Here is a 106,561-nt window from a genome sequence, read left to right as displayed (position 1 = left end):
GCTCTGTCAGGTTTGGAGGCCCCCGTAACCTCCTTCAAGTGTTCAAATTACAGCAATTTTTGTGCTGCAGGGACTTTTCAAAGCTACTCAATCAGATTGTGAAAAATACGCATCGTTTTAGGATCTTGATACTTTCCGATTAAGCGACCGCCTCATCTGCTTCATGTAAAACTGCCACTGATGATTCAGGTGATTTTTTTATAGGTTATAATTATATATTTTTATGATTATAAGTAATTTAGTTATGAATTGTTTTTCCAATGGTAGCTTTTTTAAAATACATTTACAATATTATATTGTAATGTCAATTTATTTACACTTGTTACTTAATGTTTTTAGAATTTGTAACTAATATCCTCGTAAATGATAGAAGATTATTTTTACTTGATACATTTACTGTTACATAATGTATACATACATACTGAATATATTTCGATATCTAGATAATTGAAACTATTTTTAATACACTTTTACCATTATATCAATGTTGTACTATTATGATGAAACTAAACCTTTGACTTACATACTCTAACTAAAAATATTTTTTTATATCAAAGGTGGTAAATAGAAATTATTTGTCAATATAATTTGAAGTAAATTTAATAAAATCTACTGTTATCTAAGCGACATGAGGAATTTAATAATATTCTCACTTGTTGGATCCGTTGTTTGAGAATTGCGGTAATGCTATGCCTTCTCCGATCTGAAGTTTATTAACGGGTAAGTTTTTTGACCTATTTCGAAAAATTGTAACGCATAGGTGCCATACAAAATGGTCACTTTGTCATCAAAATCTATTTTACAAGTAATATAAAAAAATTTGAAACAGTTCTCACAAAAAACTTGACGTGTTGAAATTGCGCATTCTGCCTCTAGACCAGTGGTTCTCACGTGAAATTTAACTGTGACCGCACATTTGACATTTACAGTTTCTATGAAAACGTCTGGTGGCCGCACCAAATTTCACTTTTGTTGTGATTGAAAAAATTAATGCTAAATTTTATTTACTAAAAAATGGATCTATTTATTTATAGACAAGTCCATTCAATAAAAGATATTTGAACATTTTAGTACATATCTATTTCGGCAAAAATTTTGTTAAGTCAGAAACGGACTATTTCACACATCATCTCATCAAAAGAACACATTATGGATCACTATTTGAGCGTGGAAAGAAATTTAAGACAAGTCATGACATGTATTCAACCAATTTTATAAATAAATATAAAAAAGTCGCTGGTGGCCGATGCGGCATGAGAACCACTGCTCTAGACCACAGGTCTATTTGGGTAAACCAAATTATTATGAATTATAAAACTTATCATTTGTATTTTACGCATGATGTTTTTATAAAAACTATATAATTATTTTATATTTTGTTTCTTTTTTATCACCTTTGAATACCTAATTGTTATAAAATCTGATAGATTGCTTTAAATATGAATGTGAATTAAGAGTACAGTGCATCAATCATTCCTTCCGTCTAAGTCTTAAGTACTTACTATAATTTTTTATGACTAATTATTGAACTTAAAATTTTTAGCTAATGTTAATCAAAAAATATTTTATTTTTGTATTGTATGTAGGTACTTTAAAATGTATTTGAATATTAATGTGTAATTTTGAAAATTTATCATATAAATCTACAGATGATATTCTTACATTATTAATGACATTTTTTGCTGTTATTTCACTGACACATATTATTATGATTGGTTTGATTGTGACAAAATTATGAATTTTCTATAAAATTTAAGCCGTCTTTTCATTCCTCAACTACGCCTGGCCCTCCGTTCTACTTATCATTCTCTACCAAGTCTATTTGTAATTTGTATTCTATCAAGCCACCACCGAAGTTACTGTCTTCCATATGCATGACCGGCTCATTGCAGATGTTGGTTTTTGATAAATCTGACGACGTCAGGCCCATCAAATAACTTGTAGAGCTCATGTTTATAGTGATGATGCCAAATTTTACACTTGGAAATTGGGTCAAAGATCCTTTGCAAGATTTAAATTGTCTCTCATTTTTAATTTAATTGTCTTCAACTGTTGATGCATTCATTGTTTAATGTGAAATGGCTTTGTGGTGTTGTTGATTTGGTGAACAGCATTAATTTGGTTTTCTCCATACTAATTGCAGAGCAATGAAAGCTTAAAAGGCATCTTGTTTTGAATGACTTATTAGAACATATTTACATTCTCATTTCTTAATGAAAATCACAATCTTTGCTATTTTCTCTTGCAAAACAATTCAATAAAAGAAATCAAATCATTACATATTTTTACGGTTAGGTTAGGTAACGCTCCTACCTACCTTAAAAGTAAACTTCTGTGACATATCTTAATTATAGTTTTGTACCGTATCATAATTTTTTAGATCAAAACTAGTTTCTTTGAAGTATGGCCATTATTAAAACAACCCCATACGTAGTTGTGTGTAATACATAATTTCTTATTGTCGTATGTAAATACTGTTTAATTATTTAGTAACTGTAGTAGTAAAAATTATTACTCAAAATATCAATTACCTCGATAATTAAGATAATAATCTGTAAGTACAAATGTTTATCTATTAAAACAGGAGATTAATCAGTTTGTTTTATTATTTTTTTTAATAACTGTGTGTGCGAAAGGAACAGGGAGGTAAGTCGTAAATTATTATTTTGAGGAAAGTCAAATTTAATGCAGATTGAGTTTTGGACAATTTTGTATGGAAAACGTTCCTGTGTGAAATTTACTATTTCAATGACATTGATTCGTCCCATCATTTTTTTTTTGGTATTTGGCATATTTACTAATTTTAGACTTATCTCCCTCTTACTTCCAAATCATGGAATTAAATAGTGTCATTTATTTGAATATGTTATTTTAAATGATAGTCAAGTACAACCTCAATTATTCCGATTTTATTTCGTATGAGCATCAAAAATGTAGCAAAAGATTGGATTATGCATCTGAATTAATCATTGATCGGATTACCAGCATCCCCAATTGTCAGGATAATCGAGGTTTTACTATAGTTATGTAATGTACGATATTGCCATACTTGTCAGTGTATTTTAGTAATTATTATGGATTTTACAATAATTACTTGAAGATTTTTTTGTTGTTTTATTCTTGGAATTCGTTTTTATAATTATTTTCACCCTCCAGTTAAAAGCTTGTTAATTAACCTTAATGAGATGTGACAATTCAAATAAAAATGTTTTTATCCATTTCCTACATTTTTTTTATTGCACACTTAATATAGACAGCATTCAGGCAAAAGTCACTATCATCAGGAACATAATTTTGAGATAACAGTCTGAAAGTTTAAAGGTGTATGAAAAAATCTGTATTTTGGCATATTTCCTCTTTTAATATGTCAGGATCATTATGTTGTTCCATTTAGTGACTTTAGCCTGTTTAAACAGAATTTTTTTCTGTATCATTAGCATATTTAACTCAAAACCTCCATTTCTTCTAATAGTGACTTGCCTAAATGACAATAATATATTATTATTAATCGTTTAAATCATTTTAGTAGCACCATTGAGCTATTAGTTATCAAGAGACCACATATGGTATGAAAAGCTCAATTACATTTTGAGTTACTTTGTTTAAGAACTGCTAGGGCCAGTGATAAGGCACGAAAGTTAGTAAAAGGAATCAAAAACATTCATGAGCATTAGAATTTGGTCTCATAATTTCCAACCCAATAAATAAAAGTGTATCTTCTGTTCCACAGATTAAAAATTAATGACTGTCACATCTTTTTACCTGCTGATTACTTATTACTACAGCCATTATTAATCATAATTCTATATTTGTATCTTAAGTTAATAATTAAGTAGATATATTATTTTTGAAGAACCAATTATTAATGTACCAATGTATTTTTCATGTTGCCATAAATATTATTTCTGTATATTATATATTGTTGATATATTATAAATATATATATATATTTAGAATACATACCTCTTTTATTCTTTAATTCAATTCATGATGAACCATCATCAACCACATTGCCATCCAGTTTGATGAAGGCTTCTCTAGCTCCTTCCCCTCGGTCGATTGTAAGGTATTCACTGCCATCTATAGACAGCAAACTTAATCAATTATCATTTAAAATTGATGACAGAATTTGTTAATAGATTTTGTTAGTATTATTTATTTATGTACCAAAAAAAAAACACTTGCAGCTTGACACTTAACACTGAAGCACTATTATAACCTTTTCTATGCCTCACGATATTACTATGGCAGTATCTGACAGGCCGCAGATTTTTAATGACACCCGTTGAATGTAGAGGGAAGCTCTTACTAAAATCACTAATATCGATAATTTGTGGTTTAGTTTTTCATAATTATTCAAACAGATGTCACTGTGTGTAATTTTTTAGATTATGCAAATCAATGTATTTAGAGTCGAACGAGAAAACTCATAAAATTTCTATGTGCAATCATGTTAATCATGTGTACTGTGTTAATCAATGTGTTGGTCATGGCCTCATAGAGTGAGAAAACTCGCTGAAGGCATAGGTTAAGGTGCAAAATTAGGTTTTAAGTTAAATCAAGTCATACCAAAGTTCCGGCTAATATTTTAATAGAGAAAAATCGGAATAAACAATTAGTGAAAGAAACATAGAAATTTAGTTGTGATGCAAATTCATTCACTCATATTGTGGCAGGGTGAAAGTGACACCACAGAAAGACTCTCCGGGAAGTCATAAAGGACAGGTCTCATCTGTGAATTTCTCCACACTCACATCAAGGAGATAAATATTACCCCCCCTTTTGCATACACATGTTGGGTATATCCCCTACTATACTTACTATGTATTTGCAGAAGACAGGCTCTCTGGAGCTCTACAATTGGATCTATCATCCATAAAAGCTTTCTTGATTTTATCCAGCGTATGGGCATTGAAACAATATCAGTGTGACGCGGAGTTTAGAGTATTAGGAAACTTTTTAATACTCTGAAGAGTTGCTGTGTCACACTTGATCTTTGGTGGAAGGATATCAATAGTCCCACAGCCACGGTATGTAGTTAGGTAATGATTGTGGGATTAATTAATAAAACAAAATATTGCAGTTAATAATACAAGTACCATTTATTCTTAAATTAACACTGTTATACTTTAAGTATGTAATTTTTAATTTTTGCAACTACTAAGTTTTTGAATTACAGAGAGAATCAAAACTTAATTTCTTTTCAAAATATTTATATTAAAAAAAAACATAAATAAGTATTAATAAATAGGCCATTGATGTTTTTATAAAGTATCAAATTTCAGAGATTTTTTTAGGTCACCAATGAATTGTGCAGAATAATAATTGTGGATAATAATACTCATCCCCTGTTGAAAACAAATAACAAAATGGATTTTACATAAGACCATTCAGATATTTCGTTCAGCACATAAATCTGTTAACTTTTATACCGCACATGCTTAGAAATACTCTGAATGGTAGAAACGTGATTACAATAATAATTGATGGTATTCAACCCATTTTATTGTGGTTTCAAACCATGAGGCAAACAGAGGCGTTATTGATATTATTATCGTGTTCAGATCGATGGATGATTATTTTTTTAATCTATTCCACAACTCTTCCACACAATCCGCTGACTAATATTCAGTAAATCAAAAAATATATATTTATATAGATAACAATAACTTTGAATATATAATTACTATATATTAATAAAAAATTTAATGAGAAAATAAATAAAATTGTTTTGATACAGCTCTGACTTCAATCACAGATAGCTTAATATTAACATTTAACATTAACTTACACATATTTTTAGTTAATAAATAATTGATATGTAAGTGCTTTTTTGACATAAAGAATAGAATCAATAATATTATATATTTTTTATTAATCTACATACTAAATTATTTTAGATTGTAATATATAATTTAAGACAATTTTTATTTTACAGCGTTATTTAGAAATTTCTGCGCAACATTAACATTAAAAGCTTATTTTATAAATATTATATTTTTATTTAAAATGAATAAACATTTTCTATGATACTTGAATTTTCCTGTTACATTAAATTTGCTTGTTAGATGTTTTTCTATCGTTATTATTTAAACAGAGTTTTCCATGAAAAAAAGTAGGCATATAATACTAAGTATTTAGGATTGCTATATTCAGCAGCTAACTTCAAGCGCCAGAAAGTAAAACTCGAATAAAAAATATTACATTTCAAATACTGTTATTGTTATATACAGGATATTAAATTTAATGTTGCACAAATAAATTCTATTAGAGTCACTGCAATAATTATTTTTATTCCAACATTCTTTTAAAAGGCCCATCCTTGTAAGTGTAACGATAATTTTCAATATTTTTTTAGTATTAGACAAAATATTGAAAACTCAAAGTATCTACTTACAAAACAAAACTATAGAAATATAATAGGAAAATAATAAAAAAATAATAATTTATTTTATTCAATAGTACCTACCTTTACTATCCAGCCTCGTTTTCAATGGAATATATAAATATGTCACGTTTTTCTTTTCAATTCTAGACTATGCTAGATAATAATATAATTATCTATTCTCTCAAACAAATGGGTAATGCATTACCAATACTCAAAATGTATTCAAATATAGCTTGAATATGAGTTATTGATGAGGTTAGTAAGTCGATCTGATTAACCTTTTACACTTTAATTTTATGCCAATCGCATTGGCCAATCTCACGTTAACGGTAACATATTTAAAATTCTATATTAAAAACCCAACAATCATTGATACTGTACTGTACTGTTCCAACACTGTACTGAGTACCATAAATTATTATATAAAATATAGTTTCCAGGATTATATTTGTATAGTTTTTGTTTCCATATCACAATATGAACATCAATCAACAATACAGTATTTAAATGTATAATACACTTAGTGTGTGTTTTTATACCTATGTAATAAATATAATTTAAAAATTCTAATTGCTGTTTAGTCGCTACAATAACTAGTTTTACAAATAGAATGCCTCAGCCAGTTTTGATATGTATTGATTTACAGTAAGTCTTTATATTTTTTTACGTCTTCAAATTACACAATATTATATAGTAGTAATAATAATAATAATATATATTATATTTTAAAATACAAACATTTACTTTTTTATATCTACTAGAATGGTAAATAATTAATATTTTATTATGGAGTTTTTAATGGACTAGAAATATTTATATGTTAGGTGCTGGATAAAACTTTGCAAAAAAATATTATTATTAAGCTTTGAATTTTAACTATTAACACGTTATTAAAATATGAAAAAAATACGTTTTTGGTGTGAATTATTTCCACAAAAAATTTAAAATTGCAATTTCTTACAATACATAATTCCTTTTAACAAATTAAATATCAAGTTGAGGGACTATAAATATCATTATTCAATGTATTGGCAGAATAATAATTATGTTAAACTATATAATATAATATATTTAAGTTTATTTTATTAATATTATATATATTAATATCTTAATCTTCTATAACATTAATTATGTTAGAATAAGGTACATATTTGCGAAACTGAGACGACTTTCGAGACCTTTTTAATTTGCCTTTAAATCAACAGATTTTTTAATTTCTGTTTTGAAGCACCAAACCACCGAATATATTATAAATTTATATTCAAGTTACAAAAAATTAAATATTCAATAAATGTACTAATAATAATTAGGCTTACAGAAGTTCCACAAATATATTCAAGTTTGATGATAATCGGTATCATTTGCCTTTAAAGTCCTCATATTATGTTTTATATGGACAGATGTGATATTGTGTTGCATGGTTTGCGGAGTACACAAGCTTACGTCAGTGATTTATAATATTATTTTTACAAGGTAACTTATCAAAGATCTCCAGAATCTAGTTTCTGCATGGATATAATTATTCCTTCAATGTGTAAAGAAAATATTTTTATTGATGGTCAATAAAAATACTTGGCTGTTTCCTACAAAGATTAAAATGAGGGAATAAATGTACATCCATGTATGTCCATATAAATGTGTGTCCAAGAAAAAGAAACACATTTTCCGCAGACGTAATCTATCCTTGTAGCTGAACGGGGGTTGTTGATAATACATATCGACGGACCCCGATAAAAACGAGATAAGTCTGAAAATCGCGTTTTAAGTTTTATTATTTTTTGTGAAAACTCTGTAAATTTCAGATCTGTAGCATTATAAATTAGACTTTCAACAATAATGCAATAAGTCACCGTAATATTATATAAGTAGGTACGGTATTCATAAATATATTTAGAATATATTATTGTGTACCCACAACACATAACACAATTCCTCCATAGTTATCAGTACAATGAATTAAGAATCTTCACCGTCGTTTTTTTGTGAAACTTGTATGTAAAAAAATGTACGAGACAACACTATAAAATAAAATAAACAAAGAACAATGGCCCGAAAGAAACATAATTCAAACAAATTAAATAAAAATTCACTCACGTTTGTCCAAAAACTTTGCCAGTGTCAGAGGTGCGCAGGAATGGATCATTCATTTTGTTTCAAATACATGTATTATATAACTACCAAGAAATTAAACTCAAAAAAATGTGTTATTATTCAGTTTTATAAAGAATAACATGTTTAATTCATTCAGTAAATAGGTACATGGTTTTTAAAAATCTTTAAAATAAAAGCACTTCAACATTAACGTTACAAAATTATATTATACCAGGTAGTCAGTTCTACGAGGCATATTTAACGAAATGAAAAGTATTTTATTAGTATTAATGCTTTTATCAATAAGATTTACTGACATACAACAACAATCTGTTATTACAAATAATACAAGGAAAATATTAAAAATAAAACAATGGTTTTAGAAAATATCTTCAATTAATAATGTGCAGTTAAAATATTATATATAAGTATATGAATGACCCACTCCATGTTGGTATGCATTTCTATTTGTCCCCTTTTATTCAAATTATAAACTCAAGGCTTGGGGAAGAAACCTTGAGCTCAATTTTTATCTGCGCGTTGATATCATACACTTGGTTTGAAATTAGTCAGAGATTAATTTATGACGACCATTTAAGATAATATATATCATTTTGAACCTTTATTTTACTTACGTGTTAAATCTAATATGCATACAATAGTTGAATAAATTCTTGCAGATAACAACGAACAGACATTTTTTAACATTATATAATTCAAAACCACCCGATTTTATCGTATTTGGTTGAATAAATAGATTTCAACCAGACCACTATTTCGTAGTTTCATAATATTTAACTGTAGCAGAAATCATATAGTATTTTTGAAACCAGAAACTGCAGAAACTCTATTCAAATCGAGTATTAGTTACGACTATAATAATATATGATGTATTTGTGTTTCTATTTTTCGTATCTTAATTTACTTCTGTATCGATAAGTCCAATTCATATTTTATTATATTGAAATCTCGTGAATTTGCATAATCTATCTTTGCATAATTTTAAACCAAGTGTGTGTCATCTATTTAGAGTTTAGTTATATTTTTTGCTTAATGTAAAGAGTGTTTATAAGACGTGATGCGTTTTTCTCCAGCTGTGTGTTGGATATCATTATTTTTTATCTGATCCGTTGCTACTGGCCCAATGCACACAAGGGGGTCTTTAAAGTATGAGCACACCTGTAAAAAAAAGAAAATGTTCATTATAACTCACTTTATAATATTAACAATACTGGTGTTAATGTTTGTAAAGAACTGTCCCAGAAAGAAAAACGTTGATTTGGAAGCACTCTTTGTCAGCGGAAACATCGAAAGTCGACGTAGAAAAAGGAGAACAAAGATCCGACCGAGTGAAGAACGTTGTGGATCTCTCAATAACTTTAGCGATGTAAATGGTAAGATGTAGTGCTTGCTGGGAACAAATAACTAGTACATTATAAAGTATATAGTGTGGGATACAAGAAAGAAGATTACTAGTAATATACTTGAATTAGTCATCTGGAAAATATTCTCTTTAGATATATGGCTATACTTCAGCTGGGGCACGGTCTAAAACGATCGTGACTACGCGACGCGAGATTGTGCAAAACATAATTTGTCATAAAAAGTCAACATGCGTCCATTTAATGTTATGTTTATTGTTCTATTACTAATAATAATAATATATTCATTTACATGTTTTCTTTTTCAAGTAAATGGGTAACGTTTTTTAGTCATCTTTACACGATTTAAGAATTAATTCCCCCGTCGCCATGACAAAACAAATTGACGTGTTAACAGTTCGACTCTCGCTCTCCGATTGCCAGCCAGTCCAAAATTTCGTCGCACCTATAGTCGAAAATTATTTTCCATTTCACTGAAGTACCGTCTTAAGTCTGGCGCATACAGGAACCTAAATAAATACAAGGAAGGACTTGTGAAAATAATCTTACTGTTGACTCTTAATACATTGATAAACCAAATATAATCAATCAGTGGGCTGAAAATAATATACTTACTCAAATATTATTCGAAGATATTAATAGATAAGAAGTGGGTATATATAGTCAATCATTTCACGATAAAGCTAACATAGAATAATAATTTTCTTACTTAAAGAAACTTTTGATCTAAAAATATTTATAATTTCATAATCGAACGGAGTTCGCCCTTTTCCATATTGTAAAGATGTCGTTTATACGCATTTTATTTATAGATTCAATTTCCATTCATGTTTAGTTTTAGCCACGGCTACCTGTGCTTTCGAGTAGGAAAACACGTGTCGATAAAAATGGCCCTCTCAATAATGAATTTTACACATGACTGTGTACCACCTGCGCACGTGCTGTTATATCTATTAATGTGCCTTAACACAGTATCCGTTAATGCTGAAGGTATTCAATAAATAATATTAGTATGGTTCGTGTTATCGTATTCATAGTCGATTGTCTGCTAGTTAAAGGTTTCTTCTAGCTCCTTTTCACTCTTCTCAGACTTTTATATTTTTACTATTAAACTATTCGGTACACATTAGACATAATATGTACCTATTCACTATTTCTTCTTCATTATTTGAATTGAATATCTATTAAATTGAGTCCCCTTTGGGTATTAGGCCTGAACCGACTTTGAGTAGTCTTATACTACGAATTAGCTTAAATTTAATAATGATAATAATAATATTCTGTTTCTTGTAAATTTCTCAATACATTTAGGTTACTATAAGAATTGTAAAATATAATCAAATATTAGCGTGTCAAAATTCTGAGAAGGACACATGTAACCTCAGTTAACGACGCCGTCGGGCAAAAGAGAACAACATCCATAAGCGGGAAGGAGCAGTGGTTACATATTGTCATCACTATCCACTTAACTAAAAGCCGCAGGTAACGTATCAGTTGGGCCATATTCTTTTAGTACCTATGCGTATGGTTTTACGTATATTGTTTTAGTTTTAATTACTAATTAATGTACTACGCTATAATCGTTCTTGTTAAAAGAATACCTCTCCTCCTCCATCTTGACTATTGGATTTGGTACTCTCCCCCTCCTCCTGAACAATTGAGAAGCCATTGGTATAAGCAATTGGTCTTTTAATTAATATACATATCTTGATTATCACTGAACGAAACAATGGTTGTAGCTTTCAATTTTTTTTTTTACATACTTACCATGAACATTACAAATTATAAATTTAAGACGTTCACAACGTGACATTTAAAAAAAACAAAGAAATAGTGGAAAGAAGAAATAAATATATACAGTGTCACAAAAACAGTATGGAAAGTAAAGTAAAGGGTACAAAAAATATAAATTATAAAGCATGGAAGCACACCGAATGAGCTAAGTCCAACGTCCACCTATAATACTCATTCTCACGTAGGTGGAATATATCAACATCCGAAGCGATGATCTAGTTTTTAATCAATATGAGTTGTCCAATGATACCCAATAAGTAGAAAACATCTAAAAGATAAGATGAGAGGCTGCTGAATTGATGAGGTGCTTTAATTTTGCGAGAGTACGAAGCAACGCAACTCACGATACCGAGAGCAGTGAAATCAACTTGAAGAGGTTTTCATCCAGTAGTATAAAACCCAGGCAGATGGCGAGATAAAAATAATAGCGCATATTTATTTGGACCATTATTTAGATGTTTAATTTATAATTAAAATCTACTACGTCGGAAGTAATCTGCTTCTCTCAAAGGTTGTTTGATTTATTTTTATGACATTGAGAAATTTGTAATTTTTGACTTACTGTATCAAAAGCACGCACCGCCGGCGTTTTTTGCTTTTCCTTTCATCAAACAATTTGCGCGATGAATAATCATTTGTTATTTTAAAAAATAATTTCACGTCTCTTTCACAATGTACCTACTGCCTACGTGTTATAACATTATAATACATTATTTCTTATAATATCTAAAATCGAGTGTCACTTTCATATGACTTTTATTATAATAACCTGCTTTAACCTCAACTAACCATTACGTTTCCACATATATTAAATGGGTATATAGGTACAATGCTGTTTGAGGTTCAAATGGAAATAGCTCGAAGAAAGGATAATCTTTAGACAAATTTAGTCATCCAGTGGTATCCAAGATGTACAAAACCAAAGAAGACCTAGAAACCGCTGGATCAATGAAATGATAAAGTTCTGCGGAAGTACGTGGCAACGCAACGCACAAGACTGATAGAAGTGGAATCTGCTTGGAGATATTTTGGAGAGAGCAGTGGATAGATGCAGGCTGATGATGGTGATACCGTGCTGTAACTAAGTGTGACAGGAGTAACATGTCCTATGCTGATGTACCCAATTTACTATCGTAAAGCTTGAATGCTGAAAAATATTCCCTCACCATGTCACTAAGATCGGACTGACTTTCGAAAACTTTCTCTTTCAACCAATATAAACGCAGACATTTTCAGAAATGACGTTTTCGCTATCCTGCAATTAGCCATATCCACAAGGAAGAATTATGAGATAAAATCACTCCGACTAATCTATCTGGTTATCGACATGCGACAATTTGTGTATAGGTACCTATCTGGAAAAAAATGCTTACCTTTGGCGGAGACTCGTGTATGAATTCAGGACACGGATTATGTTAAACATTTCTCTTCATACTTTAACATTAACCCGTTAAATGATTAATATTGATCCATGGTAGTACCCACAATATTATTGACATGTGTCTCATTCGGCTTTCGATTAAAGTTTGCCCCTAAAACTTAATTGAATTTCTTATCAATTTATTTAATTATTATATAACCAATAGGCGTACTCTAAAGATTTTCTATGTCTATGATATTTTAAAACCACATATTGCGTTATTCAATAAATTCATTGTCAAAAGAACTGCCACAAAATCCATCATGTTCATTCATATTATATTTTGATAAATCGCGTCCGTCATTTCTTATATTTTCAATTCCCTTCATATTACCTTTTATTACTCGAACTTATGACGTTATTTACTGACAGATATTTGAAAATGTCTGCGTGATATAAAGCTCTGCAAACGATGTGACTCAGCGAGCTTAAATGTTGAATATTTAACGAAGCTTTATTTTAAAAGTGGCTATTTTTGGCCGTACTTTTGTCATTCGCCGCATTTCTACACTTTACAGTTTTTTTTATAATAGCCATTAAGTATCCCTTGACATTTATGATGTTATGTGTGAAATATAGTGTAATTAACTAGATATTTATAATAAAAAATTCAGTAAAGTAGATTGATAAAAACCGTCACACTGAAAATGTCAATAATTATTATTTCTCAAAGTACCTACTCATTTAGTTTAATTTAACATTTAGTTCAAGTTTAAGTGATGTAGTAAATAATACAGTAACACATACATTAAGAATAATGAGAAATCTAACGAATGATATTCTTATTATATTATTACATTCTTTATTTTTTTTAACACTACAACGGACCAAGATGCCCAATGACGATAGCTTAGTGAAGCAGTAGTGTAGTTAGTAGTAGAAGTGACACAAACAACAAGACTTGAAAAATACACATAAATATATTATGACCTCACTGATCACCCGGATATAATTATAAAACAACATATATCTGAATTCACACTCACTTGAGTAGAATATATCAATTTCCGAAACAATTTGGTTGAACAATTAGCATCACATCTTTTAGCGGGCAGTGGCGAAGAGTGGAGGTAGGCTGTGGGAATCCGACATAAATAGTGCACGCTTTGTTAGTCATACTTATATTTGGTTTTTATTGAACCTAGAATACAAACTGCAGATGGTGCTGGTCATTCTATTAAATACTGCCTAAACCAAACCATAACTAGGATTTAAAAATGTATGTATTATGACAGGCTGGACTCGATTCTCGATACTGAATTCGAGCCAATATGCTTTACCAATTGAGGGTTTAATTTTATGTCAGATCTCCACAGCACACCTCAACGCTTCGCCACTGATATCAAGTTAGTTATACATCTTAGGAGAACAAACAATTAATAAATGCTTCCGATTTATTAGATTGTTATTAGAGACAATAGATCCACACTAGCAAGGATGGCAGAGCTTTGATTAACACCAGCCATACATCACTGAAAAAATATGTACTTAACCAAGCGTTATTTCAATAATTAAACACGGAATTTGAATTCTAAGAATCTGTGGGGTTCAAATATAATAAACGTTTTGTTAAAATACCTCCCACAATACGGCCCCCAAGCGGAAATGATAGTTTTCCTAGATTTCTAAGCTCCAATGTGTCATTCAGTGAAACTAGTTATAACTAATCGCAACTGGAATATACTAACTGTTGCTAGTTAACGCCAGTAATCACTAGAACCCCCCAATTGTTTACTTTGCCAATTAAACTATCCCGAATAAACATAAAATGACTTTACTGGAAATATCTAAACCTAAATAGGTAGATATTGAAGAAGTTTGTTGTATTAGAATTAGAGTCTTATTTGATGAAAACACTATTAATATTACCATGGAAAACTAAATAACTTTCACTTTTCAGTAAGATTATACACAGTTTTCCTGATTCCACCTTTAAGATATATATATTATTGTCAAACTCACCATTAATACAATATGTAAGATGTGTAATAAAAGATTAAACAGAAACAGGGAACACAAAAATAATGGGAAGTGGGTTGCATTCTCGGTGAGCCTGAAACAACGGTTAATTATTCTCGGATGTGGAGAAATACGGAATGAATGTTATATAAGTGCTATTTTCAATAGTTACGTGTGTATCACATAATATACATTAAAATTTCTCACTTAAACAAAACGCGCATTATATATAAGCATTATATATATATGGGCGCGCATTATTGAAGACATTCCGGAGGCTTTATATTTCGTATGTTTTATGGCTTGACCGTCATTAAGTCAAATTCTGTTTCAAATCCTTGGTCTATGGATACTGGCATCACATATATATTTATTCTGTGATATAAGAACCCTCCCCATATAAAATATGGTTATGCAGGTACGTTTTTACACGTTTCACACAGCGACCTACAAAAGATGACGTGGTATTAATTACGATGCTGTCTGTCGTTCGGTTGACAATTTTGATGTTATTTTAGTATGTTATGACACCAGTGTAATTCGGAACTCACTCCGTCAAAGATTTTTACTATATTTTTTATTTTATGTATGAAAAGATTGTTTCGGAGACTTTTTAAATGTATTTATTTTTAATGAAAAATGGCTTTCAATAAGAACAAATACAATACCGGATCATTATGGTGATAATAGTGTTATGCATCAATCATTTACTATATATTATTCAAAGGCTATAAACATAATATTTAAGAAAAATTTAATACATAGTATATAGACATATTAAAAAACGAAGCATTTAGGTACCTATCTCTTAAATCAAAATACATATTTTTCAATATAATCTATCTACCACAAAAGACACATGTCATATCTTAACAGGATTTTACGAGGCCATCAACCTTGTACCATTGAGCATAAAACATGAGCACATGAAATTGTTGGTAAGTACAGCTGGAATCATTATGAGAAGGCATTTCACCCGCTTAATTTGAAACCTGCCTTACGGAAATGTACGTCCAGGGGTGGGTTGGTGGAGTTTTCTTTGCCTGGAAAATTTTATAGTAAATTCCCCCAAAATTAAGATATACATACATAGCACTCACCCGAAAATTAAAAAAAATATGTCAGTTTGAATCTCACGCTCTGGTATATTTTAGAGGTTTATCAAACTTACGTATTTTCTATAAGTATATAATATAAACAATGAATAAGTTTTATAAAAAAATATTTCTTTCATAAATATTTACGCGAAATTGGATGAATCCTATTATCGAACATTGTACGAATTACAGGGCAATAAAAATGTAATGAACACAACACAACAATGTGCCAGGAATATCTCATTCAACGTTTTAGCAAATATGGGTTACGTATTTACAATGTTAGATCGTGTATGTTTATATTGTTTAAAACCTTATTTTTTTACCATGTTCGATCTAAAGAAGATCATATGGGCTTCCACTCGGTGGAAGTTGTATTAACGGATTTTTATTTTTACGAGAAATGCATGTTAACCACTTCTCCACCTATTAGGTCCATACTCTGGATTCAAACACACATTTAAAAACAACATATGATTTTTTTCCAGACCAGAGATTCGAACTCAGGACCCACGACATTATCTTTAGTGTCGAAAAATTTCACCGTTCCGTAAATTATAATTATTAGGATACATTTAATATAATATGAGACCAATACATAATGTTCTTATTTCAAATTATTCTCCTGTTCTGTTGTAAATTGCACTCTAGGTAGTATACTGCGAAAAGGTGCAATAGGGATACTTCAGCATACCGTAATTCTCCTGGTGTCCCGTCGGGGCAATCCCCCTTGGGTAACTACGTATTCCAGTGGATATTACTTTCAAATGTTGCCAAACGGTAAAATGTTTACTTAGATATCCTTTTAGGTAATTCGTAAACAATGGTATTTTCATTGATAATACTGTACCTACACATATCTAACTAACTATCTACATCCAAGGAAATATCTTTTGATATTGTAGATATAATACAAAGCCTTTTATACATCGACCTGTATTGCTAATGACGCATTGTTAGACAAGCCTCGAGGCATTGGAGATCAAGTCTTGTATTATAGTTACGGTGACCATAACCTTTATAGAAAATTAAAGGACGTATGAGAAAGGCGGATAAAATTACGTAAAGTATAAATAAACTAGAAAGGTCAAATTCTATTGGTTGATTAAAATAAAATGGGTATGGTATTATACACGTATAGGTAAAACAGTAACATGTATTTTGATGTTTATAAAAAATGTCGTCTCAATACAGCATTATCGCTATTTACAATACACCATTTCTTTTATTCAACGAATACTTCACAAGATTTGAGAATGGAACATTCTATATATTGAACATACATCATTTGAAAACACCTCATATAGGTATACTAGAAAAAAATCTCTTTTTGAAAAAAATACGATGCCCGACGGGACTGGTTATTAGCAAGTGCAAGTACAAAAACTGCAAAAATGGAGTAATCTGGGCGTCGGTTAGTAATTAGGTCAATTAATGATACCTTAATTAAAAATACAAAAACCGATAGTCAAGTAATTTAGTTAAATTCATTTTAATTAAGTAGCATGCCCGTAGCCTAAATGGATATATCATATTGGCGTGAATTCAGTGGCTACAGGTTTATGTCCTGACGGGCATGATATTTTTTTAGTAGGTTTATTTATATCTGAGGTGTTTTCAAATGATGTATATTTACAATACATAACTTAGCTGAGCATTCCTCATATCTGATATTACTTTCTTATGTATCTACCTACCTAATTGATACCTTAATGTAATTTGTTTCATTTTCAAATCTTAAATTCCATCTGGAAGCAATAAAATGTCTAATTATTTTTAACCGCAAAATTTCTGTGAGAATATTAATAATGTAAAAATGATATATTATAATATAAAAAACACAGTATTATGCAGTTTATCACAAAGTAAAATAAAAATATGAACCAAGCTGATCTCGCTTACGATATACATTTATAGTAAATATAAAAGACCATGTTTTTTTTGTATTTTTTTCATAGTAGGTAAGTAAATAGTGGCAACTTCCTGCAAATCCTCTATTCAAGACAATTTTTGTTTTTGGTGTCATATATTTTACAAACATCGGAATGATATTTTTAAAAAATGGTGCCTGGCAAACGAGGCACAATTAAACTCTTTCGCCCGTTTATAGAATGAAGAATAACGCAATTAATGGACAGTGTTGCAAGGATAGAAGAAACGCAGCGTTCAAAAAATCTAATAATAACAAACCCGGAAAGAAAAAGAAAAATTATAGCTTGACTAACTAATAGAAATACCACCATTCTGGCTATTTGTAACTGGAGAACTACAGCTCAGAGAGATATCCTGAATGCGGCAAAAATTTACTCATCATTGATCAGCCAACTATTATCATGTATAACTTTACTAACAGTATTGTTACATTATAATACCGCATGTGTATGGCCAAAACATACAGCGAATTTTTACATAGTGTGGTTCTAGAAATCAATAGCTGCTGTTTTTTCGAAGCTAAATTTAATTTATAAAAGAGGACAAAAGTGGATAAGCGACGTATGGACACCGTAATATTATTGTCTGTATTGCAATGGCGCAGGTTAGCTCAACATGTTTCCCCCGATATCTGGAAAGTTTCATTTCCAATAATATAATAGAATGGCTTGTTACCTTTTCCCGAGTCGAGTCACGTTCCGTACAAAAGCCCGAGTAAGAAATTCATCCGCTGGGATTTTATTTCTCGTTGAAATTTATTATTATGAAACTACGTAATAATAACAGGGAACGGAAAGTTAAAGTTTACAAAAATATAAATGTATTTATTAACTGCACTCGCTTTATCGAAATGATGCAACATTGAAGATAAACTAATTTTAACTTTTAAGAGTTAATGTAAACAAGCAAAGTTTTATAACGAATTCATTCGTTTACGGCTTACGTTATGGGTATTTTTATGGTTGCAGTTCAGAACTACTGTTCTTAAAATTCCTCCGTGACGCCCTATGGGAGCAGGCATATCACGTAGTCACTCCTTAGGAACACATTCTAAATTAAGGAAGAAAACAGAATAATATACTTATAATAAACTAGAGAGTATTTTTTATGGACAAATTTTTTTTTCGCCTGCAGCGATTCGTGATGTAAATAAACATCAGTAAATATTTTATGATGTTAGAATTTATTATTTTAGAATTATTATGCTCAATATGCTCAAACTTGTACTTGATATAAAGTAAATAAAAAACAAACAAACAAATATACTAGAATACTGAAATATCATTTTGATTTCCATAGTAACGCACGTATATATTAATAATTTAGTTGCTAGGACCACCCACTTAGCAACCAATAATAGTGGATTCGATTACGGATTTCTTCCGAAATAACTTTTCATACAAAACAGAATTAACTGAAAATTAATTCAATTCTACTTAAAGATGGCTAAAAGTTATAAAAGAATGCATTGGCATCGTGTTCTGATATATTCTAATAGTTTCAAATGTCTAGCTAGTCAGGAAGTTAGTTAAAAATTGATTGCAATATTTGTACCAGACAAATAAGAATACGAGCTAATAAAAACGTTGTAAAATACAGAGTTGTTAATGAATTTATTTACAATTTAAGGTTAAAGATAGAAGGAGAAGGTATTCTAAGTCTGCTAGGCAGATATTTTTCTTAATAACGTCACCGAATTTACACGGTTAATAAAAGTATACTTTAAAGCGTAGTATGTACTATTCAATATATAGATATATCTTAACACGGATCATATGAACTTAGTTAGAACACATGTTTATTACTTAGGTTTTTTTTTTTTTTTAAATAAAATTGCGAATAATGATTTTTCTCGCTCTGCCACTCTGTAGTAAACGAATTTGTATACCTATATGTATAGACCTCTATAGGTAATGTCATTTAACATCACCTCAGATAATATTGAATTCGCAATATGATGCGGTGACAAAAATGAAAAAATAAATTGCGCCGACGAAAATAAATATATTACATCTCAATATAATACGTTTTTATACCATTTTCACAAGATTCTTAAAACATAAATTGAATGACTTTCTATTAATCATTAAAGTTTTTTCAATTATCTTGTCATTCTACCAAGATAAACTAAATTGAGTGTTTATCGATGTAAACTGACACCAAGTTTTTTATGAACGAAATAAACTATTATAGAGGTAACTGATTTTCTTAGTTGTATTACAGAAATCGCTAGATCCAAAATAAATACGTATTGAAAATGTCTTTCAATATTTTTATAAGAATTTTTCATAGGAATCGTTTTAAAGGGAGCTTGAAAAATGCCTCGCTGGATGGATAACATATGCGATATGTTGATATATCCTCTCATATTTCTTTACTCGAAAATGTAATACCTGAACGTGGCATACAAAATGTAAAATTTCTCTCTTGATAAGTGGCCCTTTAATCTGCTTCTTTTCCTTTTTGCGTTTTTATAGTGAGATTTGAATTTTCTCATTCTCTAACGGTGCGAATGCCTTTAAAAAGAATTTTGTGACTAGGGTGTCTATCTCCTCACGTATTTTCGTATTTAATTCTAAGATAAAAAGAAAATTTGGTTATTTAGTAGACGCTTTGAATAGCTATCTCATTAATTTTTCTTTATAAAAAATCACGTATTCATTTATAATAACATTTTCATTCAATTACAATACTTACTATGATTATTATTAGTTTTAATAATGATATCGTCAGTTTTGTATCGTTACCTCCCTTCACAGCCCTCTTTGAAGAAGGGGGAAGACCGAGTACAGGTACATGGGAAATACATTAAGAAGATATAGTTAAGTAAAAATGCCAATGCACAGCCCACGATTACGTATATATAACATCAATTATTATAACTTAACAGTTAAACCAGTTTATACAGTTAAACCAAATTATACAGTTAAACCGTTGTTTATATTATTATGACACATTATTTAATTATTTCCGCAGCCAGACAATGTGTCTTGACCGTGATAAAAATGCGATGAGATGAGGATGGGTTATTATAGTGAAAATTGTGGCACGACGAGGCTTCAGGCGTCAAGTACCCTTTTCACATACCTACTGAAATACGTTAACAGATTATATTTTGTAGTTAACTTTAAATTTGATAAAAAAAATCATCTGGTAACAATATATGGTGCATATGACTACAATAGTGTTATGTGGATGATATTATGATTACGGAGATGAATTATGAGATTATTCTCTTAATATTGTAGTGAAGTAATGGTCGCGCGGCTTAAGCGTCGACCTATAGCGTCGTGGGTCCCAGGTTCGAATTCTGGGTCTGGCAAGTACACAATATATTGTTTTTCAATTTGTGTATGAGACAGAGTATGGACCTAATAGGTTGAGCAAGTGCTGACATCGATTTCTCGTAAAAACAAAATCTGTTAATATAAACCTCCATCTTGTGAAGGCCCTTATGATCATATTAGGATCGAACATTTTTGGAATTGCTTGTAAAACATATAGAAACAACAATAAACCAATAAAACATAATATGTATTCAATAACCTTTATAATTAATTATCATGAAAGTTGTGCCTGACGCAGAAAGACCACAAAATAAACCAATGGATAAGGAGGAAGACAAGACTAGGCGATATGAGGTCACCAAGCAACTGAAATGGTAATGGGCTAATTACGAGTAGTGCAACGTGGTATGTAAATGTGCATGTTGGGTCTAACGCAAAAAGATCATGAAAGAAATCAATGGATACGGAAGCAGACACGAATAAGCGATGTGATAGAGGTCGTTTAGCAATGGGGTCCAATGGGTTGGACATTTCACTTGGTGAATGTGGACAACCGCTTGGAAAATTGTGTCATAAAATGGTATCCAAGCGCCACTAAAATATGATCACAAAGATGCCCTAAGACCCGCTGGATAGACAAACTCACAAAATTCGGTGGAAGTACGTGACAGCGAAGAACTATAGACTGAGTTGAAGGAGCTAAGGAGGCTTTCATATATATCATATAGGTAATAGTCTCTTCATTTAAGTTTTGATGATACCCATTTAGAAAGAAACACAACATCCCTGAGGCTGAGGTGGTAAAGGGTATTTTCGGCAAAGAAAGGGAAGTGCAGACGTTTAAATAAGCCGCAGTATAAATTATATCGCAACGTAGATAATTGATCGCGTGATCTTAAACACACCTAATAATATCTCCTTCAAAATTTATACCACAATAATTTAAAATTTAAATTGCAAAAGGTTTGCACAATTTATATTGGTTGAACAAGGGAAATTTCTTTTGAGTAAATCTATTTTCAAAATTTGATACACGAACTTGACTTTTACGGTTCATATATAATTTAGCATCACTTTTAACTTTCCTTTAGCAAAACTTCTGTCTTGGAATTATTAACTTCGTGAAAATGTTGGGCTTTGTTTAATCACACGTTGGGGATTCGATTTGAACTGCTAACTTTCACATTAAAATGTTTTCTGGTTTCACAGAGTGTTATATTATGTCTGCGGGTAATAAAGCACTTAGACAGATGTCTCAGGTGGTCAGGAGCAGCTTATTCATATGGATTAAGTATCTTTCCTCTTTTAATATAATATGACTTACTTCATATTAACTTTTGACTTTGTATATGTCTATAATTATGCCCGACCATTATGCATCATAAAACCTTCGGGCATTATGATAAATATTTTAAATTTAATAATTTGACCGGACAGTATACATAATGCCACATGACTTCTGGGAAATATAACATTTAAATTACAATTTTAATTTTAATTGTTGTCAAGATTTTTTTCAAAATTAATATTAATACACACTGCATTCCCTCTTAAGTTAAAGCTGTCCGCCAACAACGAACCAGCAAACTCACTGTCGAGTGGTAACTCTCCGCCGTAAGAAATGTAGAAGACAGTCGGCGTGACAGCCTGCGCGGGGCATATAGGAAAAACTCGACAACGAGACAGCATAAAGAGCGCCGAGCCTAGCAGTAGATATTGCTATTTTATAAATAAAACATCAAATAACCCAACAACTATGAACACGTGTGCGTTAATTGCATATGTTTTACCCTTTGATCTCCAATCCCTGTCCATCTACGATTCACTCGATAGGATTCACACTGCCTAAAGAGTAAAAAGCAATATGCATACTGCCCGGTGAAAGTCAGCCGTGATAACCCGGCCCGATTGTTGATTATGCGTAATTCTCGGCCATTACGTTACTATGTACCAATTAATCACTTGATATATAATAATATAACTAGCTTCGACACACAAATGCTAATGCGCCGACAAAGTTGGAGGGGTTCTAAACATGGGGTCTATTACAAAGTTCTTCGAAACATACCTCTATTTTTATATTCGTGTGGCGATCTCTTACTTCATTGAATCAGTCTTGAAATTTTTGATATATTCGTAATTTGTATAAATGCCAAAACTTTACATTATAATTCGTTGACACTTATAAATAACTATGACGTATTTACTATGTTTTTATCATTGCTATACATTTAAATGAACTATAAACCTGATATAATTTATTTTGATAATGTAATCATACCTATCAATTCAACGTCTAAATATATCGTGATCGTATTTAGCAATCGGTTCGCTAAACTTATGGTATAGGGGCATTCTGTGTACGGATTCGGCGAGATGCTTATATACAAAATCTGGATGAACGCAATTATAATAATGTCGCAATAATGTCGAAATAAATTATACTAATGGTTTTATAAATGCGTTTAAAAATTAATAAATGTAAAAAAATTTAACACCACTGCACATGCATGTACTGAAATATGACTATATTCTAAAACATTAGAGCGAGAGGTTTAAAAGAATACTATTTTATTAAATAAAAATACTTTATGCAGTCATCAAATGTTTAAAATAAATATAAAGGATAATAAGGCTTCAAAATTATATAAATATATTATCTACAACGCTTAAGGAATGTCCAGGATCATGCTTTGAAAATGCGATAACAGCTCCATTTTGACCTACGCTGAGCATGTCCGCCCTTAAGTACTGAACCTAACGCTGTATTGATGACAAAAATAAACAGTGAATTTGACTCAGCCAAGGGATCTGAATCGGCGACTCATGGAATAAGTGTAATTAATATACGTATAGTATACTCATACTATAGGCGGCTGAATTTCCTATACTTCTCGAGTTTGTATTATATTGTTGGTTAATATTTACAAATATTTTATGTATTGTCATTTAAACTCAATTTCAATAACGCTTTAACATTTATATAAATTGATTTTCATCTGTAAGTTGTATACAATACAAAAGTTGTAATTATTATATAAGTAATATATGTACAAAGAATAATAATTAATATTTTCAATGGTCTTTTAGACTTCTATTTCTATTTGTGTCGTTGTAATGACCTTTCGAAAGGTAATCACGTGTAACAAAAAAATGTTTTCTAAGCTATGTAAAGTCAACGCAATGTCATTGGTCAATGTGCCTTGTACGAGTTTTCTTTGGCAAACAAATTTATTTCAAGTACTATGTACCTAAGATGTTTTCGAAAGGGTTGCCCTTTAAAATTTACTTACATACGAAAGGGATTTTATTTTTTTCTAATGTCTGTGTAAGAAAAAGTTGTTTTTTTTTACGAATGTCAAAATAATATTCTGAGAATAATCTTTTCATTAGATTTTTTCAATGTTGCCATTGTCTTATCGGAATCTTATTACAATATTTTGAAAGGTCAGAGATAGGGAAGGTCATAGAATTCTTATCTTCAAAAATATAGATTTGTCAAATCTTTGTGATTCGGTAAAAAGAAACACATAGGTACCATTTGAAATATTCTCGAAAATAACGAGGGTATACTGACAGAACGCATTATTTCAGTTTTTGCTGTTTTTCTGTTTTAAATGCCAAAATGTATACAATTTTACGCTCTACGTACTGGTAAAACGCACAATGGCATAGGATATAATGGTAAGAAAATAGAAACAATATTAAATCATATTGTTATTTTTTTATTCTGATAGAAAACATGATAATGACCTAATGCGTTCTGCGTATATAAAATACAGGACTTGTAACATGTCGTATATTGTGTTTGCCATAAAGGTTAGTCTTTATAATGTAGAAAAAATGTTTTTAAATCATAAAAAAATCTATGTGGGAGAACGCTTTGAAAAAAAATTAAAGTTCTTTTTGCGATTATCTCAGAACTTGTTTTAATGAGTTAACGCTTTCTGTTAGTATACCCTCGATAATATGTTGTTACGTGTATTAAAAAAATATATACTATTTGTAATGCTATAGATAATACATAATATGTAAATGTGTAGGAGAGAGCAAGACAAGGATAAGACGTATTAAAAGAGGTAGCGCGAGAGAAAACATACGTAAACGAAAAATTCTTAATTTAAACAATAAAGTGATCAACAAATAAAGTTTATTTTAATCGGATCGTGATCGCGAAAGAAGACAAATGGATACTCTCATAATAGTTTGATAGATGCTTACAGTGCAGTACAATAATATCGCTATATCCATGAATGTTGACAGGTGGCCCTGCCACCTGGTAATGTTTCTAGTGTATAATATTTATTTAATAACACACTCAAATATCATAACCAATTAATTTATTCAATAAAATTGAAGAAAAAATCAATATGCTAATATTTATATAATAATACAGCTAGCCACAATAAATTGTAATGGTAAATTTGTATTATAAAGTAAATAAAAATATTACAAAATCTATATAGGGTTTTCACACATATGGTGAATCAAAAAATAAAACAACTCGCTTTACATAATATTATCAATATATATATTGACGTATTATAATTGTTACAATAAGTTAGCCGTCTAAACTGTGAAAACTGTTTATCTCGCTCTAAAAGTTAATACAGCCAAGAGAGGGGCTGTTAAAACATAGCACTTTTTGACAGTTCGGACAGTAAAGTTAACTTATTGTAACAATCTGCCTCAATACATATATATGATAAATTACCGTAGATACCGCTTTGTATATCGAATAGCTTCGCTGAGACCTGCTTCCGTTTTTAATGACTTCCAAATTTAATAAAAATGTGACAATTTTATATCATGTTTAGTCGATTTCACTGATGCGATGAGAAAAGGAATAACCCTCATCTCGACTATGACGTATTTACGGTTGATTTACGATTATTTTCCATTTCAATGACCTGGGATTTTTGTTAGTTTGGACACTTTTTGATTTGATATTTTTCATCCCAGCATAAAGTTTGGGTACATAGTTACTTATTCGTAATCAAATAGAAAGATTGTAATTCCTTTGTTTTAAATTGAAGTCGAACGTTTTACGTAAACTTTTCTATGGTGCTTGCTATTTTGACGTTTTAAATAATTCATTGAAAATTTCATCGACAATCCGACAAATCCATAAATCACTAATGATGTTAGAATAATAATTAATAATAGAATTATTGCAGTTTTAAGTACCAGTTAATATTTAGCTAATATCATTTTTATATAACATAATTTATTACTATAATCATATTATTTAATCTTAATAGATATATATCTTATTTAGCATCTTAGGAAGCTAAGTCTGAAAAAATTATCGACTCTATCTATAGGAAAGATATAATATTACGTAGTGTTATGTTTCCTTGTTTTTTAATAAATGTCAATGCGGAAGTGACAGACGAAGATTTCTTAAAAAATTATGAAGTCAAAATTATAAATTACCACTTAATTGTAAGATTTTTATAGCTCAGCCAAACATCAAAGCATTTTTGTGTAGCTATCCAAATGTTTTTGAAAGAATATAATCTACAATAATTATGAATTATATTATCATAATACGTTTGAACCTTAAATGTGATATTATGTACCTACTCATTATGAATAATATATTTTTGGGTCTGGTAAATACAAATATTGTTTTTCAATGTGTTTTTGGAGACAGAGTATGGACCTAATACGTTGAGCAAATAGCTAACATCCATTTATCGTGATAACAAACATCTGTTAATACAAATCTTCACCCTGTGAAGGCCCATAATTATTATGATCTTTTTGTAACTGAATTGTAATAACATTTTATAGGTTTACAGCTATATTAGCCACAGCTGAGACTTCGCAGCTAAAATAATATTAGCTAGTATTTTAAACATCGTAGTTTTGAATTGAGAATAAAGGTATATGAGATGTTTAGAGTTTTACATAGCACTCTCTCAACATTTCTGACATTCAGGTACATATTTTCTACTATTATTCAGGTTTGGTACGAATGATGTCTCAGACTTTTCACTTTTGACCTTTACTGACCCTTAAGAAACAAGTGAATATAGCATAAGCAAACCGACGGGTATTATATTATATTGTATTAACACAGCTATATAGAATTATAATTGGGCTTTGTAATTGTGACTTTTGTTTAACCATTTATTCATTGTAATTTTATACAACACCAAAATCTAAACGCTATTCTATTTCAGACGGGCCGTAATTATACACCCCAAACAACTTTTCACGCGCCTACGCAAAATCTAGATCAAAAGTTGCGAATCGTTTCAGAGGCGATTGTGAAAAGGTCGAGTAAGTGGCGCTCTTTTTTCTTTACAAATCGTTTTATTTTTTTTCCCTCTCACGTAAGCCGGTCGTAATCTGTTTTCGACAAATTTCAAAACTGCCTTCACACGTCACGTCTCGTCGGTACCTGATACGTGTTCGTTATTTTGTCGAAAACGGAAAACAAGACATATTCATACGATATTTTATATAAAAATACTCCATCGAGTAGATACCCCATCATTATTATTACCAGTTAGCTATCTAGTAGGTAGATAAAGAATTTACTAAACGCCCAAACGGATATCTACAGTAATGGTATGTTTACCTCGCGCGAAAGTATTATGTTTTAGATCAGTGTCTGCCAAACTGTGTGCCGCAAGAAGTCTCAGGGTATGCCGCGAAGAAAGAAGCCTCTAAGCCAGTCTTTCTCAAAGTGGGCGATAACGCCCCCTTGTGGGCGCTGGAGGCTTTCAGGGGGGCAGTAGAAGGCTCAAAAAAAATTAGGGGGCGTTAAGGAAATCTAGAGGTGCGACGGCAGACAAATACTATCTATAAACAGTTACTCTGCAAAAGGAATATCGGCAGACATGAATTTAATAACTTCCGCAATTTATCAGCAGTCTCCTTCAGTAACGATGACTTGCTTATTTACTGTCAGCACAACTTTAAGAACCTCTACGATGATTTTAAGGAACGATTCCAGTAAATTTTAAATATGGACACATCAGACTGGGTGTTGGATCGTTTTCAAATGGCAACACAGCAGGATCATTCCAGTTGACCTTATAGAACTGACAACAAACGAAGAATTAAAAATTAAATTCATGAATGGCTACCAAGAATTTTGGCTGCAGAAGCAAATCTCTCAACTCTACCCTGGGTTATGATTGATTGCTCAACGATTTCTGATATAATTCTCATCGTCGTATTTGTGTGAGCGTGGATTTAGTGTACTAAAATACTTCTAAATATGATTAAGTATGAGTTTTATTTCCTCTCATTGAAACATTCTTTAATCTCAGAAATAGGATATATTGGTCACACCCTATCTATACTATCCATATAATAAGGCATGTTAAAAAATTATATTTGCAATAACTGTTTTTAAGATACGCAACAGATGGTAATATAAAAAGGTAAGTTAAAAAATATGGGGGGCACTAGATTTTTTTTAAATCTCAAAGGGGGCGGTGGTCGAAAAAGTTTGAGAACCTGTGCTCTAAGCTGTTCATTTTAAATAATGCCCACTTATTTAAATTATCTTAAATTTTAAATAAATTCGCTTTGGAGTCAATATCCTCGATTGGCAACAAAAGTAATTAAAACTCTATTGCCGTTTGGATCATCGTATCTTTGCGAATTTGGTTTTTCAGCGCTCATGGAAATAAAATCAAAAAAATGAGAGCGGTAACAGACGGTAGATGAAGAGTTACGTGTTTGTGTATCTAATTTAGAGCCGCGATTTGACAGAATTCTTTCTAAAGTTCAATGGCATCCTTCTCACTAATACAATTATTACCACCATATTATGATGTTGATAAAATATTTAAAAAAAATCTTACCTACGCTATGATTTCCTTTATTCATATTAATAAGGTACCTACATTTTCTTTTCTAATTCATTTTTATTTGGTGTGCCGCAGAACTAATCCCATTCACCAGTGTGCCGTGAAGTAAAAAAGTTTGGCAGACACTGTTTTAGATCCATAATAATTTACTTTCATCATCATCATCAGACTGTTTCAATCCACTACAAGACTTTGTTATTTACTGCGCCACGTGCCAAACCGTTATATATCATTAATACAGCGTCCTTTGAGGCGGCCTTTCGGTCGTCTTATATTCCTCACATCCCACTGCATTATTGTATTTGTCCAAAAGTCATTACAAATTATATGCGGGCCTATCTCCATTTAAGAGTTTTAGCATAATTTCGTTTGGTCCCTATTTTCTATATTTACGCGTGCTGCCTAACGTACACCACCCTATACCACATCGTACATCTCTTAATTTGTGAATTTCTTTGGTACGAATAAACCAAGTTTCATAGCACATGCTATATTTTATAGCACATTTATAGCATAGTACACAATATTTATAGTGCATGCCATTGCTGGTCTCTAAGGGCGTTGAAGGGTAACGGAAGTAAACCCTTCCGTCCGTTACCCTTCTTTACCTTCTACGTTAGTTCTTCTAAACCTTCTACGTTCATTAATACATTTTGATTCCACTTTCAATACAGGATATATCGGCATTATCTGATTTTTTAAAACCGGTATTTCGGTATGGAAAAATACTAGAATAATGGTTTTGAAATATCGGTATTGCAATCCCTATTTGAAACCCAATATGTTATTAAATTTCAGCCAAAGAGCGATATTATAGGAATTATTTATGATATATTTTCAATGCTAAAACGCGATTGGTATTTTTAATTCTTGAAATACGTACCAATTAAAATGTATGATATTCTTTGGAAGATATAATTTTTATGCATGCATAACAAACGCTTTTAAAAAAGTATTTAACTTTACAATATTGGTAACACTGCCGTTTCTTTTTCTACGTCGGTTATAAATATCTAACTAAACTCTCGCGATAACTCAAATAAAATTGTTCATGTGATTATACCTAATCCACTTTCGATAGTTTTCAAACTGATAACTGGCAGGTTTCGCACGATATTTTTCATAAGCCACGTTACTACTATACGCCACTTATCGAGGGTCCGATCAAAATGCTCTAACTATTCAAAATTTTGACATTGAAATAATAAACAATTTCAAATCATCTTGTAGCTGCAGAATAATAAGCGATCGAATATCTGTTGTTTATAAAAATATCAAATTACTTTGCAGTAATATATTCCCAATCCATTTCCAGTAAACAACTCAGCTAGACCAGCAAGTCGATTAGGCGAAATGAGAGACGGTGTATTATTACATCATATCACAGTACATTATACCATTACGGTGTATGAGCTGAATAAACATTTCTCATAGTATTTTCTTACAACTGTAATAACAAATAATATTTCTTTTTGCTACTCAATTTAAAACGCTGACTCTATATTTAGTTCAATATGATTATGTAATAGAATTTTAATGTCAATGTGTTAATTTTTATTGTATAAATAACGAAGAACAATTTATCTCAATGTCACTCGAATCAGAGTACTTAGCTAGTAACTATCATGTATAATATACTATTGTACCGATACGCTGCTAATAAATCTCACCCTGCTACATCGTAGACTTCGTCATTATCATCATCCTCAACCTACACATCGAACACCATACTAGAGTGACCTCAAAAATCTATTTAAAATGTATTTTTGAATTTTTTTGAATATTCTCCTTATGACTATTCTCTGGGATCCACTGGTGCATCTACTTAACTCAAAAAATGAAACATAACTCTAATAAGAATTTTAACACTATTCTCAACTACATACTCATTGACAAAGTTGGCCGGCTCTCATATATGAACTCGCATCGTCTGCCGCACAGCCATAAATCAAACCTTCTAGGAACGTCGTTTCGATATTGCCTAATATTATGATGACCGCGCCAATCTCCCTAGTGACAGTCGCGCGTAAGCTCTCTAAACATACATATATTTGGATGCGGCGACCGGCGTATAGAAATGACCAATTCGTAGGTGTGCGTATGCATTCTGGCGGCTTCGACTCGTAGCCCGAGACGCATGCGATTTGTTGATAGCAGCACTAGATCTTTTTTTCAAACTAAAAAGTTGCATTCAACCAATCTGTGGAGCTCCATTTGGCAACGTGTGTTTTGTGAATAACAATGACGTCATACCGACGTATTCGACATGTTGCAGACGTTACGAGTTTCACTGTGCGAGCTGGTTTAGCGAATATAAAAAAAATAAATAACGTACCTTTCTAGGTTGCTGACGATGGCGGCGCTGAAGCTGACAGCAAAGACCTCGTGTAACGTCACACTCTCCTGACATGTGGCACTCCTCGGCGTATTGCTTGCTGGAAGAAACTGGTGGACGGCATACTCTTGGCTCTCCTACAAATAAAATCACATTTACGTTCATGAAAAATATAACGTCTTCGTAATACGATATATTCAATATTTATTGTCAATCATAAGTCGCATTTACATCCCGTTATAAATGGGGTGACGATATGTAGCAGAGTACGTACGTCACAACGTCGGAGATTTTTGTGCGTAATATATAAAACTGTTTTTAAATTTTAAAAACTCTCTACGTGTAATATGTGTTATGTGTATTCATTGAATTTGCACCTGAAAGAAAAATATACTTACTAAGTATTAATAAAATAACAGGCAAAATAATAATTTCTTTTCAAGAAAAAAACGGGCGCCGTGGGGAACATTTTCATGACGCCGAAACAAAATTATTATTCTTTCTTTTCGGAATGTTATTCTTTTTTAAAAAAAAAGATCAGATTTTTGTGGAAGCATTTGCTTTTAAAAAAGGTGTAATTATTACAAAATATGAAGGTAAAAATTGCTCGGAGGTAAATTTGAAATGCTTTCATTCGCAAAAAAATCATTTTTCAATTGACAGGGGAGTGTATTTAAACGTAATAATTTGATTCCAATATGTATTCATTTATTTATTTACAAGAGTAAACATCACAAATAATTACAAGTTTAAGCCTTTCAGATGCCATGAAAGATATTAAATGACACAATGGAAATTGTTAAATAATATAATACATATAAATATAAAACAGCAGCGTGTTACATGTTTATGTTACACGTTTTATCAAAATAGTACTTCAACACGTCATTATATAATATTCTAATTCAATAATTGAAGAAGTATCGCGTCATTATGATGCCTTGTATTTATGATCATAATAATTAAATAACTATTTTTTTTTAAATTTTTAAATTTTTAAAAATTCACAAGACGTAAGATTGTAACTTTCTAATAATTAATTAACAACCATAATTTTGAAAACACTTCTGAGAAAATATATTATAACCAATAGAAAAAATCTTTTTGAAAAAAGTAAAACACTCATTAAATCTAGTGAATTATTCGTTGAAAAATAGTTAATTAGAAATTATTAGAAAGTTCAAGTAAGTTACAACAAAAAATTTTGGAGTGATCCGTGACGTCGGTAAGTAATTAAAGTAATACTTACCTACTTTGATTTAAAATACAAAAGCCGATCGCTAACAGTAGTTCAATTTGGAAAGTGATTCAGTGAGTATTAAAAGCCATTAGTTAAAATTTGTTGTAATTAAGTATGACTCCTTTAGTATAGTGGTATATGTGCGTGGGCGCGATATCCAAGAGATGCAGGTTCGATTCCTGCGGGGTGTCTTACTTTTTTCAAAAAGATTTTTTCTATTGATTATAATATATTTTCTCAGTTTGTATGTTTAGTAACAATTAACATTCTAATGATCGCATAAAACAATTTTATTTAAAACTTCTCTGTTATAAAATGTAGTATTATCACCAGCCGGTGTCGATCCACTGCCGGGTATAAGCCTCCCTTAGTTCCCTCCACTTATTTCGGCCCCTAGCTGTTCGCTGCCACAAACATCCACCGAACATAATCTATCCAGTAGGTTTTAAGGCGTCCCTGTGGTCATTTAGTGCCCCATGGGTACCACTATATGACTGCATTTATCCAGCAGTTTTCCACTCTCCAAGCGACATGTTTAGGTCATTGGCCATCTCATCTACTTAGTGACCTCTATCAAATAGCGAACTCTACTTTCTTATCCATTGGTTTCTTCTGTGGATTTTATCGTTATGCCACTGAGCTCGCGAGATTTGAATGCCATTTATGAGGAACGCTTTTGGTTCAATAAAGCAGTTTGTCATTACCTTTGTCTTCAAGACATTTATTAAAGCGCAGGTGAGTAAGGTATTCGCCTTTTTTGGTGATTCCACTGTTCTTCACTGTTTCCGTAATATATCTTCCAGAGTAGCGGTGATAACTTGGGTGAGATCGTGTCGCCTTATCGGATAATTTTACTAATAGAAAACCTACAAGATGGCTTATAAAGTTTTATTCTGGCTGTTGCATCACTGTATATCATATTAAAAATGTTTATAAAACGCCTAGAGTTTAATTATACATCAAAGACTCTTGTAAAGCTGTACGCTGGCTATTATATTAATGTAATTGTTATTCAGGATGTTTATACAGCGCTTAGGGTTTAGTATAGAGCCTTATCAGTATACAACCGAAGATCATAACTGACTCGGGAACTTGTCTATATTACCTAAATGCAGATATAAATTTTTGGTTATGACTTTTTCATATTATATAATACCTACATGTTACGCCCATCATTAAAAACTCTCTTTGAACGAAAAAAGTGGCCACATGGAATTCGGCCAAACATCGTAATTGTTTTATACGTGTTGCTAATTAGACTAAAACGCAATATATTTATAAAATTGAGACATTGTGGACGACTAGTCATAAGCCGATAGATATTTATTTTTCTAATTAGCAAAATTTTACTTATATCTAAAAATGAATTAATAATCGGGAAATAAAAAAAATCTTATACAAAAACAAAAGAAAACTCCCCGTGCATTACACAAATAAAAATTATTAAGAGAAATAAATTATTCGTTATTTGATTTCGGGATTTGGTTGTTTAACATAACATAATATTATACATAAAATTCAACATAATTCCTTTTTACTATAAAATACAGTTAAGTGGGTTCTCAATGTATTAAAAGCAAATTCAAACGTCTGTTGACATAATATATAATATGTAATTTTAATATGAAATATAACTCGCTGTATCTTCATAATACGCATATTATAATTATGATAGTAGGTATATATAATTCTTGTGTGTAATCCGTAATAACTGGAGAAACCTACGACTTAATTAATTTGAATTCAGTTAAACTCAGTCAGAACCAAATTCAACCAGTTCAGTAATAATATTATGACTTCCCTTACGAAATATTATATTGAGCTTTAAAAGATATGCATATGACGTATACTGGATCACTAATAGTTTATATGAATTACCAGATTAGATAGTAGACCATCTTTTTATATCTCAACTTGAACTTCAACACGACTAGAAAAGATTCTTAAGAGAACGCGACAAAAATTCTTAAAGACACTGTAAAGTAGCCAAATGCTCCACTCGGGGAGTGAATATGAACAAAGAAACATAATAATAATATAATTTGATACATGGAGCAAATTTAAACATTTCCAATTTATTATTGTACAAAATAATTTCAAAAGTTTCGTTTTTGATTAAACTTTATTCTTACCATAATATTCAACAGTTCAACGAACCAGAAAAAGCACGAAAAGCTCTGTTATATTATAAAATTAAACATAAATGTATTTGTCATTTCGTTTAATAAATTTATGTCCTGGTAAACGAGATATTTATTAACAAGCTTATGAAGTTTGTTTCTCGTTATACCTTCGTTTAGAATTCTGATCGATTTTCATAAAGTTATGATTCAAATACTAAAAGCACGTCTGTGTATTTTGTAGAGACTGAATATTGAATACTGGTTATTCCAGTGGTGATTCCATTAATATAATAGCCGATTCGCAGTGTAATTTAAGACAAATATTAAGTAAATCTCCCGTAGCAACGGCAGGTGTCTATGTTCAATATTGAATTTATGGGCACATCAAAGTCAACAGCAGCACGTTCCGATAAATTTAGTATAGGTACACACGGTTGTATTTTAAATACTATCATTTGGATTTTCAAGTTCAATATTATAATGTCTATGCTTTATCTCCAACGATTTAATTTTTTTATATATAAATAACCATACCCTTGCTTTTGCATACAAGGTGGTTGGAAAGGTTAGTTGCATGTGTAATTAATTATGCTTCTTCATTTATATCTTTAATTTTCTTTATGGCCAGAATTAAATATTTTATGTTGTTTAGTATTTCGTTAGGTTTTTTGTGGTTAATTTCATGGTTATACTATCTACATAGAGTTTTGAGAGTCCATCGCTTTTTTCTAGTATAGGGCAGTCGTTGATGACATGCCACACAGTTTCAGATGTGTAACCGTCACATGGACAACAGTCATCGTCCCTCAATTTACATCTTTTTAGATAGGCTCGCACTGATCCGTGGCCTATTAGTATCTGTGTGAGTTCATATGATGCTTTTATGTTCCTGGCAAGAGTGATGACAGAGTTTAGGTTAAGAATAAATTTCTGCGTTATTGATCCTGTGGCGGATGTTGTGTATCTGTTTTTCCATAGCTCTATTGTGTCTTCGTTTAGTTTTTTGATTTGTGTAATTTAGGGGGAAGTGTGTGTAGGTAGAAGACCTTTTATTTGTTGTGGCTTGTTAAGTGTATTTATCAGCTTCATCTATCCCGGATATCCCTGTGTGACTTCTTATCCAGAAGAATTTAGGATTTGCTTCTATTATTCAAAACTATGTTGATAGTGTTAAAATGTCCCTTACTAGTGGGTGTGTGGATGATGGGTTTTGTAGAGCTACCAAACTGGATTGGCTATCTGAGAATATGTTGACATAGTTGTATCTGTGGAACTTTCATCTTTCGAGTGTCCACTCGCTCCGATAGCCAATATTTCTGCTTGGAAAACAGTGTAGTAGCGTTCGAGCTTAAATTTTCGGGGGGTTATTAAATTTCCATTATCGTAGGCTACAAAAGCTTTATCACCATATCACTTTCCTGAATGGATGTGTACATACGTATGACATAATGTAATATGTTGAGATGTTCCGAAGTGACAAAATTAAAATTTTATATGAAAGACAAAAACAACTTTATATAATCACCTGAACACAAAAGATTTTTGACTATAAATAGGAAGATTCTTATGCGTAATGTCTGTTATCACATTTGAATTTATTTTGCAAGTGCACGAGGTATGGTTAAGTTGGTAAACTCCACAAATATTAAGATCGCTCAGTTACCATTCCAATTTTCTTACACAGGTACGCAACGAGTGTAGTTATAATCGGTTTTACACAATTTTTACATGATTTTTCAATTTCAACCAAATAATAATTGTGGCACTCGTGGTGCAGTGCGTAATGCGCTGTCCTTCCAGCCGGGAGCTTTGCGTTTGATTGCCTGTGAGGACACAATATATTTATGTGATTTTCTCAATGCCTGGATGTCTGTGATTGTTCAAAATTACTAACAACCACCTTGTACGAAAAAGCAAGAACATAGTTATTAATAATTAAAAAAAAAAAAAAAAAAATACCAAAGTGTAGTATTATTGAATGATTATCTGCTCATCTTTTTATATGCCTATAAAATTGAATCAAAAGTTCAAAAATCTATTTCGATAGTAAAAAATAAAATTTGTTGATTTTATAGTGTTAGAATCATTGAGGGGTGTACAAACCTGGTGCTGTGTCCTCGCATAAAAGTCCAGATTCGCAGTCATTGTCGCGTCTGCACAGCTCTCCAACTTTCCTGCCGTATGCGAAGAGGCAAGATCCAATTACTGAAACAAACAAGAATAACCAATGTTAGAATAATATAATATTGTTGAATTAATATAATCTAAACATATGCTTTTCTTATTGTCATACAAATATCATATAAATAAGAAAAACACAATTTTTTATTATTACTTATTCAGATATTTAAATACACTTGCATTCATATATTATTATATTCAATATTCAGGCAAGTATGTTATTTACTGAGACAATATTTTTTTATTTTAACACTATTACTAATTTTCTACAATATTTAAGTGGTGTCTTTTAATATAGTTTCATAAAGTTGGGTTGATGTAGGTACCTACGTGGCAACAAAGAAGTATATACTAAAAAGAGTGAAGGAAGCTAAGAGATGCCTTCATTTATCAGTGGACTGACCCTGGCTGATGATGATAATGATAGTGTCATAATTTAAAAAATATAATTACTATATTACTCCCAATTTTCAAAAAAGGCCAGTTTTCACAATCAAATGCATCGTTCTATATTATATTTATTTGGATAGTTTTTTACACTGAAGATGATTGTTCAAACATATTATTATTATCGACATAGCTTTTATTGCAACTGTGTCATTAATTATTATTAGATTAAATTAGATTGGGTTAAGCCTAAGTGCAAGAACGTAGTGGTCGCGCGGGGGCGGCGCGGCGGTGTCTTGCGCAACTCAAACGTATAACCATGTGTGAAATGTTCGTAGACAATGTCTTTTTTGGGGTATAATACACACGGTTATACGTTTGAGTTTCTCAAGACGCCGCCGCGCCGTTGCCCACCCGTCACTGTGGCCAAGCGCTAACAGACGATTCAAAAGTCATCAATGATATTTTTGAATAATTAATCCATTACAATGCAAATGATGCGCAAATAATCTTGATAATAAATAGTATGTTAAATTTTAATATCCAACATAGCCTTTTCAATGTGCATTTAATTATATTGGAATGATCTGTTTGAATTTTTAAAATCACATTTTCAATTTTTTTTTTAATGTGAATTTAATAGCCACCCATTTATTTAACAATATTTTTTCTCAACCAGACTCCCCGAATACTACGACAGAAAACTTACATAAGATATAGGTAATCAGATTATATCGAGAGTAATAATACAACACAAACATAGACACCTCGAAACCAACCCACTCCGCACCATACTCGGTCTTAATCGAGCGTATCACGAGGTCCTACATTTGGTTGTGAAGCATCAGCAGTTTTTTTACGCCTGGGAATGTCTCAGGAGCAGATCCCTAAGTCTTAGGCTCTGAAGTGAGCTTTGACTGAGTTTACTGAAAGACGTAATTTAATAAAAAAGTGCTATGTGAGAGAAAGGCACGGAGACTTAAGAGAAATAAATGAATTTAATGATAATTATATGAGGTACAAAAAACAAAGCTAAAACAATACGGATAAACAAAATTATGTGAAGAATCTTCACGTCAGCAATAAGATGCCGCAAAGTAATAGTGATAATACAATTAAAATTTACTAAGTGTAGAATTAATCACATCCCTCAGAAATATATTATCTAACCTAACAGAATATAAATGAAAAATATTTAAGCGGAAAGATACTTGAACCCATAACTATTGTATTTGCTGTAAATATATTTTTTCTTTTCTAATATTCAGTAAAGATTGCTAAATTCGTAAATCTTGTGAATTCATGTGTTCATTTACATAAAATAAATAGGAATAAGCTTTTTTCAACAAATACGAATTGATAATTTTTATTCATATCCAATTCATACAGTACCTAGGTATGATTACCGGGTCATTGGTAATTAAATTTATAGGTATATTATTTATGAGATCCCTTTAGTTTCATTATAATATAAACTGTTTACAAGGCGGATCATAAATTTCCTGTCTTGACTATCATAAATCTAGATTTGCAAGTCTCTAGAGAAATCAACAGAATATGTCCCATGAACTAAATTTGAACTAATTTTGAATAATTGCGGTATCTGAATCTTTATATCAGTTTATTAGTCGTCATTTGTTTTGTTTTTTATCTATTTTATATCACTATGTTTAAAAATGATATTTTTGGCTATATACTAACGGTAAGTATACCTAATAATATTCTTTTGTTTAGAACATAGCTTTGACTGTGCTAAAGTATTATTTGAATATCATAATAATTCACACATTAATATAAGAAATTTATCTATGGGCTTTACTAAAATATTTTAAATGTTTTAAAAACATCATTACATAAATATCTACTGGATAATTATTTGTATGTCACGTAAAAAAAATTGGTACCTTTTATAATATAGAGAGCCTAGAGGTAAATTCTATTTTCTTATAAACAAATAATATGTGTAGGTATTAGATTTTTACACACAATAGCTGGCATTTCATTAGAAATATGACTATTTCGATGTACATATAATATTTTGTTTGGGCTAATTATGGTAGCACTAATCCCATATAATTTCTCCATCTTTGTCCCATAATTATTGTCGCCATCCAGGCACAATATTAAATAAATAATATGCAGTTATCTGTAGAGCACGAGAGAGTCAAGGCTTGCACTAATTTACCAGCCAAGTGTCATCAAAACAGTAATAATTTAATTACAAGTTGCGGTTCAACTCGTCCGTGACAAGTGCAGTGTAACCGTGAGAGTGATCGTACTACCTGTGCGAGTGCGCGAATACGGAACCAGCCCAGTGCGCCCGCTATATCAACAATAAAAGCCAGTGCCCGGATTGAATGCCTGTGTAAACGCCCCCCCCCCTCCCCAGCATCCAAACCATCCCCTTCTTACAGTCCACTAAAAACACCACCATATTATTCTATATACGATGCTATGTTTACTGAATCGATTCAGATATATATTTTACACCTTTAGTAATTTTCCCCAGAAAGTTTGTAGTTCTCATTGGCTATTATAATACACAATTCTAGTGTAATACATTATATTTCCATCAGTCAGTGAAAATGTATAATGCTTAAATTAACACTGTGAATTTACCATAGTATCTTGTGATGGCTTAGCGTATTTTAAATTTAACAGTTCCATATTATTATGTAAAAGATTGCAAATTATAACATTGTTATTAAAATTATGGGTGAATAAATAACATAATATGTTTCAAAAGAAAATATCATCAAATAATATAATTATTATAATCAATCTGCATAATGCACGTGTTGCAAATGAATTATTTTAATAGTGCAATGTATCCTCGATTATCTTATGAAACAATATTATTATGACTTTATTCTAAATCTTAGAACAAAAATAACACAATTATTTGGTATAAACTATTGTATATTTTTTTGATTAAACGTTTACTTATATATTGTAAAAACATAGAATATCATAATGGCATTCATGTCGTTAACACGAAGTGAACGAATCGTTAATTTTCGACGTATTTAGAGCACATCCCTTTTGAACATAAACTTGTTATTTGAAAATAAACTACTTCCAAACTAATTTTTTTTCGTATATGTATTATATTATGTTCATAATACATAAAAATGCGTAAGGAACATTATTTATTGTATGTAAAAAATATAGTCAGATAAAAAGGGAAACCCGGGCAATTTTCAAAGACCACCATGCAATTTTATATTCCTATTTATTCTGTTTATTTGGACAGCCAGATGTCACAATTTATACTCGCATGACAGCGTAATGGCAATGGCGGACTCGTCTGTCAAAAAAAAAAAACATTTTCATGACTCCATTATTATTAATGACGTCATCTCGGATCTCAAAATATTACGTGGGTATCATTTTACCGTACTAGATGCGAAACAGATTGTTTTCATTTCTCTTTAAAGTACTCATTTTACAATCGTTGATGGGCTTTTTTGTGGAATTTAAATTGAATTTCGTATTTTTCTTCTTCTCCAGTTTCCATTTAGATTGTCCTTTGGTGTGGCTTACTAATTAAAAGTTTTATATTATACTATTGTTAAACTACCTAAACATTATATTATTGTGAAATTCATATGCTTGGGATCGTACTGGATCTATATAATGTCTCACATTACTATTTATATTTGACTGTTAGATTTATCATCAACTGTCACATCGTTTAAATTCATGATATTGATGTTTGTAACCTTTTCTCGTCTTTTTGCCCTTCTTATGTTCTTTCTAAATAGCAGTGGCGAAGGGTGACTTTTGGAAAGAGGTAGGCTGTGGAGATATGATAAAAAGAGCACACTTGTAAGGTATACTTACGAGAATAGTACGATATTTACTACTAATGAATAGGCACACACTAATAAATGATAACGACACACTAATTCAATGAAACTTCAAAAACTCATTGACGACATAAAAATGAGCGATGTGTTTAAATTACGTATTTTTCAAAACATGTATACCCATCAAAAATCATTAGATAAAATTTATTTTTATTTTTAAAAACAATCTATACTTACTTATTTATTAATATTCGATTAAACGCCGTTGAAATTATTTTTTTAATTATCTAATTATTAATGATTTTGGACAAAGTGCGCAGTCGTGACAACAATATTATGCGCGAATGTTTTAGGCTCTGCGAAAGGAGCTTGCCTCATTTCGTACAAATCAGCAGACTTGCTGAGGTTACGAGACGTAAAGTCCATACAAAAAAAAATCAGAATTATTCCAAACATAATCGGAAATTTATTTACGTCGAGAAGTCGCGGCATTTATTATTTAATTTACGGCGCGGCGCGCTGTGGTTTTTTTAATACCTTTGCAGTTGTTTTGTAAACTGTGTAATACTGTAATACATTCCTACATATGCGATCTCGTTGGCAAAATAAATTATTTTTATATAACATAAAATAATGAAGTGATTAAGTATATAAATATGTCAATATGCAATTAAAAAATATTTTTCTTAAGAAAGTAGGCTTTAAATAATCGCCTAGGACGCCTAGTATGGAGTCTTCGCCACTGCTAAATAGTATTATAAGCTTATAACATTCTATATAATATATTATTTGACAAAAAGTCAAATTTTACTTATACCATCGTCATCATAATCAGCTGAGGTCAATTTACTACCGTATACAAGCCTTTCCTAGCACCCTAGCTGTTCGTTGCTACATACATTAACCAAATTTGCTTTTAAAGAGAACTTCTGATCGGTAAGTACGACTTGGGCATCACTGCATGATTGTATATTTTGTCTAACGTCTGCCCGCTTTCATTTGATTAACGAACACTATCATATCACGTACTTTTATCCATATTCATCGGTTTTTTTAATGGACTGTATGCGTTATGCAGAACATGCACCTTTCTATGCCACGTTGTTCTAATCTTGGTTTTTAGATTTCTGTTACATTAAGGCTACTACTTAACTATACTTTACTTGCAGCATGACCACTAGCAACACACATAGATTTGAACACTTTATGCTTTAGATGAAATAGGAGAACATAAAATATATATTTATGATATAATTAGTTTTTTAATTTTATTAAATTCAGATTATAGCCATTTATCTGTTAACGAACGTTATTTAAACTTCGTTTTATAAATAATATCTATTGCTTTTTTGGTTTTCGGATAGTTTGTCAATCGAGATTTTTTCCTATAGGAATATTTACATTGGAGATATTTTTCAGTATCCAATAAAAATTTTCAACAAACACTTTTTTTAGAGATTATGTAAAATTTAATCAATTAAACAGTGTAATATATAAAATGGTATTAATACTACCAAACATTTGTACAATACAATTGTAAATGACAATCAATGGGACTTTTCAAATATATAATATTTATATTTTGTATGGTATTTTTCAATTAGTGTACTGAGCCCTTGATGAGAAAAAGGTTTCCAACCTCTAATCTAGAGCTTACTGTATTCCACGAGGCGATATGAGCTTGAGATAATATATTATTTCGTTCAAAGGTTATATGGCTTAAATAAAGTACACTTATAATCCAAATACCTTTTCTCCAAACTTTAACAAAGATAAAGCGTAGGTCGTAGACCCCCTTATGCGGCGTAGAAGTGCTACGCCAAATAGGTGACGCGTTAACATAAATCATGGCAAATTGAAAATGTCTGTAAATGGCTACTAAAGTGAAAAATATGTGGTACTAACGTATTCATTATGTGGACATGTAAAATATGCATTATTATTTTTAAGGTAGTTATTTGAAATTCAAAATTAGAATAAAAGTTTTTTTGTATTCTCATAACAGTGATAAACCAAAGTCATTAAAAATTTGGCGGTCTCGTTGTAGAGGAACGAGATCGTGGTGGTAGGATGGTTAGGAGTTATAGATGGAGAGTCGTCAGGGGGAGAAATGAAAAGTCGAGATTTGGTAGTTGCTCCGATAGGTGGAGAAACTAGTTTTATTTTCAACGTAGTTAGTCGGTACAAGAGCATGTTACATGAGTTATGTTACAATACTAATGATATTGTTGTGTATTGATATTGATATGTAATGTTCGATCAATTATGGTCCGCTATTTATTGACGTACTCACAATCAAAATAATATCTTAAAAGAATAACTATTACAATTGAGTCAGCTACTCTATATGGAGTTTGCGTCATTGTATATGGCTGACTATGTGGAAAAACGGATATTGCGAAATTATATTTGCAGTCAGCTATTTACTGAGTTTGCAATAATTGGACACTACAGATGGATATTAAAGAATTCGTAATTGCGGTCAGTTATTCAATATCGCCGATCAATATGCTGACACGTTGTTTATCCCCACAAAAATAAATTGTAGTCGAAACGAATTGTCATAAACACTAATTAAATTGCATCGCTTTTTAATAAATTAGAATTTTATATGCTGGATCATTAATTTTCATGAATAAAATTATTTGTAGGAGAGAGTATAGATGCGTCACTGTCTTGACAAGGCCATCTAGATTATTTCCATCTTGCCGCCGAGCCGGTGAAATAAATACTGAAATGGGTGAATAAATACACGTAGCTTCAACTTGAAAAAGTAAGTAACTAACTAACTAACATGAACTATTATTATGTTTTGACGATTTATTATAATATGCTATCGAGGGTATTGTTATTAATAAGATAGGGTTTTTACTAATTAGGTTTTTTACCGACACTTAAGTTGTTTATTGTATTTTTTTGTAACCTTTGACTTGATAGGTAGGTAATTGGAGTTTTTACCTACTGTATTGTATTGATTTATTATATAAGCTAGAGTAAAGAGAGTTCGTTGTCAGTGTATGTTTACCTTTGGTGAGTGTACACGGCGCCTGAAGATGCCGAAAGGCCAAATCCGGGTCGCAAAAAACGACTTAAATGGAATAGTACAGAGCTTGAATCCATTAGAATCTAAATTCAAATTCCATCAAGTACCTTCAGTCGATAGTATTAATATTATTAACTAACATAGGTTTTAATACATTAGATTCTTCTCAATATCAAATAGTACAGAAGTATATTATACTTTATAAAATATCAAATGATTAATTAATATTTGTATAGCTGTATTAAAGATGTTTGCAATATATTGTGGCAATCAAGAGCTATTGAAATATATTTTGCAACTTACAGAATACTAATATACATATATATATATATTATAGTAGAATTTTTACTATAGGTATGTAATATTAAAATTTTAGTGTCAAAGTTATTTTGCAATTTAGAATCATTGGATTGTCTATCAAGACCGCCATCAATACTTCACGTAATAAAATTTAGATATTTATATAACTGTAGCAATCATACTACTCAGCATTACATGGGTGACACACTTTAATATGTATGTTTTGTTGTCAAAACAAAACAATAGAGCGATTGCAACTGTCAGCATTTCGTTAATCATAACTATATCGGTAGGGTCTGTTATGGTTTGTTAATTGCGACAATACCTCTTGTAATATATGAACTGGATTTGTATAAATAAGAAGTACAATCCTCAAATCCTCATTCACTCATTGAGTCCATTACTCGACGCACTATCGTCACGAGTCCGTCATTCAACTCACCACTCGCACATTGAGTCCGGTCACTCGACATAGTCAACCGTCATTCCACTCGAATCCAGTCTCTGAGTTCAATAATATAATCAACCTCTCGATCACATCGATCTCACCAGTATATCTGTACCCTCGATTATAACCTCACGCTGTTATCTTTATTATTGTCTTTATTTATTTTTGTATCGATAATAAACTCTCTCCTCCAAATAACTAAGCAACAACGACATTATCTCCTCCACCTTATCATTCCCAAAGTGGTTACCCCGACGTGAACACGCAACAAACCCGACGTTATCATCTACCACTAAATAACTACATTACCTAAGCACTACAACAATCTACGACAACTCGCAGTATTTTTTCAATTATATTTTCTAGTATAGATAACTCATTAGACTTATGTCGGCTATCCTAAGTCATGATGTATTCAACCAAATTCCATATCATCCCATTTCAATAGAAGAGGCATGATACAACTTAGCTGGCTATGTCGCTTGATTGAAAGTAAATTCTTGAGCTACCAAATCAGTGAACGGAACAGGTGAATACAATAATTATCAGAGGAAACCTGTTAGTACCCTTATATCATAAGCTAATATAGAATTAAGCCACTATTATTCTACATTATAATGGCATTTATTTTTCTAATTCCATGATAAATTAAAACGAATGCTTTCACGTGTTCAATTTGTCTGTTTTTATTGTAAGACTTAACATCAGAGATGTGTGAATGTTTGTACCTACAAACAGCATATACGTACCTACCCATTAATTGCTCGTGTTAATGAAAAGATAACATTGCTACAAAACGATACAAATAAATCCTAACATTTAGGTATATGTATGTGGACTCTCCAATAACAATTAAATTAGTTACACAAATACTATCTTCAGGTGTTCAATGAATAAATTACCATTCTTGGTCCTATATAGAGTATTATTTATGAACATCAACATAATATATTATGAAGATGAAAATTTAACTATTATCTCAACCCATTGGCTGTTTTCTCTGGCTGTAATCAGTTATCACAGATATTTTTTGGCTTTAATTATAATAATTTTTAAAATTCAAATTGATTTTTATTTTACATTTATGGTGAACTTTAAAAACTATAAAGACGTTCATACAATGAAAAAACATTGAATTTTGTAAAAAAAAAAAATTAAAAAACATAATTAGAAAAATAAATATAAAAATCAATAAAAGTACAACAAATCACAACGAATGAGCTAAATAGATTATATTACAAAAATATATAATATATCAACGTTTGCCCAATATCCGAAACGACATAGTCGATCACAATGTTATTATTGGCCTCTCAAGTGGATGTCTGAGACTGCGTGCGGTACGTTGTTATGTTCTTTCAATTCTTTTCTATAGTATGGAAGTATGGACGCTAAGTCAAGAGATTTTACAGAGACTTGAAGCTTTGGAGATGTGGCTGTATAGACGCATCCTCAGAATTCCTTGGACTGACCCGGTAACAAATTTTGAAGTTCTCAATCGAATGGGGAAGGATTGAGAAGTTCTACGTAGTATCAAAACCAGGAAACTACAATAACTCGGCCACATTATGAGAGGACAAATGTATAGGATTACCCAACTTGTCATTCAAGGAAGATCAATGGTAAGCGTAGCAGAGGACGACGCCGCATTTCGTGGCTTAAGAACCTCCGTGATGGGTACGAGTGCAGCTCCACTGAACTGTTCCGGGTAGCAGATGACAAATATAAGATCGCATTGATGGTGGCCGACTTCCGCAAAGGGATGGCACAATAAGAAGAAGAAGTGGCAATACCAATGGCAGGTTTTTTTATAAATGTCAAAATTTATTATTAACGTTTATTTATCAAGAACAATGATTACAAAAAATGTTATCAGTCAATAAGTCGAAAATCACTTATCAAATAAAAATAATAATGCAGGTAAACAATTTACATTTAGTCATCGTTTTGTCCATAACATTCATTTTATTTATAAAAGATAAGGTACAAAAGACCCAGCATGTTAGTTTTCAAGCAAATTTTGTATAATACTCTAGTTTTATTATTAGTTTTAAACTGTTTGCGTTATCGAAAAGCGCTAGATTTAACGCCATATATCCGATAAAATATTTGCACGCTAGATAGATCCATAATATTTAAAAATCCTAGCTCTGGCAATAAAAACGCTAACTTGGCAACGCTGTTAGGGAGAATAAGCAACTAAAGCTTCCGATTATAGAAAAATCCCAATCGCAAAAAGGACTAATCGAAAATGTTTTACTAAGTAAATGAATTTAAATCCAACCTTATTCTTTAGTAAAATTAAGTTAATTATAACTATAGTCGGTACAACCCTAGCAAATAATTCTTAGGACAAGGATAACAATAGTGGAAGATGATTGAGGAGAACTTCCATTATTATTTCTAGGAAACCGGCACTCGAAAGTTTTCAATTGGATTATAAATTGTGAAGGTATATATATTTCGAAATACTGTCGATTTCGATCATTTAATGAAACAAAGGAAAGCACTTTTTGATTTGAAGAATAATAAAACCCTCAAATCCTAAAACCGGTTCAGTTATCTGAATGGTTATCTGTTGAATATTTCTATCAAGACGAATAGCTTTTTCAAGCATCGACTTAGACACACTAAGTTGTATTCTGTCAAATAAGCACAGGTATAATGGGTGGTTCACAATAATTATGAATCAAGTCCATCAAAATGGATCCTGAAATATTTAGACCTAAAGTTAAAACTCATTTTGTAAAATTCAGGATTCACACTTTGTTTTCAATGTATATACTTACCATATTTTGATAGTACATGGATCAATTTAAATAAATAGTCGAAACATAAAATATATTCAGGCTTCATTAATATTACCAAATTGATGTTAGCAAATACCTCTTTATACTGCTGAAGTTATGTCAAAATGGACATGATTCACATTCAATTTGATGTGTTATCAATACTAGTATTGCCATTTATTCGGAAAATTGTAGGGCTACCTACGATTGTGATATTAATACACAATATAGAAATCTGTTTTATCTAGCTTCTCAAATAAAAAATCGAATTTTATTAAAATTGGACTTGATCTATATTTATTCTGAACGACCCATATCTCATTTACAAAGGTAAGTGCACAATGTAGGTAATTTAATAGTTTAATATAGCGATTGGTTCTACATATTTAAGTATTCTTAAATGGTTACCGCGATTTTTTTTAAATCATAATAGTGCGCGCGTGAGAAGATTTGGAAGCACCGTTTTAGAACCTGAAAGGGAAAAATTTATGTTTGAGATTCACTCTGTCTAAAAAAAATCAGATGGTTTTCAAAATGGTGTATTTTTAACTCTAAGTAGAGAGAAAATAGACATATTTGTAGCTATCTACGTCGCAATTATACCTTAGTGAACAATTTTCATGTCGAGTAGACTTTTACTATCGCCCTCGAGGATCTGTGTAGGTTTTGATTAACGACACAGGCAGAAACAGGGTTGGATTTGGGCTTTATTTATTCAGAGATAAGACATATGACGTCACGTGAAAGGGTTTTATTTCGCACAGTTTCGTGGAATTGCCGATTCGAATAGAAACGACATATCTAACGGTACAATGACATTTCCTTGTTTTGTATTCAAATAAATTCAAAGTGAATGCAATACGGAAGTTTATGTGATTTTTTTCAGTGAAGCATTTACGACGTGTTTACAGCCCTCTAAAGTTAGGGCGTAGCGCGAAATTGTAAATCCGAACAAAGTGCTAATTTGTTTATACTTTGAAATAACTTTGCAGTCATTTAATAAACTATGTATATTATATTAAAAATAATTTACTAATTTATTACTAAGTTCAAATATGTATAACAAAGTATAACAAAAATTTGGAGAGATCCTGATACCGGTGTGTAATTAAAGTAACTATTAATACCTTAATTTAAAATACAAAAGCCGACTGCCAGGTAATAACGAAGTTTAGAAAACATTTCAGTGAGAATTGTAAAAACCACTAGTGAACTTTATTTCAATTAGACGTGATACACCTAGCTTAGTAGTTAGAATACATGGGCGCGAATCTCAGGGGGTGCTGGTTCAAATTCCGCTGAGTGTCGTATTTTTTTTCACAAAAAAGTTTTTAGTGTTTACATAGGTACGTATTTCTATTAGGTGTTTTCAAATTATGTATTTGTAGTAACTGTGCAATACGTGAATAATTGCCAACAAAACATTAAATCGAACATTTTCATTAACCGATATTACGAACCATATTGTATTCGAAAAATTATGATCGGAATTAGCAATTTCGTAAGGCCTTCGCTTTGAAAGTGTAAAGTAATAATTATTACTGAAGAAAAACCACAATCAACATACAGGATGTCCAAATACAATAATCTGATTTCATATTTAAACATGCATTTGAAAATTTTATATCACTATTTTCAAGATGATGGAAATAAAGTAGTGATTTCAAAAGGTAGATTAGAGCTTTTAGGCACTACGAAATAATGTTATTTTTTCTGATGATTTTTTCAGGAAACGTGGTATACAAATCAATTAGTATAAGCCAATAAAAATAGATACGGACGTTGCTATATTATAAAGAACAACAACATTCATACACATAAAAATAATCGAGGTTAAACCAATGTTACGAATAAAATAAAATATATATCATTAATTAGGAAAAACAAACTGATTATTTCTAATCTTGAATCAAGTTGAATTCAAACACATATCTTAAGTTAACCAGTTGAGGCTCTGGGTACTAAGTTTAGTGTTGCCAACTGTCGTATCGAACAAAAGTGCAAAAATGATTCGTGTAGAAACCACACATTTTAACAGAAATGTATTTGAAAATTGACAAAAAAATACCTATATTGTATCAACGGCATTCAAGTCTCGTTTCGTGTTTGAAGACGAAAGCTTCTACCTTATAGGACAGGCATGGAGAATAAATTAAAGGATGAATAATAATATTAAATTATTATTTTATATATGCGGAGATTCGGAAAAATATACGAAAATATTAAATAATGCTCTAAATTGTTTCATCATGTTTTATTTCTCTTTAAAATAGTTACCGACCTAGCTGCATTAAGTATCTGATGATCAGAAATATGATGCGCAAGAAAATAAATATCTAGCGTGTTTTCAACACATTAAAGCTGTTGAAGGCATCAAAAAACGCTAGTAAAGATGCAGATAGAAAAATGCTATATCTGGCAAGAAAATGCTAAATTGGCAACGCTGACTAAGTTAGTAGTCAGAACCCTCTCACGGTAAAATAATGACGTGTATTCGAATCTCAATCGATACAAGAAAATAATAAAAAAATTCCGTTTGAAAACTACGCCTAACTGATTTTAAATTCATTTGTCACATATACTCTACCTTCAATCTCAATTACTTCAAGAAAATACGAATACAGTTTAATGTTATATAATAGACGTTCACATATAAGGGTAACAATAACACATTGTTTTTAAACGATTGATCACTCTTTTCCAACAAGGCGTCCTTGTAAATGTTCAATATTCTACCCCATAAATTTTAAATCACCTCATACATCAAGTCGGCAATTACGCCGTAAATGTGTGGTCTTCGCATCGCCATTCTAAATTTAGGAGTTGGCGAATTTTCTCGGAACACCGATCGATTTTCTTGACACGCAATCCTACCGGCTAAACATCCGAGCGATCGCAAAAATAGTTATAAAAACATCCATTCTGTTTTATAATTCAGTACTGGTAGCCAAGGGGTAACAATAGATTGTTTTCCAACCTAATGTACGAATCACGTGACTCGTTCTTACTTTACGTAGGTAGATAATTACTTACCGTACACATTTTGAAATAATCCAAAACGTTTCTATTGTAATGCTATTACAATTTTTAAACAAGCTAATAAATTTATTATTCTTTCTAAAACCTATCAAGAGTTAAAATCACAACATGAATACGTCCATATTTTTAGACCCATGTATCACACGATATAATAATAAGTAGTATTTTACTATACTTACTTAAAGCAGTAGTAAAGTGCGATACCCAGGGGCATCACTAATTGAACAAAAAATCTAGACAATATTAATATATTTCGATGATGCTCGATCACAATGACTATGTTATTCTATGTTATCAATATTTTGTGGTCTTGTGACAAAAACTTTACTTTTAAAGTAGTCCCATAACCAATAATAACAAGCACTTAAAGCCGAAAAACTTTTTTTTATGAAATGAGATGCACCGGAAACGGTTGTCACAAAACAACCACGTATACTCTTGATGTATTTGAAATCTGTAGTTCCTAAAAAATTACATAATAGTCACTTGCATTATGAAAAAGACATCTACGGAGCTCTCTTAGATCTGTGGATTTCAGGCATGGTGGATGAAGAAGTCGAGATTTGATGGTTGCTCCGATGGATGGAGGAGCGAATTTTATTGGCAGCTTAAACAGTCAGTACAAGAGTATGTTGCAGTAGTTATGTTACAATACTTATGATACTGTTCCGAGGTCCGAGTCTCGATACAATGAGATGTTGTGCGGAGCGATACAGAGACTGAGATACTTACAGACCGGGAACGTATATTCGAGTGACATGTCCAATGAATTATGATCCGCTATTTATTGATGTACTCACAATCAAAAGAATATTTGGGAAATAATTATTATAATTGAGTCAGCTGCTCTATATGGGGTTACGTCATTGGATATGGCTGTCTATGTGGAAAATGAATATTGCGAAAATTATAATTGCAGTAAGCTATTTACTGAGTTTGCCAAAATTGGACACTACGGGAAATGTAGATAGATCTATATCTAGATCTAGATCTATAGATCCATAGATCTTAAAAAGATCAGTACCAGTTTTTTTGTTAATTTACGTAACCAGATAACACAAAATGAGTATCATCCGGCATTACGTCATAATCGGTTTCATTACAAAACACAACATGAATAATAAATATTTATGTATATTTCGTTTATAAACTTAAATTTTATATGTATTTATTTAATAAATAGATTCCACAACAATGAATATTGTATTTTTCCTCTGAGTGTTCTGTTTTGTCACTATTCTGTTTTGTCATGTTCTGTTTTGTCACGTTCTGTTTTGTCCGGTTACCGTCATAATCAAACTTTTAAGTATATTTCTTTCATTTATAATCTCAAGAAACTAATGAAAAAATTAAAGCCAGTAAGTCTGCTTATTGAATTATTGCAAATCTAAAATTACATTGGGTGAGGTATTGTTTACACAACGAATCACTATCACTATCAATTCTAATCAAAATGGGGGCTGATAAATATGCATATGAAGTTTAATATGCATTAAAATATTCAGTTGAAGTTTACTTGTAAACTATAGTGTGTAATATTCCACCAAATAATTCTAACCCTTTTAATTATGTATAATATAGATACAAAGGAGTTGATACCACCATTACAGTAAATAAGATACCTTCTAGTTTGTCTGAAAAATGACTAAGGCTCGTTAATAGTGATATATTGAGGGTGTCAGGGCTGTTGAAAATCTATACAACGGGGCCATAAAGGTATTATACATCGAGCAATACTTAACGATAGTGTTAAGATGGGTGTCGATTTTGAAACCTTTCATGATATACACAACATAAAAAAACAAGTTAATAATAAAACTAATATTATAAATTCCTATTGAGACGTCATAAAGTTAAGATTTTCTACGCTGAGAGAATTCAATAGTAATTGCAATTTCAGATTAAATTAAATCGATATATTTTAAATGCATAACAATGATAAACACAGCCTAAAATGTCATCGTCATGGATGAGCACGATTTTTTGCCCATTTCATCAGTGTCGATTAAATATAATATTATGATATAAAGTTGTAGCATTTATATTTGGAAACCCTTCACAACAGAAACAGAACATGACATAATAGAAAATGAATAAACAGAACATGAAGAAACAGAACGGTGACAACGCAAAACATGAAAAAACAGAACATTGACAAAACAGAACAGCGATAAATATAACATTTAATATTAAAATTGTCGTATCTCTATATTATGTTGTATACATTTTTAATAACACAGGTACGCCGTAAAAAATCTAATTGTATAATTTCTACATTTCTAATCACTGGAAAGCCTCAATTAAACGGGAATCAAATCGGTGTTGACGCCAAGCTCAATCTAATATATTATTCAAAATGCTTGGGTAACTAGGTACAACGAAATAATGAGTTGAATATTTCTGTAGAGATAAAAAAACGGAAAATTATCTATTTGAATATGTATTGTAATGTATCTACATATTAGCATCATATTAATACTATCGACCGAAGGTACTTGATGGAATTTGAATTTATAGGTAGGTAATGGAGTTTTTACTTACTTTATTGTATTGATTTATTATATAAGCTAGAGTTAAAAATGTTCGTTGTCAGTTTATGTTTGCCTTTGGTGAGTGTATACAGTGCCTGAAGATGCCGAAAGGCAAAACACGGGTCGCAAAAAATGAGTCAAATGGAATAGTACAAAACTTAAAACTATTAGAATTTAATAATATGTATTTATATGCCCAACGATAGTATATAGATAGATAGCAATCTTCAATCTTGAATCATGATTATAAAAATCAAGCAGATAAATTAAGTTTCTTACGCCGAATGGCACACGCAGTGATTATATATATATATATATTTCGTTTATAAACTTATGTTTTATTTGTATTCAATTAATAAATAGATACTACAAAAACGATTTTTTTTTTATTTTTCCTTTGCCTGTTCTGTTTTTTCATGTTCTGTTTTGTCACCGTTCTGTTTATTCATGTTCTTCTTTGTCCGGTTACCGGCTATCCAATCACATAGTGAATTTACCTCAGAATATGTATTTGAAGCGGATTTAGTTGATTAAAAGTAAATAATCCAATGTACATTTTGGTCCCATATTGAGCTTGATACGTTTTTAAAAGTCATATAATATATGGACTATTACACAAATAACACAAATGAATTTGAACCCCTGATCCGTAAACTTCAAAATGCCACTACTTCATCGAAGATTTATAATTTTAAATAATTTATAAACTCTTCATAAATTCGTCTGAATATAAAATATAAGATAGTGTCATATTTATTCATGTCCGAATCTTAAATTGGCCAAAAACTTCGACTACGAAATAAGGTTTTAAATCTTTGGATGGAATTATTTTATATAAAATACATTATAGAGATGTTAGAAAATTTAAATAAAACAACAAGTAGATACGTGGTTGGAAAGAGAGACGTTTAAACTTCAGCTATTTCCGTAAGAGAAATAGCCCTGGGTACCTACTTAAATCCCTAAGGATTTTTCTGCATCTCTGTTTTTCATACAAATTAACATAATAGTCTTTCTCTTGAGGCTTCGGAAACTTTGCCCATTATATTTAACGTCCTTGTTCTGGGAAATTTACTGCTCCAATGTTATTTTTACGAAGTGTCTTTTAAGAGACAATGTAGCAAGACCTCTAGGCTGTGTTATTATTTTTAATATTCGTGACCTTATCGGCGAATTTCGTTTCTATTTTCCCAACGCCTTTAAGCCCGCATATTTTTTAAGTACCCACGTAATGCGATTGATGACTTTTTCACTGTTTCGTCTTTGTACATTATTAAAAACATAATTTCGAGTCTATCCTCCATTATTTATTAGTACAATTAAATATAACTACTCGTATTTTAATTTTTCAACATTTTAGACAGCCAGTGTTTCGCTTTGTCAAATATTTTTTTTATCAAGATGAAAAATTAAGAACTGAAAGCACCAACCTTTTTCTATCTTAATACGTTAGATGTTAACATCTTGCATGATAATGAATTAGGTATCCTAATAATACCAAATAAATAGACTAGAACAACCTATGTCTATCTTCAAGTCAGCTTTGATAAAACATCCAGTGACAAAACTGGCAGTGATCTACAATAATTAATTATCATTCTTCAACTTAAATATACGTATTATATTTAGCTGAGGACATTGAGATATTATATATTAGTAACACAAGTGAAAATTACAAATTAGCGCATTTGCCTCACGGAAACCGGAAATTAGTTGAACTAATTGAATCTATTTTCCAGAGAACATATTAACAAATAGAATTCCGATAGGCTATACCACAATTCACCACATTTTGATGTAGGGTTTTGAATATGAGAGTATCCTACGAAAATAAACCCACATATTATAGACGTGCATTAAGCGTATGTTGCAACCTTCAAATACAAAAATGTTGAATGAGCGTCAGTGCCCTCCACGCCCGTTAGGTATTTCAGTTCCACATTATTTATGAGTTCCCTGTCAATTTCTAATAAAATCAATGCAACATAACGACAGCATAGATGCAAATAAAAATTTGAGTCAGGTAGCAATCCTTTAATTTGCTCGATGTTATCTATGTATTGCTCTCATGTGTGCATAATATGCTATATTTCGACTTGCTTCCATATAATAATCTAAATAGTATATTATTAATAAAATTGTATCTCGCTTAAACATATGTTGTATAAAAAATAATTTTCTATTGTAAGGTTAAAATTTTACTAATAGATAAGTAATGAAAATTTAAACTCTCTCGTCATAACCATTGGACTATAAAAACATAACCAATCACTATATTTTCTGTTATGTTAATTAATTTAAATACCAAATGTGCTTTTAAATGCATCAGAGCCTTTTGTATTTCTAATTACTCCTACCGCGCATATTTTAATTTCTAGATTCTAGGTACACACTGACAGGAAATTAATTAAGTAATTTAAACTAATTTCTCCCGAGCGAGCTTTTGCATTTGAATTCATGTAAATGAACTGTATTTTTAATGTGCATACCCACCTGTATTTATAACGATTTTTTTTTTAATTTAACTGTACTGTATTACGTTTAAAATGAACATATTATTATTCTTTCATATCAAAATAAATTAAGTTTTACGTCTACCATTAAACTATCATTAGCCACAATATCGCTTACCGAATATAAAAGCTTTTTGTGTCGAATAAAATTAACTGAAACGTAGGTAATGTATATTATTATTTTTTAATATTACATTATAAAAAAGTATTAAAATTACATTTATATAATAGTAGTCAGACAACAAAGGTCTAGAGTGTGTAGACAGAGAAATTATTTTACCTGCGCAACATACGTAAGTGGTTCAATATCCAAGGCGTCTGTGATCTGATTGTTCAAGCTATAATGTACTGCAATTTGGTCGCCAATCTTCATAGACAGGACGGTGTTAAACTTAGGTGTTAAAGTTCAGTATAGATCTCGATCGAGTCGGTTTACTCCACGATCGCGATCCAGATTTAACGTGTAATGAGGAGATTAATGAATTTATCGCTTCGATTTTCGGTTATATCAATCTTAGACATCCACTATCCGCTTAAATCCAGATTAAACTTGTAATACCTGCCATATAAGACAGCACCACAAGTAGACATTGTAGCATCAATATCAAGAGTAAGCTAGTAGTTATTTGTTTATATTGTATGCATTATTTATTAAACTCTACCAAGGAGAGGGCACCAAACCTGCAGTTTAAATCAAAGTAATGATTGAATTACCTCAGATAGCATAGTTATTGGATACAATAATATATAATCATAAAAGTGTTGATAGCTTAATGGATAAGAGTACTCGCCCTGCAAGTAAAAAAAATTAAATTCGAATTCCACTAAATTAAACTTTTTTTTCTACGATTTTTCCAAGTTACGTACTTACTTTTAATTTCTTATCTTGTGTACCAAATTAATTCCTCTACAATTGCGCCGCTGCTGCCTACTGTCTTTCAGTGCTGCTACACTTTCTGCATTCAAGTGATAATGATCAGTCTGATTTTATTGATTTACGCGATCGTGACATCTGTAAATTTGTTTTTTTCAAAGCTTTTTGTTGTATAAAGCCACACTTCAAAAGCGTCCAGGACTGTGATTGATTATTTTCTTCCATCGTTGAAGCGTCAACTTCGTTTAAAATGTAAAATTCAATCGTTGTACACCTACTTTTAATAGTTACAGCCTGAATAATATTAATGGAAACCCCACGTTTTCCGTTATACTTTTCCACACGTCATTAATATGTCTAAAATAATTTTTACATGTTTTTATATCAAACGAAAATTCTTTCAATTTAACAAATTAAATAATATTATCATAACATTAATTTTCCTCACGCCACGCCACACAGATGTTTGTTTTTAATTATTTAATTTTTACCCTACCTACCTTTTTAATACAAATTGAAACCAGCCCGACCGACCGCCCATCGCGTGCACTCTACCCACAGCCTCAGCGTTCATTCATAATGATAAAATATTCGTCGAAGTAAAATTAGTAACCTGTTGTGACGTTCGCAAATTGCGCGGGAAATTTGACGTGTCACACCATTTTGTGATTGCACGCGTCAAGATGGCTGCCGCATGTGGCCTTTGTCGCAGTGGTGTGCGAATACAATTCCGTAGCATGGTAATATAGCGTGAAATGTACAACTGGCAGAAATGTAATTTACATGGCATTAGTTTATTAGTATGTTCAAGCACAGCGTACCTATTAACAATATATTATGTAGTTTACACAAGCAGGCGAGTACAAATTATGAATATATACAGCATTCATGTTACTCAGTAAATTTCAAGTTGCAGTATAATTATTATTCTCTGAATAGAGTGGTGAAAACTGCATTATATTAAGCAACATGAGGATTAAACTATTGGTACCTAATTATAAAACTACATTCATTTTAATATAATTATTACGGGTGACAATTTTGTTTGTATTTATCTTAATAAAATGAAAGTGTAGATAATATTGTAAGTAATCCATCTTAATAAAATGAAACTGTAGGTAATCTTTCTTATTTTTACCAACGTGGAAATGGTACGTTTTATACGAACAATTTTAGTAAGGACTGTAAGGACTGTTAGACAAATAATTTTAAACTAGATATTATTGCAATACTATTTATAGATGTCGCTATTTTCACAAACTACCTACATAAAAATGAAAGAATAATGAATTTGAACTATTTGTGGCAAGTACATTGTGTATATTATATAGAACCAAAGATGTTGAAAAAACTTTCTTATAAAGACGTGGAGCCTACATGTATGAAATTAAAGCAAAATAAAGAACCACTGGCCCATTGATTAAGTTAGCAACAAGTGACTTTGCATTGCAGATTCATTTGTAAATTGCTTTAAACTACTGTTATGATATTTATTTGCCAATTTTCAGGGCGTATAAAAGACAATTCGTCACGACAAGTAGATAAACAACCAATAATACGACACTTCGGCAATATTATTTAGTTGAAAAATCATCGAAAATGTGTGTAAAACCATTTATTTATAACTGTACTCAGGTAAATAATTACCTATGGAGATGAAAATCATAGCGGCCGCCATTGCTTGAGGTTGAAAATTAAAATGGCAACTGAGATATTTGTACCATGCTACATGCGCTTTTAAAATACTTTCATTGTCATAACAGAAAAATAACGTATTTATAAGAATCCTTATATTTATACTTAGTCCAAATACATTGTATGGAACAATTAATATTCTAGTAATTGAATTATTTTTAGTGAATTTAATCAATAAATAGTCATTTAAAATTGAGGGTTTGCACTTATTTATTAGTAAAAAATAGGCTTCAGGTCATCTGGGGTAACACTTTGGCTTGCCTCTAGATCATATCCTCTTTCGTATGGCAATGGGGTGTAATAATTGGGAGCAGAACAATCACATATACTAATACAAAATCGCAATATGACTCACATTTTCTATACCTTTCATTTTTTTTAATAAACAATACTTCGTACTGTTTCCATAAATATTCTAAATAACTACGTTTAATTGTATAAAAAAGGATCTCAGTGCAGTTCTGGTAAATAAATCACACATATGTATGACAGCATGATGTTTGCTATAAATGAACATTCAATAAGAAATTACATATTACGTAGCTAATTTAGATATTGGAATTGCCTCAGTGTGTCTCTAAAAGAAAAAAAATCTTTTAACATCTTTAGCGTTTCCGCAACATTTTTTTGCTTATTTTTTAGCAACGCAGTTTAAATATTATCTGACATTAACGTAAAAACGTTTCCTGCTAGTGTTATGAGGCTCTTTGTACGTAAATTGGATTAGGTGGTACAATTTCACAAATACGTTACGTGATAAAGTTTTCGCTTTCCGCCAAGGTCCTCCAGGACAAGGGCGTACTTCTCAGTGATGACATCACCACAGGTGCTATACAGATTTATATTTTATAATATGTCTTCAGTTTTATCGATATAAAAACCACGGAAACCTTCTAAACCGGATTAAAAAAAAAATGAAAAGATATTTTTACTCAATATAGATATCTAACACTTTCTTATGTTTTTAAATAAGTTCTGTGTTTTTTAATTTAAAATATATATACATTAATATTTTATCCAACTTAAGTATTTTGATAGTTGAGATATTTGACGTTTCGATTATATGAATTAAATTACGTATATGTATATGAGAGTGATTATATTTCGTTTATATTTATGAATTCAGATTATTTTGTTGTCAAGTCCGAAGGTCTGTGTGCATTGGGTCTTGAATTCTGTATCTCGAACTCATGGTCGTTCTTATCCAACATTTTCTTAAACATGAGTATTTTGGTGTCAATCCCTAATGTCTGTCTGCATTACATCTGAAATTGCGTATCTTTATATCCTCTCTTAAGGACGGACGTGCTCAGCGTGGGTCAAAATGGAGCTTTTTTTCTATTTTAAAAGCATGATCCTGGACATACCTTAAACGTTGTAGATAATCTATTTATATAATTTTGAAGCCTTATTATCCTTTATATTTATTTTAAACATTTGATGACTGCATAAAGTATTTTTATTACATAAAATAGTATTCTTTTAAACCTCTCGCTCTAATGTTTAAGAATATAGTCATATTTCAGTACATAACTGTGCAGTGGTGTTAAGATTTTTTATATTTATTATTTTTTAAATGCATACATAAAACTATCAGTATAATTTATAATGACATTATTATAGTGAAATATTTACGATAAAAAAATATATTGATAATCTATGTGATCCCAAATTTGACAAGAATTGGGCATTTTATTATTCAAAAAATGGGCAATATTAACACATTTGAAGATAATTCTAAAGATACTCATTATAAACTATGTTTTTGACCATTCAAGTGTGATACACATCCTATGAATAATGATTGCTTAATAATAATTGACCTAAGAATAAGGTAGTATTTTTTTGAAATACGCCATTTCTTTTGGCATTCCCCAGTGGTTAAGCTACAACATACGGCCGTAGCCATAAATTGACAAACTATAATTGAAGTAGGGAGTAAAATGATGTGAACGCGCGTGTTTGAACATGTACCTTACCGCTTTTTTTTTAAACGGCACATGTTCAAACACGCGCGTTAACATCATTTTACTCCCTACGTAAAAATCTTGTGATTTATTCGTTGAATAAAAGAAATAGTTAATTAAAAATTATTAGCAAGTTCTAGTAAGTTACATCATAAAATATTGGTGAAAGCCGTGACGTCGGTTAGTAATTAAAGTAGTAGGTACCTACTTTGATTTAATAAACAAAAACCGATTGCCAAAGTAGCTTGATTTCGAAGAGCGCTGATGAGCAGGTATTAAAAAGGCCAATAGTTAAAATCTGTCGCTATTAGTACGTCGCCTTGTAGCATAGAGAATAATGCGCGGACGGGCGTAAACCCAGGAGATGCAGGGTTCGATTCCCTGCCGGGGTGGCTTACTTTTTTCAAAAAAGATTTTTTCTATTGGTTATAATATACTTTCTCGAGAAGACAAAATATATTTTGAAAAAAATACGACAGCTGACGGGATATAGAATGTTACATTCTTAAATCTTGTGAATTATTCGTTGAATAAAAGAAATGGTTTATTAAGCTTCAATAATTATTGTTGATTCGGTCGCTTTCTTGACTGTGTATCGCTCCATATTTTGGAAGACGCACGCGGCACGCCCTTGCAACCTCCTCATTTCAACGCTATCAGAGATCAATTTTCCCTCCAAGCTGCTCAGATCTTTTCTTACCACGTGGCCGAATAATTGGTAACCGAGTCTCTGGTAGTTAGCTCAGATACGTTATTTGATACCACCAAGCTATTCCAGTACATATTCATCTGTACGCGTGCCGTCCATGGAATGCGAGCCATCCTCAACCGGCAACACATCTCGAACGGGTCAATTATCTTTCTATCGGATTCTCTGTAAGACCAGGTATTAAGAAATTACTGTTTTAACTAGCTCTTTTTGTGGTTTTTGTGATACTGCGATATCATATCTTATTGAGATGACTCATCGTGTCCTTGGATATCTCAGTTCTTCGCCTAATTTTCTTTCTCGCATATGAAACATATTAATTACGTCATAACAAATACCAAAGACTTCTAGAAATATTGGAGAGAAAGCTTGAAATTTACCTTGCTTACGGAAAAAAATATTTAGAGATTGCATTAGAACGCAAGGTACTACATTTTGAAGAAACCATGACCGAGAAACATTCTCAAATGTGATTGCTAATGCCAGTAAGACAAAGACAAGACAAAAAAAGAAAAAAAATAATAATATAGTTTGCTTACCATTTTGTAAAGATATTGGGGTAACTAACAGTCATAATGAAACACATTGTTTTCAAAACATAATTAAATAAAAATACTTTTAAATAACTATCTAGGAATACTAAATCTATATCCTGATTAGAACAAGACCCTGACCGTTCACATATTTTTAACTATACACCCCTCTATACCGTTACAGATTATTTTTCAAAGCTTCTAATTAGATTTATTTTGCCCAAAGCTTTTAAAATAATTCACTTTAAAAGTGAGTGGGTACCATTAGTATTAATATAAAGATGATACTATTATAGTATACTGCTAATTAACTACGAAGAGTAAAAAGCAAATGCAATCAAATTTCAAAGTCAAGTTTCAAGTCGGTCCTTATCAGGCGCTTTGATCTCTCTTGATAAATGTAATTATACTAAATTTACCCAATTACATGATATCGAGATGCCACTTAGACCTTTGATTTACACTTACGCTAATAGCAGAGCTAACTACCTGCGTCCCTACCTAGTTACTATCCAAACTAAACAATACCATAATAGGAACATTCGCCATTATTATATTTTGTTTTATTTAAGTAGTTTTATGTAAGTATTAACATAATACATTTGGATATTTTGGTAGTTAAATAATTCTTGTTTATATTATTTTGTTTTATTATTAAAAACAAATGGTAACATTAAATATAGATACATGCAGAAAATTAATTGTAACCAGTAACCAGTAAAAGTACATGTATTAACGTTAACAAAAATCGTAAGAAATCTGAAGATAAAATAACAAAATAGGTTTAAATTCTAATGCATTTAATTTTTTTACGAACTTGTGTTATATTCACACATACGGGTGTCGCCTTCAATCAATTTATTATTATTATCTAATTACGGTTTTAACTATGTATACGCATATTGATTGTATTATTAGTGATTGAGTTTTTTTACAAACACTTCAAATATTCATAATGTTTTTTATTGTGATCCTTCACTTAATGGGTAGATGATAAGGTTTTTACCTGCTTTATTGTATTGATTTATTATGTAGATTGGAATTAACTGCATACGTTGACAGTGTGTATTTACCTTTTGGTGACTGCACATAGTGAAAGGCGAAACCCGGGTAGCAAAAAATGACTCAAGTGGAAAAGTATAAAACTTAAATCCATTAGAATTTAAATTCAATTTCGATCAAGTACCCTCGATTGATAGTATTAATATTAAAAATAGGTTTAATTACCTATACTTAATCGAATAACTTAACAATTAGATAATACTAGTAAAAATACTAATATCTGGAAAACATCCATGTTTTAGTGAAGGTATCATAAAAAACGTTAGATTTTTTGCATAAAATTGGAGACCCCATGTTTATAGTACCAGATTTCCCCAAAATTATATTATAATGTATTGTCACCGCATCGACACATATTATGCCGAATTTCAAAACTCGTAATATTATATATCTACAAGAAATAGACAAAAATTGATTGTCATAGAAAACTTTGAAGAACGTAACAGATTTTAGGAATTGTTTAAATATATTTAAGAGCCGATAAATATATCACTGATATTATTTAAAATTGTCCATAGTAATGGAAAAAATAGATATGCGTAGATTATACAACATATTGGTATTTAATTGCGTATTTAAAAGAGGCAAATGGGCTATGTAAATTAATTGTACAGAAACTGTTCTATATTTTTATGCGGCAAAGGTTTTATTTTCAATTCCAATAAAAAAAACTATTCATTTTAACATAATATTATCATGCACATTACAAATTAATAATTCAAACCTTTCATAACATAATATTAGTGAAGTAATGAGGTATTAAGTTTGTTTGTTTTTTTCCTAGATTTTCTTATAACTGAAACCTTATGAGGTTGACTAAGAGGCATCCTCGGTTTTTTAACTAATTCTATTTCTTATTTTCTATGTTCGGTATTACACAGAAGTACATTAATGTTCTTTCCCTCGTGTAATCGAGTTAAGTATTAAACTGTTGAGTTGAGTTAAGTCTTTCTAGGGAAAACAGTTAAACCCTCTTCTGAATATTGTCTTTATGGGTTCAACAAACAAAAAGTTATTCTTAAATCTTCACTGTATCGTCTGCTATCCGGGTCAGTTGGCTGAAGTTTCACTCACACACAATCGCTGAGCTTCCTAATCCATGAAATGCTATATCTTCATCTGACACTTACAAATACCGTTGATCTTTCCTTATGTAATATTTATTTAACGACATGTAAATTCGCGTTAAATATATCTAAGAAAACATTAAATATGTAATATGTTTTAAAACAATTACTATAATAATTTACTTTATAACGATAATAACGTAATCCACCATTGTATGATATAAAAAAGTTTTCCATGAATTTTCCTTTACAAATATAATCCTGAAAACATCGTTTCTTACGTAAGAGTTCAAAATACAAATAATATAAGTCTTGAGAAAATTCAATTCTCTCACATAAAATTGAATTTCGCCCCACTATACTAATGAGATAATTTACTCTACCTGTAACGCCGAGTTGAGATTATTTCCCTTTTTACATTAAAGAGAATCTATTTGCGGAGTAATTATTCTAACAAAACTTGTGATGTAATTAGCGTAATTGCTTTTTGTAATCATCTTTTGTGTACGACATTACAAAGGTAGAATGAACTTAAAATGGTGGCCGTTCTCGCTGTAGCACATAATAAAAATATTTTTTATACGTTGGGTTAGAAAAAAAATAATTTTTCCATGTCATTAAAGCAATAATTTCCATAAAAACGAAAGGAAAACAGCAACAGAAATGTAATTTTATTTTGTAAATTATCCGGATATGTAACGATTTTGTAATAAGCCGAAACGAAATTGGCAAATAAAAATTTCAAGTCCCACGTCGCGTCACTAGCTGCAAAGAGTACTTCAGAATGCTTCAGAGTGCGCCACTTTTTATTACATTTAAAATAAAGTGAGCACCTACTGCGCATTGTCATTTGCTATTCTGTATCGTCCCCTAACCAAATAAAAATTTCAAAAAGCTGCTAGACATCGACTGAACTCGGCTTAAATAGATAGGTATATTTAAAAAAAGATATAACGGTGTTCGGTTAGAACATCGTCTAATAAGCTTTTACAATATTATGAAAACGAATGTTTTTTTTTTAATTATTCACCGTCTTTTGAAAAAGCGTGTCTCTTTTTTAACGTGAACATTTTTAGACATACATGCTACTATTTTATGTGTATTTTCTTATATTAATATCCATAACTGTGTGTATTTGAGTCTGTCTATAACATGTATATTGTTGTTACAGTTTTTTTTTATATTTTTGACATAATGACAACTTTCAATACTTGCTATAAAACATACAGTACGTCCACATTTTACGAATCAATTTTCATATCGGAAAAATTATGAAAAAAACAATATTTAGTTTATATATATTTCAAATATAAAAGGTAAAATATATAACAGTATAATAAAGCATATTATTTTCATACATAGCTAATTAAGTATATTGTGCAACTCACAGAATACTAATCTTTGTAGATAGTAAAGTAGAATTTTCACTGTATGTAATATTAAAATTTTAGTGTCAATTTAAAAGCATTATTGCATTGTCTACAAAAACCGCCACCAATACTTCACGTAATAAAATTTAAATATTTATATAACTGTATCAATCATACTACTCATACAAGGGCGACACACTTCAATATTTATGTTTTGTTGTCAAAACAAAACAGAGTAGTGTAAGTGATTGTCAGCATTTCCTCCAATCATAAACAAGTTCAGTCACTCAACACTGTCACCTACTCACAGTCATTCGACATTGGTCATTCGGCATTCGTCTCCGCATACTCCGTACCTATAGTCTAAGCTCCGTACCGTTATCTTACTCCAACCATTGCAACTCTCTGCACTCTGGATTAAGACAATAAACATCTACATCCGTCCACATCACCGCTGCCTCAATTAACTCACCTGCCTACCTCCTCATACCTTACCCAAAAAACGTAAGACCGGTTTCGTCTTTCGATTTTTTTATATATATTATTGTATTTGTATTTATTGTTCTGCAAACGTAAAACGCACAATAATAATGATTGTGTTGTTGTTTCTTTTAATTATTATGGCCTTTCGTCCAAAAAATAAAATAAAAATATGTTTCAAATGCTTTTTCATCTGAATATACAAAAATATGTATTATTACTTAGCAAAATTTCACACGTGCAGGTGTTTTTAATGTCGTCAATCATTCATCAATCATCATATTGTTTTAATTGCCTTCATTATTTTGGTTGGGGTAAAAATCGTTGGTGAGATAACGTAATTTTTAAATTCAGTTTATCAGATTATTATTCACAAACTAGTACGTATTTAATTAAAAATCGAAATAAATAAAACGCTAAAATATAAATAAATGGATCGAAAAAAAAAATTCACTCATCGAGTTAAGATACTACAAGAATATTTCACTTTTCTTAATGGCCCACATGCCCAACGTAGGTCAAAATTCATATTTTATGGTATTTTCAAAGCATTAGCCTGAACATCCCTTAAACGTTGTAGATAATCTATTTATATAATTTTGAAGCCTCAATATCCTTTATATTTATTTTAAATATTTGATGACTGCATAAAGTATTTTTATTACATACACTAGTATTCTTTTAAACCTTTCGATCTAATGTTTTAGAATATAGTCATATTTCAGTACATCCATGTGCAGTGGTGTTAAAAATTTTTATATGTATTTATTTATTTTTAAACACATTTATAAAACCATTAGTACAATTAATGTTATGTTAACATTAGGTATATAGTGAAATATTTACGATAAAAAAATATATTTTATAATCTCTGTTATCCCAAATTTGACAAGAATTAGGCATTTTATTATTCAAAAAATGTGCACGATTAACACATTTGAAGATAATTCTAAAGATACTGATTTTAAGTTATGTCATTGACCACTCAAACGTGATAAAACATCCTACGAATAATGATTGTTTTGTAATAATTATTGACTTAAGAATAAGGTATTATTTTTTTGAAATACGCCATTTCTATTGGCATTTCCCAGTGGTTAGGCTACAACATACGGCCGTAGCCAGAATTGACAAACGATAAATGAAGGAGGGAGTAAGATCATGTTAACGCGCGTTATTGTAATCACTCGACTTCAGTTATAAACGATTTTACACATTTTTTTTCCAAATACACAATAATGCCAAAGCGTAGAACTATTGGCTGCTTATCTATTCGTCGTGATCAATAGTATTTTAATACGTCCTGCAAATTGGAAAGTAAATGTCATATCAGCAGACTAAAGCAACCACTTGCTCAACATATTATTAGGTCTATACTCAATGTGTAAACTTTCTTTTCCAGATACGGGATTCGAACCTGGTACCCACAACATAGCAGGCTGACACATTACCACTCGGTCATCGTGAGCGCAGAAGAAGGTTTTTCAACATCTTTGTGTATAACAATAATAAAAATATCGTAAACAGGTAGGTACATTATAGCCATAGAAGAGGTTATCTATTTTCTCTATCATTAGTGCTGACCTCAGGTAAGAATATTAAAATCTCATTTTTTGGTGACTGCAGTATGCTTAGAATACCAAATTGGAAGAAGAAAACTTGGGGTACGGACAGTTGAAACGATTAGTTCGAGAAATCCAGCACCAGCTATGGTTTTTTGCGCTCCTAATAATGATGATAAATACATACCTATATCTAGGAACAGTGAGGTTACTATGCAAAAGGCCGCCTTTATACAGACTTAGAATGCAACTCCCATTCATTTTATCTAAAATTGTATCGAAGATTTTTAGGTGCATAAGTACTTACCTAGCTTAGGTACCTACTATCTTGAACTGCCAATTTCAACAAAATATATCTTGAATAAAATGACATGGGTACATATCACTATTGAGGATTAGATCATTTATATACGAAACCTACTCTCAAACAGCGATTGTTTTAGATACGTGAACGTCTGTGGTACTGATAAGTTTGAAGCCCCCTTGTGATTTCTTTAAACTGAGATGTCGTTACCGTTTAACTAAGCATTTAGATCGTCCGCTTAATGGAAAGCCACGACTGCTTTCAAAGGTTGTAATGATAGATAGTAAATATTCATTCCATAATTTGCCGCCGGTTATAATTTACCGCCCCTAAACAACGCATGTCCTACCTACCTCAATGGGACGTTACTGTCTAGATACTTGTTATTTAGTAAAATTGTGAATTTCCGTATAAAGTGTTTATATACCATGTCAAATTTTCGCGTGATTTCATAAAAAATCAAACCAGCAAGATAAACATTTATTAAAAAAAATATACATTACTTAGCGGTATAAATTAGTTACATACTAAAAAATTTACTCTTTCCGCTTTCACATTTTATAAGTACCGATAAGAGCCGTGAAACCCATTAAAATTCATTTGTCAGGCTGAAACATTGAAAATTTATCACATGAACCTTTCTTTTAATGCCCTCAGTGCGGTGCGAAGGAATATGCATTTAATTTTGTGAGGAAAAAAAATCTTTTTCATCAATTATTATTTAAGTATAGGTATGTCAACTGTCAATTTTTAGTGTTTTCTATATATGTGTTTTATATCTATATATAATAGCCAAGTTTGTGATACATAGTTATGTCATATCGAAAGAAAAAGTTTTGATTATGTTATCGGTATTGTATCGAAAAATGTGTAATAATAATATATCTGTCTTGGCTTGTGTTACTTCTTTTGTAATATTAAATAATACACATTAAAAATACATTGACTTTCATATTGTAAGCTTTTGTATCAAGCTTTCCTAGTCGCGGTAGACTATAAAGGAAAGGAAACAGAAAAGAATGCGAGTCCAAAATTTCTTGACTAAATAAATCACTCCGCTTCCCACTACTCTAATATTGGCGAGTCGATCTGGCCTGTGGCGCAATTTGGTCTCATATCCACTCTCATGCTGCCAGTGCATCTATTCTATACACAAGACTGCTATCGGCCGCCATTGGCAGCTATCGAGGGTAGTTTTATATCGAAGTATTAGCACTTATTGTAACATTTACAATAAACTTAATTGTAATTGTTACAATAAGTGCTATGTTTCAACAGCACCTCTCTTAGGTGTGCTGAATTTTAGAGCGAGATAGATAGTTTTGATCATTTAGACGGCTAACTTATTGTAACAATTATAACACTTTGATACAAACATAATATATGAAAACCACCCTCGATAGCTGCCAATAGCAGTTTTGTGTATAGAATAAATGCGCTGGTGTGATTATAGTATATCGATCGACTGTTGGTGTTTACGTATACCTCGTGGTTATTATGTAGACTGAAAAACAATGCTAGAAATTTCATATTTTCCTATACCAACTTTTTTTCATTTTTAACTTTAGAAAAATAATGTTATATAAATGAATTTATTATTTTCTTAATAATTCACAAACAAAAACAAAATTCATAAATTTTTCACGAAACGGAGCGACAGTCGTAAGGATTTCACGAACCAGAGCTGCGTTCTGCTCCACTCTGACCCATTTTTAGTTGTGCTTTAGATCAACAAAGCAGTGGTTGTGTCACAAGAGAAACTTAATAATCATTTAATATGTACTTACAATAAATAATTACGTTTATTGTTTAACAATCAGACCAAATACAATCTTGTAAATTGTGGTAAATACAATGTGATCTTTATACAAATCTAAATAATTTGAATAAATTTGAATAAGAAATCTTAGTAAATTGACTGATATTTCCAAAACACTTAAAACCTGATTAATTAAAACCACAATTTAAATAAGTAATAAATTATCAAATCTGTTCATTTGAGCAAAGTGAAAAGTTATTTCAGCGAAATGGAGCGTTTTAATTATGAATTTTAATGGAGGCATTTTAAGTTGCGGAATAAATTAATGTGTAGGTACCTAAACACACACAAAGCTTTGAACCTTAATACCACTAACTAAAAGAAGTTTCCATTTTAACTTTCAATACCTATTGAAATACGTGATATAAAGTGAGATTTCTCTCCAAAATATCAGGTGAAATAATTCCAGCGGTAAACAAAACCATCTTCTTAGCTATATCTTAATAAGACGAGAGATTTAACCAAATTCAACCTACGCATTTCTATAGAGTTTTGGATTAGACAAATCTATAGTGTAATATGGTATATACGGCGCTCCGTTGAAACTTGAAGAAGAATAATCTATCAAGATTCCACGGCTTATATCTGTTAAAAACGGTCCTTATTCTAGTTTTCCCATTTATACGTAACATTATTATAAGAAATCCAAGACATAATTAATTTATAACATAATAATATACCAGTAGCAATGGGAATAAATTCTTTCAGGTAAACTATCGGTGGAGAGAATTTATAAAGTTTTTGATTGATAGAGAAATTTCTGAATTCTTCTTATTTAGCACTGGGTGCCTAGTGTTAATTTTTAAGTTTTCTACATATCACAGTAAGGTACTTGGACTTCGTATATTGGTATTACGAGTATTACTATAGTATTATTTAATTAGTATTTAAAGATGTCGCTGATATGATAACGTTAATTACAATTACAATATATTTTATACTGATAATACATAATTTGAAAACACTTCTGAGAAATATATAACCACTAGAAAAATGTTAATTATTCGTTTAATAAAAAAATTGAAGAGATCCTGATACGTATCAGTAATGTTTGAGGTGATATTAATAATTTGATTTGAAATACAAAAACCCGATTGCTAAAAAGTAACGCAATTTAGAAAGCGTTTCAGGGAGTATTTTAAAAATTAATGGTTATCTTCATAGCAATTAGATAGGGCACGTATTGCTTAGTCGTCAGTGTATATGGACACGAATCCCGGGGGCGCAGGTTTGAATCGTACTGGGTTAAATATTTCTCAGAAGTGATTTCAAATTATGTAAGTTCAATAAAAGAAATGTTACATTCTTAAATCTTATTAATCATTCGTTGAATAAAAAAATAGTTTTTTTTAAAATAATTTCTTGTATTAAATATCTTCAGATAAACGATAGTTCTTCACAAGCGCCTAATTATCAGTTATTATTTTAACAAACATTCGCGAAATTGATGTATTGTCTTTGTGATATATTTGGAATCACTATTGCCAGACAGAATCACCTACAACAGTAAATTGCACTAACATTGCAATTAACATGATTACTTTATAAAACAATTATTTGTAATTAGAGATCACAACCCCGTTTTCAATTTTGGGTTTAATATTTTCGATCCCGATCTCAGTGTCCCTTGATTAGTAAAAACATTTGTCTAACGTTTTTTGTACTTACCAATTGTGGATTTAATAAAATATTATTATAGTTACATAAAAAATATTTTCGGGACATTATTTCCGAGAAATAACTATGTTAATGATATTATGCTTAATTAAAAACTATTTTTGGTAAATCCTAAAATAATCTTATAATGAAAATTATTAAATTTTTCACAAAAAAGAAAATAAGTGACAGTAATATTATTAGAGCACCTATCTCGCGCAATCTTAAAGAATAATACTGATGCTATAATAGATACCACTTTATTTTTTAATTAATATTAAATTATAATAACTAAAATCGCAATTTAAAAAATTTCATCATTTAACTACTACTAAATTCTAAAAATATCAATAGAAAAAATAAAAGATTCATCTGTCTAAAACTGGCATTTTCACAGTGATACTTTATATAAGCGAATCATGAACACCAATTGAAAACGCATCCAGGATTCATATATTATACCTTTGAGACGAATTATACAGAGCCGTGAGTGAGAATGGGATGTGGGTTATCAATTAAAATGTTATACCGCGTGTAGGTAATAGAATTGTAAAAATTTTACCATTGGTAAAACTTTTAAGGTTAAAATTGGACAGGCCGTTTCCAATGTATGCCAAAAATAAGGTTAGTTACTTCTTTGGGAACCCATGAGTTATGCTATTTTGACAACATTAAAAAAAATATAAAGCCAATCTCAGCTCAGCATTTTCAATCTTGGAATAACCATAAAAATCTTAACTTTAATATCATATTATGACGTTTTCACAATAATTTAAGATAAAAAGATGCTCACCTCCATCGACATCCACGCAGACGGACCCTGGACAGCAGTGCTCGTTCGCAGTGCATCGTTTTCCGTAGCAGGGTTCTTCCTCCTGTTCCAATCCATTGCCATCTTCATTTACGCTGTATCCATCGGCTGAGTTCATCCTCTGCACATGAAAAAAATATCCTTGAATTAGTTAATGTCAATTTTTGCTGTTAATCTGGCTTTGAGATCTTATGAATTCATAATTTGTAGAGAAGATTCGCTTTAAAACTATGCGTCAAAATAAATACTAAAATACTTATGCATAAACAATGATTTAAGTTATCCCATCTCCACCCGTCATGTATATGTAGCCGTGATTTACAGTACGGTCGCCATTCATCACGCTATAAACGTGTCGGAATGAAAAGATTTTAGTGTCACACTTCCTTGTCCGAAACCGAAACTGCACGGGACTGATGTAACAACCATGCACTATGGTGTTTAAAAAAATAAAAAATAATCTTGTCTTCCTTTGCTGTCATTTATCGTCAGTAACATGTAATACAACTAAGTATCCTCTGTATCCGTGTACTGAAACTCTTCGAAACAGGAGGGTCAGGAAAGTGATAAATCTATGGAAGATTGGAATCATTCTGTCCTCCATATGATGCAGCAAATGAAATCAATAAGTGGAATAAAAAATGTTCACGAATATATTTATTTGAACATTTACAATTTGATATTCGTGTTTTTTGAATTCCGCCGTGGATGTAAAATATTTTTCATGTACAATATTCTGATGTCTGTACCAGGCGGTGCCAAATTGGGTGAAAAATAAACTTAAAAAAGACAATGAAGGTAAAAAAAATATTTGTATGCAAGTCATTTTGTATTTCAGATTTATAGCAACGTTTACACTATTGTCATCATGTCAAAAAACTGCTAGCATTTCAACACAAATATGATTTTTGAAATATGGTGATACAGTTGAATATTAAAGATCTTCTCAGTGGAATACGAATCTACAAAATCTTTCTCATAGAAAAACTATTTTCATTTGTAGTGGCATTTCACCGATGTTTTACTGTTCTGTATGTGAAAAGTAAGCTATTCTTCTCATTTTGGTGCCGACCTTTATTGAAAGTTGGCGAACAAATAGCAATTGGTAAATACCAAGTAGAAAGTAAACTATAGTAAGTAAGTTAAATGAAACAGTAGTGTAGAAATAGAAATTAAACAATTCCAAACATCAAGACTTTGACAAAATCACATAAATATATTGTGCCCTCACAGGAAATCGAACCCATAGCCCCGATGAAAGGCCAGCGCCGTATGTACTGCACTACGAAGGCTGTCATATAGAGTTGTCAACGTTGTTTAGTATACTAACTAAATGAAATAGCCTTTAAAAGTTTTTGCATAAATTATGTATTTCGGATGCATAAATAAATATCTACCGATATCCTATAGCATTAAATTATTAACTACACGTTATCTAGGTAACCAAAATTAAGCATCATTTCAAAGAAAGTATAAATGTATACGCAACAATGTTAACAAATATAAACAATCCGTAAAATAATAATACATATTATTATTATTATTATAAAAATATACACATTTAGGTAAAAAAAAAATGTATTTTCAAAGAGTTATCCATTGGAATAGTTGTGTGGGAGAATTGTGGGCGAAAAATACGTACGTATCTCTTGGATGAATAATCTCCATAGGCTTTACAAACCTAATTTAGAAACCCTCTTTAGATTATCTATACACAAGATGAAGTTATCCAGCAGGTATGGTATTCTTCCTTCGAGGAGTTTCAAAAGGAAGAAAAGAATCTTAATAGGAAAATATCTTAGTTTGAAACCAGCGTGACGTAATTCTTTAGTACAAAGCTTTCAAAAATCAATTTAACTTCGATCTTTTTGTTTAGCGTAAAACAACTTCCATTATTACTAAAGGAAAGCTGTAATATATTATTGATTCTCCACCGTTTCCAAGCCGGAAACAGCCTCACCGCCATCTTTCACGGGCAAAGTTTACCGGAAATGAAATTTTGAGCGCGGTTGTTTCTCGCTGATTACTCTTCCGCGCAAACACATTTATTTCCGAAGAAAAGTCAGAAAATTCTCTAGAATTTTTAAAAGAAAAATCAATTCGTTTTTGTTTGCGTTGGCGTAGAATCTGAATAAATCTATTTTAAATTGAAGGATAATAGAATTTAAACTGGCAGAATGACAGAATAATGGCCAACCAATTTTAATTTTTTCCCTGTCTTATAAGTTCCATCTCTTATCAGTACATGGTTTGTTTTATCTACTCATTATGTGTAGTTTTCTGCACTCAGATAAAATAGAGGTATTTAATTCCTATTTGGCATCCAATTTAAGCCTAAGATAAATTTACGGGGGAGTTGGACTACTGAAAGCTATACTATTGGGTCTATCTACAGACCACCCATGTAATTGTTTATATATGCTATTTAATAAACTTTTTTTATTGAACAAATAAGACACAAGATTTGGGAATGTAACAGTCTATATATTGAATATACATACTTTGAAAACATCTCATGCATAATATACACATTAGAAAAAATAATTTTGTAGAAAAAAATACGACATCCGATGAGACTTGAACCTGTATCTGCTGGATTCGCGCCAGTATGCTTTTCCAATTAAGCTACGGGCATCTTAGTTAATTACGACGTAATTCAAGAACAAATTGATAACTACCTTAATTTAATAATATTATATTATACTATTATATACTATATTATACTAAAACTGATAGCTAACATTATAACGTAATTCGATAAGCATTTCATGTTACAACTATTAGTTTAAATCGTCGTAATTAACTAAGATGCCCGTAGTTAAGTCAGGTGTCGTATTTTTTTTCTACAAAATGATTTTTTCTAGTGTGTAACCCTAGGTATGCATGAGATGTTTTCAAATTATGTATATTCAATATGATATTTAATTTTCACATATATAATAAAAGCTGGTAAATTATTAAATTGTATGTTGTTAAATGTATGTCATCTCGACTTAAGCTGTACTTAAGTTATGTAAATTTAAAAAAGATCTTAAGTAGTTAAAAATATAATATATTTATACTTATAATATATATGTATATACGTCATAATATAGCCTTGATGAATATTTTTGTATATTTGACCTATTTATTTATGGAGTAGATTCTTCGGGGCCAATTCGTAAGCAAGGTATTTTTTTTTGTTCTTTTCTAAAATTGTCTTAAAAATCCAAATTATTTTTTTACGGTAACCAGTAAGTATCGCAATTTATTTTTATGACAAAATTGTTTATACTATATTTTTTATTACTGTTTATAATATAATGTTAATTTATTCTGCTTATCTAATAACCAATGAACAACCACAAAAAAAATCGTGTTGTGTACGAGTTTTAATTTATTTTTAATTCATTGTCATGTAGAGATTATCGTTTATATAAAAAAACAAGGATGTAATTATTACCCAGTCAGGATATCTACCAAAAGCACCAATTAAACTCCCCCATTAAAAATACTTTAAATTTAAATATCTAGGTACTTACCAAAAAATGGTAAATGAGACGAAAAATTGCCATTTATTTTTATTATTTTCTTTTATTTTATAATTTAGTTAGAAAAATAAATAATGTAAAAATTTGCGACATTATTATATAATCTGGAGGCTATAAAATTAGCCATAACATTGCTACGTGGGGAGTGGGACAACTGGACGCCAGGACAATTGTGTGCCGCACTGTTGAACGAAATAAATAGACGTTCGTTGCGATTTTATACAGAAAATAGACAAAGAACTTTAATCAGTTTCTATCTACTGCTTAGTAGTTTTAATTCATTTTACTCTTAACATAATGTTTTTTATTGTGGATTGAGAATTATCATGCCTGAGGCTTTATATAAAAGATAAAAGAACTCTCTTTTTATTGGAACACAATTAAATCATTATTTACTTGTGCATATTTAAACTCTCACTAATTATTAAATAATAATTTTAATATACATATTAAGTAATAATAATAATATATTTTACAAGCATATAGTATAATTCACAAACGTCTATTTATTTTCGAATTACAATCAATTGAGTGGTTCCCAGTTGACTGACACCAAATCGTCCTGTACCCGCTACGTGGAATTGTGTAAAAACTATTTTGTGAATTTTCTTAAAAGTATTAAAGGGGGACATGCTCAGCGTAGGTCAAAATGGAGCTTTTATTGCATTTTCAAAGCATGATCTTGGACATTCCTTAAACGTTGTAGATAATCTATTTATATAATTTTGAATAAAACATAAATTATACTAATGGTTTTATAAATGCGTTTAAAAAATAATAAATGAAAAAATCTTAACACCACTGCACATGCATGTACTGAAATATGACTATATTCTAAAATATTAGAGCGAGAGGTTTAAAAGAATACTATTTTATGTAATAAAAATGCTTTATGTAGTCATCAAATGTTTAAACTAAATATAAAAGATAATAAGGCTTCAAAATTATATAAATAGATTATCTACAACGTGTAAGGAATGTCCAGGATCATGCATTGAAAATATAATAAAAGTTCCATTTTGACCTACGCTGAGCACGTCCGCCCTTAATACTAAATATAATTTTTGCACAATTACTATTTTTGCTTAATATGTATATTTATTTGTCTATGCTTGCGCGGATTTTAATGTATCAAAAAACCCATTGAATTGAATAACTAGCAATAATTCTGTACTCGTTAACATTTTGATATTGTATTTTGACATATAATATGTATCGATTTCAGTTGATTGACAAACTTAATAATTAATTGAGCCAAGTTAATGTTTTCGTGTATTCCTTACAAAAAGAAAATTCTAGGTTTCTTGCCTAGTTTATTTAGTGGCTGTGCAAACAGAATGTAATACTACAACATCGATCATAATATTATTGTTGGTTTAATACTGTCTGGGGTTGTTATTATTAGTGTTATTGAAATTAGGTGTTGGCATAAGAACCTGTCGATAACAAAATTGTTGCAAATTAATTGTAAAATAACAGACTGAAATACTTTCAAGGAAACAGGCAGTGGCACGTTTAGTGACGCAGAGGCCTGACGCAATGACTGATTTTGCGGTCCCATACAATAAAAAACGAACAATCAAATTTTAATTGTCCCTAAATAAATCCATGTGTTCGAACGGTTTTTTTATTTTCTATAAATTATATAACCTTTAATCAAAATAAGTAAGTATAACTACTTGGTAATTTTTTTTTTACTTGAGACGTAAAAATAACTCGCTCTACCACGAGTGAACGATTATTAAAAATGAAAGTTTTTTGTTATTAAAACAAAAAAAATCACATTAAGTACTTAAGATTTGTTGTATGTTCGAGGCCCCCTTTTAAATCTTGTGATGACTCAATTGGGTCCTGTTGCATTACAGAAACACGCCACTGGAAAGAGGCTTTATGTTAAACTAATGTGTTTTTAAAAACTGAGAACTATACAGGATCTAATAATGAACTATTTTTTTAGTAGATCTATAAATCATGTTGGTTATTCATTGTTTGATAGAATTTAAAGCATAGTCAGATAGCGTAACTAGTTTAAGAATACTTCACAAAAATGAAACTTTAGTCGGAAGCTAAATTCATTAAGAGGACTAATCCGGTAAAAGTAATCTAAGATTTTTATAAGAATCTATGAATCAAGAAACCTAGGAGAAGAGACTTTCTAACGGCTTTTTTATACAACTTCTGTGTGTCACAAGGTTGAATAAGTTTTTTATTAACAGTGTTAAACTGACACAAGTCATAATTTAAAAAAAACACTGATGAAATAAGAAAATAAATATTTTCGATGACATATTCGCTGATCGTCAAAGCAATAAATGGAATCTGGTTTCAAATCCTTGGTCTATTGCGACTGGCTTTTATAGTTTTATCTTTTTATTCCGTTTACCTTTAAAGTGACCTTAAAAAAGATAATATGTTGCTCAGGATGTCACATTTTCTCCGAAAGGCTCTATATACCATATAATCAAACATCAAAATTCTATGAAAACATTCAATATAATAATTTTAATTCTGGTTTTTTGAATGCCATACTTTGATGTTGTTTTATGTTTTTATGAATAGATTTGACAGTCTTGAACACCAGAAGCTATAGTTTCCTTCCTGTGAGCAAACAAACCTATCCCATTCTTGTTATTATAATATCCTTTCATGAAAATTCTTCGAACATTTATTGAAGCGAAACAAAATAACTCGATTCGATTTACGCCTCAACAAATAATACAAGTAATAAACATGAAACTCTAACAATTATTATTATTGAGATATGAAGCAAATAAACTTTAAACTTAATTCTCTAAAATTCACCTCAATAATTATTGGAAATATATTTAAATGGAAAACTTATTTTACTTTGCTATCTAGACTTCAATCATAAATATTTGACATGGGAAGCGAAACTAGAAGAAAATTAAGCTTTTGTATTATTTACTTTAAATGCAAATAACTTATTCATTTCTTTTCTTTCAAAAACTAACTTTGCGCTTGATTTTTTCAGACAATGTAGTTCGTATCAAAGTCACATTTCAAAGAGAATAAAACTAGATTGTTTTTTTTATCATAGATTCAAAATAAATTCTTTGGTATTCGAAAAAAATCATTGCTAAAAATGAGCAAGCAATCGGCATCTAGGATTAAGGGCAGCATATAAAGATATTCAAATTTATTTATTTACATAATGTTCTTCTAAGAAAGAAGTAGGAAGAACACGTGGTGAAAACCCAAAAAGCTCTTATTTATTTGCATAGAGTGAAGTTGACAAATTCAAGAAATAGTATTAAAACAGTTTTGAAAAATAAAGAAATTGAAGCCGAATTGTAAAAAACTGTTTAAAAAGCGTATAAAAAGTAAAATTTAAAAAATTTTTAGTGCATAGAGGTACACCGAAAGAGATCATTGACCATATTCTAAGAATTTTTAAAACAACGTCCATTTAAACACAACGTGGGCAGATATCCGAAGCGACTTGGTTTAACACAGTTATTGCCCGCCCAATTGGCATTATCAATGGCAGATGAGTTCTGCACTTTCAAGAACAAATAACTAGTAGGTACTTCCTATTATAACTATGTGACATATATTCAGTTTACCTTATTTATTTTATTTTCATCACAAATCACTATTAAACTTTGGGTGGCAAACAGATAACCATGTTTAATTAGGTACCAACAACTCGACAATCTCTACACGATACATTCCACTCGCTGTGGGTACATTGGAATAAAGGTGCAGGGGTAGCCTTAAATTAAGCCAAACCAACGTGTATATACCATAATATCGCTATTTAAAATAATTTAATACATTATATAATATTATCATCAGCATTATTATTATCAGCCTGAATTAATTAGAATTGCAAATCAGGGTTGCTCGTACCCCATTTTTTTTAAAATTATTAATAACCATGTCCTTGCTTTTTTGTACAAGCTGGTTGTTAGTATTTTTGAACAATCACAAACACACAAGCTTTGAGAAAAACACACAAATATTGTGTCCTTATCGGGAACCAAACCCAGAACTCTCGGGTGGAAGGCCAGCGCCTTACGCACTGCACCACGAGACCCGCCATACCCCATTTAATACATTACCATGTCTCGTTGATTCTACAAAGGACCCGCGCACTTGGCCGCGTACATTATCCATACTTAGATAAGTCGCACTTGGTCTGCAGTTATAACCACTGGTGGAATCCTCACGAACCATTTGTTGCGACCCGTCGCACCCTAACCTAAATGCTGTATACACGCTTCCTTATTGTATTTTGTAAAGTTTCTTATTCGACGCCGCAAAATACTTTTATTTCCCGAAATAAAAATACTTTTTATGCTTCGGCGACATTATTGTTGTTTTTAATAAGGCTGTTCAGTTTTAATTGGCCCGTAAAACCTCTGTCTAAGACACGAACCATAATAATAAGAATATACCAATGGCATATTGATATTATACATATTATATATTAATGGGAGTTTTAGATGCAATAATGTTTTTAGATGCAATAATGAATATCATCATCATAATCAGCCGGGGTCTATCCACTGCTAGATGAATAGCTTAGCTCCCTCCACTCTTCCCGGTTTCTAGTTCTTTTCTGCCACGTACATCCACTGAACTTTATAAGTTAGTCGATCCAGCAAGTTTTAAGGCATCCCTGTGGACGTTTACCACTTTATGATAGTATTTGGTGTCTACTCGCCGAGCGAACATATCCAGGCCTCCTTAGTGATCTCTATCACTTTGCGTACTCTTGTCTGCTCCCTCATCGATTGGTTTCTTTTGCAATTGTTACGTGTTATACTTAATTGCACCTTTCCATGCCATGCATGTATTATATAGACAATCAGTCAGCTTAAGTATTTGGTAGCCGAAATTTTACTATGCTATTATATAAACCAACATCGCAAATACTTAGTTGAATTCAATGTTGAAATTGGATTATTAAAACTTATAAATCGCAACGAAAACACGTTTGAAATGGGGTAACGATTCGCCTTTTTAATGTATTTTAATCTTCATATTTTTCAATCTATATATAGAAGGTTTTCTTTGACGTTATAGAAAATAATTTATATTTTTCGTAATATTGACATCGTGCAGCATTCAATTTGTCAATTTATTGTCAAATAACAATAAAAAAATTAGTAATAATATTACTTACTCGAAAATATTTTTTCACTGAAATTACCCATTTTTATTTACATACGTATCCAATTGAGTATTCGCGTTTACTTTTGACGTTCTTTTCTCTGAGGCCAGTAGCAAAATAATAATGTGGAAAAATTCTTACAATACACGTAAAAAATACATAGACAATTCCGACTTTCGGAATAATAAAGTCAGAGCAAATATTTGTCTGCGGCTTTGCGGGAAATAATTCAGAAAAGCCCGCCTGAGTGGAGAATAATAATATACGCAATGTTCGAGCATTGAGATTGAATTTAATAGTAGTAGCATATCAGTTGTGCGTTTCTTTGAACATTCAAGTCTCATCTGATTTGGCGGGTTTTATGTGATAAATTTAAACAATAAAATTCTTCATTCAAAAAAAAAATATTTGTTCATGCCAATTTTCTTATTTAAATAATTATTTAGAGTGTTTTATCTTTTTCAATTATATCAGTGTTTCCCAAAGTGAGTACTACCGTTTCATAGTACGACACTAGAAGAGTGAAAACAATGAAAATTGAAACCGCTCATCTTCGACTATAAGAAATACTGTATCATGTTGTATTTTCGAGAAATCAGTTTTCATTAATGTAAAAAAACAATCATATTATGATTTTTCTTTAGTATGTGTCATTTTATGTGTTTTAATATGTATTTATTTCAAAAAAATAAAGTATGTTCTAATATACCTAAATATTGAAGTAAAACAATTATAAATTTAATCTCTTTAACGCGTCTACAAACATCATATAGTTTAAATTTAAAAAAAAAACTTTTATGGTGCCATCATACAAATTAATCGCACGATACACAGCATCATGAAACATTACATCCGTCCTGTCAATAACTTTACAATGAATAAATCTCAAAAAACTTGTATTATAGATTAATGGTTACCTGTAGATAAGGCTGCACTCTGTATTGTGACATCCCATGTCCGCCGGCGCCTCCGTATCCCATGTTGTTGAGCATTTCCGGTGTGAAGCGATTAAACAGGCCTCCCCACGCATGCGCGGCCGGAAGCCAGGCGACCGCCATCGCTGCCACGCATACGGCGGCCATTACGCGACATCCGGTAGCCATTTTCTCGACTATCTCTTTTATTGTATAGAGGTTTTATTTCTCTAAAAGCCTCTTCTGGCTTATTGAGCTTCTATGTAACCTGGCAGTTCTGTAAGAAAAGAAAATTACACATGAAAACTTATTTTAACACTTGTTTAAGTTGTTAACATGAACATTTTAATGAGAAAACTACGTTAAACAGCACATAGTAGATGAAATGTATATATATTAGGTATGTTATATGGAGCTTTCGTGAATATTGATCGACAACTTCTAAAGATCTTAAGTAATAATATAATGGTAACAATTCTCAATCCGCAATGAAAAAAACATTATGTTAAGAATAAAATGAATTAAAACTACCAAGTAGTAGATAGAAACTTATTAAAATTCCTCTTCTACGTTCTGTATACGTGTCTACGACAGTGCGGCGTTCAATTATACTGGCGTCCTGTTGTCCCATTCTCTACTTACAAGTATTGGTGCCTATTTACTTTCGATATTAAAAAAAGCTAATTATATTGTCAATCTTAGATCAAAAGCTCACAAAAGACGGCGAGACGACGATGCGTGTGCTGTTTTTTCGAGCATTGCTACCATACAATCAAAATACAATATAATATTGCATTATAATACTGTCGACTGTATAGGAGACGGAGGAGCGGACACTTTACACACTGACCACTTATTTGTCTTTTGTGTTTGTCGGCTCTCACATCTAAACTCGCCTCGTCTGCCGCACAGCCATAAATCAAACCTTCTAGGAACGTTGATCCGATGTTGCATACGTATTGATATTTGGATCCGGCGACTGGTGAGCCGGTATAGAAATGACCAATTCGTAAGTGCGTGTATGAGTTTTGGCGTCTTCGACTCGAAGCCCGAGACTCATGCAATTTGTTGATAGCAGCTCTAGATGTTTTTTTTTTCAAACTATATAGTCGCATTCGACAAATAGACAAATATACATAGAAAGATGGGGAGGGCTGGAGACTGGAGAGGAGCAGCCAGGGAAAGGAGCATGTGGAGGACAATTGTAGAGGAGGCCAAATCCCGCCCCGGGATATAGTGCCGAGAAAGAAGAAGAAGAAGTCGCATTCGACCAATCTGCGGAGCTCCGTTTGGCAACGTCTGTTTTGTGAATAACGATGACGTCACATTGACGTTTTCGACACATTGCAGACGTGGCGAGTTTATATGTGAGACTCGGCTTATTGGTCCTATCGATTTTAATTTCGTCAATAGATTATTTGTGTACATCTTCAACATAAAAATGTAAGCCCAAATATGCCATTGATCTACTTTTTGAGATAGCAAAGTGTAAACATTTAATTCCACTACTATTAACATGGTTTGCTATGCCTCGTAAAACTCTTACACATTCTCACCACGCCGCGTCCTATAAATTTCTCACTTATAGACACTTTTTTATAATACAATCATAAACTTTATAATAACGTAAAAATATTTTTCATGTAGTATAACAATAACACGTTATAAAGTTTTCATACTTTTTGTTAAGAAAACATAAAAAAACAAAACCTCCAAAAGTTACACCCACAGCTTAATATAATTCAACATTCGTCAGACATTGTTTATTCAAGTAGTTAAATAACTAAACTAAATAACTTTGCTAAATTAACCTTAACAATAGGTGTAATTTTCGTTCATAATATTATACATTAGTAGTGTTATTGTGTAACAAACTTTACTCTTGTACTTCGTGTACCGGAATTGGTTAACCTTTCATAAACAGTAATGTCAAAATATATATTTATTGTACGCAATTTACCTAAAAGGAGAAGTAAATAATAATACTTTATACAGTATATTATAGATCAGTTGTTTTCAAACTGGTTTTATTTTACGGTCATCTTCGTGTCTAAAGATACTTTCACAGCGGTCTATATAAAATAAGAAATAGCGTGGTGGGTAAGCCTGTTTTTCATTACACACTCTCCTCAAATCTTGAAAATAAATACGACTAAACATAGCTACCCAGTGATATTAGTGGTGAAGACTCCATACTAGATTATTTTAAGCCTAACTATAAAAAATATAATATATCATATTATTTGGGTTATGCATAGAAGCAGGTGATGTGGGTTGGTAGGACAGCAGTAGCGTAGAGTAGATAGAATATTATATCAATATCTGAAGCGAATTGGTTGAACAAATTTATTACCCTTTCAATTGGCATCACCAATGGCAGGTTATTTCTACACCTTGGTAGAACAAACTACTGTAGCTCCTGATTTATAAGATAATTATCGATGTATTACCATGAATCATTTAGACCGCAATTAAGACGGAAAAATACGTATCCAAATATAGATATAGTCCCCTTCGAATAGAACAAGTCTAACTGATTTTTTGACACTTTACAGGAGAACACTTTTAAACTTTTTTGTCATTAATTTGACAACTGTTAATATAAGAATATTGATTTAAATATACGATAATACATTGGTTCAAAGCATCGTTTATGTGAAAAAAAACTGTATATTCTGTTGCATATTTCGTCAGAAAGGGTAATTTTGTTCCAAAATGTTTTTAAGATTGAAGTTAAGCTTGGAATGATGTAAGCTGATAGCCTTTTTTATGTTCATAATTCAGACACGCTTATTCTGACTCCATATAGAGAATCAAAAAAATAGCCGATAAACTGGATTATTTGTTAGGTTAACCTAACCAAACCTAACTTAACCTAACCTAACCCATTCTAACCTAACCTAAACTAACCCAAACTAACAAATAATCCAGTTTATCGGCTATTTTCAAAATGCGTTTTCCGCTGTATTCCGTATAACCGAACAGTACCGATTTTTTTTAGTACTATAAAAGTATTTTCACAAAACATCAGTTAGGCTTGTTCTGTTCTATTTATTCTAGCGTTTAGGTTTACTATATGACTATATTATGTAAGCATATCTACCTCTTAGAAGTTAATTGGTTAAAACTTCGGATAGTATCTACATAACCTCAGATGAAGGAGTTTCAAATAATATTGTATAATATTATTTAGTAGTTATCCAGTCATAATAGTCGTAATTTTAAATCTTCCCTGTAAAAACTAGATGACCAAGTTCTGTAATATCCGCTTCCCAAGACGTGTGTCATGTGTTATAGAGTCTACTGTTATGATTCATAATAAACACGACACCCCAAAATCCATTTCGTCCACTACGTTACTCAAAGTATTTTCAATTCAAAATTATAAATTGTTCTGTTGACTCGCCTAACATACTCCTAAAGGGTGGGTTTTCATTGTCCATCAAGATTTACGCTGTTCAAATATTCTACGATGTCAGTCGAAGTCATTCTAATTTCGCCCGGAACTCCTTCATTAGACGCTCTTGTAATACGTATGCTAGTTTTTTTCTACCATTGATCCATTTAATAACACACCTGCTTTTTTTAAACGCGCCATTTCTAATATTTTATATAATCTACTGTTTACTATTTGTTATTCTCTTCCACAATTCTTTATTCCCTCGTACACTAATAATTTGTAGGTGTACATTGCAATAATAACATCGATTTATATACGAGTAATAATATATATTACTATAAAAATCTTAATTTATCCGTTTCTAACACTTAATATTCTTTTTCTATTTTCAATTTCTGATTTCTTTCAATTTATGCTATCGCTTTTTTCGTAATATTCTTTACTGTCTTGCTTGTATTATTTTATCTATAAAATAACATTTTTGCTTCAAACTATTCTGATACGAATTTGTAACCAAGGTAACTGTTTGTTGTCCTTAAGAAAATAAAATAGATGGGTTTGAATCCCGCATTTTACACACAAATATGTTATTTTCGAATATAAATAATATGTTTATACCAATTAATAGCATTGACGTAATATTATGTTGAGCAAGTATTTACAATTCATTTCACGTAAAAAATCTGTTAAGAATTCTTTTTTGGGAGTCAGCCAATATCCACATTGGATTGTACAGACGATGAAATAAAAATTGAATTAAATATTTTCTTTGTTGAATAATGTAGGTCAGTGCGTAAGATGCTGGCTTCTGAGGATTCCGGGATCAATTCCAGGTAAGATCACAATAATATTTAGTTGTAATGTTCTCAAGCCGGTGTGATTTTGTGATTGTTTCATGAACACTACAATTCTGCTGTTTCAACACCTACACTACCGTAATTGGGCCTCGTGGCCTTATTTTAGGTGAATGAAATAACGTGAGGAAATATACAAAACTTTAAATTTAAGACATTTTGTAAACAATTTACATTTTAAAGTGTTTTAATAATTCTCGTAGGTATCTAAAACACTTTAGACTCAAAGATTTTTACTCAAACACTTTTATAAAACGTTGTAAAATGTGAATTCGTTAAAGGATCCCTTCTTAGTATATTACATATTTTTTTATAGTCATAGTTATTAAGTTTTAAAATTTAATTTACTTATTAAGTTTTTTCTTGTGTATATATTTTTGCAAATTCATAATGTTTTTCATCCATTTAAAAAAAATTATAACGCCCATGATAGCCGAGCGGCTAACGCGTCGAATTTCATGGGTCCCAGGTTTGAATCCTGGGTCTGAAAAATACAAATAATGTTTTTCAATATGTTTTTGTAGTCAGAATATAGACCAAATAGGTTGAGCAAGTGGTTAACATCCATTTTTTGTAAAAACAATAATTTGTTAATACAAAACCTCCACTCTGTGGAGTCCCATGCGACATTCTTGGGATCGGACATGATCAAAAAAAATATTCCAGTTTAACTTTTTTTATTTAAGTATATAACTTTGTGGTTCAATATTGTAGCCATATTAAAATTATATGTGAAAAGGATTTCAAGTACACATATTTTTATGTTTTTTTTAAATAAATATAATAAATATTAAAACCATGAAGTAGTTAAAAATCTTTTCAGAACTTACATTTTAGAATACGTTATAAACATGATCGTAATACATAAGACAGGATCATTTAGCTAATTCACATTTTAAACTTTTTTTTTATCGCAAGTTCTTTTTTTGAGACAAAAATAGTCAACATAATATCAACTACCTACATATTTTTAAACAGCCTCAGAAATACCTTTTATTAAGAATATAAATAAGTATATTTACTCAACTTGGTTACCTATGCATTCGAATCACTTTAATTCTCAATAATTCGTAGTATTATATATCACGCATTTATAAAACAAACATTTTGTGCAATAATATTATATAAAATGAAAGAGGATTTTAAGTTGGAAAGCGTAAAAGAAATAATCTCTCGGCGTGACATTCGAATTATTAATCAGTCGTTCCCGAAATATGATGACTTGCTAATACTGTTCCAACATTTCCAACTAACTATTTAACTTGACCCTCCTTATATTTCATAATAACATATAACCATAATTGCTGTCACAAGAATCAAAAGGCAAAGATCAAAGCTAAAATGTCGCGTGTGTTGATTCTGTGACAGCGCAATGACATGGGTCCCAAGGATAGTCTCACATTTACATATTATTCGAAATAATATATTATAATTAATGTAATTATTGTCTGAAAGTATTTTCGGCTTTTCCACATCTAAAAAAAACTACATACAAAGTTTTATTATAATTTTTCATATCAGCATGTTTTAAATTAAAATAAAATAGGTACATTTTTTTAATAAATCACCAAATGAGCATAATTCAGACGACCCTCAGAAAAGATTACAAAAACTTACGGAAACGAGTAACATAGAAGGTTTACAAATATCCTAAACAAAATTGTATAATAAACTGATTTGTCAACTTACAACCAATTCTTGTATTCAAATGAAACTTAGCTCAAACAATTTGGAGAATACATTTATATCTTGGATTTTTTCCCGGGCCACCCCTTATTTTAGGTTGGCAGTCATCCGGGTAATATTTTATCTATTGTCTACTACCCCCAATGGTACAGAAGAGCGGTGTCGTACTCTACTACATTTACTATTGATTTTTCCTTAGATAACGAGCTGGTGAATGATTTTGCCCTCATAATGTGGTGTACTAGAATTTTCATTGAACTATTAATGAGAAAGCAAAAAATACGTCTAATGACACTGGATGCGGCGTAAAATACATGAAAGGGATGCCTCCACCAAATACATGCACACGTCATATATGCTTTTTTTTAAATATCAATAGGTGAATTGAGATAACTGTTTTTAATCCGGACATGGTGGTTTTGCTGACAAGCTCTATGAGTTTGGTCTTGTTACCCGTTGGCGTTCCATGTACAGGAGAAACACACAATGCAAACCACATTCTCTGAGAATATCCTTAAATGTATACGGAAAGAGAAGAGCTGTTCCAGTCTATTCGACCAACTGTTGAGCTCATCGGGCCATCCGACCTTGGATACCACAAAGAACAGTAATTTTATTACTTTGCGTTCCATGTGGAGGAGAAGTACATAATGCAAACCACATTCTCTGAGAATATCCTAAAATATGTACGAAAAGAGAAGAGCTGTTCCAGTCTGTTCGACCAACTGTTGAGCCCATCAGCCCAACCAACCTGGATGCCACAAAGAACAGTTTTATTACTTTTTTTTAAATGCGGAATTTTAATGCGTAAATGAATATCTCGTCACTAAGATCATTTAGTTGTGTTATATTAGCAATTGATTTAATTTTATAATTTATTTTTTCCTGTTCTACCTACTTCTCTCTCACATGGACACTCTTAACTTAACATCTTGTGACACAGTCAAAGCACACTCGACTTAAGACTTAAGGTAACTTGACTTGAGGTAACTACTCCTGAGACATTCCCAAGCATAAACAACTGGTGATGTTTCACATCCAAACGTAGAACCTCGTGACACGCCTGATTAAAACCGAGTGAAGTACGGGGCGGTTGATGTGGAGGAGGTCTACGTTTTTACTCTAGATTTTTATCATTAATACTATGCAGAAGTTAATAAATTTCACGAGTCTTTGCAATTATCATAAACCTCGCTTTATTATAGATATATATTATATTTAAGACGTAACGTACGTAAATGTACTCACGCATTTCGTTCATCTGTTCTGCGCTTAAATTTTCATCAGTTTTCATTGCCTATAATTTATCCTAATGTTCAATTTCGATGAATCTTCTCATTCCCATAAGCATTTCACGAAGTCCGTGGAATCCGGACACCGAAATTCCTTATCAATACCGCAACGAATGCGCGAATAAATACTTTATTATTAAATTTAATTGACTGAGTACTATTTTATAATAATATACTAGTATTGTATTATCTGGATGAGAAATACTAAATTAATTCCATCTTTGTTATATGACAAGAGATAGAGACATTGATATAGTGTACTTTATCAAAATTTCCTTGAAATCGCATTAAAAACATCTTCCGCATATTTAGATCAAAGGCTTAAGAGTAAATCTCAGACGTATAATCGCAAACTAAAACCACCCTAATTATTTAACAAGGGTAAAATTTTAGCAGCCCTAGGGCACGGAGCCTAACAAAGGTTTGCGTGGGAATGGATAAGCAACACGCAATCTTATCGGCGTGGGACTCAGATAACATACGTGTCTTGCTTCTTGATAAACATCGTGACAATATCTAAGATATCATGGATGCTTATCACGATGTTTCTAAATGTCACCGCTGTATATTATGTCCATAAAAAATAACTAGGTTAATAGTTTTATTGGTCGGCGCATTACTACTTTTTACCACGTTTTTATTACCTCGTATTCTTGTTTGTCCAGTACAAATTTTTTCTTGTTTGTCCAAGATTCGTATTGGATGATTGAAAATTTGTAACTAACTTCCCGACTAGGTAGACATTTGAAACTTTTAGAATATATCAGAACACGAAGACAATGCATTATTTTAATATGTTTAGCCATTTTAGGCAGAATTGAATTCATTTTTAGTTAATTCTATTTTGTATGGAAAGTTATTATTGTTGGTTGCTAAGGGGGTCCTAGCAACTAAATTATTAATATATACATGCGTTACTATGGAAATCAATATGAAATGTCAAAATCACATTTCAGTATTATATATTTATTCAGTATTTCTATCAAGTACAATAAAAAGTTTTTATTAATACATAGAATTGTCAAGTTTATATGATTCAACAGAAAATTTGAAAACGTGGTATATAAAAAGTTCTTTTTATCTTGTAATTATTATTATCTTATTTACACACATATATATATATATAAATACCTCTTACAATGTATTTGAATACAAAGATAAATTTCATAAATCCTCACGAATGACATTTATATCAATCGTGTTAACAACTATGTCTATCTCGAGCAACAAATTTATATTTACGGAGGTAAGTTTAAGTATGATGAGATTTTCCGCAAAACCAAACTCACATTGAGCGCATTTAGGCACTTGGATAGTATCTTCAAACATGACCTTCCATTATTGCTAAAGCTTATTGTGTTCAATTAATGTATTTATATCACGTATATATGTGAAACATCTATATTTAATATGATAGATAAACCATCAGCTTAAGGTTAGTGCCCGGAGTTCTCAAGCCCACCCTAACTATTCGAACAACTAACTATAGTTTGCAGTCCACAAAATTATCCTCACGTGCGTTTTATATAATAAATCTGAGGTGTTTTCAAATTGTGAATATTCAAAATATAAACCATCAAATTGTTATTAGACCGGCAGGGCTAAAAATAAAGATATATTTAAAATTCGATAAACTTATCGCTAACACCATACCAAATAAAGTTGTAACTTCATCACGGTATAACTCTTGTTGACAGAAGTTTAGCGACGCTGAAAATGAGCTTCGAAATAATCTAACCCAATATATGTAACTCAATTTCGTCAAAAGTTTCTTACACTTTTTGACTTAGCAACCAACCATCCATTACAGCTTACATCATTTTGTTAGAATTAATAGAGGTATAAATTAATTTGTTGTTAATATAAGCATGAATTTTTTCATTATACAGTAAGAGATTTTTGGTGAAAATATATATTACGTATACGTTATAACATGGTACGTTATAAATAAATTGGCGGTGAAACATATATAGCCCCAAGCGGCCGGAAATTAAAATTGATTCAGCAAATTTTCACTGTGTGGAGCGAAAATTTATATTCATACCTGAGAATTTTAAATGTATCAATAAAAACGTATTTGTCAGAATGAAATTTATTATCCTTAAACGGTGTATATTACTATCATTTAAAATATTTAGATATATGTAATATATATGTAATATATATACGATTTTTTTTATTAATCTGATTTTAATAATCGGATTTAGCATATTTTCATTACACACAGGAATATTAGCTTTATTCTACTGCTTTTTCCGACTTATAGTGATTTTTATGAGTACTTTGCCATTCTTAGTATTGATCTGTGTTTTCCTGATCACTACTATCAATTAACCATCAGTTGTCTTTTTTGTTACAATCTGCCTTTAGTGTAGCTGAGTTCAACCAAATTACTTTGAACATCGATATTATATTTCACTGGCATGAAATTAGATTAGGTGGGTGTCGCATTACATAATGGTCCTAACATAGGATGTACATAACTCACTCCGTATACTTTATCCGACTTATATCATTTTATAACAATTTTTAGAATATTTTGACCTTTTTAGTGTTAAACAGATTAAATTTTAAGCCAGGATCGACCGTATTATTTTATCAATGCTTAAAAGTGCTGCCAGAAAATAGACAGAGGAGAAAAGCGTTTTCAAAATTATATCATTTTTTTTTCAATCAATAACACAACACCTGGTAAGATTCTTTATTGGACATATTGGACATTTAAACCCACAAGACATTTACCTATACATTTTCGATGTTTTTAAAATGTTCATTCAGAATCGTTCTTGAATCACAGCAATTGAAATCTAGTCATTGTGATTAAATTGTGACACAATTATTTATTGATTAATTTAATAAAACGCGAGATTTTTTTACTCCACTTTTTTATTCAATAAATTTGGATCGTTTTCGTCCGCCTCAAAGGGACATTTTCAACTGAATAATAAAACAGGTATTTACCAAAACAAATTCATGTCAATGTAATCATTTTTTTTTTCTGGAAAAGGTTATATGTTGTTTTTACAGATATTTGTGTATTTAATCCATATAGATTGGGAAAATTGCTAATTACTATAATATATCTCAAGATCAGAAATTAAGATGGCAAGAAACATTTTTAAAAATGAAATATCTCTACTGCAGTCAAAATATAAGTCTGGGCACCCGATGGAGGGTTATCAGGTGCTACATTGTATCCATAAACCTAGACGTTAAGGAAAGTAATCATCAGAAAACTGAAGTCATAATTGTGGCTTTAACGACTTACCATGAGAATTCTTTGGCCTGATCACATTACCAACTGAAAGGTTTTAACACGAGCCAATACGCAAGACGAACTTTTAACTACTATCAAGCACAAAAAGGCTGTACGTTTCGGCACTATTTTTTTACAAGAAGAATTATTTACATAATATAAGATAGACGATTTTCTTGGCTATTCCACCTCTTTAACCGAATCAGTGTCTAAGGCGTTGATGATCTGATACAGTTTGCCCAGGATAGAGAGAGATACACTGCAATTTAGTCGCCAATCTTCCTAATTCTCCTACCTTGTAAATAATGTGTAAAAATAAAATTATTTTGTCGAATGCCATATTCTTCGTATTACAGTCGTATTTACTTAACTTCAATTACTATTTTTGTTATCACAAAAATATACTGCTTATTTCATAGTAAGTTAACTAAGTTTACTATAATATAGCTCCGTATACAATACATTTTTGAAATTATACTTCTTTTGGGGCGTTTGGTAGAGAGTGAAATTGAGAGCTGCGCGCGCGCATCGTTACGAAAGTGCGAGACAGTATGAAGTTAGCTGCGAATCAGTTAGTTGTATACAAACGCAAGTTTGATAGTAGAATTGTTCCGTTGCCTAGGCAACGAATTTATTATTGTCGGCCATTTGCAATTCCTTACGTAAACAAATGATTAAACGTCAGTGTCAGTTGTTACTTTAAAAATAAAAACAAACGAGAAATAATTATACAATTTAGTAATATAAGTTAAAGTGTATAGAAATAAACCAACGGCGCTCCAATAAGCGGCCCTTTTTCTTGAGTGTGTGATTTAACAAGATAAATAAGAGATAGTCGAAGAATCTAAGTTATCGCAAGTTTTGTTTTTGTTTTGTTACGCCAAATAAGTATAACTTCTATCGCGCGTACATAAATACAATATGCACCGATTGTTTTTAATTATCTTACAAAATATAATTTTCTAATGCGCTAGCTAGTTTCAATAATTATTAATATTACTACGGTTTCGTATAATTATGTTTTTAAAGTAGATGGTAGTGGCGTAGGCTTCAAGCTACGCCGTAGCACCATTCCCTGTCGACGTAGCAATTTATATTATAAGCCACGTGATTATTTTACGTTTTCTGTTAGAGTAAGTAAAATGATGACTGCATAAAGTATTGTTATTACATAAAATAGTATTCTTTTAAAACCCTCGATCTAATGTTTTAAAATATATTCATATTTCAGTACATCCATGTGCAGTGGTGATAAGATTTTTTTAGATATATTAATTTTTAAACGTATTTATAGAACCGAAAAAAAAAAATCGGTTCGGTACATGATCAAACACGCGCGTTAACATGATCTTACTCCCTACTTCAGTTATCGTTTGTAAATTTATGGCTACGGCCGTATGTTGTAGCTTAACCACTGGGAAATGCCAATAGAAATGGCGTATTTCAAAAAAATACTACCTTATTCTTAAGTCAATAATTATTACAAAACTATCATTATTCGTAGGATGTTTTATCACGTTTGAGTGGTCAATGACATAGCTTATAATCAGTTTATATAGAATTATCTTCAAATGTCGTAATCTTGCCCATTTTTTGAATAATAAAATGCCTAATTCTTGTCAAATTTTGGATCACAGAGATTATAAATATATTTTTTATCGTAAATATTTCACTATAATAATGTCAACATAAATTTAATTAATGGTTTTATTAATGGGTTTGAAAATTATTAAATCTAAAAAATCTTAATCTATATTCTAAAACATTAGATCGAGAGGTATAAAAGAATACTATTTTATGTAATAAAAATACTTTATGCAGTCATCAAAATTATATAAATAGATTATCTACAACGTTTAAGGAATGTCCAGGCTTATGCTTTGAAAATACCATAAAACCGCAACTTTCGTTGGGCATGTGGCCCTTAATCTCAGAATAATCTACTTTTTTAATGTAAAACTAGGTATGTTACATACTTATATATCGTAAATATATTATTATCATTATCACAAACAAGAACTTTCTTGCGCATTACATCAGTTTCAACAAAATTAAGTTAAGTTACGTTGTAGAATATAATATATTTAACGAATTTCATGAAAAGTACGAATAAGTTTTCCCAAGTTTTTTTTAGTATACAAGTGAGATGACAATATTTGAATTTCTATATTGTATTCTTGGACTGGTATAACTGAATATATTTAACAGAAACTTGCGCAAGTCTTAAGTTTTTCGACGACATCGTTCAAGCATGAACTTTCACCGTTCATTATATTATACTTCTGACGTGTGAAATCTATATGGTTGTAATAAACTATTTCTTATATTCAACGAATAATTAACAAGATTTTGAGAATGTAATATTCCATATATTAAACATACATAACTTGAAAAGAACTCAGATACCGTCTTCGCAACCAGTAACAGTGTTTTGCTACAATGTTTTTTTTTATATAGAAAATAAGGAAAGCTTGATTTATATTTTATTCAAAATCTTGGATTATAACACACTTTACCTGCCGCGTCCAGATATTATGAATGGATAACGGTTAAACCAGAATGTGTTGATTAAAATTTATTTATTCAGGTCACAGTCGCACTTTACACTTTCGCGCAGTTTCGGGGCGTTTTAAGGTAAAATTTAATTTGAAATGTATTCTCAAAGGTATTGAATTGTACCTTGACGGAATTTAGAACGCCCTTCAGGATGGGTCCAAGACAATGAATGACCCATGAATTTTAATATTCAATACGCGTCTTCCTTTATAAGGATGAAAACGGGTAAAAAAATCTTTATATAGTCAAATTCTTCAGTGCCTATTTTACAAAAAGTTTGATTTTTTATAGATAATATAAAAGAAGATATTTTTTTGGAATATTAATCATGTCTAGGAGACACGACTTTTAATACAAGATTTTTTGCAAGTCGGGCATATTATATAATATATAAGAATCGTGAATCGGTTCTCAAAAGAAGGAAACTCAATATAAACATACATTATGAATCACTACGTATATAATATATTATTGATATTTTAATATAAATAATTACATTGTTTAAGACAGCATAATCTATTGAAATTTACTGAAAACCCGACAAAAAAGAATTAGATTTTCAATAAAAATTAACAATTTATGACATGTTATAATATAATATCTAAAATAGGATTTCTTTTCTTTCGACCATGTCCGATCCAAATAGGATCATATGGGCCTCCACTGAGTGGAGGTTTGTATTAACAGATTTTATTTTTACAAGAAATGGATGTCTGCCACTTGCTCAACCTATTAGGTCCATACTCTGACTTATATACAAATTGAAAAACAATATGGGTACTTGCCAGACTCAGGATTCGAGCCTGAGACCCTCGACACTATAGACCGGCGCTAAAGCCACGCGGCCATCGTGGATGTATAGGTGTAATAGGATTTAGAACACAAAATAATAGAAAACTGCATTGTAAAATCAGATTTGTTTTGTAATCTGAGATTTGGAAAGTATTTTCAATTAAGTACAGTATATTTATTAGTAACGCATGAGAAAAAACATATTATGTAATATATTATAAAAAAATAGGAAAACTAAATGATATAAAATTCTTTTGGCTGTGGTAAATTTTAGAGTAAGATATTGACTGTTTAGACGGTTAACTTATTTTAGTAATTGTTACAATAATTGTTAATATTTCGATACAAACCTACCCTAGATAACGTAGCCGTAGCGGCCGAAAGCAGTCTTGTGTATAGAATAGATGCGCAGATGTACATAATTGATACTAGCGCTGTTCCTAGTTACCATAATGCATTATACTATAATGCATTTATTATTAAGCAAAAACATTGTAAAAATGTATTTTTTACATTAATATACTATTTAAATTTGCAGGTGTTCCATAGAATAGCATATAGTTTAAAATAACAAAGCCAAAAAAATCCCTACCTACCCATCTGACCTACACCTATATATAAGAAGTTTGTGTAATATCCGGATGTTACACAAACTTGTTATATATTATTATTTTTTTGTAGTAATTTATCACCAATGTAATATAGTGGCAACTATAGAAATATGAAAAATGCACAATGTTTACTTGCTCCAACAGAAAATGTAAAACAAAAACGTCATCTATGATAATAATTGTAGGTCTACTGGGAGCTGTGCTACGTTGTAGATTGTTGCCTTCGCCAGAACTGCGCTTCCACAAAAACATTATTTTACAAAATCGTAGTAAAATTAATAATTATTGAAATTTGTTCATTTTAAAACTGTATTTATACTAATTAAAAATGTTGATGATCTTCAGTTGCTATTAGAGAAGTCAATTCATGTTACCCTTTTGGTCTAGATTACGTCTACATTTTAGATTAAATTACGTCGAATATTTTTATCAAACAGTCCACATTAGTGACGTCAAATTATTATGCTATGTTTGCTTCGGGCTTACTATAGCGTAAAAAGATCTCCCCTAATTGGCCACGTTAACATAACGGTTCAACGTAAATTACATCAAGTGCGTTACCATAACAACGAGACTCATTCATAAAAAAAACGTAATAAAAAATCCCGGTTGCCATTTTTTCAGTACACCCTTTCCATACGCCTAAGCTAGGGGAGGGATATAACAAGGGGATAAGCTTCATAACGCAAGAAGAGATTAGTTTAAAAATGTGCTAAGCTTTACTTATTTCGTTTAATAAATTCTTTGTTATTGCAAGGACGTTTTTAGGACTTGTTTGATTTAAATAATATATGACAGGCTTAAAAAATATTATAGAAAAGTAGTGCCATATAAAATGACTTGCGTTTTCGATTCGACATCACAAAATACCCAGAAGAGCTTCAGAATAGGTTGTGCAAAGTAGATTTTAAAATTAAAGTCTCGAAGTTGAAAGTAATGATACTCTACTGAACCAAAGGCGATCCTCATCAATGAGCAGGTCAACAACTACGACTATCTCGGACAAAAATCTCAATTGATGGTAGTATTTACGGCGAGTTGCTCGCAGAACCATTCTGCCGTGGAGCCCATTTCGGCGCCTAAATAGTATCTTCAAAAAATACCTCACATTGTGTCTTATTCTTAAAGTGTTTACTACCAATGTGTCACCAGTGCTCACGTAGCAATGTAAAACGGAGACCATTAATGTATGATATATATATATTTCCGACCATGTCCGATCCTAATAGGATCATATGGGCCTCCACGGAGAAGAGGTTTGTATTAACAGATTTTGTTTTTTACGAGAAATGGATGTCAGCCACTTGCTCAACCTATTAGGTCCATACCCTGACTTACACACAAATTGAAAAACAATATGTGTACTTGCCAGACCCAGGATTCGAACCTGGGACCCACGGCGTGATAGTCCAACGCTTAATATATATATATATATATATATATTATATGGACGAGTATAATATCATCCGGTAAGAATTTTATTTTTTTGTAGACAGGTCACCAAAATAGATGATTATACGCCAATTTGTAATTATTTGAATAATGAATCCGAGTACAAATTATAAAATCTAAAATGAATACGGATTTAAAGATAGTTTGTGTTAAAGTATGCGTTCAAATAATACTGAGGCATTGCAAATCAACACAATATATTAGTATCGTTGATATCTGTTAAAACCCTGCCCTACATGGACCCCGATTTTCGATCGATATGAGCTGTAAAATGCAGTTGCATCCCGGCGACCTTTGGTAGCCATATAATTTTCACTGGATACATTCATTATTATGGGCGCTTGACTAGGAGCAGCCTCGAAATTGAATAACAATTACGACTACACTTAATTGCATTTGAGGCAAGTTAAAAATATATACTTAGCAAATACACTGAAAAAAACTAAAATTTTAATCATTTTTCTACTTAATAACGATTTGAAAAAAGGTAGCTTAATTCTGTAGTATTAATAACAAAATATTTCCAAATCATTATAATGGAGTTTTCCTACAATAACATTTTTAATTCGTTTAATATCTACATTATCCCTAAATGTTTACCTACTGAATATATATATATATTTTTTAAATTAATGTTTGATTTTAGAAAGCTTTTGGAATTGTCCAAAATGGGAAAAAAATAATGAGGCACGAGGATACGTGCATCAAGTAGTTTGGCTGACTAATCTCTTTCTTTGATGGTTGAAAAAATTGAATCTACAGAACCAATCTTCCTTAATATATCACATATAATATGATATTAATGCGTCATATTTAGATAATTAAAAATTGTATTTTACAAAATACGAGTATAATTTGTTTTAAAAGAAATGCGTAACACGAATGATCTTTCATTATACATATATATTTTATAAAATATTGTAAAAAGAGGATTTTTTTTCTGTCAACTTAAAATATGAATATATTATCCATAATTTTATTCAAGTGAAAAAAAATCACTTCGCATACATTTCCATATTGAGTTTTCAGATGATGATATAAGTTACCTTTGGAGTAGGAAAATTTGAGAGACATGATTATTCAATATGATTGCGTCATTTCTTGAAGGCTATTATGAAGGCTTGAGGGTATAAGAAAAAATAAGACTTTTGTGATTAAATGGCATATATAATAAATACTACATTTTTAATAATATATTCATTATCCTACGATTCTAAATTGAAAATGGTCTTCAGCAATCTATGTATAAAATAAATTTACTACATAAATGTATAATATAACAGTTATGTCAAAATTAATTATAATAATATATATATATATATGTTTGAAATTCTACAAATCTATTTCGGCTATTATTATTATTATACTATAAATATAATAATATTGTAATTTTACTATATATCTCTTAATTCATTATAAAATGGAAGTAGGGTTAAATTAATGAAAATTTAAATGATTTATGGAATGAATTTTAAAAAAAAATAATTGTACTTTGAAATTTTAGCATTTTTTTTGTATTTTTAGAGTGTCCAAAAATTCGTAAAAAAATATCATCCATTAATCAATAAAAAGTATATATTAACGCAGAATTATTAACTATAATAATAGTATATAGAAAGAATAAATACTTAAATATTAAATAACGCATACATATGACAGTAATTAATAATTATATTTATTATATAATTGCAGCATTATTTAAATTGTACGATCATTTTTGTAGATCACAGCTTACAATAATAAATTAGTATTCTTTTTTAAAAACATATTTGATTCACATATATTTTATTTTATAAATTATTCGACACTAATTCTAGTATTTTATAAAGATTTTATTTAATATCTTATAAACCAAAGCTTAAAAAAACTTGCTACTAAATATAAATGATGCAATATGTTGAGTGTCAGCTTATCGGGTTGTTTTAATTAAATTCTGCTCTTAATAAGATAATCAAATAAATTATGTATTTAAATTTAATCTTAAACAAATTACAAACCTGTGATATTTGCAATATAAACGTAACCACCCCTTCCTCTGGCGTCTGTTTTACAAAACATAACATTATAACATTACATAGAGAAGCGTATTTTTAGCTTTAAATAGTGTTATTACTACGATGTATACAGTATATACAACAAAAATTATTTTAATTTTAGAATTGATACAAATTTAATTGTTCTACTTACATTTTTAATCTGCAGATATTCTCTGAAGTCTTGCAGGTACACTGGTAGTTTTCCACGTAGCCTGGCGTGTGTTCTGTCTGCAAATATTAGCTGATGATGAGGATGATGCGAAGAAAAACCAGCGTAAGGTCCGACACCTTTGGCAGACCTTTCGTAACTGACTGAAGCTTTCTCAGACCTCTTCATGTTCGATCCATAATCAAAGCTATCAGTGCGCATGCTTCGATGCCATAACACTTTCGATGCGCAACCCCAAAGTGGTTAATACTTTTAATGTAACTTTCCAACTTACTACTTTTTGATATTGAAAAACTTAACAATGTCGCTTGATTGAAATAAAACTATGGTGGAACTATTTTACAACATTTTTCATATTTGAAATTTGTCAATATCAGTTAGGTATTTCAATCAATATCAGTTAGGTAGTCAATCTCATATCAGTTAGGTATTTTTTATTTATCTATTTTAGATAATTAAAATCAACGATTTAATATTTTTTATTCAATTCTGAAGATACTTAAGGTTAAGAAAGTTGGTTTATTTATCAAATAAAATTTAAAGTTGGTACCTACCACAGATTAAACGTAATTATAAAAAACAATTCGCATGAATCATAAATGGATCAATAACCTCGAGGCAAAAGCACGCATTTGAAAAGTAAAAGACATGAGTTCGAGTCCCTCTCAGTCTAGTTGTTTAAATTTAAATTCTCGTTCAAGTCAATAAGATTTTGGCATCCTGTAAGAACGCTAAATATCATCCAAAAGCTATATACGATGGAGCTAAGAGATGCTTGGATGATCTGGGAAAATACAATAAGACTGGCGATCAACAGAAATTGTTGGTAGCGCCGTATGGTGTGCATATGCTATATGGTGACAAATTCAAAGAAGAAAGAAGAAGATTTCAATTTCAAAATAAATTACTCAAAATACAACTTCACAAAAATATTGAATTGAATGGGAGGGATTCGAGCACACATCTATCGCATGCCAACTGCTTGACCAATTAATCCACCGATGAAAATTTTAAATCTTAAATCTTGTATAATATCATATTCAGTCTCTGAGAAAAAAAATATTCTTTGTTTTAGAATATTATAAATAAAGTATTATGTTTGATATTTTGTTATTCTAAATAACACTTTAACAGTCTTAAACCATAATATTAAATTAAAAATATAAATTCTTATGTACCTAATACGCATAATTCAACAATCAGGTCAGATTTTATTCATTTAAAGATCAAGTCATTTTAACAATGATTTCAATTCACTTGACTAGGTCTCTCCAAACATAAAAAATCGCCTCAATCGTTCCAAAAATTATGTGGCTTACACATATTTTATTTTATTGCTAATATATCTGGAAGCGCAATATGAATGAATAAAAAATAACTTCGTTCATTTTTTAAATATTTAATTATATAATTAACCCTAATTAATTGTAATCTTTGATTTAAAAAATATTTACTAAAAATTTCACCTGCTACAAGTGTTAAACATTGTGGTGTTCAATGTCTTTTTGCCCAGAGGGATGTTTACGCAATTTTCATCGGAGTATTTTCGGAATCTCATAATTGAAAATATTTTCCAGCAACCATGACAAGCACAAAGATTGTTACAGTAATGGAGATTTTTTCAAAGTAATTTAAAAAAAAAAACGTTAATTTCCCTGACTTTTTTCTGAAAACTTTTTCGATCAAGATTTCATTAAAGGTCATTATTTATATGTTCAACAAGTTCATGAACCGTAATAATTTGATTAATTTTTATATATATCTATTAGGTTTATTTATATGAATTCCGAAAAGTTGTTGATCGCGTAATATAATATAATATAATATAAGCCTTTGTACTTTTGTGGCTTAAGATAAATTTACCGCCCACCATAGGCACCTAGCGGAAAAATATGAAGCTTGCAATTTTAAGCATTTTTTTTTTGATAATGTACATTTTAAACCGGTTTAATAAATACATATCTAAAAATATGAAAAAGAAAAATATTTTTTATTTAAAATCAAAGATAAACTCACAATAAAAAAACCTAATAAAACTTATTATTACATTTTATTTTATGATCATTGTTATTATTAAATTTTTATTTAGTAAATTCTCTCCAATGTATTAATAAGATTTATGACTAATGTTTTTTGTATTTCGTTGAAAAAAACCTAGATTTTATAAGAAAAATACGTATAATTTATAATCCAAATTCTTTTTGACTATTAGAAAAAGAAGCATTTTTGGAAGTCGACGTACAATGATAGCTAAAATATCTCGTGGCATGGATCTGTCCTATTCATAAAATGCCTGATGATGCTCAAATTGAGCTTCAGTATGGTTACAATACAGAAGATCGTTTTGATATACTCAGTTAAAATAGATATCAATTTATACATTGCTATTTATAATAAAAAATATTTTTTTATTATTAAACATAAAATTCATTAAAACTATAAAAAAATCATACAATACTATGTATGTACTAATAAATATTGGGTGTTTAGCATATTAAATTAACGATTTTTCGCTAGATGCCATAAGTAAATCCACAGGTAGCATAGCACTTCTCCTTTAATAATTTATTCGAAGAAAATATATCAACATGTTCATGTCAAAAACTTTAGAGTCGTTTATCTCTTTATTCGAAGATAATGTATTGAAAAAGTCCATTTCTTACCTTTATCAGATCATTTTTCAATCCCAAACCTAAGGGATTGGATTCATCGTTTTTCCACTGTGAATGAATTTTCCACGCAGCCCACTCCTTCGATGCATGAGGTCAGAGTTGTGCAAGCAGGACTGCCTCAACGCACCAGGCAGTAAGAGAGAGACGGAACAACTATACGTCGGGTAATTTCTTGAGAAAACAGACACTAGTGACGTCGGTGGGTTAAGAAAAACAGTCCTCGCATAATTTGAACTCGAAAAATCGAAATAATAACATTGCCACAAAGCAAAGGGTCATCTTTGCATTGTACGTATAAATAAAAACTAAAAGGAAATGTGTCACCCAAACAACGTTATATGGCATGTTTCGCGCTTTGTTGACTTAAATTTTCAAGATTTTTGTAAGTACGTCAAAATACGCATATTTCGGAAAATAAGGTATTTAAAATTAAAAAAAACACATTGAATAGTATTTTTCCCATCATTAGTTGAAATAAACAATATTTAAAAAAAAAACACCAAAATGTGCTATATAGCATAGTTACGGTGACATCTTCAATTCATAAAATAATTCAAAATATGAAACGTTGTCTGAACCAAGTTTATGCATTTTACGATCATGGAATAATATTTTTAAATCAAAGAAAATAAAAGCTATTTTTGTTAAAATATGTATTTCTTTACAACATTTAAAAAAAAAACAGAAAAATAACTATAGTTACTTAACAAAGCTTTTTCCCTTCAATTTTTAAATTTACACGCATTTAAAAAAAATAAGAAATCTCAAAAGATTTTAGGGAAAAATCGTTATATTTGCATAAATTAATAAGACAAAAGACGTTTTTTTATCTTTTGATTTATATTTAAAATAAACTGTTCTCATTCGATCACTGGTCACTCCATCGTTGGTTAAACGATTGGAAATAATCATAAATCAATTTATCTTCGGCTTCTTGTACTGTTTTTAGATAATATGAAAAGCTATTAACCAACGGTCATATTGGCAGATGGGATAACGAAAGTCATTTAATATGTAATAAAAAAGCAACGTTGTGGTGTTAATTAATCTTTTTGTGTTTTGTATTTATAGACATAATATTATCAACATACATAATTAAAACGATGCGTACAAGAAGTCGATAACTAAAGTCAGTGCGCCGTAAGTCTGTATTGAAACCGAAACTTCCATTTTTTTAATCTAGTCGTAATAAAAACCTGAAAATCTTAAAATTATAAAGTTATAACTGCATTAAGTGCGAAATTCCTGAAACCACACCACCCACCATAAGTCCCTGAAAAATCTTAAATAAATATTTTGAAAAAGTATTCTTTTTGGACTTAAAATACACTGGTTCTCAAGTACACATAAAATATAATAATACTTATGCACGAATTGTTGTTGTGCGCATTTTTAGCAATCTTACGTTACTAGAATACAAAACTGGATTAAAATTTGCACATTCGCACTCAATTTTATGTTACTAATGCTTTTTTGTATTATTCTGAAAGTTACTTAGAGCACCACCTTATTACGTAGGTACCCGACTGAAGTATTCATTTCATTTACTTTTTACTGCCACTTGAAATTAAATGTGTTTTTACTTTATTATTTTTTTTAATAATTTGCATAAATTAAGCTATAACTACTACAATAAGTTATTCAGAAAGTAACCAAGCTTGAGATCAAAATAGATTTCATATATTCTGACACTCTTTCTATAAATTAATTAAATTGGCCTATTTTTTTATATATTACTTACTATCTGTACCTGAGTAAATCTACCTTATCACCAAAGAGAACTCTTTCGGGAAAAAGCAATTTAAGATTTTAACGGAATTTTAGCGGTTATATTATGTAAGAATTTTGGGTTTCTAAAGACGCTCTAAGTGTGAATCGGACCATACAGATAACATTATGTTAATTGTATGTACACAATTTGTACCTAAGCGCTAAAGTATATTACATTTTCTAAATGTATAATATATTATGTGTGTAGTACATAATATATAATATTACCGGGTAGTCCCAGAAGTACCCGAGCTGATGTATAAATAGCAGATGTTTTTTTAAATAATGACTATGATAGAAAGTACCAACCTTATAAAGCCTAAGTTTGAAATTTGACGATGCTACGTTGTTCAGTAATTATTTGTCAGCCATCAACAGTGAACGCTCTCAGTGAATTTGTAAACATGGAAAAAATTGGTCATAGTTATGTGATACAATACTTTCATTTAAAAGGATTCAGTCCAACCAATATCAAAGCGGCGCTACATTCTACTCTGGGGGTGTCTGCTCTTTTGTTTACAACAGTATTATAATGGGTGGCTGAGTTTAAACGAGGCTGTACGAGCTGCCAAGACGAACATCGCAGTGATCGATCAAACGAGGTGACCACGCCAGAAATGGTGACGAAAATCCACAAAATGGTATTAGATGAACGTCGACTGAAATTGAGCAAGCTAGTAGACATGGTAGGCATTTTAAAAAGTGCTGTACATCACATATTGGCTGAAAATAATTTGGACATGAGAAAGTTGTGCGCAAGGTGGGTGCCTCGATTACTTACAATGGAACAAAAACAGCATCGTGAGGATGTTTCAATCGAGTGTTTGGCAAAATTTCACAGCGATAAAGCAGAGTTTTTTTCTATTCATAACCATGGATGAAACATGGATCCATCACTTCACACCTGAGCCGAAAGAACAGTCAAAACAATCGACTGAAAGAGGAGAATCGGCTCCAAAGAAGGCGAAGACAGTTCCATCTGCAGGCAAGGTCATGGCGTCAGTTTTTTTGGGATGCGCGTAGGGTAATTTTCATTGATTATCTTCAGAAAGAAAAATCAATCAACGGCGTGTATTATGCAAACTTATTGCAGCGTTTGAGTGATGAAATCAAAAAAAAACAACCGCATTTGGCGAAAAAGAAAGTTTCGTTTCATCAGGACAATTCATCAGTTCACACATCCGTATTCGCGATGGCCAAAATCAATGAGTTAAAATTCAAATTGCTTCCTCACGCACCCAATTTGCCAGATTTATCCCCCTCGGATTATTTTCTGCTTCCAAACTTGAAAAAATGGCTTGGTGGTAAAATATTTGCCAACAATGAAGATGTGGATTCTGCGGTTGATGGCTATTTTGAGGAGCTCGACGATTCTCACTATAAACTGGGTATCGAATCTATTGAACATCGCTGGGAAAAGTGTATCAACCTAAAAAGAGACTACGTAGAAAAATAAAAATATTTTTTCCCAAATTTTTTGTGTTTTCTTTGTTAGGCCGGGTACTTCTGGGACTACCCTCGTACCTCAGAAACATACCCATTACAAAAAGATGTACTGGATAGGACTTGAAACCACATCTACCTTAATTTAGATTTTTTAATAGGCACTTTAAAGAAAGAATGTTGCAGTATTAAATCATATTGACTTAATAATACTCACTGAATAAAAAATGTTGAGCATTTATTTTTCAGAGTTTTGAAATTTAGTTTCAAGACGCTAATGCTGTGTAAACCCAATTAAATAACGGGCTCTTCAAAAATCGTGTTTTAATACAACAATATTGATTCCTTGTAGTCATTTTCCAGTTATAATAATGTAAAAATATAGCTGCGATTCATTTACCTTCATAGATAATTACAGACACACATTTAATAAAAAATGTATTTATTCATTGATATATATTCTAACAACTCATTGTATTATTGATTATAACTATTCTAATTGATTTAAGTGTATTTGCGTCATTTTTTGTGCGACCCGACTTTTGCCTTTCGGCATTTTTAGATGATAACGGCAAATGCATAATTGACAAAGAAGTTATGTAATAATCGTTTATATAACAACTTAATATACTTATTAAAAGATTATAAAAAATATTATTAAGTAAAGAACTAAGTAGAAAATTTTAATCATTGAAAATTTTCAAGTGTTTAGAAATATCGTACAATAACATTATATACCCACTGTTAATATAATCGGCAAACCAATGCCATCGCTCATAAGCAACATAAATGAGTTAGTATTAGAAACTTTATGAACTGATTCATAAACATAATATGATACAATATGTGGTACAATATACCAGGGTTTAATTAGGTATATATAATATGATTATACTATATCTGTAGTTCACTCTCCGTGTGCAGATATTTATAGTCAAACATAAGTACTCTCTCTCTCTCTTTCTACTAAAGATATGCATAAGTATCTAACAATCTCAATCTGACGCACGTAAATTTTCATGCGAAAGAGTTTGCGTCTTTGTTGTACGATCGCATAAATAGAACCCACATTGCATCCCTCCCATGCGCACTATTCTTGATCGCTTTAACACGTATATGCATTTCATTCACACGCTTCTTAACTCATTCACTATATTGTATT

General features: G+C 30.8%; 1 protein-coding gene across 1 annotated transcript; it reads right to left on the bottom strand.

Moving 5' to 3' along the window:
- Positions 1-9,390: 9,390 nt before the first annotated feature.
- On the bottom strand, positions 9,391-99,655 carry spab (space blanket). Its single transcript, XM_085942998.1, has 6 exons — positions 99,497-99,655; positions 81,414-81,687; positions 71,812-71,950; positions 36,984-37,085; positions 31,518-31,654; positions 9,391-9,658 (listed from the first exon to the last, which is right to left on the bottom strand). Exons 2-6 carry the CDS (start codon positions 81,597-81,599, stop codon positions 9,530-9,532), a joined length of 693 nt encoding a protein of 230 aa, XP_085799124.1. The 5' UTR covers positions 81,600-81,687; positions 99,497-99,655; the 3' UTR covers positions 9,391-9,529.
- Between the last annotated feature and the right edge of the window lie 6,906 nt (positions 99,656-106,561).

The sequence above is a fragment of the Rhyacophila brunnea genome, unplaced genomic scaffold, assembly GCF_057557595.1.
Source record: "Rhyacophila brunnea isolate RB1 unplaced genomic scaffold, BYU_Rbru_1.0 scaffold_15, whole genome shotgun sequence".
In the NCBI taxonomy this organism is placed as follows: Eukaryota; Metazoa; Arthropoda; class Insecta; order Trichoptera; family Rhyacophilidae; genus Rhyacophila; species Rhyacophila brunnea.
This window is presented reverse-complemented; position numbering and strand designations above follow the sequence as displayed.

Bases quoted from the DNA above. Each gene is read 5' to 3' on its own strand.
- spab (XM_085942998.1), bottom strand. From the start codon at position 81,599: ATGGCTACCGGATGTCGCGTAATGGCCGCCGTATGCGTGGCAGCGATG. The intron at 71,951-81,413 runs GTAACCATTAAT...TTTCATGTGCAG, and splicing joins GAGTGCAGCCTTATCTACAG to AGGATGAACTCAGCCGATGG. The intron at 37,086-71,811 runs GTGAGCATCTTT...TGTTTGTTTCAG, and splicing joins CTGCGTGGATGTCGATGGAG to TAATTGGATCTTGCCTCTTC.